Source organism: Panthera tigris, chromosome B2, assembly GCF_018350195.1.
Source record: "Panthera tigris isolate Pti1 chromosome B2, P.tigris_Pti1_mat1.1, whole genome shotgun sequence".
Classification (NCBI taxonomy): domain Eukaryota; kingdom Metazoa; phylum Chordata; class Mammalia; order Carnivora; family Felidae; genus Panthera; species Panthera tigris.
The window spans coordinates 75,089,199-75,233,377 of NC_056664.1; the positions used below are offsets into that span (position 1 = coordinate 75,089,199).

Genomic DNA, 144,179 nt, shown 5'->3' on the forward strand with positions numbered 1-144,179 from the left:
TCTCTGTCTCTTTCTCTCTCTTTCCTTTTGCTCACTTGTTGTGTTTCTTAAATTCCACATATGAGTGAAATCATATTTCTCTGACTGACTTATTTCACTTACACAATATACTCTAGCTCCAACCACATCGTTACAAATGGCAAGATTTCATTCTTTTTTTATGGCTGAATAATAGTCCATTATATTTTTATACCACATCTTCTTTATCCATTTGTCAATTGATGGGCACTTGGTCTGCATCCATATCTTGGCTATTGTAAATAATGCTGCTATAAACATAGGGGTGCATGTGGCCCTTTGAATTAGGGTTTTTGTATTTTGGGGGTAAATAATCCAGTAGTGCAATTGCTGGGTTGTACAGTAGTTCTATTTTTAACTTTTTGAGAAAACTCCATACTGTTTTCCCCAGTAGCTGCACAAATTTGCATTCCCACCAATAATGCATGAGGGTTCCTTTTTCTCCACATCCTCACCAACACTTGTTTCTTGTGTTGTTGATTTTGGCCATTCTGACAAGTGTGAGATGCTATCTCATTGTAGTTTTGACTTGCATTTCCCTGATGGTAAGTGATGATGAACATCTTTTCACGTGTTTGTTGGCCATCTGTATGTCTTCTTTGGAGAAGTGTCTATTCATGTCTTCTGCCCATTTTTTTAATTGGATTATTTAGTTTTTGGGTGTTGAGTTTTTTAGGTTCATTATATATTTTGGATACTAATCCTTTATTGGATATGTCATTTGCAAATATCTTTTTCCATTCCATCGATTGCCTTTTAGTTTTGTTAATTGTTTCCTTTGCTGTGTGGAAGCTTTTTATTTTGACAGAGTCCCAATAGTTTATTTTTGCTTTTGTTTCCCTTGCCTCAGGAGACGTATCTAGAAAAGAAAAAATGCTACAGCAAATGTCAAAGAGGTTACTGCCAGTGTTCTCTACTGGGATTTTTATGGTTTTAGGTCTCACATCTTGGTCTTTAATCCATTTTGAATTTAGTTTTGTGTATAATGTAAGGAAGTGGTCCAGTTTCATTCTTTTGCATGTGGCTGTCCAGTTTTCCCAAAACCATTTGTTGAAGACATTGTCATTTTCCCATTGTTTATTCTTTCCTGCTTTACTGAAGATTGCCCATATAATTGTGAGTTCATTTCTGGGTTTTCTATTCCATTCTATTGATCTATGTGTCTATTTTTGTGTCCGTACCATGTGTTTTGATTACTACAGCTTTGTAATATAATTTGAAGTATAGAACTATGATGCCTCCAGCTTTGTATTTTTTTTCAGGATTGCTTTGGCTATTCGAGGTCTTTTGTGGTTCCATACAATTTTAGGATTTTTATTCTAGTTCTGTCAAAAATTCTGTTGGTAGTTTGATAGGGATTGCATTAAATGTCTAGATTCCTTTGGGTAGTATAGACATTTTAACAATATTTGTTCTTTCAACCCATGAGCATGGAATATCTTTCCATTTCTTTGTGTCATCTTCAATTTCTTTCATCAGTGTTTTATAGTTTTCAGAGTTTGGTTAAGTTTATTCCTGGGTATCTTTTTTTTTTTTTTTTTTTTTTTTTGTGTGTGGCTCCTGGCTTATTTTAAATAGGTTGTTTCTTTCTGCTTTTGTCCTGATTTTCCTCACTAAACTCACACTTTTCTGGTCTTAGAAAGGGAGCACAAATATACATGAAGCTATGATAACATTTTTGTCTTTAGAAACAAAAAATGACATTTAAAAAAAATCATTTAGAACCATGGGCAGATTTTCCTTCCCTTGTTGTGATTTGCATGGTAAAGTCTTTAAAATTGGGCAAAAGGATGAAAGTAGAAGAGTAAAACTATGGCAATTTTCCTTTGTCCATTCAAAGAGCCACAGTGCGGGGCGCCTGGGTGGCTCACTCGGTTGGGCGTCTGACTTCGGCTCAGGTCATGATCTCGCGGTCCGTGAGTTCGAGCCCTGCGTCGGGCTCTGTGCTGACAGCTCAGAGCCTGGAGCCTGTTTCAGATTCTGTGTCTCCCTCTCTCTCTGACCCTCCCCCGTTCATGCTCTGTCTCTCTCTGTCTCAAAAATAAATAAAAAAAAAAAAAAAAAAGAGCCACAGTGCTGGGAACCTGTATTTCAGGGCATCAGGAAATGAGACAGTGGACTTTGAACTTTCCCAGACTCTAGGGTCACTTGCTATTATTTGGGTTTAACACAGCTACTAATTGGCTAGGAGGAAATAATTTGTATTACCTGGGCATTTCAAAGTGTGTGGCCTAGGATAAGCAAGATCATCTTGAACAATGACAGGAGCTGGATTTTACCTGAGGAGAACTTTTTTTTCAAGTTTTTATAATTTTCTATAAAATGTTTTTGCTCTGTTGCTACCCAGATATACCCCTGTGAATATGTTCTTACAGCTCTCTCAAAGCATACACTAGCACTTTGAATCACAGCATCAAAAATCATGATTGAATTTTTTTCCTTTCTTTTTGTTCGAAAGGCCTCAGATTCAGTTATAAAGAGACACGTGGAGCCCTAGGGTGATGGGTCAGGCTCATAAACACAAGTGTGAGCTCATAAATGTACTTTTCTGCTGGATATAAAAGTGCTAGTGTTGTAGCTGCAGGGGAATTTGATGGCACCCTTACATTGGGTGATATTGGGAGAGCCCTTTAGTTGGGGGTCTATAAACTGCATGGTCTTCAGAATCCCAAACCCTATACTAGTCGAAGACTATGTAATTAATTCATGGTTTTAGGTGTTGCCTCCCCAATCCTTATCTGTGTATCCACTGGGGTTAAAAAGGAAATGTTGAACATGTTTTCCTTTCCCATTTTTCTTTTTTACACACTGAGTTAAAGCCTTCATGTCCCCATTAGAATAGATGTTTTTTTCCCTAATATTTCTTCTTTGACTCTCTAGTCTCAAATAAAAATGACATGAAAACAATTTCTGAGCACATACTGACTTTTCTTTCAAGGTTCTGTACTCTCATACTAATCCCATTTACAAACACATTGCCTATATTTATTTTGAATTCCCAGAATTCCCGGGTCATACAACAATAATCTAGCCAGACATTATTAGGGACATTAGGGAAGGTGGGGGAAAGTTGGCCTATAAAGAAAATATATCTGCCAGCTCCATCAGCATGAAGACTGGGGCCTTGTTTCTTTCTTTGTTTTTTTGTATACTCCATTGCCTTTTAGTGCTGGGTTGTCCAGCCTTATTCTACTCACCTGAGGAGGCATCTCAGACCTTTATTTTTGGAACACAGCTCTGGAAATTGTTTTGTGGTTATTATCATTTACTTCACAAACTTATACATATTGCAGTACATATAAGCTGTTAAAGGAATGAAGTCTTTCAAAAGGTATCGGGACTTTGCTTAGTGTAAGCAATACTTAGGCTGTAGCTCTCACCATTTTGCTTGGAGCCAAGGTGCTCTTCCAAGAGGAGATAATGGAGTTTAAAGTAAAGAGAAAGATGTTTGCTTGATGAGATTGTTTCTTCAAAACACTTGCTACTTGAAGCTGGATGAAACTAAGAACAGAGAACACAGCTCTGGTAAAGAAGAGGCTTTGCTTATCTAATTTGCTTTATTCTGGCTAGGAAGAGCCCTCTTTCTCTAGGAATGCTTACAGAAATTTATGAAGATTGTAGAAAGAAACGACAGTCCGTTCTAAAAAGAACATGTAGGCTGATTATACTTGAATAACACAATCTGCCAAGACTATAAAGTGGATTCTAGTTTCAAATGCCACTTCTCATTCTTTTTTTTCTAAAATTTTTAATGTTTATTTATTGAGAGACAGAGTGTGAGTTGGGGGAGGAGCAGAGAGAGAGGGAGACACAGAATCAGAGGCAGGCTCCAGGCTCTGAACTTTCAGTGCAAAGCCTGTCATGGGGCTCAAACTTGTGAACCACGAGATCATGACCTGAGCCCAAGTGAGAGGCTTAACTGGTTGAGCCATCCACTTGCCCCACGACTTCTCATTCTTAAGAGAATGGTGATAATTTAAAGGAAGTTGTCTTAGCTGTAGAACCTTCTGAGTTCTTTTTCTAAGGCTTTATTGAAGAAACTTAGAAATCGAGAGAGAGAGAGAAAGAGAGAAAGGGAGAGAAAGAGAGAGAATCCCAAGCACGGTCTGCACTCTCATTGCAAGCCTCATGCAAGGCTTGATCCCACAAACCTTGAGACCATGACCTTAACCACAACCAAGAGTCAGACGCTTAACTGACTGAGCCTCCCAAGCACCCCTAGATTCTTGTGTGTGTCCCTGTGGCTCTTGTCCTCAATATTTCTATTGAATTAATTTCTGCCTTTTGTTCAGGGCACTTATTACTAAGTCTTTGTCTTATTATTTTTTTAATTGAAGTATAGTTGACAAATAATGTTACATTAGTTTCAGATGTACCACATAGCGATTTGACAAGTCTATACATTATTCTATGCTCACCACAAGTGTGGCTACCCTCTGTCACCATACAGCACTATTATAGTACCATTGACTATATTCCCTTTGCTGTATCTTTTATTCTTGTGACTTATTCATTCCATAACTGGAAGCCTGTATCTCCCACTCCTCTTCACCTATTTTCCCATTCCCTTCTACACCCCCACTCTGGCAACCACCAGTGTGTTCTCTGTATTTCTGAGTCTGTTTTTGCTTTTTATTTGTTTGTATATTCATTTAGTTTTTTTTAAAGATTCTACATATAAGTGAAATCATATGGTATCTCTCTTTCTCTGTATACTTAATTCACTTAACATAATACCCTCTAAGTCCAAAGTCCATCCACATAATCATAAATGGCAAGATCTCATCCCTTTTTATGACATTTCAATTCGTGTGTGTGTGTGTGTGTGTGTGTGTATGTATACCACATCTTCTTTATCCATTCATCTACTGATGGACACTTGGGTTGCTTTCATACTTTAGCTATTGTAAATAATGCTGCAATAAATGGGTGTTTATAAATCTTTTCAAATTAGTGCTTTTGTTTTCTTTGGGTAAGTAGTCAGCAGTGGAATTATTGGGTCATATAGTAGTTCTATTTTTAATTTTTTGAGGAACCTTCATATTGTTTTCTATAGAGGCTGTACAAACTTATATTCCTGGCAACAGTGTATGAGGGTTCCTTTTTTTCCCACATCTTCACCAATACTTGTCATTTCTTATTTTTTCTATTTTAGCCATTCTGACATGTATAAGGTGATATTTCACTGTAGTTTTGATTTGCATTTTCCTAATGATTAGTGATGTTGAGCATCTTGTCATGTGTCTGTTGGCCATCTGTATGCTTTCTTTAGAAAAATGTCTACTTAAGTACTCTGTCCATTTTTAAACTATATTGTTTGGGATTTTTTTTTTGGTTTTAAGTTGTAGAAATTTTTATGTATTTTGGAATTAACCTCTTACCAGATATATTATTTGCAAATATTTTCTGTCATTCAGTAGATTGTCTTTTTGTTTGGTTGATGGTTTCCTTTGGTGTAGTTCCAATAGTTTAATTTTACTTTTGTTTCCCTTGCCCCAGGAGACATATCTAGAAAAATGTTCCTATGGCCAATGTCAAGATATTACTGCCTGTGTTTTCTTCTAGCAGTTTTATGGTTTCGGGTCTCACATTTAAGTTTTTAATCCATGTTGAATTTATTTCTGTGTATGGTATGAGAAAGTTTTCCAGTTTCATCCTTTTGCATTTGGTTGTCCAGTTTTGCCAGTACAATTTATTGAAAGACTGTCTTTTCCTATTGCATATTTTTGCCTCCTTTGTCATAGATTAATTGGCCATATAAGCATGGGTCTATTTCTGGGATCTCTATTCTGTTCTATTGAGCTTTGTGTCTGTTGTTGTGCCGGTACCACGCTGTTTTAATTGCTGTAGTTTTGTGGTAAATCTTGAAATTTGGGATTCTGATTCCTCTAGCTTTGTTCTTCTTTCTCAAGATTGTGTTAGCAAGTTAGGATCCTTGTTGGTTCATAAATTTTAGTATTATTTGTTCTAGTTCTCTGAAGAATATTGTTGGTATTTTGATAAAGATTGCACTGAATCTGTAGTTTCCTTTTGGATAGTGTGGACATTTTAACAATACTAATTCTCCCAAACCATTAACATGGAATATCTTTCTATTTATTTGTGTCATCTTCATTTTTTTCAATCAGTGTTTTATAGTTCTTAGAGTATAAGCCTTTCACCTCTTTGGTTCGGTTTATTCCTAGATATTTTATTCTTTCTGGCATAATTGTAAATGGGATTAATTCCTTAATTTTTCTTTCTGCTACTTTGTTATCGGTGTATAGAAATGAAACCAATTTCTGTGTATTAATTTTGTATCCTGCAACTTTATTGAATTCATGTATCAGTTCTTATAGTTTTTTGGTGGAGTCTTTAAGGTTTTCTATTTGTAGCATCATGTCATCTGCATATAGTGACAGTTTTACTTCTTCCTTACCAATTCAAATGACTTTGATTTCTTTTCTTGTCTGACCACTGTGGCTAGCACTTCCAGTACTATGTTGAATAAAAGTTGTGAGAGCAGACATCCTTTTTTTGTTTCTGATCTTAGGGGAAAAGCTCTCAGTTTTTCACCATTAAGTATGATGTTAGCTGTGAGTTTTTCACATATGGCCTTTATTATGTTGAGGAATGTTTCCTCTAAACCCACTGTGTTGAGAGTTTTTATCAGAATGCATATTGTACCTTGACAGATGCTTTTTCTGCATCTATTGAGACGATCATATGATTTTTATTCTTGTTGATACAATGTATCACATTGATTGATTTGCAAATATTAAATAATTCTTGAATCCCCACAATAAATCCCACTTGATTGTGTGAATGATCCTTCTAATGTATTGTTAAATGTAGTTTGATATTATTTTGTTGAGGATTTTTGCATCTATGTTCATCAGGGATATTGGCCAGTAGTTTTCTTTTTTTGTAGTGTCTATGTCTGCTTTCGATATCAGGGTAATGATGGCCTCCTAGAATGTATTTGGAAGCTTTCCCTCCTCATTTTTTTTTTTCTTGAATAGTTTGAAGAGTTAGGTATTAACTCTTCTTTAACTATTTGGTATAATTTACCCCTGATGTCATTTGGTCCTGAACTTTTGTTTGTTGGGAGTTTTTAAATCACTGATTCAATTTTGTTACTAGTAATTAGTCTATTCAGGTTTTTTATTTCTTCGTGATTCAGTTTTGGAAGATTGTATGTTTCTAGAAATTTATCCATTTCTTCGAGGTCGTCTAATTTGTTGGCATATAATTAATTTCTCATAGAATTTCTTTATAATGTTTTGTATTTCTTTGGTGTCAATTATTAATGCTCCTCTTTCATTTCCGATTTTATTTATTTGTGCCCTCTCTCTTTTTCCAGCTAAAAGTTCATCAATTTTGTTTATCTTTTCAAAGAAACAGCTCCTTATATCATGATCTTTTCTTTTGTTTTTTTAGCCTCTATTTTATTTATTTCTTCTCTGATATTTACTATTTCCTTCTTTCTACTAACCTTGAGCTCTGTTTGTTGTTCTTTTTCTAGGTCCGTTAGGTATAAATTTAAAAGTCTTTTTACAGTTATGAGTTAAAATCTGTTTCAATTACAGTTTATGCACTGAATCTTTGTCAGTTGGCTTATAAGGGAGGGTTTGCTCCCATCCAGTATGCTATGGCTCTTGCTGACCTGTTTCTCAGGACCTGAGGCACAAATAATCTCTCCCCATTGAGAACACCCCCAATGTGCCCCACCATAACACTGCCTGGGTAACCATTCAATCCCTCCCTCTACCCAGCAATACCAACTCTGGAAATTAAATGTAATTACTTAATGTTCAATATCACGTATTTTCCAAAAGCTCTAAAATGAGGAATTGTCAGTTTGGATAAGGAGCCCCTCAGGATATAACTGCCAGATCAAGGAATCTCAGCATTTAACAAAGTCAACCCTAGAAATGTAATTTAAAGTTTTCTATAATTTACACTTGCACTTATAATTACCTTTTTATTGTCAGCCTTCTCCAAAACGTGTATGTTTTGTGAAGCAGGAACTGAGTTTATTTGGTCCACTAATATGTCCCAGGACCTAGTACAGAGCCAGGAATGTAAAGGCAATTAATAATGTTTGCTTTTCTTCATATTGTCATAGTAGCCAGGACTGGTGCTCAGTAAAGTGGGATGAATCACTGATATTTAGTCTGTCTGATACATACTGGATTAACTTGCATTAACTTCTGAGTTTTCCTATTCCCATTTTTTGTATTTCCAGTCACATTTTATATTTCCACTCACCTATAAGATGCTTTCAATTGTTTTTTTATGCCAAGAACAGGTTTGGCATCTGGAAAGAGTTTATGGAATGAATAAACAGTCTTGGGAAGGTTATCTGGCATCTATAGGCAATACTAATTTGGAAGCCTGGACATATAACAGAGAACAGGAAAACAAATTTAAGACCCTCCACTCAGACCCAAATGATGAAGGCAGAACTGAGACAAGAAGGAAATTTCCAGGCTTTGGCAAGATGGTTGAATCAAAGCAGCACTTGCTCACTTTGTCTACTGTTTTGTGAGTGACCTCTGCTCACTTTCTGCTGGAGGTTCCCCAGCCCCCATGCCAAGGTTTCCATGCATGTATTTTCTTAGGTAAAGGAATATTTTAATTTTAAGATAGAGAATAATTTGGGGCGCCTGGGTGGCTCAGTCGGTTAAGCGTCCGACTTCGGCTCAGGTCATGATCTCACGGTCTGTGAGTTCGAGCCCCGCGTCGGGCTCTGTGCTGACAGCTCAGAGCCTGGAGCTTGCTTCGGATTCTGTCTCCCTCTCTCTCTGACCCTCCCCCGTTCGTGCTCTGTCCCTCTCTGTCTCAAAAATAAATAAACATTAAAAAAATTTTTTAAAAAGATAGAGAATAATTAAATGCTTTTAAATTTTGTGTTTAAAATATTCAAAAAGGCAGCAAAGCAGAGTGGATAAGAACATAGATTCTGGAGCAGACTCTAGATTTGAATTAGGCAAGCTATGTGGCCTTGAACAAGTTATTTGATTCCTTTCTTTCTCAGTTTCCTCATCTGGAATTATGGTAACAATACCTATGCTACTTCATATAGCTGTCATGGGGATGAAATGAGTTAATCTTTATAAATCTTATAAAGTACTCATAATAGTAAATGATATATAAATGTTAAATATAAACAATTGTCTTGGCGGGGAGGAAGATAAGGATATTGCCATGTATATTAGCCTCTGAAGTTTCTTATTCTGTTGCAAATATTCTATATTTCATGTCTTCTCTAGAGTATGCATATATCCATGATATTTTCTTGTGATATCTACTTGAGTTATCAATTTAAACCTTGCATCTGGTGTAGAATTAAACGGCACTTGCCCAATGAGATATCTGAAATGGAGCCCACAGTCAATTGTTCTTTGATAACTCAGTTTTCATTCTGCTTCCACAATCTTGGGAAACATCCATTAGAAATTGGCAGAACTTCTGCTCTCTAATCAGCACTACACCCTGAGTTTTCCTCGGAAGCTGGAGGAAAGACCTGGTTTTCAAACAATGTAATTGCCGTTTAAAGACATACCTTGTTTAGTTTGTCTTGAGCCAAATCATTTCACCTGGTTCTGGCAGTGAAATGATAGCTCAGGTTCTCATCCACACTCCAGAGTTTCTAAGGTGACCAAAGCAATCACAGGAACATTAATATTCTGGATTTAATCAGTAGACATACTGCTTTATGATTCACTTAAGTTGTACAGCAGAATCCTTTCAGGAGGACTGAAGGAAAGTAATTCTCCCTCCGTCATGAGAAAGAAGTGCTTGTGAACTGTGTCGTTGTTATTGTTTTTTAAACAAGCAGGTATCTTACCAAGGTTGAGCCCAGAGGGATGAAAATGAAAATAAGAAGATATGGATAGAAAGTCAAAATGATTGGGAAGTCCAAGGACAAAGGTGGACTATATGACCTTATGTGGTAGGGTTGTTGAGAGGCAGAGCTGGAAGCAAGATGGAGGGATATGTGCCCAGGAACTCAATGATCCATACTCCTACCTGGAAAACATTGGTATCCATACTTGACATGGTTGTCCTGCTTGATTGACTACATTGATTCAAATATTCCATCCACCTGGCAAGATTTGACAGTGTTTGGCAAGACCATCCCTGCTTTGATGTTATGAGCTTAGCTAATTCAGTCAAAGAACAGTTTATAATGAAGCCCTTTAATTTGAATTTGAGAGAAATCTGTTGGATGGGAATGGTATCTCCACTTGGGTTTCTAAATTCCATCCTTTTTCCTCTTAATATTCACCTAAACTATCTCTTTCAAGACCAAGTCCCAAGTCCTTACATATGGCCAATCTCAAAGGCGAGTCAAAATGAACATTTGTGTTCCGTTTATGGAGCCTCCCAAGAAGGAATATCATTCACTCCACATCCTGATGCCTGCTACTTGAAATTTGAGCTCACCCCTTTCTCTTTCTTTACTGTATTCCTGGATGATCACAAAAATGGGACTATTGGGGCGCCTGGGTGGCGCAGTCGGTTAAGCGTCCGACTTCAGCCAGGTCGCGATCTTGCGGTCCGTGAGTTCGAGCCCCGCGTCGGGCTCTGGGCTGATGGCTCAGAGCCTGGAGCCTGCTTCTGATTCTGTGCCTCCCTCTCTCTCTGACCCTCCCCCGTTCATGCTCTGTCTCTCTCTGTCCCAAAAAAAAAAAAAAAAAAAAAAAAAAAAAAAGTTGAGAAAAAAAAAATTAAAAAAAAAATGGGACTATCACATCAGACTCACACAAATCATAGATCTTACCTAGGGTCAAATTTTATTAATAATTTCAAGGAGACAAGTAATCAAAAGGCATAGCATAAGCATAGGCCAGTCTAGGACTGTCAGTGAAGGTTCCTAAGCCCTTTTTCAAAGTACTGGATTGATTCTGGCCCAGATGAATATATGAGGTCTCTATAGGATGTGTGCTGGTCAAATCACTTACCCAGAAGTAGCCCATTTAAGTCTTGAAAACTCTCCATTTTATATTCAGCTGGTTATGTAGCTTGCATGACTTTTCAGAGAACTCTGCCCCCCAAATTCACAGATGCCAACTTTGTTTACCAGAAGCAATACAGGTAGCCTTGTACTCATGCTAAAAGTTTTTTTAGGGAGACTCTTCCACTAGCAATTCAATTATTTTACCTGGCATAAAACCTGTCATTAGCATCTTTATAAAATTAGACCATGTCACCTTCTTTATTTCCTGGGGATAACCCTATGGAGAATGGATTACAGACCTGCTGTTAATCCTTCCCAGACATAAAGTGGCTGCTTACTTGGAAAGCCTGGGGGAGCAATGCTCTGGGGAATCCAAGATGAAAGCTAACATCACGGAGTCCACTCTTCTTATCAAAGGAAAGAGCCATGTTATGAGACCTACTAAAAAAGCAGATAGTGGAAACTTTTCCTTTTTATTTAAGTTTTTACTTAAATTCCAGCTAGTTAACATATGGTGCAATATTGGTTTCAGATGCAGAATTTAGTGATTCATCACTTACATACAATACCTGGTGCTCATCACAATTGCCCTCCTTAATATCCATCACCTATTTAACCTATCCTTCCACCTCCCCTCCAGCAACCCTCAATTTGTTCTTTATAATCAAGAGACTGGGGGCAACTGGGTGGCTCTGTCAGTTAAGTGTCCGACTCTTATTCCAGCTCAGGTCATGATCTCATGGTTCCTGAGACTGAGCCCCATGTTGGACCCTGAGCTGACAGTTCAGAGGCTGCTTGGGATCCTCTCTATTCCTCCCTCTCTGACCCTCCCCTGATCACACTCTCTCTCAAAAATAAAATAAACATTAAAAAAAGGAGTCTGTTTTATGGTTTGTCTTTCTCTTTTTCTCCCTATGTCCATCTGTTTTGATTCTTAAATTCCACACATGAATGAAATTGTATTGTTTTTGTCTTTCTGTAAGTGACTTATTTCGCTGAGCATAAGCTATCCACATTGTGGCAAATGGCAAGATTTCGTTCTTTTTTTTTTTTTTTTTAAGAGAGAGCACAAGCTGGTGAGGGGCAGAGAGAGAGGGAGAGAGAGAGAATCCCACACAGGCTCTGTACTGTCCGTGCGGAGCCTGATGCGGGGCTTGAACTCACAAACTGTGAGATCATGACCTGAGCCAGAACCAAGAGTCAGACGTTTAACTGACTGAGCCACCCAGGTACCCCAAGATATCATTCTTTTTGATGGATGAGTAATATTTCATCATATATGTATACCACATCTTCCTTATCCATTCATCATTCAATGGACACTTGGGCTGTTTCCATAATTTGGCTATTGTAGATAATGCTGCTGTAAACATTGGGGCGTATGTCTCCTTCAAATCAGTATTTTTATATCCTTTGGGTAAATACTTAGTGGTGCAATTGCTGGATAATAGGGAAGTTCTATTTTTAACTTTTTGAGGAACCTCCATACTGGAAAACCTTCTGCTTGAACTGAGGACACTATTGCCCAGAGATTTCTTTCCCTCATTGTTTTGCTTGTGTTCCAGAGTTACATCATTTCTTATGAGAAGAAAGCAATCCAGCTCTAGAAAACACTCAGGCACAGAGAGAAACCACAGTATGAACCACAAGGAGCAGCTGCATTGTCTCCCTGGGAGATGTTCTGGTTTCATGGAAAGCCTAGTTGAGGCAAAACACCTTCAGATCTTATGGTGAAGTTGGTTGGAACCAACAAGTGTTGGTTCCACTTTTTATGTGGCTCTGAAATTGAAGCAGAATTAGTTGTTACTTGTGAGGTTTGGATGAGTGATGCTGTGTCATTAAAAGGAACATAAATAGATTCACTGATTTGCCCAGAGTACAAACTTATCTACTTTTGGACTGAACCTCAAAAGTCCAGATTCAAAATCTCATCTTTTCTCTACAAGGTAGAGACTGTGGCCATGTGACTGCTGTATCATGCATAACCGAGAACAATGGCTACTGCCCTCTGATGAGCATTTACTCTGTGACGGACTCCATTGTAAGCTCTTCACATAAGTGACCTCATTCTAGTTGCAACAGTCCTGGAGACAGTGTTTATCCATACCTTGCAGATGAGGAAACAGACACAGAACAAGTTGGCGCAGATCAGAAATTTGAACTGAGGTCTCTTTAACCCTGACCCCTGTTCTCATTGATTGTTACAGTGACTCTCCTCGATAGCTTGGATCCCATCAAACAACCTCATTTCAATAATTGATTTAAATTTTTTCCTCCACAAATGAACAAGAGTGAACAATTCTTTGGCCAGGGCACAGACAGCCATGAGTTTAGAGCTGTCTTCAGGACTGAACATTTGTGGATTTTCCCATCTACATAGATAGATGTGAATTTTAAATTATTTTCACCTGATGCCCTTTCCCTTCCACTGAATATTCCCCCTCTCTCATATTCATTTTATTATGCTTCACTTTATTTCACTTCACAGATGTATGTTGTACAAATGGAAGGTTTGTGGAAACCCTGCGTGGAGCATCTATGAGTACAATGTTTCCAATGGCATTTGCTCACTTTGTGTCTCTACGTCACATTTTAAAATTTCTTACAATATATAAAACTTTTTCATTCTTATTACATTTGTTATGGTGATCTGTGATCAGTGATATTTGATATTGCTCTTGTAATTGTTTTGGGCCACCACAAACCATGCCCACGTAAGATGGCAAGCTTAATCAGTGACTGTTGTATGTGTTCTGACTGCTTACCAGCCATCTCTCTCCCTCTCTTTGGGCCTCCCTATTTCTTGAAATTTCAGCAATATTTAAATTAGGCCAATTAATAATTCTACAGTGGCCTCTAAGAGTTGCAAGTCTTCTTCACTTTCAATTAAAAGCTAGAAGTAATTATGCTTAGTGAGAAAGCACGTCAGAAGTCAAATTAGGCCAAAAGCAAGGCCTCATGTATGAGTTGGCCGAGTTTTAAATGCAAAGGAAAAGTTTTTGAAGGAAATTAAAAGTCCTTTTTCAGTGAACACACCAATGATATTAAAGCAAAACAGCCTTACTGCTGATATGGAGAACATTTTGGTGGTCTGGATAGGAGACGAAACCAGCCACAACATTCTCTTGACCCAAAGCCCAATCCAGAGCAAGGCCCTAACTCTCTTCAGCTCTATGAAAGTTGAGAGAGGTGAGGAAGCTGCAGAAGGAAAGTCTGAAACTAGCAGAGGTTGGTTCATGAGGTATAAGGAAAGAAGCCGTCTCCATAACATCAAAGTTCAAGGTGAAGAAACAGGTGCTGATGTAGAAGCTGCAGCAAGTTATCCAAAGATCTAAGATAATTAATGAAGGTGGCTACACTAAACAACAGATTTTCAGTGTATATTAAATAGTCTTCTATCGGAAGAAAATGCCATCTAGCCCTTTAATAGCTAGAGAAGAGAAGTCAATACCTGGCTTCAAAGTTTCAAAAGACAGGCTGATTCTCTTGTTAGGGGCTAATGCAACTGGTGATTTCAAGTTAAAGTCAATTCTGAGAAATTCTAGGGTCCTTAAGAATTATGCTAAATTTACTCTGCCTGTGCTCTATAAATGGAACAACAAAGCCTGGATGACTGCACATGTCTTTATAACATGGTTTACTGAGTATTTTAAGCTCACTGTTGAGACCTACTGCTCAAAATAAAGATTCCTTTCCAAACATTACTGCTCATTGACAATGTACCTGGCCACCCAAGAGTTCTGATGGAGATGTATGACAAGATTCATGTTTCCAAGCCTGCTAATAGAGTATCCATTCTGCAGCCCACAAATCAAGGAGTAATTTTGACTTTCAAGTCATCTTATTTAAGAAATACATTTCGTAAAGTTATAGTTGCCATGGATAGAGGTTCCTCTGGTGGATCTAGGCAAAGACAAGTGAAAATCTTCTGGAAAATGTCCACCATTCTGGATGCCATTAAAAATATTCATGATTTGTTGTAAGAGGTCAAATTATCAACAGGATTAACAGGAGTTTGGAAGAAATTGATTCCAACCCTCAGGGATGACTTTGAGGGCATCAAGACACCAGTGGAGGAAGTAACTGTGGTGGGAACAGCAAGAGAACTAGAATTAAGCGTGGAGCCTGAACATGTGACTGAATTGCTGTAATCTCATGATCAAATTCAAATGGATGAGGAGCTGCTTCTCATGAACGAGCAAGGAAAGTGGTTTATTGAGATGGAATCTCCTCCTGGTGAAGACGCTGTGGAGATTGTTGAAAAGACCACAAAGGATTTAGAATATAATATAAACGTCATTGATAAAGCAGCAGCAGGGTTTTAAAGGATCAACTCCAATTTGGAAGACGTTGTACTATGGGCAAAATGCTATCAGACACCATCGCATGCTGTAGAGAAATGGTTTGTGAAAGGAAGAGTCAGTCACTGCGGCAAGCTTCATTGTCTTACTTTAAGAAATTGCCACAGCCACCCCCACCTTCAGCAACCACCATGCTGATAAGTCCACAGCCACCAACGCTGAGGCAAACCCCTCCACCAGCGAAATGGTTAGTTTGCTGAAAGCTCAGATGATGGTTAGCCATTTTCAGGAATAAGGCATTTTTTTTAAATCAATGTATGTACATTATTTTTTAGACATAACGCTATAGCACACTTAATAGACTCTTATATAGTGTAAATATAATTTTTATGTGCTTTTGGAAACAAAAAAATTCATCTGACTCACTTTATTGCGATATTTGCTTTATTACAGTGGTCTGGAACAGTACTTGCAATATCTGTGAGGTGTGCCTGTATGTATATTTATAAATGCATATGCTATATTTTTGTTATTTATGTGTATATATGTGTGCTTATCCTTTTCTACTTTAGGTCTAATATGGCTTTGTCTTCAATTAATGAGGACTTGAAAAGGGAGCATGGTGCTACCTTTTCATTAACTTCTCCCTTTAAACAGAGAGCTACTAGAAACCTGCCATGGAAAGATGTGTTTACTTTTCTTAGCTTCCAAGGGTAGAGAATGCCTGTGATGGCACAAGATGATTCTACTTCTGGGTAAATACAACCCAGTGATTATAATGAAGAATTTAGTTAAAGTACTGGAAAACCAAAGGCCAGAATTTAATTAAACAGAACATACTGAAATGCACTAAAAATCATGCTTTAACCAACCAATGCTCAAAATAACCAACCAATGCTTTAAAATGAAGATTAAGGCAGACCCTTGTTTCTCCGAGGCATCAGTCCCACCCACGTCTCAACCAAGCATTTCTATAATCGATACATGGATCCTTATCCTAGCCTTCTAGTTTCTTTAAAGTCATGTGAAATGTAACAACTTTCCATTTCTGAGGTACTATAATTTCACAAGAAGAGAATACTTTATTTTTTTGTAATTTTTTAACGTTTATTTTGAGAGAGAGCAAGAGAGAGCAAGCGGGGGAGGGACAGAGAGGGAGAGTGAGAGAATCCCAAGCAGGTTCCGCTCTGCCAGCATAGGGCCTGGATGCAGGGCTCAATCCCACAAACTGTGAGATCGTGGCCTGAGCCAATATCAAAAGTCTGACGCCTAACTGACTGAGCCACCGAGGAGCCCCAAGAAGAGCATACTTTAAAAACACAACATAAAAACAGCATTTGAGGGGGCACCTGACTAGCTCACTTAAAGGAGCATACAGCTCTTGTTCTTTGGGTTGTGAGTTCTAGCCCCATCTTGGGTGCAGAGATTACTTAAATAAATAAACAAACAAACCTAAAAAAAAAAAGAATAGCATTTGATACTTATGAGTTGTGGTTATCCATTAACAAACACTGATAAAGCACATGCTATGTGTCAGGCATGGAGTTTTAAAAATGAGCAAGATACAACATCAGTCTTTGTGAACCTCATAGCTTAGAAATTAAAGTGCATTAGGCTTGTAATGAGCACTGCTTCCGAGGTTTAATCTCTTTGCTACATTAAAAATGCAGTGATTTTAGGGAATTGGGGATGTGTTGCCCACCCTCGAAGTCTGTGGTGGGAATATAGGAGCACTAGTTCCTCTCCGCTGGCAGTGACAGGGCAGTGCTTGGAGCACTGGGGCAGGAGCTCATAGGGCCAGTTTTCATTTTTCTCCCACATGTGTTTCTGGGCAAGTCACTGACCCTCTCTGAGCCCTAGCTTCCTTGTGCATAGTGGGGAGAATCCTTGCTCAGCTCACTTCACCCAATCATCATGAGGTCAAATAAGAAAATACATGCAGAAGCATTTTGAAGGTATTTTAAGGTACAAAGTTTTATCTATTTTGCTCACTCCTATCTCCAGCATTTAAAACAATGCCCGAGGGGCACCTGGGTGGCTCAGTTGGTTAAGTGGCTGACTCTTGATTTCAGCTCAGGTCATGATCTCATGGTTCTTGAGATCAAGCTCTGCATGGGACTCTGTGCTGAGGTTGGGATTCTCTCTCTGTCCGCCCTCTCTCTGCTCGTACTCTATCTCTCTCTCTCTCTCTCCAAATAAATAAATAAACATTAATAAAATAAAATAAAACAGGGGTGCCTGGTTGGCTCAGTCAGTTAAGCATCCAACTTCTGCTCAGATCATGATTTCACAGTTCATGAGGTCGAGCCCCACATCTGGCACTGCACTAATGGGGCAGAGCCTGCCTGGGTTTCTCTCTCTCTCCCTCTCTCTCTCTGCCCTTCTCTCTCTCTCAATAAATAAATAAATACTTTAAAAATAAGATAAAACAATCCTGAAATATACTGCATGCACAATGCACACCATCATTAAAAAAAGATTCACATTTTCACTTTAAACAATTCAAATTTATGGTAATTGATTATTTTCTGTTTTACAAAAGGAAAAAAGTCATTTTGTGTAACTTCTAACAGTTACCGCCCCTCAGGGCTGGAAAAGATCTCAGGGAGCCCAGCCGTGTGGAGCCGCCTGAGTTCCCTGATTCAGTCCCTGCCAGGCGCTTGCACCAGCCTGTTCCAGATCACAGCCACTAGGGGGCCGCCTCGGGGCCACTTGGCAGAAGTTCACTCAGATGAAACCCGCCTCCACCTGAGGCCACAGATCAAGTCTCCCCAGTTCTTTCACCTTCAAATATTTAAAGACCGTCGTCGCCTCTTCCTGCCCTCAGATCTCTCATGTCCTGGCTAAATTGAGTGGTTTCTCATTTATAAACTCAGGGTGCTTAATAACTACATTTCTTGTTAACAGGATAAGTAGAGATTTACAGTTTATAAATAAAGACCAAACAAAACCCTTTACGAGTGTACATTTGTTACCCACAGCGGCTTTTACAAAGACAGCCGTTGTTGGCACCACGTGTGGGTATGCATCTGAAAAATGTCTGCAAATGTAAAATGAATATTAAGGTTAGAGGGGATAACTGCTGTGACTTTTGTCATATCTGCCATTATAGAAGATAAATACAAATATTGCAGCAAAACTTATAGTAGAAAAAAAACAGAATCTATCTGAGTGTCTATCAATTATGAGATAGTTGAATGAATTATGGCACATACTTAATGAACCATTCCAGTTACAGTAAAGGTGATGCTTACCAAAATTATACAATAACATGGAAAATGCTTATACCATAATGGGATTAAGTGAAATACACATATGTATACACACACACATTTTTACATGCAATATGATTATTATATAAACAGCCATGTTTTACAACAGTCTAAAAGCAAATGCAAAAATGCTAAAATTGGTAGTTTTATGGTGGTGAAGTTATAGATGATTTTCTTTTCCTCTTTCGGCTTTTCATAAAGTGCTGATACTAATTTAAAAATAATAAAAATTTAAATGTTTTTACATTTATTTCAACAGTTCTTTGAGATTTTATACACAAATACACATACCTAGATACATGCATGCATGTGTGTGTGAGTGTGCACACACACACACACATCTTCCTTCTGTTCCTTCTCCTCATTATTACCTACCTTCCTCACATTGAGTCAATTTCTACAAATAGAGACCTGCCTTTTGGTGGAATCAGAAATATTAAGAATAGTATTAGCAATAATTTGAGGAGAGGCAGAAGTATGCTGAATGCTTTTGCACATAGGGGCACATTTCTATCCTTGTTAAGCCTTAGTTTCCTCAACTGTAAAATGGGAATAGTGGTGATAACAGCAGCTATTTCATAAAATTATTCTAAGAATTAAATGCGATGTCTGCAAAGCACTTGGTAAGGCATGGGGTAGTGCTGAGTGTTATTGGCTTCTATTCTAAGATAGTTCTAAAATTGCAATGGATTGAAATTGTGTGTGTGTGTGTGTGTGTGTGTGTGTGTGTGTGTAAACGTGTTAGTTGTTAAAGAAGGCTTGAGGGAAAGGTGGCCAATGGTGACAAGACAGTGCCTGAGAAGTAGAGGCAGCTGTCTCCAGGGAAGTCCCCCAGGGCCTGACTGTCTGATGCTCCTGGGAGATGAGGGAGAAACAGGAGGGTGTGGAATATACCAGACAGGTTCCAGACCGGCAGTGTTAAGGAGCCTGCAGCAATTCAGTGAAGGCAGGTGGCAGTGAGCTGCCGTTGAAGCAGGTAGGACTTTAGGGACTGCATGTGGATCAGTTTATGTTCTGTAATGGCAGGGATATACTGGCTTGGTCGTAAACTAAAACTAGAGAAAGAAATCTTTAATGTAAAGATAATGAGTGCAATAGTCCCCTGAGGCAAAGGGATCAGAGAGAAAAGTGGGAGAAAGGTAGACTTCGTCGGAAGGTGAAGCCATGCAGGGCTGCAAGATCTCATCTTGTCCTCACCTACCTTCCTGCATGGTGGCAGGCATGCAGACAGAGGCATGGATATGTGGGACATGCATGTGGCTATAATCTCTAATAGCAGAGCTAGAGATATGTTTTTCCATTTTGAAATAATTCATGCATGCCTAATATTGGCTGTGATATAATTTAAGGAATAATAGAAAGCAAGGAGCCAGAACAAACCAGTCTCTGCTTTCCATTTGTTGTCAGTGAGTCAGTGAGCCCAGAGCCAATAAACAGAAGCTTCGTCATTATCGTGTGATAGTAAACACTTAAGAAGCCACCAGAAATTCACTCCAAAACGCACAATTTGATTTTGAGAAAAAGAAATACGAGAGCGTTAGAGCCTGGGGCTACTAGTTATCACCACGAGGCTATGGTTTCTCCTTGGTGCACTGTGTCTCTCTCTGGTGGTGTAAAATGTATTCAGCTTGACATTTCAGAGAGGCTCAGAGCTCCATCTTCCTGACTGAGTGCCAAACATGAACAAAAATACATTAGATGTTTTGTCTGCTTGGTCCCACGCTCTGTAGGTGGAAGTCTGTGCAGTTCCAGAGGAACAATAGGCAGCAAGAGGAAAGCTCCAAGCAAATGTGCTGGCACTGGAAGGGAGGAACGGGATGGATACCGTGAGGAGCGGCCCTGTTTGTACACATGCAGGTGTATGGTGTGCCCTGGTGTCCTTGCTCCATGGAATAAAAGGAAATGGTTGGCAAGGGAGAGCAGTTTGCATAGACTCAGAAATAATTGTGCTAATTTAAAAACAACAATAGTATAAAGCCAAGAGATGGCAATGAAATACAGTTTATGCAGAATAAGAAAAAAGGTGACAATGCTCAAAGCATCTAGGAAATTAGGTGGAGAGCTACCACTATTAATGACTTGGGAGAGATTCATGATTAGAACATGACCAACTGTAGCCTGAACTGCTCACATCTTAGAAGCCTCAGCATTTCGAAACACGCACCATTCGGGGCGCCTGGGTGGCGCAGTCGGTTAAGCGTCCGACTTCAGCCAGGTCACGATCTCGCGGTCCGTGAGTTCGAGCCCCGCGTCAGGCTCTGGGCTGATGGCTCGGAGCCTGGAGCCTGTTTCCGATTCTGTGTCTCCCTCTCTCTCTGCCCCTCCCCCGTTCATGCTCTGTCTCTCTCTGTCCCAAAAATAAATAAAAAAACGTTTAAAAAAAAAAAAAAAAAAAAAAAAAAAGAAACACGCACCATTCTATTTTCTGAAGCTTAATTGAACAACTATGTCAATGAAGTGAGTTGTGCTTGCTTCTCCCTTGGAGAACTTTGCATGGTGGAACACCTGCGTCCATGTGTGTGTTGTGTGTGATTTTGCCTTTGATATGGGTTGGTGACGGATTATCCTATTCTTTGAAGAAAACAATCAAGTCAGAGAGGTAACTGTGTTATACACTTCAATATATGAGAACAATGTCCATTTTTCTTTCTCATCATTTCCTTTAGGGCGTCCTTGCCATGTTATTGGACTCTCTGAAACTGCCAAATTTTCCTCACCCAGACACATTAGCCGTTAGGGATGTGTCGTTCTCTCAGACAGGTCTGCATTTTTATTGCTTCCTGGCGGGGCCCTTTGGCATGGGTCCTCGTTAACCGGAAAATAAATGGAGCTGTCCCAGGTCCTGGGGCAACACTGAGCCCCCGCCTTCCAGATGGTGAAAGCTGCCAGCCAACCTATTATCAGCAGGTCATGCCAGAATCCACCTTCCTTTATTTCTTCTCTGCTTCCTTTCCCCCATCTCCTCTCCTTCTCTGCAGTAGATTTTCCTAACGTGTCCAGGTTTTCTCTCCATTCATTCTGTTTCTGAATCTTTGTGGGTTTGTTTTGTTTTGTTTTGTTTTTTATTACTCAAACAGTTGGGACCATCCTTGCTGTGTTGCTGTGTTTCATCATTGTTTATCTTTTTCCATGAGAAATCTCTTCAACTAGAAGGTGCCATCCTGAATAGCTGGAAGGAAATAGCTCTTTCACTTTCTTTTGTATCCAACCTCCCTTCCTAAAAGTTCTCCATTCCCAGTAGAGTCCAGATTATAATTTTTTTTAGTTTATTTATTTGAAAGAGAGAGTGAACTTCAGTGGGGGGTAGGGGAGAGAAAGAATCCCAAGCAGACTCTGCTTTGTCAGTGTGGAGCCCCATGTGGAGCTTGAACTCACAAACTGAGATCGTGACCTGAGCTGAAACCAAGAGCTGAAACCTTAGCTGACTAAGCCACCCAGGTGCCCCCTAGTAGGGTCCAGGATAAAGCAAGGTAGTCACCACTAGATGAATAAATGAATTTCCCAAAGGATGATTCAGATACAAAAAAAATGTTTGCTTCTAGTATTTATGTTGATTTATTTTCTTACTCTATTCCCTAGTATCTTATTTCATCAATTCTTTCCTCTCTCAAATCTTTCTTCAACTTCTCTCTTCCTTCTGGAAGCTCTCAATCTATAAACATGTTTAAGACTTTTTCATCTGAAACAAATAAATGAAGACAAAACAAAACAAACACAACCTGTCACTTGACTCTGCATTCCATTAATTTATTCAGCATATGTTGCTGTGCTTCCTGGGTGCCAGGTGCTGCAGCTAGTCCCTGGTGGAGACAGAACAGTTCCTGCTCTCATGAAACAAGAGAGGGGACCCCAAGAATAAACAGATAAAAAGAAAAGCTCCAGCTACAGCTTTGTTATTCAAGGCTAAGCAGTTTGGTGCCTCTGCTAGAATACCTCCCATTGACCTGAAGGCTGATGGGGTGACAGAATGTGGGGCTGGATTTCAGTCTCCTGGACTCCTCCTGTGCTTGCACAGAGGTCCCCAGCAGTCCCACTTCCAGCCCCTCCCCAGCCTCCTTAGAGGAGTAGCCTATAATTGCCGTCCTTACTCTTTAACCAACAGTAATCTGACCTGTTTCCACCACATGACCTCTGTGCAAAGACCAATGGGCTCAAGTTCTTAATCACCTAACCTTGGGTCTTTGACACTAGTGCCCATTTCTCCATCAGGTTCCACCTTCTCTTGTTCATCTCTTATTTCTCTAATCGTTCTTTCTCTGTCTTCCTTCCAGATTTGTGTTCCATGTTTCTGATATCAACTCTTTCTCTTCTCTTGTTTTTTCACTTCGTGTTTCTGGGAGGCAGTCTCATCCGTTCCCACTGCTTTAGCCACACCTCTCCACTCCCAGATCCCAAATTGTCTGCAGATTGTCACTCCTTTATTTCTAAGACCTGGCTTCAGGGGGATGTGACCAGTGTAGCAGCACGACATTCCATGCTTAGGAAAGCCCTCATTTGAGATTTAATGCTCTGTGGCCACTATACTGAATTTCTTAAAATTTTCATCTTTGAATTTGAATCTATGTTTTGTAAATCTATTAGATGTTTAGGGCTGCCAAACAAAATACCACAGACTTGATGGCTTAAACAACAGAAATTTATTGTTTCATTGTTTTGGAGACTGGCAGTCCAAGATCAAGGTGCCAGCAGGGTTAATTTCCTCTAAGGCCTCCCTCTTTGGCTGGCATGTGGCTTCCCTCTTGGTGCCTCTTGCCATGGTCATCCCTTTGTGTACACAAGTGTCTGTGTGTCCTCACCTCTTCTTCTTATAAGGACACAAGTCAGATAGGATTAAGGCCCATTCACATGACCTCATTTGACCTCAATTATGTCTTTAAAGGCCCTATCTCCAAATATAGTCATATTCTGAGGTATTGGGGGTTAGGACTTCAACATAGGAAGGTAGGGTAGGGGCACAAGTCTGGTGGGGCAATGCACCGAGGGCTTAGAATCTTGGTTCACTGTGGTCCTGCTGTCCGGTAAAAGTTCTGAGCTGTCAGCTCCCTCCTTCTGGTATGTTGGCTGCCCAGCTCTGCCTTCCTTCTGCCCTTGGAGGGGATCTGGGTGCAGGTGCTGAAGGGTAAGGGTTCAGCCATCCTTGCCCAGGGCTGGCAATGCACTCCATGTTTGGAGGTGATTTGGTGGGGTGAGCCTTGTGCCCACCCCCAATCCTGATGTTGCAATCTCCTGGGGGTTACCTGTGTTCTGTGGATTGTGCAGCAGGCCACCTCCTGGCTCTGGGTCAGTCAACCCCTTTGGTAATTTGACTAAAGCTATCAAACCTCTTCCCTGGAAAATGCATGTACGTAGACATCCATGATTTTGTACATTTTAAGAGAGTAGTGGACTCCATGGACCCCTTGTGTTTTGGCTGTGCTTACCTTTCCAGCTTGCCCTCAGTACTGCTCTCACCATGATGCACCCCCCCACCCTGAATCATTGCGGTCATTCCCTGAATGTACAGTATTTTTTCATGCTTCCATATTTTTGCAGATGCCCTTTGTCTACCATATGCTTTTTTTCATTATAAAAAACTATATCCTTCAAAATTAAAATTATATTCTATCTTTTCAGTGAATCCTTATTGTCATTATCAAAGCTAAAACAAAGTGTCCCTTTAGGACCTCTATGCATCTCTTTTATAAGCTATATAACACTGAAGTCTGAGTATTTTCCAATTTGTCTGTCCCTTCTACTAGATTGCAAGCAACTTTGAGTGCAATAACTCTGTTACTGTTCCTTGTCTTTGTTCCTCCAGTTTTATTGAGATATAAGTGACATACATCACTATATAAGTTAATTAATGACAGAATCACTGTATATATAAACCACCATAATGGTTTGACTCACATGTATTGCAAAGTGATTACCTCAGTAAGTTTAGTTACCATCTATCCTCTCATATGGATACAGTAAAAAGAACAAGCAAAAACAGAAAAAAACTTTCCTTGTGATGAGAGCCCTTAGGATCTACTCCTAAATCTCAGTTTTCAAATTCCAGGATGGGGCAAATAGAATTTACCTCAAAGTAAACTGTTGTCAATTTCTATGGACAAGCAACAGCTATAGCTACATGTAACTCAGTCTTGTCACTAAATTACCATGATCTTGAAAGCTATTTTGGAATGAAAAGACAAAAGTAAGAGACACTGAAGTTGCATTCTTATAGATTAATTCACAAAATACTCACTAAAGGTCCACTGACTGCAAGGTACTATGCTAAGACTTGTGGAAAAATTAAATATAAATCAGGCCAGGGGCACCTGGCTGGCTCAGTCAGTTAATCGTCTGACTCTTGGTTTCAGCTCAGATCATGATCTGACAGCTTTGTGAGTTGGAGCCCGGTGCTGGGTTCTACTCAGAACCTGCTTGGGATTCTCTCCCTCTCTTCTCTCTCTCTCTGCCCTTCCCCCCACTCGTGCTCTGTCTCTCAAAATAAATAAACTTTACATATATCTGTATCATCTATATCTATATATATAGAGAGAGGGGGGTGGCTATGGAGGAATAAGAGGAGACTATTTAATAGCCAAACTCCAGGTAGGAAGATGTTGCTGGCACTGGGGGAGAGGAGAAGGGAATGGGTGTAGCTGTGGGAGGGCAGAAATACTTAGCAGAGAAACAGGAGTTCGACCATTCTACTGACGGTGCTGTTCCCACTGGATGCGGCAGTTCTAGCCTCTGAAACTGATGTTCAGTGGCCTCTGCCACATAGTGCAATGTGCCCCTGTTCTCTGCCTCAGGAGCCATTGGCACTCTGCCCCAAAGCGGCCATCAGATTCTGACTCTGAGGCGGAGACTGGTTTGCCCCTTTGCCTCTCAGCGCCCCCAATTTTGTGGCTCTGCTCTCTGATGTCGTGCTGTGCAGGCTCCACTGCATGGGTGACAGATTGTGTCTGCATAAACAGGAGCAGGAGCGATGCACAGAGTTAGGGAAGGACTTGAGAATCTCATCACAGATGGTCAGATTATGTCATTGAGAATTACCCTGTCTGAGGATGAGGGTGAGGATTATACACACACACACACACAGCTGTAAAGATGTTTGCAAGATGTTTCATATGACACGTAATAATGGAACTAGCTTTTTCAAAAAAGTCAGTGACACGGGGAATCTTTTTCTGACACTGAGAGATGGAGTTAATCACACCGCCGCCAGCCTGCCTGCCTGCCTGCCTGCGTGCTGCTAATGTTGCATTTTCCCCACTGCCCTGTGGTTCTGGTTAAACCATGGTTCTGGGGCACCAGGCTTCCTGAGTTTGAAGGGAAGCTCCTCCATTTACCATAATCTGTGACCTCAGGCAATTCATGTAACCTCCCTAAACTACACTTTCCTCATTTGTAAAATGGTAATAATACTGCCTGATAGGGCGCCTATGCGTAGTAAAGGAAATGCCTCCCACAATAAAGAACATCTCAGTGAGAGGAACGCAGCAAGGGCTTTCTCCCAGATGCCAGCAGGATTTGCTCTCTTATCTCAGTTCTTTTTTTTTTTTCAATATTTTAAAAATATAATTTATTGTCAAAATTGGCTAACATACAGTGTGTACAGTGTGCTCTTGGTTTATGGGGTAGATTCCCGTGGTCCATCTCTTACATACTCAAGAGCCACCTTCACTTGGGGCCACCTCCGACCACAGCCATCAACGTTCTTTATCCGCTCCCTGAGTTATTCTTTCTCGGTAGCATTTATTGCCATGGCGCATACTGCATATTTTATTTATGTTTATTGAGTGTCTCTTTACTAGAAGACAAGCTCCAGGAGATAGTATCCACAGCACCCAGATCAGCGTCTGGCATGGAATACGAATCCAGTAAAGATTTACTGGAAGGGAGGAGACAGCCACTTCTGCTAACTTGAAACTACTCTTTCTTGGTCCAGTCCTATCCTTTTGAGGCCCTGTTTGGGGGACATTTAGACTGTCCGTTGGCACCGGTACCTGGAAGCAAGAGAAGAAACTGAAATTGAGGTAATTCTAGCAGCTCTTGCTAGAGGAGCCCGGCCTTACTGAACTTGAATCCAACGCTGAGGATTTCTCATAAATCTCATTCATGCTGCCCTCTCCTTGCTCAGCTCATTAGTCAAAATCGGCCTGAGGGACCCACTGCAGAGCTGGGGAGGGTAAAGAGTTCTCGGATCCCTTTTCCCTTTCTTGGCGGAAAGCTCTTATCCAGACAGCCAGGGGCAGGGTTCGGCAAAGCTCGCCTCCTCTGGGCCTCGGCATCCCCGGGCCAGCTCGCCTGCAGGTCGGGAGCGCGCGTCCCCGCCGCACCGCGGCGCCAGGAGCGACTCGCCAAGCCCGGGGCCGCGGGAGGAGGTGGAGGCGGTGGCGAAGCTCACGCACCTCGGAGGAGCGGCGCCCGCGGGCCGGGGAGCGCCAGCCGGTAACCGCGGGCGGGACGGGGCGCCCGGGACCACGCAGAGCCGAGGCACTGGGTGCGGGAGGCTTGAGAGAAGGCAGGCAGTCGGGCTCCGTTGGGTTTGGGGGTGGACTTTAGTTGGGGGATGTTTGGGAGGATGGGAGTGGGAAGGGGAAAATTGAGGCTTTGGAGGTGCGCAGGAGAAGAGTGAGACCCCGTGGAGAGCACCCAAGTTTATAACCTTCCTCGCAGCCCGCTGATGTGAGCGTCCCGCCGGAGGCCGTCCGAAAAGGCTGGGAGCGGTGGCGCTCGGGGCTCGGGCTTCGGCTTGGGTGGGTTTCCTCCGCTCCACTGGGAAGGCCGTGGAACACCTTCCCCCGCCCGTGAGAAAACTTTCCACACCCTGGTCTGCCTGCCACCTTTGTGCCCTACAGCTGAGAGCCCTTCTGGGCGCGGGGACCCTACGCATCCAGGGGAAGTGCGCTGTCCGCTGGCCCGGGGTGCACGCCCCCTGCGGTGGGCAGGGTTCTCGGAATCAACCCTGGCTTGACAGTTAATTCATTTCGTTTGCGCTAGGGAGCCTGCCTGCAGGTCATTTTACTGATTAGATGGAAATACCGGTGTCGTTTTTCTTCCTTTTCCATCCTTGCCGCATAATTAATTGAGGAAGACAAAAGATCGCCTCGTTAGAAAGTTGTTTTGAGGCTTTGTGGTTTCCTAAGCAGTTTAGAAGACTCGAGGAATCCCAGCTATTACTCTGGATTTAATCTCATGACATAAGGAAACATTTAATGGTGTCCTGAAAGCAAAGGGGGGTTGGGAGAAATTGCCAATGCTATTCCAGGGAAGAGAGGGGAACTTCCATCTATAAATCCTTATGAAAACCCCAAAGGTAAGTGATAGTATTTCCAGTTTGCACGTGAAAAATGCTTAGGTTGAGATACAAGTTTTCCAACCGAATCCTCCAGTTAATAGTGGGAGTAGAGGCCTGGAAACTAGGACTGTGAAGCTAGTGCCCCTTAGGTACATCACAAGGGGTTCCTTACTAAGAACACAGGTAGGAAAGTGGCCTGGGCCTGCCACCGGTAAGGTCCAGGATGGGAGAGGCCACCATGAGTTGGAGTATCCACATCAAGGGGTTATGCCCTGATCATCCAATGTTTATGGAAGATGACAGGATACCAGCAGGTGGAGGAGAAGGCAGAGTTGCTCCCAGTTTGTTTCTTTCTGGGAGCAAAGAAATAAGACCCCTTTAAGAGGTCTTGAAACCCAAGACTGGGCTGGATTGTTCAAGGCCAAAAAACAGGCATCCTAGAGCAGTGAAAGCATTCACCTAAAGCAGGCTTGAGAGAGGAGAACCCCAACCAGACTTTTCAAAAGAGGGAAACATTGAATCCTGGCAGTGTTTCAGAACAAATTTTTAAAGGAGAAAGCTAAAGACCACCCAGGAAAGGATTTGCAAAGACAATTTATGTCAAACGATTTCTCTTTTCTAGAGACTTACCCGTTTGTAGATTGGAGCATGCCATACCTCGTTGTTTTTCAAATGTGGGTTATAACTCATATAGGGTAATGATATGAATGTAGTGAGTTGCGCCAGCATTTTAAAAAAAGTTTATTTTGGGGGCGCCTGGGTGGCTCAGTCGGTTGAGCGTCCGACTTCGGCTCAGGTCACGATCTCGCGGTCTGTGAGTTCGAGCCCCGCGTCGGGCTCTGGGCTGATGGCTCAGAGCCTGGAGCCTGCTTCCGATTCTGTGTCTCCCTCTCTCTCTGCCCCTCCCCCGTTCATGCTCTGTCTCTCTCTGTCTCAAAAATAAATAAAACGTTAAAAAAAAAGTTTATTTTATTTATTTTGAGAGAGAGGGAAAGAGACTGGGAGAGAGAGAGAGAGAGAGAGACAGAGAGAATGAATCCTAAGCAGGCTCTGCACTGTCAGCATGGAGCCTGATGCAGAGTCAGTCCCGTGAAATGTGAGATCATGACTTGAGCCAAAATCAAGAGTTGGATGCTTAACCAGCTGAGCCGCCCAGGTGCTCCATCATCAGCATTTTTTTTTTTAAACGTGAAATTAAATAGCAGGGGAGAGAAAACATCAAGTGCATTGCATGTGCAAGGGAGAGTATTGTTTTATCAAATGTGCGTGTGTATTGTTCTGTGTTGTCCATCCTGCTGCCTCTGTAGGGGTGTCCATACCTATCCCTGGATGTCCCTCTTCATCCTTCTAGGCTACCCCCACTCTGCTCATGGTGCGGTTTCACTTTGCAAATTGTATCATCTGCACATTCTGGAAAATGTAGTCTTCCTCTTCCCCATTTCTCTAGGCCTGATATTTTGCCAATCAGAATTCCTCTATAAATTCCTTATTTTTAACCTTTTATTTATTTTTTTAGAGTTTTTATTTAAATTCCAGATAGTTAACATACAGTGTAATACTAGTTTTAGGTGTAAAGTATAATGATTCCACACTTCATACAACACCCCGTGCTCATCACAAGTGCCCTCCTTAATCCCCATCACCTATTTCACCTATTCCCCCCACCTGCCTCCCCTCTGGTAATCATCAGTTCTCTATAGTTAAGAGTTTGTTTCTTGATTTGCCTCTCTCTCTCTTCCCCCCCCCCTTTGCTCATTTGTTTTGTTTCTCAAATTCTACACATGAGTGAAATTATATGGTATTTGTCTTTCCCTGATTGACTTATTTTGCTTGGCACAATACTCTCTAGCTCTATCCATGTCATTGCAAATGGCAAGATTTCATTCTTCTTTTATGGCTGAGTAATATTCCATTGCTTATATATACCACATCTTCTTTATCCATTCATCCATTCATCAGTCGATGGACACTTGGGCTCTATAATTTGGCTATTGTATATAATGCTGCTATAAACATTAGGGTGCATGTATCCCTTTGAATTAATGTTTTGTGTTCATTGGGCAAACACCTAGTAGTGCAATTACTAGATAGTAGGGTAGTTCTATTTTTAACTTTTTGAGGAAGCTCCATACTGTTTTCCAGAGTGGCTGCACCAGTTTGCATACCCACCAATAGTACAAAAGGGCTCCCCTATCCCCACATCCTTGGCAAAGCCTGTTTTGTTTTTTTGTGTTGTTGATTTTAGTCGTTCTGATAGGTGTGGGGTGATATCTCATTGAAGTTTTGATTTGCATTTCCCTGGTGATCAGTGATGTTGAGCATCTTTTCATGTGTCTGTTGGCCATCTGTGTCTTCTTTGGAAAAATGTCTATTCATGTCGTCTGCCCATTTTTAAATTGGATTACTTGTTTTTTGGGTGTTGAGTTTTATAAGTTCTTCATAAACTTTGGATACTAATTCTTTATTGGATATGTCATTTGCAAACATCTTCTCCCATTCTGTAGGTTGCCTTTTACTTTTGTTGATTGTTACTTTTGCTGTGCAGAAGCTTTTTATTTTGACATAGCTTAATAGTTTATTTTTGCTTTTGTTTACCTTCCCTCAGGAGACTTATCTAGAAAAAGTTGCTACAGCTGATGTCAGAGAAATGACTGCCTGTTATTTCTTCAATGATTTTTATGGTTTCAGGTCTCACATTTAGTCTTTCATCCAGTTTGAGTTTATTTTTGTATATGGTGAAGGAGAATGGTCCAGTTTCATTCTTTTGCATGTGGCTGTCCAGTTTTCCCAACACCATTTGTTGAAGAGACTGTCTTTTTTCCATTGGATATTCTTCTCTGCTTTGTTGAAGATTAATTGATCATGTAATTGTGGGTTCATTTCTGGGTTTTCTATTCTGTTCTATTGATCTGTGTGTCTATTTTTGTGTCAGTATCATCTGTTTTGATTACTATAGCTTTGTAATATAATTTGAAGTATAGAACTATGATGCCTCCAGCTTTGTATTTCTTTTTCAAGATGGCTATTCGAGGTCTTTTGTGGTTCCATACAATTTTAGGATTTTTATTCTAGTTCTGTGAAAAACGCGGTTGGTGTTTTGATAGGGATTGCATTAAATGTATAGATTATTTGGGGTAGTACAGGCATTTTAATAATATTGGTTCTTCCAATCCATGAGCATGGAATGTCTTTTCACTTATTTCGTCATCTTCAATTTATTTCATCAGTGTTTTATAATTTTCAGAGTATGGTCTTTCACCTCTTTGGTTAGGTTTATTCCTAGGTATCTTATTGGTTTTCGTGCAGTTGTAAGTGGGATGGTTTTCTTAATTTCTTTCTCTGCTACTTAATTATTAGTGTATAAAAATGCAACAGATTTCTGTACATTGATTCTGTATCCTGCAACTTTATTAAATTCATTAATCAGGTCTAGCAGTTTTTGGTGGAGTCTTTCAGGTTTTCTTTATATAGTATCATGTCATCTGCAAATAGTGAAAATTTTACTTCTTCCATGCTGATTTAGATGACTTTTATTTATTTTTGTTGTCTGATTGTTGTGGTTAGGACTTCCAGTACTATATTGAACAAAAGTGGAGAAAATGGACATCCTTGTCTTGTTCCTGATCATAGAAGAAAAGTTCTCACTTTTCCTCCATTTAAGATGATATTAGCTATATATGGCCTTTACTATGTTGAAGTATCCTCCCTCTAAATCTACTGTGTTGAGAGTTTTTATCACGAATGGATGTTGTTCTTTGTCAAGTGCTTTTCTGCATCTATTGAAATAACCATAGGGTTCTTATCCTTTCTTATATTAATGTGATGTATCTCATTGATTGATTTGCAAATATGAACCACACTTGCAACCCAGGAATAAATCCAAGTTAATTATGGTGGATTATTTTTTTAATGTACTATTGGATTTGGTTTGCTACTATTTTGTTGAGGATTTTTGCATTTGTGTTCATCAGAAATATTGATTGGCCTATAGTTCTCTTTGTTTGTGCTTTCTTTCTCAGGTTTTGGCATCAGGGTAATGTTCACTTCATAAAATGATTTTGGAGGTTTTCCTTCCTTTTCTATTTTATGGAATAGTTTGAGAAGAATAAGTATTTTATTTATTTATTTATTTATTTATTTAAACTTGTTTTACTTTTTATTTTTTTTAAATTTACATCCAAATTAGTTAGCATATAGTACAAAAATGATTTCAGGAGTAGATTCCTTAGTGCCCTTACCCATTTAGCCCATCCCCCCCCCACAATCCCTCCCATAACCCTCAGTTTGCTCTCCATATTTATGAGTCTCTTCTGTTTTGTCCCCCTCCCTGTTTTTATATTGTTTTTGTTTCCCTTCCCTTATGTTCATCTGTTTTGTCTCTTAAAGTCCTCATGTCAGTGAAGTCATATGTTATTTGTCTTTCTCTGACTAATTTCACTTAGCATAATACCCTCCAGTTCCATCCACGTAGTTGCAAATGGCAAGATTTCATTCTTTTTGACTGCTGAGTAATACTCTATTGTATATGTATACCACATCTTCTTTATCCATTCATCCATCGATGGACATTCGGTCTCTTTCCATACTTTGGCTATTGTTGATAGTGCTGCTATAAACATGGGGGTGCATGTGTCCCTTCGAAACAGCACACCTGTATCCCTTGGATAAATGCCTAGTAGTGCAATTGCCAGGTTGTAGGGTAGTTTTATTTTTAGTTTTTTGAGGAACCTCCATACTGTTTTCCAGAGTGGCTGCACCAGCTTGCATTCCCAGAGAATAATAAGTATTAACTCTTTTTTAAATGTTGGGTAGAATTCACCTGTAAAACCATCTGGTCCTGGACTGCTGTTGTTGGGAGTTTTTTGATTACTGATTTGATTTCTTTGCTAGGTATCAGTCTGTTCAAATTTTCTATTTCTTCCTGTTTCAGTTTTGGTAGTTATATGCTTTTAGGAAATTGTGCATTTCCTCTAGGTTGTCCAATTTGTTGGCATATAGTTTTCATAGTATTCTCCTATAATTGTTTGTATTTCTGTGGTGTTGGATGTTATTTCTTCTCTCTAATTTGTGATTTTATTTATCTGAGTTCTTTTCACTTTTTCTAGGTAAGTCTGGATAGAGGTTTATCAATTTTGTTGATTTTTTTCAAAGAACCAGTTTCTGGTTTAATTGATTTGTTCTAATGTTCTATTGTTTTTGTTTTTGTTTTGTCTCTATATCATTTATTTCTGGTCTAACCTTTATTATTTCCTTCCTTCAGCTGGCTTTAGGCTTCACTTGTTGTTCATTTTCTAGCTCCTGTAGGTGTAAGGTTAGGTTTTTACTTGAGATTTTTCTTGCTCATAAGGTAGGCCTGTATTGCTATATACTTCCCTCTTAGGACCACTTTTGCTGAAGTCCAAATATTTTGGACCATTATGTTCATTTTCATTTGTTTCCATATATCTTTTTATTTCTTCTTTTATTTCCTGGTTGACTCATTCATTGTTTAGTAGAATGTTATATAACCTCCATGTCTTTCTGGTCTTTCTAGATTTTTTTCTGTGGTTGACTTCTAGTTTCATAGTGTTGTGGTCAGAACAGGTACATGATATGACTTGGATCTTCTTGTATTTCTTGAGACTGATTTTGTGGCCCAATATGCTATTTCTTCTAGAGAATGTTTATTTTTGACCTTTTAATGTTTTCGGTATGGCAGTGACTTGGCAAGCTGCTTCCTAGTGCCCTAGTGCCCACTTTTGGGCACAATCTCCTTTACTTCTCACAGCTAGGTGGATGTTGCTATTTACATTTTACAAATGGGGCTTCCCAAAGCTAGAGACATACAAATAATTTAGTCACTGGTCCCTGCTCCTCATTACAGATGGCCCAAAGAGTGTCCTGCCTTTGCAGAAGCATTTTGCAAAGTCTCATACTATCCCTAAGGATAAAGTAAGGGAATAGAGGATGTACAACAAGGCTCTCTCCCTGTCCCTGCAACTCCTTGGTATTATTTATCAGGAGAAAGCATAGAGGAGACATTTATCAGAGATGTGGCAAGTAAAAATCTGGCAGGATACTCCTTGAGACACATTTTATATCTGGGCAAGAGATAATAATACTAGAAGGCTGAAGGCCTAGTCCTGCATTTAGGTTCACAGTCAATTTAAAAAGTAAAAGATGGGGGCGCCTGGGTGGCGCAGTCGGTTAAGCGTCCGACTTCAGCCAGGTCACGATCTCGCGGACCGTGAGTTCGAGCCCCGCGTCAGGCTCTGGGCTGATGGCTCGGAGCCTGGAGCCTGTTTCCGATTCTGTGTCTCCCTCTCTCTGTGCCCCTTCCCCGTTCATGCTCTGTCTCTCTCTGTCCCAAAAATAAATAAAAAACGTTGAAAAAAAAAATTAAAAAAAAAAAAAATAAATAAAAAAATAAAAAGTAAAAGATGGAGTGACCCCAGTGAGTAGCAATTCATAATTCACGTAAAAGAAAAAAAAACCCAAGGATTTCAGTGGCTCACCAAGCCCTGAAAGGACCATAATGTAAAGTAGCTACTCAGTCGCAAACTTGGGTTGCAATGACAATGACAGGTCTTTTTTTTTTTTAAACAGACATTTGTGTGGAGCTTATTATGTGCCAGGCATAATTATGAGTGTTTCACAATTTTATCTCAATCCCTGTAACAACTTCATGAAGTAGGGAATATAATTATCACCATTCTCCGGTAACAGATGAGAAGGCTGAAGCACAGAAAGATTAAATAATTTGTTTAAGATTACATAGCCAGTAAACAGTAGAGCTGGGATTAGAACCTGGGCCCTTAACTACTACCATCTACCTCAAACCTGTGATGACTGGATCATGGGAGCCTAGGCTCCCTCCACACAGCATCCCCTTCTGGTGGCCCCTTAATGGAGGACAGAAACTAACTTTGCAGCATCCAGAGCAAAGTGACCTAGATGATGAGGATCTGAAGACTAGGCCATGTGAGGAACAATAAGTATGTAGCCTGGCAGAGAGGAGCCTTGGCCAGTTATGAGACCAGTCCTCAGATATCTGGAGAAGAGGAAGTAGGTTTGTTCTCAGTATCAGATCAAGCCAATTTTAGGTGATTTTCTGTCAGGACTGAGAGAGTATTCCCCCCCAGTGAGAGAGTATTGACTTCCATGTCTCTGCCCCTTTCAATGCTCAAATTCCTCAACTTTACTAGATACATAAAAGTAAATAAACTTTAAAAATAATTGGAAATTATAGTCTATGCATTTGTGTGTATGGGTATGTAAGTAGGGTACTGAAGTAAAGTTTTGACTGAGCCACACATTCAAATTATGTGAAATTCCAAAAGACAGTGCTAGACCACCAAGTAGAAATTTTAGTGTATATATTTGAGAACTTTTGCATAACATACCCCACTGGCTGCTTCAAGAATATGAGGATTATGAGAGGAGGCTTTATTAAAGAGATTTATTCAGAAAGATCATTTCCTTCATCCCAAATCCAGCAAGGGGGACTTTTGAAGAAACACTAGTTTCTTGTACAACAAGAACTGTACAGGTGTTTCTTGCATTTGGGGCTCATGTGGTGGCCTGGGCAGTAGGATCACCTGCCTTCGCAGAGTTTGTTAGGGCAAAAGATATCATAGACCTTCCTGTGGGACCAAGTGGGACCATGTAGGAAAGAGGGCTGACCTGGAGCCACTCTAAATTCAGCCCAGGAGTGAGGGCACCCCAGCAGCTAGAGTTTCCAGAAATCCAGAGACTAAGGAAGAGTGAGCAGTCAGCTGAAGGAAAGTGAGTATCATTAAAGTACCCATAAACAGAGGGGCCATATAGTCCCGGCCCCTACTTTGATTTTGGCAGGGTGATAAACTGACAAGCAGTTGCACATAAAGGGGAGAATAAGAAAAGAGATCAATATTCCCCCAATCCCTGCAGAGACTAGCGGGCAGCGGGACCTAGCTGGCATAGGGAAGGAGATTTAATGTTATAACCAGGTTGGAGTTTCTTTTATTTCCAGACTGCAAACTTGAATTCTTTTGGGACTTTGAAGTGGTTGCTTGAGCAGAAACGTCTACCCAAGGATCTACTCAAGTGTTCATCTGAAGACAGGGAGGATGAATCCACTGAATGCATTTTAAGGGGCAACAGAAGAGAAAAATAAAATTGACGTTTGATCAGGTCCCACAGCTGCACCAGCTCAAAGTATGGATTATATATGCTTAGGTCGAAACAGTAAAGAGTAACGGTCTATTCGCTTGATGTTACATGTACTCCAGACTTGGAGGTAGGAGCGTTTAGAAAAGGAAAGAAAATATTTACTTGCCCAGAGTGCAGGGGTGTTAGGCTTCAGAAGATTGACTCATCAAATAAAAATACAATGAATACTTGAAAGAAAATACCCCATAAGATTTTCAGAGTTCTCAAGTGTCCATTAATCTTTTGTTCATGGTTGAAAGCAACTTTCGCACATGATTACTGTATTCCCCACAGTTATGACTTATCTTCAGACACCCCATAACAAACAATCAGGAGAAAGAAATGGTTTCCCTTAGGGAGCCCAGGCTTATGGGACATATTCAAGGTTTTGTTATCTGGGGGACCAACTTTCAGACAGGATGGTCATGTTATTTTTAGCTTATGTCAGGGTGCAAAGTGATTTTTCTTCTTGACTAGAGAATAAGAACTGCTTAGTCCTATTAGAAAGAGGGGAAAGTATGCATTTTTGCTTCTCCTTCCTTGCAAACATGATTCTTCAATCCATTATGGTGTTGCTGAGATGTGAAGTAAAAAACCAGAAGTTGAGCATCTTTTTATGAAATACTAAAATTATGGATTTTAGTTAAAGTCTGAGTTGAATTGTTGCTTGTGCCTCTGTTACCAAGATCTATGCGATTTTCACCTGACTGGAGAACATTAGTAAATTTTGTAACCCTTCAAGTGAAAATAATTTATAAGCTTCAAATAATCACTCTCCTCAAAGGTGCCTTTGTTTTCTTCATGTCCTTGGTAACAGCAAAAACAACAATTAAAGGCAGAGGTGGGGCAGGCTGAGGGGGCTGCTTCCTACAGGTAGCTCTATAGTTGCCTAGTTGATCAAGAAAGAAAAATTAGAGATAAGTGAGGATATGTGGGTGTAAACAGCACCTGTATTTCTATGAATATTTGTGTAGATACCCCCCCCAATATAATTCTCTTGTGTGGAAGAAAAAAAAAAAACAAAGCAACAGGTGAATCTGAAGATCGGGATGCTGTATCATGTAAACCGACATATATTCCAACCAGTGCTCCTCTAAAGTCTCCATTAAATTACCTCAGTAGGAGAGGATAGTTAACCCATGTTTCTGGGAGTCTGAAGCATAGGCCAAGGCCACCAGAAGCAAATATGTATTTCTCTTGAACATTCATTTGATATTTGCAGTTTACTCTATAACATATCTGTACTTATTTAATTTGAAAATATAACCTTCTAAGTCTTTTAAATGCATTCTTTTGAATGCATTTTAAGGGGCACTGGAAGAGAAAAATAGGATTGACATTTGATCAGGTCCCACAGCTGCACCAGCTCAGAGTATGGATTATATATGCTTAGGTTGAAACAGTAAAGAGTAACGGTCTGTTTGCTTGATGTTACTTACATGTACTCCAGACTTGGATGTAGGAACATTGAACCGGGAGGATGAGCCAGGTATGTCCTGAGACTTGGGGGGCTGATATCCCCAGTCCTCGGCAGGCAGAGCAAGGAACTGGCATTTCTGACTGTTGCTGTGCAAGGCTCTGTCTGGCTGTCTTCTGGCCAGTCCTTCCTTGCAGTTGAGAAGGCCCGGGGGAGCCTGGAGCCTGGCTGGCCTTGCTCTGCCAGACTCTGTCTGCTTGTAATTAGGGACTGTACTAGGTTGGCAGTGGGTATGGTAGGTGGAAAAACTAGAAAAGACAAAGACATACACCTTAGTTTAAGAATCCCAGACAAAGGAGGATATGATGATCATGAGAAAGTGTAGCCTTCCTATGGTTCGGTCTGGAGCTCTTAAATAAACCACTGCTTTGGTTTAAATTTCCTTTTCCGTGGAACAGAGATTGGAATACCTGGTCCTTCTCCTTTTGGCTTATTTGTCAAAAGAATGATTCAGCTCAGGGCTGTAAAGAACAGTGTGTGCTGTTTGGAGACAGATAGCATGAGCAGTAAATACAAAGTAGGCTCATTTGCCAGATCGTCCTCAAAGTGATTTAAGATATGGCCAGTCTCATTCTCCTTAGCCCTATTATGGTGAATGTTTCACAGACTCCACTAATTAAAATGGAAAGGGTGGTTGTTTCCCTAGTATTGTTAAAATGGTAATTCACCTGGCCATGATGTTTTATAATAACAACTCTATAAATCAGCATGAGAGTTCAGGGAGAGGCAAAGTCTTATCCTGAGGGAATCTGACTTATATACTCATTATTAAAGTGAGAGAGTCAGGTAATCCACATGACAGGATTTGAATGAAGGGAGACAATCCTCATGGGCTTGGGCAGGACTCTGGTGGGGGGGACTGAGCATTATTCTCAAAGGTTGGCAGGAATCCAGAGTAGGGGGTAGATGGCAGTCCAGGCTGGCAGGTGGAATAGAGTAGGCAAAGCTCAGAGGACTGTCTTTGAGCCCTCCCCCACCTGGCCCCTTGCTGTAATGAGCCTCTCTTTCATGATAATCCTATTCATGTATTGTCTGCCTGTGTCATCAGGCTTTTGCATTGCACCTTAACGTCTCTGTGTGTGTATTTGAAGGGGTGATATTTAACAGAGGAGAGTTTGGTTTCAAATAGAAGCCTGAATTCTTTCAGGGCATAGGCCTTGACTTTTGAAACCCCACAAAATCTTTCATAATGGAACTCATAGTGTTTAAAATATCCTCGTTGGGCTGAATGGACCCATATTCATTTTAACATGTTCTTCTTGAAGGACATGTTGATGAGAACGTCACAAATTGTTGAAGATGGCATATAGTGGGGTAGGTTAATGACATTTCAAAAAGGGTTTTCTTTCCAGAAATTTTTTGTTGTTTAGTTACAGTAAAAGTGGTTGGTTTAGTAAGTCAATTTTCATGGGCTTTCTAGGACAGTTTATTATTTATCTATTTTTCATTTTTATTTATGTTTTTTTAATGTTTATTTATTTTTGAGAGGCAGCATGAGAGCAGGGGAGGGGTAGAGAAAGAGGTAAAGAGAGGATCTGAAGCAGACTCCAAGCTGTCAGTGCAGAGCCCAGTGTGGGGTTCAAACCCACGAACCATGAGATCATGACCTGAGTTGAAGTCAGACGCTTAACTGACTCAGCCACCCAGGCGCCCCTATGACAGTTTAAATAATCAAAACTGTATTAGTTTGCTAGGGCTCTCATAACAAAATATCAAAGATTGAGTGGCTAAAACAATAGAAATTTATTTCCTCACAGTTCTGGAGACTTGAAGTCCAAGATCAAGGTGTCATCAGGGGCTGGTTTCCTCTGAGGGCTGAAGGAAGGATGTGTTCCAGGCCTCTCTCTCTCTGGTTTGTAGGTGGCCATCCTCTCGCTGTCCCTATGTGCACAAGTGGCCCTGGCATCCCTCCCTGTGTCCTTATTACTTTTTGTAAGAACACCAGATTGGATTAGGGCTCACCCTAAGGGCCTCATTTTAACTTCGTTCCTTTTGTAAAGGCCCTGTCTTCAAATGTAGCCACATTCTAAGGTTTCGGGGTGGTTAGGGCTACAACATACAAATTTTAGGGGGACACAGTTCAGCCTGTGACAGTACTATATCCATACTGCACTGTACACACACACACACACACACACACACACACACACACGTGTACACACACACAATTTTTACAAATAGACACACATCATTGAGTTCGTGATGTGATATTTTATTAAGTTACAGAATCATAGATTCTGTAGAAGAAAATCTCACCACATCCCTCTGAGTCCTTTCCTTTGCTTTCAGAGAGGATGGATGTCTAAGCCATTTCGGGGAGCTTTCATGCGAATGCAATGGACCGAGACAGTGTAATGCAGACCCACGTAAAAGTATCTGCCTCCTATGAACATGTTGATGTCACTGTCAGCTTTCCTTTCTTGCAGAGGACTGCCTTTACTGTGAGATTATCTCTTTGTCACTTGGAAGGTGCTTAAAATGACTTTTTGCTTATGGAATGATAATTATTAATAATAGTCGTTTTCAAAAAATGTCCTTATTTGGCAAAATAAAAATATTGGCAGTCCTGTCTTGCAGATCCATAAATTCTAGCTGGTCTCCAGAAAACATTCCCCAGAGACTGGAGCCCGTTTTAGAAGATTATGGTGTTTCCTCTCTGTGACTTTAAATGCAATCCACAAGAAGGCTCTGGAAGCTTGGGAATAGTAACTTGTAATGGACTTCTGCTGAAATGAGGTTGGCTAATGACAGGGACAACAGAAGGTGAAGCTGGTCAAAAGGAGAGCTTGTGAAGCAATCAGTGTGTCTCCAGGACTGGTGGAGGTAAGGGGACCCAAGCCAGGGCTGCACCAGTATTCCCCTCCCCCCCCCCCCCCCCCCCCCCCGCCCCCACCGAAGGCTCTCTCTGGTATGCAGGAGGAAGATTCCTCACATCCTGGATAGAATATTCCTTTTGCATGGAAAGGGCTCACCACAAGGGCTCTGGAAAAGAACAAAGCTGAATCCTTGAAAGCTGGCCATTGCAGAAGGACCCACACTGGGAGGGATGCCTGGATGTCCCCCAGGGTGGTCTTTTGCTTCAGGAGCTCTCAATTACACTTTCCCCAAGGACATTGGTTGGGAAGTGCTGATTTTTATTATTTTCTTATTAGAAAAAATTTTTTAGAACTTTTAAAAGTTTTGGCAAAATATGTATAACATAAAATTCACATTGTTGTGTAACCATCACCACTATCTGCCTCCGGAACATTTTCATCATCCCAAACTGAAACTCTGTATCCACTAAATGATAACTTCCCATTCCTGCTTCTCCCAGACCTCAGCAATCACCATTCTACTTTCCGCCTCTGTGAATTGAGTACTCTATGTTCCTCGCGTAAAGGGAATCCTGCAGTATTTGTCCTCATGTGTCTGGCTTATTTCATTAGCATAATGTCTTCAAGGCTCATCCATGTTGTCACATATGTCAGAATTTCTTTTTAAGGCTGAATAATACCCATTGCATGGATATACTGTGTTTTGTTTATTCATTCAACTGCCAGTCTGCATTTGTACTGCCCCCCCCCCCCCCCCCCCACTTATAGTTATTGTGAATAATGCTGTTGAGGACACTGGTGTACAAATAGCTGTTGGAGTCTCTGCTTTTGACTCTTTGGGGTATAATTCCAGAGCTGAAATTGAGGGATTATAAAGTATTCCACGTGTAAATTTTTGAGGAGCTAAGAGCGGCACCATTTTACCTTTCCATCAGCAACGCACAAGTGTTCCAGGTTCTCTCTATCCTTGCTAACACTGGTTATTTTCTGGTTTTGTTTCTGTTTTTGTTTTATAACAGCTATCCTAATGGGTGTGAAGCGAAAACTCATTGTGAAATACTGCTTTGTGATAGTTGGTTTTTTGATTTGACTCTAGTACTTTTAAACATACTTTTTCTGGGAGCACCTGGGTAGCTCAGTCGGTTAAGTGTCAGACTCTTGGTTTTGGCTCACATCATGATCTCATGGTTAGTGAGTTCGAGCCCCGCTTTGGGCTCCATGCTGACAGTACAGAGCCTGCTTGGGACTCTCTCTCCGCCCCTCCCCTGCTCTTGCTCTCTCTTTCTCTCTCAAAAATAAATCAACTTAAAAAAAAAAAAACAAATAACAAATAAAAAACATACTTTTTCCGAAGGGTTAGGAATAGAGCAAAAATAGTATTGGGGACCCAGAAAACCTTAACTATAACAGAGTGGTCAACTTGGGATTCCACTGTTTTGTTCAATATGCCTAGAATTTCTTGAAGTCCAGACCAAGGAAAGTGAAGTCCAGAAAGAGGTAGGAGTTAAACGTATGGCATTTCTGTGGTGGGGACCCCAGCCCACCATGGAAGTGGCCTCATTTGTGGCTACAGTAGGACGTCCGTGTTGGGATATAGAACAAATAGCACGGCACCCTGGCACTTGTGTAGTGGGGTAGAGTAGAGCCCTGTTTTATTATGTTACATAACTCCTTTGCTCTATTCCACAGTATCAATTAATCTTTGGGTCTTAAAGTTTGTTTCCCAGACCACGTAAAGCATGTTCTCTGCTCTGCTTGGCCATTTTATTCCTTATTGTAATTCACCGAATTGATGCCATGGTTATAAATCATTCTCCTCCACTTGGTTAGTGTGTCCCAGTTCATTACCTTTCTCAGCCCTGGAGGATTGTGAAAACCTAGCTTCCTAAATCTTCAGAGCTGGGGCTGAAGCCTGGTTGCTGGGAGCAGTGTGCCTGCCGCCCCCACACCTACCTCAGAGCTATGACTCGTCTCTTCTCTGGAAATCCTTTCCAGATGGAGGCTTCATGGCTTCTCTCTGGAGTGTGTTTTCCCCTGTGTGGGTATGTTTCTCTTCTCGATGTCCAGCCAAAGTTTCTGTTAGGATGGGAGAACTCTGCTCTCAAGTTCAGGGTCGACTAAGAGAATGAAAGATAATTTGGGGGCGTCTCCACCATAGGAGAAACTAATTCAACAAGTATTGCATTTCTGCTATGAGCGAGGCCTTGTGGGGGTTGCTGGAAATACAACAGTGAGCAAAGCAGAGGAGGCCCTGCCCTGTTGGTGCTTATGGAAAAGAGACCAGAGGGAAGAGGAGGGCACTGGAGGACTGGTCCATGCAGTCCTATCATAGTCTGTGCTGTGGTGCAATGCAAAGATCTATCACCATCTCCAAAGATTCTCCAAAGGGCTCAGGGATAGTCATTGTGTCCTAGTACCTAGTAGTCATGCAGTAAGCATTTGCTGGATTGAACTAGGGAGACTGACAGAGTCAGGAAATGCTAACTTTAAAAATTACTTTCTAGTCTATTTACTATTATGTGGCTTCCCAGAGCATTAAGGGGAGGAGGTGGATTTAGGAATCCAAACCACTGTCCTCCCTGAGGCACCAGCTGGTGGAAAAGGGATGCCCACTTGTTAATGAAGCATCTCTCCATTTCAGGTGTTGGCTGAAGTTTATCTGCACAAAATCTTAAGTCCTGTTTCTGGTTTTGGAAGTTGTTCTTCTATTGGCATTGATTCTGATTTTAAGACCGAGGTAGACCCCAGGCTTGAGAAACCTGCTCCATGTTTTGCTCCTGGAAACAAGTTACTGCTGTGCAGCAGAGACATGGGGATAGACAGGAAGAAGATGCACCCAGAATTTCTCTGCCAGCTGTCAGTCACCACATTTTTGAGGTCTGATGGGTAGCTGAGTACTTTCTAGGAAATACCCAAGAACTGCATAAAACTTGATAATGTAGAGAAATTTGGGAATATGTCCATTTCAGAAGGAAAGAGGTGTGTGCGTGTGTGTGTGTGTGTGTGTGTGTGTGTGTGTGTGTGTGATATCTCTAGGCTGAACTGAGTGGCTAGATTCAGACTTCAAAAGTAAGATGCACACTCAAGTCAAAAGATAGCAGGAAGAGAATACTTCAAGGTCCCAGAAGCAAGATCTCTTTAATTGGAAGAAATAAAAATCCACACCATGTGAAAGAAGTTGCTTACTTAAAATGGATTCACAGAAAAGAAATCTGCAAACTTGAGATTTAAAGTGATGAGTACAAGTAGAAGGTAGTGGGTTACACAGAATCTATAAAAAGGAAAAGTAAACTGGAGAACAAGACCATGTCTGCATTTTTTTAAAGCACTGTCCTGGGAGGAGACTACAGAGACTCTGATTTTGGAAGTTAAGGCATAATTTCTTGCTGGGATATGTTGCTTTTAGAAGTGCTTTAGGAATACCCAGGGACTCTGGTCTATCATGAGCCTGACTCATAACTTTGTAGACTCTCATCTGATCTCTGTGTGATCCTACCCACTCAGGTGTGGGCAAGGTGGGTGCACCATTAGTCTTGACTTGGGGGCCTACTCACATCTCTGTGCAATAAGGGAATTAAGCTTCTAAAGCTGTGATTCATAAGTTCTGACCTGAGGCTCGCCAGCCACCAGAATCGGCCTAGCCAGGCTTTACCTTTGGTTTCTCAAATGCCTTTGCTTGGAGAGAGAAAGGGTGATGGGTGAAGAGAGTGACTTCTCTGTGTTTCGCTGGGGACGGTTGTTCCTAGGAATAGAAGAAAGAAAGAGATAAGAACACATAACTAATGAGAAATTTATGGCCCAGACCGGAATGGAGATTGGCATCCTGGGTGACATGCCCACTACTGGAGTTTGGGGGTTGACGGGAAAGAAGATAGTGTGGCTGCAGTTGGAAATTTTGATCTCAGATCTGAATGGGTTGTTAGGTCTTCCTCCACACATGCTGGTTACTGTGGGGCTTTGGATCTATGACATTGGCCAGCAGCTTCTTGGAGTGACTTTCTGGCCATGCTGTCAGGTGTGTGTGTGTGTGTGTGTGTGCACATGCATGCTCATTTTTTAGGGTTTATAAGCATCTTTTGGATCTTTCCTTAATGTTCCAGTCCTGTGGCTGAGTTGGTGGTTACTTGAAAAACACATCTGTTGATGTTTACACCTTAATATGGAAATCAAGGTCCAACTTCAAGGAAACAGCCCCCATGGGCATGTGAACCCATCATGGCCCTGCAAAGGTATCAGTGAAGAGCCTTTATTCACTCCATAGAAAGGTCCATGTCCACATGCATCTTCCCAATTTGAAAGAGGTGGAGAGAATTGCTTGACCTGTCTTTACGAAGGACAGAGTGTGCCCAGGAGTGGTGTGGGAAGCTGGGTTGGAGGAGGAAAGATGAGATAATTGGAAGAAGGGATGAAAGTGTTGGGAATGTGTATGGGAGAAGGGGTGATGTTGACACGGCTGTGAGAGTGTCTGACGCCTGCTAATCATTCTGTCTGTGTTTGGGTTTGAGATCTTTCTCCCTCCTCCAATGCTATGAATTGGCCTCAACTACCACGTGTGCACCTGGAAAAGGTAACTTCCTTTTCAGGTGTGGTTTTGAGGTGCCCTCACAATTCGTCACGGTTGCTGTTATTGGCAGGAGTGCTTTCAGCTGCTCAAAAGAGCAATTGGTCTCCCTGCTGCCCCAGGAAGCTCGCTTAGGATTCATTTCCTCTCAAGAAGTTGTTTCTGGTGATGCTAATATTATGAAGAAATCTGACATTCAGGGAATTTGGGGAGGGGGTTGTCAGGAGCAGCAGAGGCACCGAAGGCAGCTGTGTTTGCTATGTTCCGGAGACAGCAGCTGCCTGCTTGTCAGCTCCCCTGTGAGCTCGCCGCGGTGCTGTCTTCCACACGGGGTGTTAGGGCCCAGACACTGGGTTCCTCACCATGTGAAAATATCAGACTCTGGAGGCTGACATTTGGCATTTCCCAAATGGGGAAACGGTGCCAGCTCGTGTTTCTGCAAAGCTCAGATAAGCAACCCCAGGCTTTGAAAATGGACATTATACAAAACACTGCCAGACTGCAGTCTTCTGTTTCTTTCATGTCCTTGGGGATTTGGTGGCCCAGGCTGATTAATTTGGGATGTGGATGAAAAATGTTGCCTTCTGGGCTTTTTCAAGGGTGCTTGGTGACTGCTTGAGAGGAGAGGCCAGAGACACGGTCCTCCAAATCTAACTGTGAAGTTTAAGAACCAAGATGAAATAGCTCGTGAAAACAGAAGCCTCACCCCTGCCCCCTTTTATCTAAAGCCTAAAATGGTGGCGGCTCTGGGAGAGGTTGTCCGGCTTGTCTTTCTGCTTCCCTGGAGAACCTCTGATAGGCTGGCTCTGCTTTTCACTCCTTCTTGTCTCCAGGTGTCTTTCAGCCCTCTACTCCTCTCTTAAAGGACGGCCTTTCCTCTTTCAGGATCTTTGCACATGTGACTTTCATTATGCTTTGGTCTCTATCCATCCCTAAATAGTTCTTTTAGATGAACAGGAATAGTGTAAGGGGGAGAAAAGAAGGAATGGGAAAACTCTTTCTCTGTGGTGGGTAAGGGCTTGAGATTTCTAGATATCTGCCTTTTTGTACAGATATAGCCTGTTTGCTAGTTCCTGGCCAGCCCTGTGAGGGTGGTGGTAATGCTTCTTTCTGACTTGAGAGAGTAGCAGGGAGACCTGCTGGGCCTGTGGGCCTGGGCAGCCACAGATGGGGGTCACTGCTGTGCAGATGTGGACAGCAGCTGACACAGAGGATGGAAAACACTCACTTTTATTTCCTTCATTGTTTTATGTACTTTTGCTATTTTTCTGTTATCCATTTTGACACTAGATGAAGCCTACTGCCTTTCTTTGCTCTGCTTAATACATTGGCTATAATGCCTGATTTCCCATAAAAATGAGATGATCAAACCAGACTTCATACTATTTTGCTTAAAAAATTGGAGAGGTTATTACCATATTTTTGACTTGATGGAATAGCGTGAATCCCATGATGTCCCTATTTCTCATTAAAACTTTTAAAGCATCTAAATGAATGCCTTTTGAGTTATTTTTATTATAATCGTGTTCATTTGTGTAGGGCACACAGATCAATGAACCACATAGTGAATTGGATAAGAATTGGCTGACAGGGGAGTTGGTGATGCTTGAAGAAGAAGTCTAGCTTTTCTATCTCAGACTTGCACTTCTTAGCTTATAATAATAGTGCTGGCTGCTATGTATTGATCTTAACTGGGTCCTGGCTACCCATACTTCATGCAACATCACATGTAATCTGATGAAGTTTTGGGGGGATGGGGGTTCATGGGGTCTGGAGCTGATGACCAAGAAAGAATTCTTGAAGACGTCTTTGGTGCAAAAATGTGACTTTATTAAAGCATGGGGACAGGACCCATGGACAGGAAGAGCTGTACTGGGGTCCTGTTGGGTAACTCATTATATACCCTCAGATTGGGAGGGGGTCAGGGATAGAGTAAGTCTCTAAGGAATTTTTGGAAGTAAGGTTTCCAGGACATTGAGGGGCTAGCGGTTGCTAGGGAAACACCATTTATTACCATTTAATAAAACCTCAGTCATGAGACCCTTCAGATGTACATGGGGGTTGGTGCATAAGCTTGGGTTATGATTGCCAGCATATATCTTGGGAGCAGTTGAGATAAAGGAAGCTGGCTTATGGGATCCTGGAGTTTGGGATAATGTTAAGCTAAGGTTCTTTTTTGCCCCTGGCAAAGTGTCATCCTTGAGGCACCTGAGCTCCTAGAGGGTGGTCACTCTGCAGTCTCAAGGGCTTATCAATGGACGGTAGGCAGTAAGGGAATTTAATTTTTCATTTGCTTTAGTTTCCCATATCACCATGGTAAGCACTTATACGCCTTTCCTTTGTTCTTGGGTAGCCAGGAGTGTCCGAGGAATATCACACGTATTCTACCTGTGGTGTGTGTGTGGGTGGGTGGGGGTGGGGGGAATGTTACCTTGTGCTTTTCCCCTCTGTCTGCCTCATGCTCCCTCATCATAATCTTTACAGCAACTGCATGAAGTAGGTACTGTTATCATCATCATATTCCTGATGGGAAAATTGAAGCTTAGATCTTTTTTTTCCCCATTGCTATAAAGGAGGGTTAGAAAACTTTTTCTATAAAATAGCAGAAAGTAAATATTTTAGGCTTTTTGGGCCATGCTATGTCTGTTGCCACTACTCAGCTCTGCTGTTGTAATGCTAGAGAAACCATTAAAAAAATATAAAACGCAACAAGGATGGCTGCTGTGTTCCAGTAAAACTTTATTTAGGGACTCTGATATTTGAATTTGAATTTTCTTACATCACAAAATATTATTTGAAAATTATTTTCAACCATTAAAAAATATAAAAACATTCTTCAGTTGGAGGCTGTACAAAAACAGTTGGTGGGCCAGATTTGCTGACTCCAGTGTAGATGAGAGTTTGCAGGGAGGGAAGGAGGAATGAGTTAGGATGGGCTGGTATGAAGCACATTCTTACCAGAGGGAATAGCATGTGTGCAGGGACAGAGAGCATGAAGTCTTTGAGGAACTGCAGGAAATACAAGCACAGTTTGGTAGGGTATGAGGCAAGATAAGAGGACACCAAGACCCGAGTCATGACCTTGTAGGAACTTTCAAGGATTTGGGGCTTTGTCCTTAGGGCAATGGGAAGCCATTAAAAGTATTAAGCAAAGGAGTGACAGGGGCTATTTGTTTTTTTACAAAGATTACTGGCTGATAAGTGAAGAGTAGATCACAAAGGGTAAGAGTAGAAGCAGAAAAACCAGTTAGGCAGCTCAAGAAGGGGACCGGGTGGGTGATGATGGTGTCTTCTAGGGACTGTAGCCAGAACCATTTCCGGGCAATATATAGAATGGTGGTGGAGCAAATATGAAGACCCAGGTCTCCCAGCTTCAAATCTAGTGTCATTTCCTGCATGGTGTGAAATTCTCCACATTCTTTTTTTTTTTTTTAATATATATATTTTTTTAATGTTGATTTATTTTTGAGAGAGACAGAGACAGAATGCAAGTGGGTTAGGGGCAGAGAGAGAGGGAGACACAGAATCCGAAGCAGTCTCCAGGCTCTGAGCTGTCAGCACAGAGCCCAAAACGGGGCTTGAACTCAGGAGCTGTGAGATCATGACCTGAGCTGAAGTTGGACGCTCAACCGACTGAGCCACCCGGGGGCCCCTCTCTACATTCTGAAATGGACATGATGTTTATCCGATCTACCATTTATCTCTGAACCCTAGGACTGAAGAGCTACTCTCTCACACAATTCTTTTCCTCTGGAAGAAGTACTCATAAGTGAGGATAGTGTTTCTTATGTTTGAGATGCTAATTTTCATTTCCTGAGGAAATTTATTGAGAGAAATAATCTCTTGTTCAAACGATACAAAGACCAAAGATAATACTGTGGTAATGGTTTTATGTTATTTTTGTGCTGGTGCTAGAAAGGTTACTGAATACTTACTTAAAGGTCAGCTTTTCTTTTTTTTTTTTTTTTTTTTTTATTTATTTTTGGGACAGAGAGAGACAGAGCATGAACGGGGGAGGGGCAGAGAGAGAGGGAGACACAGAATCGGAAACAGGCTCCAGGCTCCGAGCCATCAGCCCAGAGCCCGACGCGGGGCTCGAACTCACAGACCGCGAGATCGTGACCTGGCTGAAGTCGGACGCTTAACCGACTGCGCCACCCAGGCGCCCCAAAGGTCAGCTTTTCTTAAAATTTGTGTAGCTTTCTTTCCCAAATGAGAAATGGTACATTCTCATCTGCCTTTGAAAGAATGATTTGTTTGACTGGGCACTCAGTTCTGATACTGGCATGTATCTCTGGATCAGAGCACACCATCCTTTGAACAATATGATGCTGAGGGGTGAGAGTCTATTTCTATGGGGTCCAGGACCGGGGAATGAGGAAGAAAGGAAAAGGGAAAGATGAGACTCATGCCTTGGGGCAGAGGGGTGGTGGTGATTTTGCCTCAGCTTCTCTAGGGGTTGTGTCCTAGAGGCAGCAGTGGGTGATATTGACCCAAGGTGGGTAGGAGAAGGGGAACATCAGAAAGATCTTGGAGGTGAGACCCTATGGTTATAACTTCTCAGTGAATCTTAGTTTTGGCTGATCTTTCATTCAAATTTTCCCTTATATTACTGCTATTTGTCACTTTGTATTATTTCTTCAATATAAAGCAAGGTCTGTGGGATCTGGGTCTGTATCTCAAACATCTCCTCCCGTCCCATAATGAGTACTGTCTTGTACACAGTAGGTGCTCAGTATTGAATACTGGCTCTGTTGACCTGTCAATTTTGGCATCCATGCTGCACAGTGCAACTTCTTGTCTCAGTGAAGTCAGAGTTTTTAAATCTAAAATCATCACAAAGACACTCAGGACATCCTGAGGACAGGACAAATTTCAGGAGTAAGCAGTAGGAACGATTCGGGCTTCCACTGAGGATCTTTTCCCATTATGGGACTTTTGGTTGACCACTTCTCTTTTCTCCCCTCCCCCACCCCCAATTTCATTAGACATTAGTTGCTTGTCTTTATTTTTGCATAGCAGGTGCTCAGTATATGTATACTGTGCTAGTTCACTTCTGGTACTGATTTTATTTATTCTCTGTAGGTTCTTTGTGTACTCATGTAGGTGTAGGTAGGTGATGGGGCTGAAGTTGTAAGCTTGGAGACTTTGGTATACTGTCTCCTTCCTTCTCTTCCTTCTTTTATCAGTTATTGAAAGGGGCGCCTGGGTGGCTCAGTCGTTTGAGCGGCTGACTTCGGCTCAGGTCATGATCTCGCGGCCCGTGAGTTCGAGCCCCACGTCGGGCTCTGTGCTGACAGCTCAGAGCCTGGAGCCTGTTTCAGATTCTGTGTCTCCCTCTCACGGACCCTCCCCCGTTCATGCTCTGTCTCTGTCTCAAAAATAAATAAACATTAAAAAAAATTATCAGTTATTGAAAGTTGGTTATGTGCCAGGCATTGAGTTAAGTTCTGGGAGACAACAACAGAAGACATGGTGTCTGATTTCAAATCCATTCCAATCTAGTAGAGATAAAAGGAAACAATGGCTATTTGGTATGAAGTATAGGCAGCCAGTAAGGACCTCTCCCTGACCTCATGGATGGGACCTCCCTGAGGCCTTTCCCTTCTGAACTTTTAATTTTTTTTTTTTTAACGTTTATTTATTTTGGAGACAGAGAGAGACAGAGCATGAATGGGGGAGGGGCAGAGAGAGAGGGAGAAGCAGAATCAGAAGCAGGCTCCAGGCTCTGAGCCATCAGCCCAGAGCCCGATGCGGGGCTTGAACTCACGGACCGTGAGATCGTGACCTGAGCTGAAGTCGGAGGCTCAACCGACTGAGCCACCCAGGCGCCCCCCTTTCTGAACTTTTGAATGTAGGTCAAGAGCAATGAGAGTAACTGTGCAGTTGAGGATGAATTAACAGGTTCTACACTTGCCTTTCTCCATTTTTGCAGGGTAGAGATGTCTGCCCAGAGGTTAATTTCTAACAGAACATCCCAGCAATCTGCATCTAATTCTGATTACACCTGGGAATATGAATATTATGAGATTGGACCAGTTTCCTTTGAAGGACTGAAGGCTCATAAATGTAAGTCTTATATAATTCCCCATTGTAAACATAATGTATTTGTCTTAACTTGTGAAGTTCCCAGTGATGAATTTTCCTGAACATTCTTTTTACACAACTCTGTTCCCCCAAACCCCAGAAAGCACCCCCTTCCAAACAGCCTGGTTGCTCAGAGATGGTATTACATGAGGGACAAAGAACTTGAAAGATTCCCTTAATGGAGGAACATGAATCAGTGTCATTCTCAAACTGAGATTCTATTCTATTTTATTTTATATTTTATTTTATTTTATTTTATTTATTGTTTAATTTACATTCAAGTTAGTTAGCATATGGTGCAACAATAATTTCAGGAGTAGATTCCTCAATGCCCCTTATGCATTTAGACCATCCTGCCCACTCCTGAAACCCCTCCAGCAACCCTGCTTGTTCTCTATATTTAAGAGCCTTTTATGTTTTGTCCCCCTCCCTGTGTTTATATTCTTTTTGCTTCCCTTCCTTTATGTTCCTCTGTTTTGTCTTAAAGTCCTTATATGAGTGAAGTCATGTGATATTTGTCTTTCTCTAACTGACTAATTTCACTTAGCATAATACCCTCTAGTTCCATCCACGTAGTTGCAAACGGCAAGATTTCATTCTTTTTGATTGCCTAATAATACTCCAGTGTGTGTGTGTGTGTGTGTGTGTGTGTGTGTGTGTGTGCGCGCGCGCGCGCGCGCATGTGTGTGTGTGTGTGTGTGTGTGTGTGTGTATCACATCTTTATCCATTCATCCATCGATGGACATTTGGGCTCTCTCCATACTTTGGCTATTGTGCATAGTGCTGCTATAAACATTGGGGTGCACGTGCCCCTTTGAAACAGCATACCTGTATCCCTTGAATAAATATCTAGTAGTGCAATTGCTGGGTCATAGGGTAGTTCTATTTTTAATTTTTTGAGGAGCCTCCATACTGTTTTCCAGAGTGGCTGCACCAGTTTGCATTCCCCACTAACAGTGCAAGAGGGTTCCCATTTCTCCACATCCTCACCAGCATCTATAGTCTCCTGATTTGTTCATTTTAGCCACTCTGACAGGTGTGAGGTAGTATCTCATTGTGGTTTTGATTTGTGTTTCCCTGATGATGAGTGATGTTGAGCATTTTTTCATGTGTTGGCTGGCCATCTGGATGTCTTCTTTGGAGAAGTGTCAATTCATGTATTTTTCCCATTTCTTCATTGGATTATTTGTTTTTTACGTGTTGAGTTTGATAAGTTCTTTATAGCTTTTGGATCCTACCCCTTTATCTGGTATGTCATTTGCAAATATCTTCTCCCATTCCATAGGTTGCCTTTTAGTTTTGCTGATTGTTTCCTTTGCTGAGCATAAGCTTTTTATTTTGATGAGGTCCCAGTAGTTCATTTTTGCTATTGTTTCCCTTGCCACTGGAGATGTGTTGAGTAAGAAATTGCTGTGGCCGAGGTCAAAGAGGTTTTTGCCTGCTTTCACCTACAAATTGAGATTCTTTTCAAAGTATTAATGTTTCCAGCTCTCCCAAACTGTGTGAACATTTGGGCCATCAGAAAGTAGTCTGGAACTATTTTGAAGAACCTTCTTTTCTAACACATGGTCAATAGCATCCTTTCATCTCTGCTGGTTTTCTGAGGCTGCAGAGAGCATTCTGTGTGTGTGTTCATAAGGACAGACTAGAATCGCCTGTGACAATTCCTAACTCTGTGTGATAGGCATGAATTGTGCTTCATGTGATTGGAGCGATTAATGAGCCAGCACAGAGCAAGGAAATACAATTCTGTGGAAGGTTACTGTCCAACTCCAGTCATACTGCATGCTGACTGGCCAACACAAAGCTTCTTTGTTGGCTAAGAACTGCTGCCAACTCCCGGGTCTTGTTGTGGTGACTCCCTAAATATTCCAGAGATGTTAGGTTGTTTCAGAATGAATATCCATAGCACTATAAAAATTTTAGGTTCTTAACCAGTTCAGTTTCATGGGGCACATTAGGAGCTGTAAGAAAGACTAGAAATGGAGATGCAAATGTGGTAAAGGGAATGCTTTTGCTCTGTTAGGATTTCCTGGATGCTGCTATTCTGACCTGTCTTGGTGTTCATGATCCTTCACTTTCACCTGATCCTCCCTTGCAAGGAAGGCTTTTTACTTGTTCTTTCAGCTTTATTGAGGTATACTTGACAAATACAATTATAATATATTTAAAAGGTACCAAATGATGATTTAGTGTACACACACACATTGTGAACGGATTCCATCCATCAAGTTAATTGACACACTCGTCACCTCAGATATTTCCCTTTTTATTTATTTATTTTTTGGTGAGAACATTTAAGTTCTACTCTGTTACAAATTTTAATTATGCACTACATGTTGTCAACTATACTGATCTTGTTATATGTTAGATCCTCAGACCTTATCCCTTTTATAACTGAAAGTTTATAACCTTTTATCAGCTTCTCCCTGTTTCCTCCAGACCAAGCTCCTGGCAACCACTTTTCTACTCTGTTTCTTTCTTTCTTTCTTTTTTAATGTTTATTTATTTTTGAGAGAGACAGACAGAGAGACAGAGCGTGAGTGGGGGAGGAGCAGAGAGAGAAGGAGACACAGAATCCAAAGCAGACTCCAGGCTCTGAGCTGTCAGCACACAGCCTGAGCAGGGCTCAAACTCATGAACCACAAGATCATGACCTGAGAGTGAACTGGGATGCTTAACCGACTGAGCTACCCAGGTGCCCCAAGATTTCCTTCTTCTGAAGGACAACTAATATTTTAGTGTGTGTGTGTGTGTGTGTGTGTGTGTGTGCACCTATGTAAGTGATGGACACTTAGGTTTTTTCTATATTTTGACTATTGTGAATAATGCTGCAGTGAACATGGGAATGTAGATATCTCTTCAAGATAATGGTTTCATTTCCTTTGGATATATATCTGGAAGTGAGAAGTCTGAATCATAGGTAGTTTTATTTTTAATTTTTTGAGGAAACTCCATACTATTTATCATAGTGGCCGTACCAGTTTACATTTCCACCAAGAGTGTGCAAGTGTTTCCTTTTCTCCACACCTTCACCAACACTGGTTATCTCTTGTCTTTTTTGATAATAGACATTCAAACAGGGATAAGGCAGTATCTCATTGAGGTTTTGATTTGCATTTCCCTGATGATTAGTGATGTTGAGCACATTTTCATGTACCTATTGGCCATTTGGATGTCTTCGGAAAATATATATTCAGGTCCTTTGCCCGCTTTTTAATTGGGTTGCTTTTTGGCATTGAATTGTATGGGTTCCTTATATATTTTAGATATTAACCCCTTATCAGATATTTGGTTTGCAAATATTTTCTCCCATTCCATAGATTACCTTTTCCTTTTGTTGGTGATTTCCTTTGCTGTGCAGAAGCTTTTTAGTTTGATGTAGTCCCACTTATTTAATTTTGCCTTTGTTGCCTTCGCTTTTGGTATCAAATCCTAAAAAATCATTGCCCTGACCAATGTCATGGAGCCTGCCCCCAATGTTCATGACCATTGTTTTGAACTCTCTATTGGGTAAATCTCTTATTTCCATTTCATTAAGATCTGTTTTTGGACATTCATCTTGTTCATTAGTTTGGAACATATTCTTTTTCTTCATTTTTCTTGACTCTCTGGGCTTGTTTCTGTGCATTAGATAAAACAGCTACCTACCCCAGTTGTGAATGGTCTTGGGTGGGAGATCAACTAAGCTCCTAGTTGCCTCTCAAACGTTCATGATTGTCAAAGCAAACTTCTTTGTTCTTAGGCTCCTAGTAGTTGAGGGCATGTCAAGACTTGCCTGTGTCCTCAAGGGAAAAATCGTGATCAGCACCTACATGTAGCCTGATTAGGAGCCAGATCCTTAGGCAGCAGCTGGGAAAGTATGCAATTAATCCCCTCCCAGGGAGAAATTGGGAGATAGAAGTTTTGTAACAGGGACGCAGGGATGTAAGAGCACCTGGCTCTGGGGGGGCCTGAGTAGACCAGGTTTGGCCACTTGCAGCTGACAAAATCCAAAGGCAGAGAAATGAGTGATAGTAAAACAAGAAAGCAGTTATATCAGTGAGGCCATCATCAGGAAGACAGCTGACTAGCATCTCAAAGACTGTCTCCAAAGTGCTGAAAATACTTCCAGGTTTATATAAGAAAAATGGAGGACAAATGTGGGCAGTAGAGTCAGGTTATCATTGGTTTGGAGCAGGCTCTTGCTGGCTCAGGGAAGTCCTTATTGCAGAATGGGGTAGTTTCGGTTTCCATCAGGGGACGCTTTGCCCCAGGATCTTTTGCCTGAATTAAGAGAAAAGCTGGAAAGAAATACTTAATTAATTAGAAAGTTGGAGGTCAAAATGGACGTAGTGAAAGTCCTCTTTCAGTTTTTGCCTGTTTCCTCTCTTCTGGACCAAGTGCATAGCTGCGAAAGTGCTCCTGTGCTTGTTAAGAACTGCTTCTTTGTTCACTATAGTCCTGTGGGACTCCTGAATGTGGACACCATTGGTATCAGAGCCAGGTGACTGGGGACCTGTGCCTCGGGCTGTAGCCACAAAAGCTAGGATGTCAGACTTGTATACAAGCTCTTTCCAGGGAGATACTAGTGACTTGGTTTTATTACTGGAGCAGGCTGGAGGGAGAAGGCAGGGGAGGTGTTTGCCAGCTTCCTTGCCCTCTGGAGAAGATGGCCACTAGATGTGTGCTAAATTAGAAGCTTGGCCCTGAGGCAACATCTTTTAAAGTATGCAGATAAACCCCTTTCAGGGAAAGTATAGGAAATGGGTGTTTTTGTCTGCTTCCTCTGCACTGAGCCTAGGGGAGGTGGCTGTGGTGAAGGCTTGCAAACCCAGGAATTACTGCTTCTTTGTTTGGTGTATGTAGTCTGTGGGTTCTCATGGATGTCAGCCCTGTTGGCTGTCAGAGCTAGACATTTTAGGGGTGCATTTCTGTAGCAGGAGCCTTAAAAGTGGGGCTCTAGATATCCTGTCCAAACTCTTCCCTTCTTAGGGAGAAGCTGGAAGTTGGGGGTTTCCTTCCAACTGTGTGTAGCTGTGTGTGTATGTGTGTGTGTGTGTGTGTGTGGGGGTTATGGCAAGATTGTGTTTCAGCCTTTTCTACCCATTTTCATGTATGTATTTTCCTCATTTGCCACAGGTGTAGGAGTGGCTTAGTTTCCAGATGTCTTTCAGAGGGAACACCTCCATATGTAGCTGTATATTCAGTGTGTTCATGGAAGGAGGGGAGCTCAGGAGCCTCCTAAATCTCTATCCTGGTCAGCTGCCCCCTCCAGCTGACCTAGCCCATGTCCACACTCCCCTGCTGCAGGAAGGAGTGCAAGACCCCAGGCTTCATGAGTGAGTCCCTGGGGCCTGGAAGCCACTGGTGGCTGGTGGCTGTGGCAGGGCTTCCAGTAGGGCAATTAGGGGGCAGTGATCCCTGGCTCCCACATTCCTGTCTCCACCAGTGGGGCTGCAAAGAGCTTCAGAGTGACTCATTTACTCAATCAAGGCCTTTCTGTATTTGTTCCTTGAAAAGTCGTTAACTGAACCATATATCCTTCATCCCTAAAGTGAATAGTGATAATTAAATGCTTTCACTCCTTCCTTTTTTGCTGTCTACTCAGTATTTCTTTGTGGAAATTTCAAAAAGTGCATGAAATCCATTAGGATATGCTGTCATTGATTACCTGGTGGAAGGCTGTTGCTGTAAGGGTATGAAATCATCCTCCTGCATTTATTTTAATTCTTTAATCTATTACTTTTCTGGGACAATCTTTAGGTAAGGCTACTTGTTTGTTAAGAATTTTAGTGGAAATCAAAATGACGGGGCAAACTGCCATATATTTCCCTACAATATATGCTTTTACAGCCTGGTGGCACAAATTGTATTTTTCTGTCTGTTTTCTCCTATCTCTTTTCCTTAGTTTAAGGGGCCAAGAAGACAGGCCTGCTGCTATTATTTTGGTTGGTACATTTCTAGAGACAATTGAAAATCTTTTTTGAGGGTATTACATTCTAAAAATGATTATAGCTGGCAGGAATTCTTGCACAATGTAGTCAGAAGTGTGACACATTACATACTTACTTTACCTACTATACTATTAATAAGAAGTGCTTTTGTTAGTTTTAACATTCACATCAGGAAAAAAACCACAATGCCTGGGTGAGTTCTTACTGTTCTGATATGAGAGATCTGATCAAAGTGGGGGTCTTTAGCTTCAGCAACCTGACAATATCTGAGACACCTAGAGAAGAATAAGAGACAAACAAAAAACACAGCCATACAGGAAAATAGACAAGATTAAGCCACCTATCGTCCTGTGTATTTTGGTATACTCTCTTCCATTTTAATATGCCGTGATTCTGACCTTCAAGTGTGTCTCCTTCTTTTGCAGAGCAAAATTCAAAGCCATTTAGGTACAGTTTCAGAAAAATGGAAGCAAAACCTTTCAAGGGAAAGCATTGATTAAGGATATGAATGACTGTGATGATACCTGTAACAGATCATACTCTGCAATAGTAGCTCCATCTTTAGTTAGACTAGGTTCTTCTACCTGCTGAAATAAAGATTCCTACCTTCAAAGGGTCTTTCATCTGAGAGACAATCTCTGATGGTTATTGTGAATTCTCCTTTTGCCCTCAGTTTTGCATCTGGTATTAAACCTTGAAATGTATCAGAAGTGGACCTATGTCTGACATATATTTGGTACCAGCAGAATGGACATTCACTCATTTACTCTTTCTTTCAGCAAATATTTATTGAGCACTGGTTATATGCAGCACTGTTTTAAGCATTAGAGATACAACCGTGAACAGAAAAGACAAAAATACCTCATCTTATAGATCTTGCTGTCTAGTGAGAGAGACAGGTAATAAATAAGTGACATAAACAAACCATGCCAGATGGTGATAGAAAAAAATAATAAATTAGAGAAAGGAGATGTCGGGTATGGAGGTGCAATTATATGTAGACCAGCCATGGAAGGCCTTATTGAGAAGGAGAAATTTGAGAAAAGACCTGAAGGGAGTGAGAGGTTGAATTATAAGGTATCTGGGGAAGAGCATTCCAGAAAATTCTCCATAGCAAGAATGAAATGGAACATGCGAGGAACAACAAGGAGACCAGCATGGTACCAGGGGAGTGATTAAGAGGCAGAGCAGCAAGAGAAGTCAGGCAACAGAGAAGAGGAAAGAGGTAGAAGAGCCTCTGATGTCATGCTAAGGACTTAGGCTTTTTCTGAGGTGCAATTTGGAGAAGAGGAGTAGAATCTGTCTTAGGTTTTAATAAGAACACTCTGAAGCTGGGGAAGGAAGAGGATGAGACTGGAAGCAGAATGCCATTCAGGGGAGCTATTTCAATAGTCCAGCTGTTGATGGTGGCTGGGCCATGGTGGGGACAATGGAGTGGTGAGAGATGCATAAATTGTGGATATTTCTTAAAGATAGATCTGATAGGATTTGTCAATGGACTGGCCATTGAGCAAAATAAAAAGTGAAGAGCCAAGGTTGGTTTGAGGTTTTGTGATCTAATTGGCAGGATGAATTGCTGTTAATTGAGATGGAGAAGATGTGGGAGAAGTAGGGACATGAGGAGCTCAGCTTTGGACTTGTTAAATTGAGACCTGTCAGACATCCAATAGGAGATGGTGGGGGAGGTGCTATGAAGGTATGAATTTGAGAGTCACAGCATATAAATGGTACTCAGAGTTAAGAGGCTGGATGAATGAGTATAGATAGAAAACTGAAGAGGTATAAGGAATGAGCCCTGTGGCATGCTAACATTTGAAAGTTGGAGATGTTGGGAGGAAAATAGCAGAGGAGGCTAAATGGAACATACAGAAAGGTAGGAAGAAAACAGGGCAGGTGTGTTTCCTGAAAGCCAAATTAAGAAAGAGTTTCAAGAGGGGCGCCTGGGTGGCTCAGTCGGTAAGCGTCTGACTTCAGCTCAGGCTCAGGTCATGATCTCCTGATTTGTGAGTTCTGGCCCTGCTTCGGGCTCTGTGCTGACAGCTCAGAGACTAGAGCCTGCTTTGGATTCTGTGTTTCCCTCTCTTTCTGCTCCTCCCCCACTCACACTCTGTCTCTCTCTCACAAATAAATAAACATTTAAAAATTTTTTAAAAAAAGTTTCAAGTGGGGGGCACCTGGGTGTCTCAATTGGTTAAGCATCTAACTCTTGGTTTCAGCTTGGGTCATGATCTCATGGTTCGTGGGATCAAACCCCACATTGGGCTCTGTACTGATGGTGCAGAGCCTGCTTGGGATTCTGTCTTCCTCTCTCTCTGCCCCTCCCCACTTGCTCTCCATCTCTCAAAAGAAAAGAAGAGAAAAGAAAAGAAAGAAAGAGCTTCAAGGATGAGACGGTGGTTTGTGTCAAATGATGCTTCTAGGTCAAGTAAATTGAAGGCTGTGATTTGACTGTTGGATTTATAACGTAGAAGTTATTGGCAATGATTTTAAAGCAGTCTTAGCGGAGTGGGTGGGAGTGAAAGGCTGATGGAATTGGTTCAAGAAAAAAAAAGAGAGGAGAAGAACTGGAAATTGTATGTACAGACAAATCTCTTAAGAATTTTGCTATAAAGGGAAGGAGAGAAATAGGACATTTAGGAAGGCCCTGGATAGGTAAGACAGAAACAAAGCCTATGAATCAGTAGGCTCCTAGGACCCATTTAAGTGGACCATTTGAGCTGTTGTGTTGAGCAACAACTGAAGGAGCATCCTCTTATTCTGAGCCATCAGTGGAGGCCATATTCCATGCTTTTTTTCAATGCCAGCTTGCAGATAATGCCAGCCACATGCATGGATGAGTTAGCAAGAAGCCAGGTCATCAAGATGAGAAGCAGAGCTAGAGCTTGTGAATGCTTAGGCCACAACTTGTCATTGGGAGCACAAAGCAAGTTGTGGAACACCACTGTGGACTCCTTTCCAGGAATTCCCAACAGAAAATTGACCCTAATGCATTAAAGCCAGAAGCAGCGTGAGGACAGTGCTGGCTCTCATATCCTGAACCCTCTCTTTCAAGTTAAGTATGAATCCTTGTTTTTCATACAACCATGAGTTGGAAAGGTCACAGTTTATTCTTAGGTGGTGGGAGGAGGGTATTGGGATGGGGTAGTTGTTCTAGTCCTACCCGGGAGTAGAAAAGATAATCATGGAGAAAATGATCACACCAGTGAAAAACATGTCATCATCAGCCTTCAGCTCTGTTTCATTCCATTCATTAATGGTCAGGTTGAAGGGAAGTTATTATATTATGACACATTCCATTTAGAATTTCCCTTGGCAATTTTCTCTACCCTTTTACTGTAATGATCTTTAAATAGTTCTGGTTCTAGACAGGACAAAAGTGACTGCTAGGCTCTGTTGAAAACACCTTTGGAAGGCTTCTCTTGGCTTCTTTAACCAACTGGCTGCATTGGAGCTTTACTCTATATAAACCTTTATTTTGAATCCTTTTTAGGAAAGGGTGCTTTGGAGAAGGCCAGAGGCCCTGTTTTCCCTGCCATGCCCATGCCCATGAAACTTGGCATATAAATAAAACCGTAAGAGAGTTTGGATATTCCTAGAATGATATGGGGATCTCTGATGTCCTCTGAAAGGGGCTCAGGGTAAGAAAGTACCGTAGGGTCAAGTCATGTGACAGAGAACAAGGTAAAGGAAAATTAATAGGAATAATTAGAGGAAGCAAAATTCCATTTGAAGGGGAATGTGAATAAACAGAACCATTTAAAGCATATTGTGATAGGAAATGTAGATGACATGTTATTAAGGAAGTGTTTGGAAATGCTGTTGGATCACTAGGATTCTCAATTTCCAGCCACAGCCCTGCTCCTCCCTAGTCTGCTCCCTCAGGACTTCAAGGGAGGGCCATGACCTTCTCACGTCCCACATTATTGCTGCTTTTTGATCAACTCACTGGGGCACTAGAAGGGCAGAGAGAAGGAACTAGGCTGGGTTGAAGGCACTCCTCCTCCACCTCTGCCCACCCTGGACTAGAGAAGTGAAGTACTTACTGATGGGGATCCAGCCATTGTTTCCAATGTGAAAGCTGTCCTAATGAGAACACCTTCCAACGTGAATCAGCATGACTAGGTTAAACTCTTAACTGAGAATTTCAACATAACTCTGGTGTGACCTTTTAGAATTTGCCTTTGGTATCCAGGCAATTGATGAGGTACAGCATGCTGAACTGTCATTACCTGTACGGTGGTGCTTCATAGGCTGTGCCCCCACAATTGATACATTATTGTTGCATTTGGTTGTACTTGCATACATGTATTTTTTGGTACTTGTCCTTTTGTCTTTTTTAGACTTCATTTCCACTATATTATAAGGCAAAGTCTACAATTTCTATTTCTTTGGCACTCTTAATTCAAGGAAAGATTATATTAGTTTTGTATCCAGAGTGTTGAATAAACATTGTTGAACAAAAGTTAACCTCTCAGCAATCCTATACATGGAATGAAATATGAATTATTCGGAGTAAATTGCTAATCTGATTTCTTCACTTTAGAAAAAGGGTTATACACACATAATTTAATTAGTTTTTTTTAATGTTTATTTATTTTTGAGAGAGAGAGAGAGAGAGAGAGAGGGAGGGGAAGGGCCAGAGAAAGAGGGACACACAGAATCTGAAGCAGGCTCCAGGCTCTGAGCTGTCAGCACAGAGCCCGATGTGGGGCTCAAACTCACGAACCGTGAGATCATGACCTGAGCCGAAGTCGGACGCTTAACTGACTGAGCCACCCAGGCGCCCCCACATAATTTAATTAGAATGATGGTTTACATTTAAACACATTTAATGTATAAGTGCCAACCATTTATTTAAAAATTTTTTTGTTTATTTTTGAGAGAGAGAGAGACAGACAGAGTGTGAGCAGTGGAGGGGCAGAGAGAGAGCACAGAGCTCTTGTCAGCACAGAGCCCAACGTGGGGCTCAAACTCACAGACTGTGAGATCATGACCTGCGCCAAAATCAGACGCTTAACCCACTGAGCCACTCAGGCACCCCCCTCAATCATTTATTTAAAAAAATATTTCTAAGCATCCTTACCATAATCTCACGTAGGTAAACTTCTTAGAATAGATCAGAAAATGAAAAATAACTTAACTCTGGTGCTTCCCCCAGATTTGAGACTCTATTATGTGTATGTCGGTTTATGTAGACAATCCAGTCTTATCCTTGTTCCAAAGATACTTGTGACTATTACCCAAGATAGGATTAAGCAAGGGCCCACTGTATAGAAGCACAAATGTCACAGGGTTCAAAGGAGGGAGAAAACACATCAGTTAGGGAAGTTAGTCCAGACTTTGTGAAGGGGATGATGTAAGGAATGGCCCTTAAAGGATGGATACACTTTCATTAGCTCTATGTTGGGGAAAGTTGTTCCAGCCAGGTGATGGGAAGAGCTCCTGAAAAGGTGTGTGTCTTCAGAAGTTATGGCTAAGAGTTAAGGTAAATACAGGGACACAATGTTCCCTAGTCTAATTGGAAACATGGGATTTAAAGTAGGGGTAAATGAAAAAATTGATGATAATTTTAACAATAGTAGCTGACAAATATGGGGTACCTTTTTCTCAGATGTCAGATACCATATAAAGTGCTCTATACATGGAATCTCTTAATTTGGAAAAGGTCAGATCCATTTTTGCCAAAGAGTTTTTTATAAAAGGGAAATATTATCAGAGCTGTCGTAAAGTAGATTCTTACAGAGATGAGGCAGAAGGAAAGGTAGAAGACAGGGAGAGCAATTGGGAGGCAATTCGTATGTTCTCCTCAAGAAGTAATAAGGACTTGAATTATTCCAACATGAATGTAAGTGAAAATACAAAATGGGTTGGTTTGAATCAGAATTCATTTTAAATTTCATATTGCAGTCTCTGCTAAAAACAATATTTTCTAACTCAGGACACTTTAGTGGAATCATAAGGACCTAGATGGTTTACCTTCTGGCCTGGATTCCTTCACTAAGATATGGAAACCAAGAGTCAGTAAGGCCAAAGTCTCTTAGTGTTATCTGAGACAGAAACCCAGGGGCATGTGGACTCTTCCCTCTCCCTCATTCTCTGTATCTTATTTGTCCCCAGTTGACTAATGGGTCAAGATTGTCTTATCAGATTGTTGACTTCCTCTCTTATTTCATGTACCAGAAAGCTCAGTTTCCTCAAATGGTCAAGTTTTAAGCTGCTGTGAAATACTAATCCCAGTATTAACTGTTTACAGATTCCATTGTGATTGGATTTTGGGTTGGTCTTGCTGTCTTCGTGATTTTCATGTTTTTTGTGCTGACTTTGCTGACCAAGACGGGAGCTCCACACCAAGAGTAAGTTTGGGCCATTCCTAAATGTCACTAAGCCCCATGGGGAACTAAATAGATGGATGTGATATCTGGGGCTGGGGTTGCTTCCAGTGGTGGAAAAAAAAGAGGCTAGTTGTGGATTTGCTGCCTGAACTCAGTTGCCTTTGGGTGAGACCCATCTTCCTCCTGGCACTTTGCCTCCTGCCTCTGCGGTTTTCAAGTGGACCCTTGTGAACCTAGGTTTCATGGTCCTTTCTTAAAGCCTTAAAGCTGCTTCCAGGCCTGATTTTTATTTTGAAATATTTACTAATTAAGATGTATTTTCTCCTTACTCCCAAAAGAATTTAGATGTCTCACGAGACCAAAAACAGTGAAAAAGAAAGAAAGAAAGAAAGAAAGAAAGAAAGAAAGAAAGAAAGAAAGAAAGAAAAAAAAAGAAAGAAAGAAAACAGCAAAATCAGATGAAAACCCGTTTTAAAAGCGTATCATGGAGCACAGAAATAGTTATTACGGGGTACTTAAATGAATTAATTACTGACAATAAACAGAGTTCAACACTGAGCTTCCTTGAAACTAGGATAAAAAGAGAAACCCTAAGGATTATGTAATTCTCATGGCAGGATAAAGAACATTTGAGTTGGGCTTTGGATTTATGGAGGAAATTATGACACGGTGGTTAAAGAACACTGAGTAATATCAGAAGGTATTTTCTCAGTTATAGATTGCAAAAAACTCAGAAATGTTTTAGAGGATTTTTGTTGTCCCAACTCTTCAAACAAAAGGAAAAATAACATGTTGAATCCCTTTTTAGTTAGTCCCAGCCAGCAGAAATAGCACACTCAAATTAGGTAATTAGATGTGCTTTTGATGAAGGGACTATCCACAGGTTGTGGCCAGATGGGAGGATAACCCTACAGGATATTACAGGACCTCCCTCCAGGCTAGCAACACTGAGGAGTAGTTTCCACCCTAGATCTGAAGGGGACCCAGGAGTCCTGTGGCCAAAAGGAGCCGTGACTTTGAGTTGAGGGACACAACTAGCCCATGTGACCTCTCAGGGAGGGAGCCTCAAATTAAATACCAAGACCCTATTTTCCTCTCTCCTTCCCACGTCGCACCAGATCTCCATTGGATGATCACAGTAGCACAACCAGCAGCCAGTCTCCATCAGAGGTCAGCTTTCTAGGGCACAGAGCACAGAGCAGCATGGGGAATGATGGAGAGCCACCTGGGAGAATAAATCGAAGAAATTTAGCACAAGTCTGAACATTTCACATTTGGTAGCTCACTTCATCCTCATAGCCTGGTAACAGGATTCTCATTGTTCTATTTCGTTACACACTCTCCAGCGTCTGTTCACTCTTACGCCTACACTTGCACTGTAACAAATGCCTGGCTAGAGAGAGCAGTTCTGCCCTTCACTTAGCTATTTTCAGACATTAAGGTGTAGAAAAAAATTAAACAGTTTTTAAATGAAAGGAAAATACCATTGTATTGAAGCATATGGAGACATATGGTTGAAAATCTCTTTAACAGCCATTAAAAAGCCACTAAAAAGACATGGACCTTTGGGGTGCTAGGGTGGCTCAGTTGGTTAAGAGTCTGATTCTTGATCTTAGCTTGGATCTTGATCTCAGGGTCGTGAGTTCAGGCTCCATGTTGGGCTCTGTGTTGGGCATGAAGCCTACTTAAAAAAATTAAATAAAAAGACCTGGATCTTTGCTTTCTTCCATGTCCTTATAAAAATCTGTACATGCCTTTGCTTCTATTATATTGGTCCAAGGAATTTGAAGATATAGTGCAGGTTGCAACAGTAGTAAGAAAAGCTGAGGATTAATTCAGATTAGGGAACATCTCATAGAGTGGTCAGGGAATAACAACGCTATTATCTTCCTTTTCTTCAGAGGGACAGATAGATTTTTGAAGGACTATTGGGATGTGTTTGTTTAATATAGGATGCAGGTGATCTTTATGGTTGAGAACACCCTAACCCTGAATAAAACATGACTTCATGTAATGATTAATTTTATGTGTCAAGGCCATGATACCTAGATATTTGGTCAAATGTTATTCTAAGTGGTGTGTGTTTGTGTGTGTGTGTTTAATGAGATAACATTTTATCCCATTTTTTTTTAAATGAGTTAACATTTAAGTCCATAAACTCTGAGCAAAGCAGATCATCCTCCATAAAATTAGTGGCTTCATCGAATCATTGGAAGGCCTTCCTTGAAAGAGAATGACCTCCTTCAAGCAGAAAGAAATTCTGGCAGAAGGCTGCCTTCTGACTCGAACTGTAACTTCCCTGGGGCTCCAGCCTGTCAGCCTACCCTTCACATTTTAGACTTGCTAAAGTCACAGTCACATGAACCACAGTCACATGAACAATTCCTTAAAATAAATCGGTCTCTCTCTCAGTAGTTGGATCGGCAGACAGACAGAATACATCTCTCTCTCTCTCAGTAGTTAGCCACACACACACACACACACACACACACACACACACACACACACACACGTGCACGCGCCTGTTGTTTTTCTTTCTTTGGAGTCCTGGCTGATACATTTCCTTAATATGTCGTGGTGACCCTGGGTAGCTGAGACTTGGATTTCCAATCTTTCAGTTGGCAGTTCAGTCCTATTGCTACATGGTTTTTCTTTTGATGGTGGTTCTGAATAATCTCAATCAAAGAACAAGGGTCATTGTAACTCTATGCTTTTAATGAGGTTAAGGAGAAAGTCTAACCTACTTTTCCTTTAATAAAATAATGGATCAGCCCTCAGGGCCACATTGGAAATGCTTTTTTGAGTCTGAGGTAGTATAATATCTGGCATTTGGTTGCAGTATATCATAATAGAAAACTGAAAGAAGCAGACATGGGGCAAAAATCCCTAAATTGATCAGTTAAAAAGGCTTTTAGATCTTAGTAATTTTGACGTTTATCTGGCAGAAATCTTCTCTAAAGGAGACATTATTTTTTCCACCCAGTCAACTTTAATATAAAACAACCAATTTAAGCTTGCCTGTGTGATAATTAGGCATGGAGGAAAGAATGATAAATCATTGAAAATAATAAGAGCTTTTTTTTTTTAAATGTTTACCATATGCTGGGGTCTACTAATCACTTTATATGTATAATTTCACTAAGTCCTCACAGGAAGATGAAGTAAATCCTGTAAGTGTTCCAACTGTACAGATGAGAGAAATGGATCCTTTGTCTGAGGTCTCACAGGTAAAAACAACTCTTGGCCCTGGCCTCAAACTAAAGCCTCTTTGACTCTGAAGCTCCTGTTACTAACCACTACATTAAATGATCTCATATCTGTAATTTTTAATCTCTTCCTTCTATTGAACCAAAGATACTAGCAATCAGATTTGCTTTCTTCTAGCACATACTGGGCTATGCATGGGCCTTAGAGTCAAACAGTTCCAGATTTACCTACTGAGACTTTGCGCTGAATTCTTAACCTCTTTTTGCTTGAGGTTCCTCATTTGTACAAATAAAATAGTATCTGTCTCCTAGCATTATTGTAAAGATTAAATGAGCTAATGCCTATGGAACTTCTGGATTCACAGTGGTACTCAGTGACTCTTACTCCATCCCTGGGGTGCTGGTAGAGGTCCTGCTGAGAGCTGGGAGTCTAAGTGAACAGTAGGAGGCGGAAGAAAAAGAAACCCATCCTCCCATGGGACATCCAGGCCCTAAGCATTCACGTTTTATTTGCACTTGCCAATATTCCACTCCAGCCTCACTTTGAGTATGTCTCTCAAACAGTGAGATGATTTTAGAAAGGAGACTAAGTAGAGAATCTTGGTGTTGGGTTGGAAGGACTGGCATGTCTGAATTCTGACTGCTTTATATAGCAGGCTCTCTGGATAATTGGTCACAGAGAACAGTTATTTCCTCAAGTAGGTATCAGGCAGCATCCTTTTGGAATATGACTCTGTCACTCTGGGTAAGATACCTGATCTTATCCAAAGGATACAAAAATGCTGATTTGAAAGGGCACATTCACTCCAATGTTTATAGCAGCCTGTCAACAATAGCCAACTTAGGGTAAGAACCCACATGTCCATCAACTGATGAATGAATAAAGAAGATGTGGTGTATATATGTATTGGAATACTACGTGGCGATCAAAAAGAATGACATCTTGCCATTTGCAACAACATGGATGGAACTAGAGTATATTATGCTAAGTGAAATAAGTCAGTCAGAGGAAGACAAATATCATGTGATTTCACTCATATGTGGGATTTAAGAAACAAAACAGATGAACATAGGGGAAGGAAAGGAAAAATAAAATAAGATAAAAACAGAGAGGGAGGCAAACCATAAGAGACTCTTAAATACAGAGAACAAACTGAGGGCTGCTGGAGGGGATGTGGGTGGGGGCATGGGCTAAATGGATGATGGACATTAAGGAAGGCACAGGATGTTATATGTGAGTGTTGAATCACTAAATTCTACTCCTGAAACCAATACTACACTGTATGTTAACCAACTTGAATCTAAACAAAAAACAACAAGAACAAGAACGACAGCAACAAAGGTACCTGATCAAGTCTGCGAGCTCATAATGTACTAGTGCTGAGTCTACTGCTTAATTCTATCTTTTTCTCCGTGGAGGTGTTTCAGGGAAGGATCTCATTATTGCTGACACATGCAAAGAATATGTGCCTCTGTGAAAGTAGAGAGACACAAAGACTGCAGATACCACAACCCGCGGCTCTACTCCTTGTGCCATGCCCACAACAGACATCACTAATTGGCGGTGCTATCTACCTGCATAGCCAAGACTTAGCCTCAGAATTGTTTTCAAAACACTATTTTAGGCATCCATCAGGAATCGATCACAATTTAGCCGAGAGAGTATATGTAATTGCCATCCCTGGCTGGACCTTCACTTAACAATGTTCGATGGTAGGAGTTGAGATCCATTCACTACACTGAGCCAATGACATCACAATAAAATGGGCAAGTTTCTTCCCCCTGAAGACTTCAAACTGGGATCATATTGGCCTAAGAACTTCAATTCTGGAGTCACTGACCTTTCAGTGGCTTTTGTGAAGAGAGGGATCGTGTAATAACCAGATGAGTTTATGAGACAGTAACGAACAACTCCTCAAATCTTAGTATGACACAACACAAGTTTATTTCTTACTCAAGCTACATGTTTGCCGTGGGTGGACAGAAGCTTCTCCTCTTATGTCTGCACTGTCTCCAACACTCAGCCTTCTGGGTTACTGTAACAGGGAGAGCACCTGTGGAGATCTCACACCTGCCCTTCTGTTCTTCAGCCAGGAAGTGGCACACATCCCTTCCTCTCCCAGCTCATTGGCCAGAACTAGCTACACCCCCTGACTGCCCAGGCTGAGAAGGGTAATCTGTGTGCCCAGAAGAAGAGAACCAGATACTGGTGAACGCTAGTAAAGTATACTGCAGAGGGAAAAAGACTATTATAAAGCTGACATCACCTTTCCTAAAAGCTTTTAGGCCCAAGAAACAGCTTTAATGGGGATTATTTTCCTCCTGGAATATTCGCTATTGTGTGTGTAGGGAAAAAACCCTCTTACCTGGATCCTTTATGGACAATGAAGATAAAAGAACCATTTCGCCCTGCTTTCTCAGCTAAGGAGCCATTTACTCTGGCTGTCTTGTGAAAGCATTATAGCCCCATTATCATAAATCTGCCAGAGAGAGAGCAACAGGCAAGCCTTGGATCACATTTTTATGTTGAATGTTTTGAACTTCCCCCCAAAACTATCAAACTCCAGATATCATATGTCTCAAATACCCTCCTTTTGTAGCCTTGGCTAAGTGCATCTTGTCCGAGTGGGGATGTACTTTTAGGCCTGAGTGCAGAATTGCTCATGACCTTATAAAAATGGAAATTACATTTTACTTTGAGTTGCAATTTACCTGAATATGGCACTCACTAAAGGATAGGTATAGTACATCTAAAAGCTAATAGCAAGAAATGTCAGTGCTTAAGGTTTCTGATAATGACCAAGGCCACAGGAACTAGCTGGCAAAGTGCAGACATAGTGAGTGGTTCCTGAAGAAGTGCTGACATTTTGAGAGGTCTACCACTATCAACAGGTAGAAAATATGACTATTTTATGTATCAGATTCAATTTATACCCCCCTTTTCCAGGAGTCACTTTTAATTTCCCATCAGTGAAGCCATGGCTTGCCCAGGACTGCGCTGAGGGTTGTTCTAATGTAGTAAACTCTTCTTACCCCAGAGAGACTGACACCTTCCTGGTAAGTGAGAACTAGCAACTAAAGCCACCAAAGGCACTGCCACAAACAGACAGAAGGGTTGGGTTGCCACCTCTAGGCCTTGTTACATGACATGAAGCTTTTAGCACAGGCTATGGCTCCATAAATATTAGTGGTTATTATTATTTTCTCAGTAGTTGTGGTCACAGAGGTTTAACTCTTAGTAGGTCTTTGTTTAGCCTAACACATCTCTAAAGGACCACTGGAAATGACTTCTAGAAGTACAGGTGCCCACAGGCTGAACTGCCCACCACTTTTCGTGAGTAGGGTGGACCTGAAGACAATGGTGGACATACTAAGACTCAGCACACCAGCAGGCACTTCGTTTGCAAAACATTGTGATAAATCTGAAAAATCTCTGGAGGAATAACCCAGAGAATTACAGATGTTTTCCTTCTCCAAATGGAGGTGGAAGGGGTCTGTCCTCCTGACCTGATTTGTCTCTTGGGTTACAGAGGAAGGGTTCGAGAGGTCTACCACTATCAACAATGCTATACACTGGGGGTGGCTAAGCTTTTCATGGGAACCAGGGCTTTGGGCCACCAGCAGATACAGCTGTTCAGTGCGCTCATTGAGGGTCTAATGACTGCAAGGCCCTTTGGGAGATGCAAGGATGAACATAATTCAGCACCACAGTGCATAGGAAGAAACGGGCCATACACAAATAGTTCTGACATGAGGCAGGAAGGGATGCATCTTGTAAGAAAAGGTCAGTGAAATACAGCAGGAGCACAGAGAAGGGATAGATTCCTTCTCATTGCAAGATCAGACAGTCTCCCTAGAGGCAGTAACATTTGCATTGGACAGTGAAGAAGGTATTTGACTTTGACAGATAGAGAAGCATGGAAGGGCCCATCAGGAAGAAGGAACAGTACAAGCCTAAGAGAGGGACAGTCCTGAGTGCGTTTGGTGCCATGTGGCTGGGCCATAGGGTTAGCAAGGGGACTGGTGGGAGAGCACACCAGAATGACCAGCTGATGTAAGGGTGGGGGGTCTGAGCTATCAGGCAGAGAGTCTGGGGATTCAGTGAAGGTTTGTGAGCAGGGGAGTGTCATGGGAGTAATGACAATCAGTGCAGGTGCCAGAGGACTGCAAGTTAGAGGCTGTCTGTTCGGGTACAGAATATTCCACAGGTACAGAAAATACATGACACATCCCATGGTAAGAAGAAGAAAAAAAAAAAACAGGAATAAGAACAGTCTGATCAGTCTTTTTATTCTGGCTGGGGGATTTCAGTAATGTTGCAACAAATAGATTAACTCCCAGTTGTATTTCTTTTATTTTTTATTTTTTTAAATTTTTATTTATTTTTGAGACAGAGCACAAGTGGGGGAGGGACAGAGAGAGAGGGAGACACAGAATCTGAAGCAGACTCCAGGCTCCAAGCTGTCAGCACAGAGCCCAGTGTGGGGCTCGAACTCACTAACCGCCAGATTATGACCTGAGCTGAAGTCAGACACTTAACCAACTGAGCTATCCAGGCGACCCCCGAATTGCATTTAAAAAAAATTTTTTTTAATGTTTTATTTATTTTTGAGAGAGACAGAGACAGAATGTGAGTGGGTTAGGGGCAGAGAGAGAGGGGGGCAGAGAGAGGGAAACACAGAATCTGAAGCAGGTTCCAGGCTCCAAGCTGTCAGCACAGAACCCGACATGGGGCTCGAACCCAAGAGCTGTGAGATCATGACCTCAGCTGAAATCAGATACTTAACCAACGGAGCCACCCAGACGCCCCCCCCCCCCACTCCCCCCCAGCCAATTGCATTTCTTAAAACAAGATGAAAATGAGGAATATAAGGTTTTTTAAAGTTTATTTATTTTGTGTGTGTGTGTGTGTGTGTGTGTGAGAGAGAGAGAGAGAGAGAGAGAGAGCGCACACGAACAGGGGAAGGGCAGAGAAGGAGAGAGAATCCCAAGCAGGCTCTGTGTTGACTACGTAGGACTCAAACTCACAAACTGTGAGATCATGGCTTGAGCTGAAACCGGGAGTCAGACACTTACCTGACTGAGCCACTCTGGCATCCTGGAATACAAATTCTTAAAACAAATAAATGAAATAAATGATTACAAGGTTCAATTTCCTCTCAAAATAAACTCTTGTAATTTTCAAAAAGTTAGGATGACACAGGAGGCCTTCTCTTGAGCACAGTAGCTAGATCATCAATTTCATAATGACAAGATCTAGAATGTAACAAAAACAATTTAAAATGCTAAAATTATTGATGATTCTAAATTTTGTGGCAAACTGTCTTCGTTTGTTCAGGCTGCTATAGCAGAGTATCATAGGATAGAAAGCTTGTAAATAATAGAAATCTATTTCCTACAGTTTCTGAAGGCTGAGAAGTTGAAGATCCAGGTGCTAGCAGATTTGGTAAACTTAGTAAATTTGGTAAATCATAGATTTGGTAAATCATAGATGGCATAGATTTGGTAAATCATAGATGGCAAACTTTTCACTGTGTCCTTATATGAAGGAGGGAGCAAGGGATCTTCCTGGGGCCTCTTTTATAAGGGCATATTCCCATTCATTAAGGTTAAGTATCCTTTTCCAAAGGCCCCACCTCCTAATACCGTCTCAAGAGGGAGTAGATTTCAACACAGCAATTTTGGAGGGACACAGACATTCAACCTATAGCACAATATTCTTCAGTGTTCTCTCCTTTCCTCATGATAACTTATAACATGGTATTAATTGCCAGACCAGTCAACATCTCAAAGCTTCTCATTCTTTCAGTGTTTCAGTTTTTGAAGCTTCTGGCTTCTGGCTTTAACTGTAAGTTTAATCAAGGTAGAATTTAAGATGTTTGGCCCTTGTAGTTTTTAATTTTCCCAAGTGTAACCAAAGCTGTAGAAGAACAAGTTGACTTTAAACTCTTTTAACTGATCTAAAAGGTGCCATTAAGCATTGTTTTTCCCTATGCAGCTGAATTTGAATGAGAAAGTTGAAACTTGCTGTCTTCTCTTTTTCATGGAGCATAACAACCCACAGAGCGGTACCCAGGCCATCTACAGGCTGGAAAGGCATCCTTAACAATACGGCATGTGTTTCTTTCCTAAAAACTAAATTAAGACAACATCCAAAGGCACCTGGGTGGCTCAGTCAGTTGAGCATCCAACTCTTGATTTCAGCTCAGATCATGATCCCAGGATCATGAGATTGAGCCCCACCTCAGGCTCCATACTGAACGTGGAGCCTGCTTGAGAGTCTCTCACTCTCCTCCTGCCCCTCTCCCACACTCACTTACTTCTCTCTCTCAAATAAATAAATTTTTAAAAAGACCACATCTGGCCGCAAACTTCCCATGCCTAATTAGTGAGAATTCTTTGATATTCACTGCATTAAATAAATAAAAGTATTTTTGGTTGTTACTCATTAGGGCTATGCTGTTTTAAAAAATGGGTAGCCACTGAGGGGCAGTATTTTCACTGGCTTTCCTTGAAGCCATTCTTACGAATAAGTGGCAGGAAATCTTCCCCATGGAACTTGAGCCCTGCAGCCTCCAAGGCTGGCCAGTTGTAGAAAGTACAAGATACCCTTTTAGTAACTCTTCTGTATATGAGTTCCAAGGACCTATGTGAGAGACACCATGGAAGAGTATGGAACAGAGCTTGAGGATGTGGAGAGCATTGTAGGGGGCAGAGGTAGGGTGTTTCCTTGTACCGAAAGTAGGTGCAGGGCAGACCTGGGGGATACTAGTTTGCTGGACCTCCTGTATCTCTCACTCTAGAGTCCACACTCAGGATCTACTAATGGACCATCCCTTATTATTTTTTTTAAATTTTCTTCTAAATGTTTATTTATTTTTTTGAGAGAGAGAGAGAGACAGAGAGCAAGTGGGGAAAGGGTAGAGAGAGACAGAGAGACAGAGAGAGAAAGAGAGAGAGAGAGAAGGGAGGGAGACACAGAATCTGAAGCAGGCTCCAGGCTCTCAGCAGTCAGCACAGAGCCCGTCACGGACTTGAACCCACAAACCATGGGATCATGACCTGAGCTAAAGTCAGACACTTAACTGACTGAGACACCCAGGTGCCCGCCGGTAGACCATCCCTTATTAAGGCTCTCTTGCTCTTACTTTTTGACCTTATTTGGGTATGATGCCCTTGAATTAATTTCTGACCTTGTAGAAACTATAGAAGAGGCTGCCTGCCAAGCCAAGGGTTGATTTAGTTTCAAGATCTCTTCATCATTAAGTCATTTAAGAGAAATTTATTGAGCAGCTATTATATGCCCAGTACTGTGCTAAGTATTAGGAAATAGGCAAGAAACACATGATACCTTCCTTCAAGAGATGATAATGTTAATGAGGGTGCCAGATAAGAAAAGAGTATAATACAGAGTGAGAAGACAGATGGAGAGAAGCACCAGTCTTCCAGGAGAACATTCTAACTCAGACTGGAGGACTCAGGGAAGACTTCTAGCAGGAGGTGACACAAGACATAATTCATGAAGGGCCAAGAGGTGATAGACAGGTGGGTTCCAGTTCCAGTAATGGCACTCACTTCCTGACTAGGCTTAATCATTTCTAGCTTTTGACTGAAAGTGAGAGATTTGCAACTCTTCCTTTCACTTGAACACTTAGGGCCATTGTAGGGTTATTAACTGGCATAATTTCAATATTGCTATGTCTCAGGAAATAGGGAGACCCAAGGAGAGGAAGAGAGATGAGATGGGGAGTGGCTGGTCAGTGAAGCAGTCAGAACAAACAAAGCATTTATTGTTTGCTGTCCTGTGAGGCCACAGTTCGTGGTGCCCCCAAAACAATTAAGAGATAGACATTAAAGATTAATGGTTGCAGATCACCATAACAAATATAATAATAACGCAAACATTTGAACTATTGTGAGAATTACTGAAATGTGACACAGAGACACAAAGTGGGCAAATGCTGTTGGAAAAATGACACTGATGGACTCACCAGATACGGTGTTCCATAAACCTTCAATTTGCTAAAAAAAAAAAACAACGCAGTGTCTGTGACCTTGCAAATAAAGCAAAGGGCAATAAAATGAAGTATGCCTGTATTCTACTTTTTTGATGCTATTGTGAATGGATTTTTTTCTTATTGTCTATGACTATGTCTAAGGTCGATTGAAAGGAAGGTCTCTTAACAGTGCTGGGTCAAAAGGATAAACAAAGGGGTGCCTGGGTAGCTTAGTCGGTTAAGCGTCCGACTTCAGCTCAGGTCATGATCTCATGGTTTGTGGGTTTAAGCCCCGCATCGGGCTCTGTGCTGACAGCCCAGAGCCTGGAGCCTGTTTCGGATTCTGTGTCTCCCTGTCTCTCTGCCCTTCTCCCACTCACGCTCTGTCTCTGTGTCTCAAAAATAAATAAACATTTTTAAAAAATTTAAAAAAAAAGGATAAACAAAGAAAGGAATCTTGACCCCTATTTCAACATGGTTCATATACCCACAGTAAAAGCTCCTAGAACAACTCTGTCCAAGAGCAGTTTTGTGATGATGCAACTGTTCTCTGTGATGTCCATGCAGGTAACCCCTGGCCATAAGTAGCTCTTAAGCACTTGAAATGGGAGTAATAGAACAGAGATTCTGATTTTCTTTTAAATTCTACATAATTTAAATTTAAATAGCCACCTGTGGCTAATGGCTATTATATTGGACAGCATAGTTCTAGAAGAAAGCATGGGAGAATATTTTCATGAATTTAGGGTAGGCAATTATTTCTTAGAGATGATATAAAAAACATAATATAAATTTTAAAAGTTGATAACTTGAACTTAACTGAAATTTAAAGCTTCCACTCATCAAAAGACACCTTCAAAGATATTTATTTTGGAAGAGAGAGAGAGAGAGAAAAAACACCCATGGGATGCGCAGAGAGAGAGGGAGAGAGAGAATCCCAATCAGGATCTGTGGTGTCAGCACAGAGCCTGATATGGGGCTTGATCTCACGAAATGTGAGATCATGACCTGAACTGAAATCAAGAGTTGGATGCTTAACTGACTGAGCCACCCAGGCACCCCTCAAAAGACATCCTAAGAAAATGAAAATGTAAATCACAGATCAAGAGAAAATGTTTACAATGCATTTGACAAACGGCTTGTATTCAAAATGTATTACAAAACTGTCACAAATCAATAACAAAAATAACCCAATTTTTAAAATGTACAAAAGACTCATACAGAAACTTCACAAAAGAAGATAAACCAATAACCAATAAGCACATGCAAAGGTATTCAACATGACTAGACATCAGAGACATGCCCATTAAAATCACAAGATGCCATTTCCCTCCCACTAGCATGACTAACATTGAAAAGACCAACAACACCAAATATCGACAAGGATGGGGAGTAACTGGAACTCTGATACTTTGTGGTGAGGTTGTAAAATGGCACAACTACGTTGGAAAAGTGCAGTTTCTTATCATGTTAAGCACGTGTCTACTCTGTGACCCAGGAATTCTACTCTTAGGTATTTACTCAAGAGCAATAAAAACATGTATCTACAAAGAGACTAATTAAGAGTGTTCATAGCGGGGTGCCTGGGTGGCTCCATCGGCTGACCTTCCGACTTCATCTCAGGTCATGATCTCATAGCTGTGAGTTCAAGCCCCGTGTTGGGCTCTGTGCTGACCGCTCGGAGCCTGGAGCCTGCTTTGGGTTCTGTGTCTCCCTCTCTCTCTGCCCCTAACCCACTTGTGCTCTGTCTCTGTCTCTCTCAAAAATAAGTAAACATTAAAAAAAAAAATTAAAAAAAAAAAGTGTTCATAGCTCTACTCACAACAGTGCCAAGCTGTCAACAAGCCAGATGTCTTTTTTTTTTCATTTTTAGAGAGACAGGGTGAGTGGGGGGAGGGGCAAGGAGAGAGGGAGAGAAAGTATCCGAAGCAGGTCCCCCGTCATCAGCAGAGCCCAATGCGGGGCTCAAACTCGTGAACCATGAGATCATGACCTGAGCCGAAACCAGACATCAGAGGCTTACCCGACTGAGCCACCCAGGTGCCCCAAGCCAGATATCTTTTAACAGGAGAATGAATAAACAAATTGTAACAAACTTATATGATGAAATATCACTAAGCAAGAAGGACAAACTGTTGTTATATGTAACAACATGGATGATTCTCAAAAAACATTATGCTAAGCAAAAGAATCCGGCACAGAAGGTTATATATTATATGAATTTGTATGAATTTTAAAAACAGGCTAAACTAATCTGTGGTGATAAAAATCCACACACTTTACCTACAGGAGGTGGAAATTGACTAGAAATTCAAGAATAAGCAAAGCTTATCCATAGAGAGATCAAGGCAGTGCTACCTAAAGTGGGTAGAAATTGAATGGAAGGAAACTTTCTAGGAGAAAGGAAACATTGTCTATCTTGGTCACTATCAGAGTGATAGTTATATGGATGTTTACGTCGGATTTTGCTTTTATGATCTGAGTTCCAGTATGTAAATTTTACCCTATAGTGGAAGAAATGGAATTGAAGCAATCTGTGTCTGTGAGTACATTTTTTCACATATAGGTTCTTTAGTTTACCAGTCAAAGAAAGAAAAGAAGAATAAAGAATAAAATAAATCTATTATTTAACATTTACCAAATTCTAAGAGTACAAAGGTGAACTTTTGCCTTGTTCTCAGGGAGGGAGAATCAGACAAATTGCACTGTTATCACACCAAGAGATCATCAGGAGAAAGGTCAGAAGAGCCGGGTGGGGCAGAGAAGGCACCTCCAGGGCCTGACTGTCCACCTCCTGGCTCTGCCCTGCAGGAAGACAAAACTCTTTTGGTCTCCTCTTGGTTCAGCAAGGATGATTTTTTTTTAATTATTAATTTATTTTTTTTTTAATTTTTTAATTTTTTTTTTAAGTTTATTTTTGAGACAGAGAGACAGAGCATGAACGGGGAAGGGTCAGAGAGAGTTGGAGACACAGAATCGGAAGCAGGCTCCAGGCTCTGAGCCATCAGCCCAGAGCCCGATGTGGGGCTCAAACTCACGGACAGCGAGATCGTGACCTGAACTGAAGTCGGACGCTTAACCGACTGAGCCACCCAGGCGCCCCTTAATTTATTTTTTTAATTTACATCCAAGTTAGTATATAGGGCCACAATGATTTCAGGAGTAGATTCCTTAATGCCCCTTACCCATTTAGCTCACCCCCCTCCCACAATCCCTCCAGCAACCCTCTGTTTGTTCTGCATATTTAAGAGTCTCTTCTGTTTTGTCCCCCTCCCTGTTTTTATTTCTTTTTGCTTCCCTTCCCTTGTGTTCATCTGTTTTGTCTCTTAAAGTCCTCATATGAGTGAAGTCATATGAGTTTTCTGACTGACTAATTTCTCAGCAAGGATGATTAATGGAGCCACTTCTTAATCCTGAGAAAATGTAGCCTAGGTTATGGAAGAGCTGCTGTCCACAGCTGGGTTTCTGGGTCTGCTTTCATAGTCGGTAGATGCTCCAGGCAGGCAGAGAAGCCTCAGCTGCTTCTTAGCCCTGGATTTGCAAAGTGACATAAGCCCCAGCATTTTAGTCATGCGTTTCCAAATGTGTTAAGCCCTTCTTTCATAGGTGACATTTTACCTTATTTGGTCACAGGTTGCCGGCACACTCATTCCTACTCTCAAACATCTTTTAAACCTGGGTGAAGTGACAATTAGGGGAAGAAAACCACTTACTGAAAGATAAGAAGACCTCTTAAATGTGCATTAAAGCAGAAGTTGTCAGTCCCCCTAAAGTGATTTTTCTCTGAATTCTGAATACGTGACTTGGTGAACATTGTACTCTTGTATAAATCACTGAGCTTCACATCACATTCGCTCAGTAGGCTATGATATTTATTCACCTGATTTTTTTTTTTTTTTTTTTTTTTTTTTTTTTTTAATTAAAAAGGATCGGGGCACCTGGGTGGCTCATTCGGTTAAGCTTCTGACTTCAGCTCAGGTCATGATCTCACGGTCTGTGAGTTTGTCCCGCATCAGGCTTTGTGCTGACAGCTCAGAACCTGGAGCCTGTTTCAGATTCTGTGTCTCCCTCTCTCTCTGAGCCTCCCCTATTCATGCTCTGTCTCAAAAATAGATAAATGTTAACAAAAATTAAAAAAAAAAAAAAAAAAAGGAAAACTCAGGCTTCTGAGAAGAATGCCTTGTCTGATGTCACCCAGGTAATCAGGTTGGAGAGCTGGTATAAAGTCCTTCAGCTGCTGGATTGCAAAGCTTATAGGATAACTGACCTCCAAAATCCAGAGGTCTATATGGAAGTAATATATGGAGTCCATACAGTCAGATTTTCCAGACTGTAAATTGCATCCAGGGACCCCTGCGTGGCTCAGTTGGTTAAACATCTGACTCTTGATTTCAGCTCAGGTCATGATCTTACAGTTTGTGAGTTTGAGCCCTGCATTGGGCTCTGTGCTGACAGTGTGGAGTCTGCTTGGGATTCTCTCTTTCTCTTCCTCTCTTGCTGCCCCTCCCCCACTTGCTCATGTTCTCTCTCTCAAAATAAATAAAAATAAACTTAAAAAAATTGCATCCATGCCCTCTGCCCCATGAGAGCTTGGTCATAAGAACTTTATCCTGAGTGATAGGGTGGGAAGGAAGAGATTTAGAACTAAAATCATGGAGATCACATGCTTGTTAAACAGACTCTAGAATCTAATTTTTGTCAGCTTCTATTCTGGAGTTGAAAATGTGCTCAGTCATGATTCTTACCCTTAAAGAATCACTACCTGTGTGTGAGCAACCTTTGTAGAAACCTGGAAAGGATGGTGATTAAAATAGATGGGTGTCAGGTTATTCAAAGCTCTAATGGGGTTAATCGACACTTATTTTATTCATTCATTCACTAACTTATTACCATTGAGTTGCTAATTGGTTCCACATTAATAAAACAAGGAATTAGGAAAGTGGGTTTTATTCTCACTGCCATTACTAACTGGTTTTGTGACTAAAGGGGGCAATCTGATGGCTCTTTACCTTAGCTCATGTATTTGTGAAATGGGTATCATGATTCCTGCCCTAAGTGACTGCACTGGTCAGTTTTGAGAATCAAGTGAAATACATGGACATGAAAGCACTTTGACAAATATGAAACTTACCCTGTAAGATAGCACTGCTGTTCAGGCTGATCTGATGTAGGTCAAGGGTCCTAAACTTGACCATCAGTGGTGATCCCTGGGGATTCTATGAAAACACAGCCCCTACCTCTGGAGATTCTGAAGGTCTTGACCCAGGATTCTGCATTTTTTTAAATTACGTTTCTTTATTTTTGAGAGGCAGAGAGAGACAGAGCATGAGTGGGAGAGGGGCAGAGAGAGAGGGAGACACAGAAGCAGGCTCCAGGCTCCGAGCTGTCAGCACAGAGCCCGATGCAGGGCTCCAACTCACGAACTGTGAGATCATGACCTGAGTCAAAGTTGGACGCTCAACTGACTGAGCCACCCAGGTGCCTGCCCTGCAGGATTCTGCATTTTGAGAAGCACTTCAACTAATTCTGATGCAGGTGATCCAAGAGTCCCAGAGAAGCATGGCTGTTTGATCCAGAATATTGGGGGATTCCTCAGCAAGGTGTCTTTTCGGGATGGTCCAGTTGTCTTGGGTTTATTTACATGTTCAGAAGTGGTATCTCTCCATTGTGGTATTTGTCTGTCCTGTACAGAGGCACGTGCTCGAGGCTCAGTGGAAGCATGCTGGTCTGCCCAACATGCCAAAACCCACAATTTCTGTAGGTGAACAAGCTGGTATGTAAGCACTCTTTTATTTTCCTTCTCTCTACAGCAATGCAGAGTCTTCAGAGAAGAGATTCAGAATGAATAGCTTTGTGTCAGACTTCGGAAGACCGCTGGAGCCAGATAAGGTGTTTTCTCGACAGGGCAATGAGGAATCCAGGTCTCTCTTTCACTGCTACATCAATGAAGTGGAACACTTGGATAGGGCTAAAGCTTGTCACCAGACCACAGCCCTTGACAGCTGTGTTCAACTGCAGGAAGCCATTAGAAGCAATGGGCGGCCAGAGGAGGAGTTGAACAGGCTCATGAAGTTCGACATCCCCAACTTCGTGAACACAGACCAGAACTCCTCCTTTGGGGAGGATGATCTTCTGATTTCAGAACCACCTATTGTTCTAGAAAATAAGCCAGTTTCCCAGACCTCACACAAAGACCTGGATTGAGAAACGTACTCTGTAAAGTGTCTTCCTGGAGATGTTGGATCCGTCTCTGTAAAGCAAGAAATCTCCACTGACCAAAGTTGTTTGTGTGTGTTGGGGGGAGACATGGGAGACAGAGATAGAAAGAAAGACACAGAGAAGAGAGCCCCTCAGAAAAGAGCTGAAGAAGCTGAGCTTCTGTGCCTTTAAACACAGTTCAGGCTTTTTTGAGAATAAAGTATTTGCATGGTCTCACCTTCCTTGTTGTTGAAAAGTTTGGCTGCACAGAGTGTCAGTGTTCTTGAATGGGGGTTAGCATGCTGCATTCCAGTCTGGCCCTGCCACCACCACGCTCTATTTTTAGCAAGTTGCTTTACCTCTCTGGGCTGCCACATTGTTCATTGTAACATGAGGAGTTTGAAGTAGATGACTCATCCCAGCTCTAATATTTTGTGAATTTGTGACTTTGCATCCAGAAAAAGCTGGAATGTACATAACGCAGTATAAACCAGGGCACTGCCTCCTATCTCTTGTAGGATGCCCTATGTCGGTACCTTCCCCTCAGCCCTTAACTGAGCCCAGCTTTTGTCAGAGGTCCAAGCATCTATGAGGAGGTCAGAAGACACATCTCTCAGTCACCATGGCCAACATTTCTTTGATTGTACTGAAACAGCTCTTCTGAGAACCTCCAGCCACCCATGCTAAGAGCTAGGGCCAGCCCTGCTCCTCTTCTCCCAGAATCAGTACCAATTCATGGTACATCGCATGGCACTCTTGTTCCCAGAAATGTAGAGAAGGTTGTCAGCTCAGTGAGAGGAGGTGCCTTTCGTATCTCTGTGTTGGTGTGCGTCCGTCATAAGAAGAGTACTTGCCATGCTATTTACTTGGCAGATGTGTAGGTGATAGTCATGTGACTAGTGTATGGACTTTGAGCTGAGATGGTGAATGGGTTGTAAATCCCCACCAACAGATATGCAGGGTGGCCTGGTGCAACACAGAGTTAATTTCATGAAAGAGTCCAGTCTGCACGCTGGTATTGGAAACAACTTGGTTTTGCACACACAGTTGCATGCATGGCCAACTGCTAATCTCTGGGTGGCATTTTCATTATGAATTTGTTTACCACCTGTCTTGCTAAAGCTAAAAAATAAATGCATTTGCACAGGAATTTTCTCTGGTTCTTTGTTCTCACACATCCAAATTTTTCATTTCCTTTAAGAATTATTCCATGTTTATAATGCTTCCTAATTTCTGTCATCTCTAGGAGCCCAGTTGGTCTGAGTCATGCACCAGATTTCATTTGGGAGTTATCCCACCAGAAGAAATCCCTTTTCTATAATATCTTTTGAGGAAAATATTATTCTTTAAGACTCTAACATTAAACAGTAGAGCAAAGCATGGAACATTTCTTGTAATTAGCACATTTTTGCAAATAGATACTTGCTATTTTCATTAAAGAATGCTGATTTTATTAACTTTTACTAATATGAATATTACTATTCATCATTTAAACAACCAAATATAAACCATAGGCTATTTCTTAAGATTCGAAGCTATTTAAGTGGTATCTTATTTAGAAATAGATTCATTAGAAGAGTGTTACTAGAAGTTGGAAAAATACCTATGACCATGCCATCATTCTTATTAACTAAATGTCAAAAACTGTGAAGTGTATAAGATTTTACACCTCCTATAAGCTATCAGAGTAAGCCAGGTCCAGTTTTGTGGATGCTGGCAGAAGACATGAGATTCCTGGCTCAGAGACAAAGAACTTCTTACAGCACAGCAGGCAACATGTTCTTCATGGTCATGTTGGATCCTGAATTCATTTCCTATTGCTACTGTAGCAAAGTACCACAAATTTAGCTTAAAGCAACACACGTTTATTCTCTTACAGTTCTAGAGCACAGAAGTCCAAAATCAGTGTCAGTGGGCTAAAATCAAGGTGTCATCACAGCCGTATTCTATCTGAAAGCTAGAGAAAAATCCACTTCCTTGCCTTTTCTGGCTTTCAGAGGCTACTCACACTCTTTGGCTTAGGACTTTGTATCACTCCATCCTCTGCTCCTACTTTATACCTCTGTCTCTGACCATCCTGCCTCTCTCCTATAAGGACCCATTAGGACCCTTATAATCCAATTGCATTAGATTACCCGTGATAATCTCCCAATTTGAGATTCTTAATTGCATATGCAAAATTCCTTTTGTCATGTATGGTAACATACTCACAAATTCAAGGATTATGACTTGGACATGTTTTGGGAGGGTGTTAGCCTACACAGTCTTCCCTTTGGCCCCAAAGATTCATGAGCACCTCACATGTAAAATACATTCACCTCATCCCAGCATCCTCCAAAGTCTCAATTATAAAGCATCAACTCAAAGTCCAATTTATAGTCTAAATCTTATTAGCTCAAAAGTCCCAATTTCATCATCATAATTATCTAACTCAGGTATGGGTGAGACCCTGGGTACGATCCATCTTGGGAAAAATTCTCCATCTGTGGCTTGTGAAACTAGAGAACAAGTAATTTGTTCCCAAAATACAATGGTGGGACAAGCACATCAGACCAGTTATAGACATCTGTTCCAAAAGGGAGAAACTGGAAGGAAAAAAGGACTCACCAGTCCTAAGCAATTTTGAAATTCATTTGGGCTAACTCCATTCAGTTGTCCTGGAAATAATCCTCTGTGGCTCATGGCTTTGCCCTCTGGGCCTGCAGCTCTGCCCTTTCAATCATCCTTTCTTTTTCTTAAATGTATTTGTAATGGAGAAGTTTATCAACCTGTTTCCTGCATGTAGAACTTTGGGGGGGGGGTGTCTCACAGCCTACTTTCATCTTGTCCTCTTTCTGTCCCTTAAAGCCCAATTTGGCAGTGTTTCTCCAGGTGTCACATTCTCAAGAACATTGTGAGACTTCTCACTGTGTCACATGTATTCATTCCATTAGACAAGAGGCAGAAATTGCACCACAGAATCATTCCCTCTTGAGTTGAGGCTGGGGCATGACCTTTTGTAACTCCAAGCTGGTCAGGGGAAGGTGGCTTTTGCTTTGATCAATGACAATTCTCCAGAGAATGGAGAACTAGTGGACCAACACTGCCCCCGAAGCTGGGAATGACAAAGCGGCTAGTAAAGGAATCTGGGTGGGACATCGCCAGCACCCTTATAAATAGTAACAGATGACATTTATTGGGTACCAAGCAGCCTCTGTGCTAACTTAATTTTTGTAACCTCACTATGAGAACTCTCAATACAGAGGATTAAATGATCCTTTTAAATATAAGTTAAGTCCAATTACCTCTCTGCTCAAAACACTGCAATGGGGGCACGTGGGTGGCTCAGTCGGTTAAGTGTCTTACTCTTGATTTCGGCTCAGGTCATGATCCCGGGGTCGTGGGACTGAGCCCTGTGTTGGGCTCCATGCTGAGCATGGAGCCTGCTTGGGATTCTCTCTCTCTTCCTCTCTCTCTGTGCCTTCCCTGCTTGTGCTTGCTCTCTCTCTCTCTCTCAAAATAAATAAACATTCAAAACTCTGCAATGGCTTCCAGTGTTACTCAGCAAAGAAGCTAGAGTCCTTATACTGACCTTAAGGCTTTCCTCCCTCCGTCGCCCAGCTGATCTCATCTGTTCTCCCCCGGCTCACCCTGCTCACCCTGCTCCAGCCCACTGACCTGCCTGCTATCCCTTGAAAACATCAGACATTTGTCTAAGGGCTGTTGCCCTGGCCAGTCTCTCTGGTACATTTTTCCTCTAGATGTCCACTTGGCCCACTCTCTCACCTCTTTTAGCTTTTTCCTCAAATGCCCCCTGTTATGGGTCAAATTGTGCCCCCTCCCAACCTACCAAAATCACACGTTAAAGTCCTATCCCCTAAAGGCCGAGAATGTGACCTTATCTGGAAACAGGGTTGGAGCAGAGGTCACGAGGGTGGGCCCTCATCCAATATGACTTGTGTCCTTATAAAAAGGGAATATTTGGACACAGAGACACGCATAGGATGAAGTCCACATGAAGAAAAGTCGGGAGAAGATAAGCCAAGGAGAGATGCCTGGAGCAGACTTCCCCTCAACAGCCTTAAGAAGGAAGCAGTCCTGCTGACTGACACGTTGATCTCAGACTTTCAGCTTCAGAATTGAGAGACAGCACATCTCTGGCGTTGACATCACCTCGTTGTAGTGCTTTGTTGGATCCCTAGTAGCAACAGCCCCCTCCTCAATGTTCTTAGTGAGGCTTACGCTGGCCATTCTTTCAAACTGGGCACTGCCTTCCCCTTATTCCTGGCCAGAACACTATCTCCCTGATCATACTCTGTTTTTCTTTCTCTACTGCACTTATCACCTACCATACTGTACAATTTATATGATTATGATGTCTGCGGTTTCCTTCGTGTCCCTCTTACTAGAATGTAAGCTCTGCCAGGGCCAGACAGGTGCCTGAAACACAGGAGGCAGCCGGTAAAAACTGGCTGGAGGGAGGGATGGACTGTTTCTTATATGTATTTATATTTATTTTACAGGCGGGAGAACTAAGGCTCTGGGAGACTCGGTCTGTTTCTCAGGTGCAGAGTTGCCTGGCGGCAGACCAACCTGGGTTCCAAGAAATGGAGAACCTGGTGAAGGCTTGAATGGGTCTCTCGCTGTTGGTTAGTATTTACTTGATTTTTTTTTTCCTGTCTCCAACTTTTGACCTCTTTATGTATTCTTTGTAACTTTCAATCTGTTTTAAATTTGAATTGTGCTTTGTTTCAGGCAAACAATCTGTAAGTCTTTTAACTTGCAGGTTTGTTCCCTATTGTGATTACTGATGATGTTTGCTTCCTAGCCTCTTAGTTTGTGATTTCTATTTACTTGGCTCTGCTTTTCTCCTCTTTTCTTTACACCATGCAGCCGTGCTCAAGAGGAGGTGGTCTGGAAATAGTCTGTTTGAGATGGGTTTCATTACTGGCTAACTGTGCCATCTTCACCAGGGTGCCTAGACACTGTTTCCTCATAAACAAGAAGGGATAACATCCACCTAAAAGTTAGTGAGCAGTAAGTGATAAAACATATAAAGCACTTAAAATAGTGATTGACCTATTCTACATGCTCCATTTTGGCTCATTTGTTTTTATTCTCTCTCTCTTTTTAAAATTTAATTCTAGTGTAGTTTTTATTTTCTTTTTAAACTATCTATCTATCTATCTATTTTTTAAACAACTGTTTGAGAGATTACTCTTGAATTTTAATAAACATACTGGATACTGAAAGTTCAAGTCTGTTGCTTAACTTGTGAAATTCAATGTACCAATTGTTGTATATATTTTGTTTCCATAAGTTCTGTTGGGCTCTTTTAAAACAATCCACCTGTTCTTTTCTCATGAGGTCGTAATATTTTCCATTAAATTTTCTATGATTTATATTTTTAAAGGAGGATTTAGCCATAGTCATGTATGCTCTCTTTTATTGTTTCATAGTTTAAGAAACTTGTTAATGTTTATTTGAGAGAGAGAGAGAGAGAGCGCGAGCGGGGAGGGCGGTGGTAGAGAGCAAGAGACACAGAATCTGAAGCAGGCTCCAGGCTCCAGGCTTTGAGCAGCACAGAGCCTGCAAACCCACCAACTTTGAGATCATGACCTGAGTCGAAGCGGGTCGCTTAACTGAATGAGCCACCCAGGCACCCCGATTGTTTCATAATTTTAGGCTCTGGAATACTAATCATCTTGGGGGTTTTTGGGTTTGCTACTTCTTATAGTCAATTGTTTCCAACTGGTGTGTGTGTGTGTGTGTGTGTGTGTGGTTGCATGAGCTTCTTTACAGTGAGTAGTATTTTTTTCTATGATTGTCTCACGCATCCTGGTTTTATAAAAATTTCTCTAAGTGGGGTGCCTGCGCGGCTTAGTTGGTTAAGTTTCTGACTTCAGCTCAGGTCATGATCTCTCTGTTCATGGGTTCAAGCCCCGTGTTGGGCTCTGTGCTGACAGCTCAGAGACTGAAGCCTGCTTTGGATTCTATGTGCGTCTCTCTCTCTCTCTCTCTAACCCTCTCTGCTCTCTCTCAAAAATAAACATTAAACTTTTTTTAATTATTTAAAAAAAATAAAAAAATAAAAATTTCCCTGAGTGATCAATCTGGAATCATGTTATTTTTAAACTTTTGCTTGGGGCTTCCTGTTTCATAAATAGGAGTATAAATTTGGATCCCACCGGAGGTTTTGTTTTTCTTAGGAACCCTGGTACAACCAATGTCCTCATCCCTTACCTATGTCAGTGTATGGAGTTCCTTGCCTCCCTTTCACTGAAGGGTCTCAGGAAAGCAAGACAGTTTCTATGCCTGGTATGAACCCCTTTTTTCTGAGTGGGTATTTTAACCCACTTCAGGATGCAGATTAAAATCCTGTCCCCAGGGTGCTGTGGCATCAGCTCACAAGCTTACCATTCTGGCTTTAAAAGTTTCCTGTTTATTTTTGTCATCTGAGAATTCTTTTCTTCATGGTTAGCTCTATATTATTTTTGTTGTTTTATTTTACCCAGTATTACTGAACATTTTCCTTTGTAAAGGGATCCAAATTAACTCAGTTTCCCGTATTTCGAGAACTAAAAGCTTCCGTTCTGGAATATCAGTTTGATTTTTATTTATTTATTTATTTATTTATTTTTTTTTTAATGTCAATTTTTGAGAGAGAGACAGCAAGCAGGGGAGGGGCAGAGAGAGAGAGAGAGAGAGAGACACAGAATCCAAAGCAGGCTTCAGGCTTGGAGAATCGTGAGATCATGACCTGAGCCGAAGTTGGTCACTTAACTGAGCCACCCAGGGGCCCCTCAGTTTGATTCTTTTAAAAAATACATTTCAGTATATTTCGTAGGTGCAAATCTTTATCCTTTTATCTATTTTGTCCACCATTTCCTCTAGTTTATCAAACATATTGAAAGTGATTATTTAAAAAAAATTTTTTTTTCAACGTTTTTTATTTATTTTTGGGACAGAGAGAGACAGAGCATGAATGGGGGAGGGGCAGAGAGAGAGGGAGACACAGAATCGGAAACAGGCTCCAGGCTCCGAGCCATCAGTCCAGAGCCTGACGCGGGGCTCGAACTCACGGACCGCGAGATCGTGACCTGGCTGAAGTGGGACGCTTAACCGACTGCGCCACCCAGGCGCCCCGAAAGTGATTATTTTAAAAGTCTTCATTTGCTAACCCAGATACCTGGACCACTTGTGTTTGCACTTGCTAATGTTTCCTATTCTTGTATTATTAAATCATATAGCCTGGACACTTTGCATGTCTGGAAATTGTTTACTTATTTGGCAGACATTATGAATGAAATCGATTGATGCTACAAATGATGTTGTCTTCCATGAGAGAAGCTTCCCTACTTCCTGTTAGGCAGGTACAGTTTGGGGTGATCATCTTGGCTCCAGTCAGCCATTGAGGTAGGTCAGTACTCAATTGCTTTTTCAAAAACGACTTTGAGGTATACTTGACAGAATGATTTTTATGTATTTAAAGTGTACTTTTTAATACACTTTGACACCCAAGAAACCATCACCACAACCAAGATAATAAATATGTTTATCACCCACAGAAGTTTTCTCATACCCACTTGTAATCCCTCCCTCCCCACCTCTTCCCCAGGAAACAATTGATCTGCTGTCTGCCACTATACATTGGTTTGCATTTTCAAGATATTTATATGAATGCAATCATGTGGTATCTACTCTTGTTTTGTCTGGCTTCTTACATAATTATTTTGAGATCACCCATGTATTTTTTTTTATCCATTTACTTGTTGATAGATGTTTGGGTTATTTACAATTTTGGCTATTATAGATAAAACTTCTATGAATATTTGTTTACAAATCTTTATATTGGCATGTGCTTTTATTTTCTTAAGCACCTAGAAGAGGAACATCTGGGTCATATGGCAGATAGATGTTTCTTTTTAAGAAACTGCTGGACATTTTCTAAAATGGTTATATAGTTTTAAATTCCTCACAGTGTATAAATTCTGGTTTGTTTTGCTTTCTTACCAACACTTTGTAAGATCAATCTCTTAAAAATTTAGCCATTCTAATATATGTGTTTAGTCCTATCTCATTATGGTTTTCAATTGCATTTCACTAATAATCAATGCTATTTGGCATCTCTTCATAAGCTTATTTTGCATCTGGATATCTTTGGTAAAGTGTCTTTTCATGTCTTTGGCCCATTGTCTTATTTGGGGTGTTTGTTTTATTACTGACTTTTGAGAGTTCTTTATTTTGGGTATAAATCTTTGATCAGATATATGATCTGCAAATAGTTTCTGTCAGCCTATAGCTTGTCTTTTTGTCTGCTTAATAGTGTCTTCGAAGAGCAGAAGTTGCTTATTATGGTGAAGTTGAATTTATCAATTCTTTTTAAAATAGGTCATATTTTTGGTGTCATGTCAAAGAAATCTTCACCAAACTCAAGGTCATAAATGTTTAATCTTTTTTTCTTTAAGTTTTATAGTTTTAGGTTTTATATTAAAGTCTATGATCCATTTTGAGTTCATCTTTACATATATTGTGATGTATGATCAAAGTTTATTTTTTGCATTAGGAATCTGATTGTTTCAGCACTATTTGTTGAAAAGAACCTTTTGTACTGAGTTGCCTTTGCACCTTTACTGAAAATCAGTTTTCCAGCATGTGTGTACATGTGTTGGCTTATTTCTGGATATTCTATTCTGTTGCATTGTCCTATTTGCCTATATTATGCCAAATCATACTTCTTGGTTGCTGTAGCTTTATAGTTAGTGTTATAATCAGATAGTGTAAGTCCCTGACTTTGTTCTTCTTGTTTGAAATTGTTTTGACTATCTGGGGTCCTTTGTGTTTCTGTCTGAATTTTGGAATCAGTTTTTGGAATTTCCTTATATCCTGTTCTGCCAAAATTCCACCCATTTCTTAAGATCCATCCCCAAAGCCACATTTTCCAAAAGAAGCTTTCCAGGTCCCAGGTGAAAGGGATTTCTTCTTTTTCTCCTGTGCTCCATTCACACTCCATATGACACTTAACTGCATTTATTCATACTTGGCTCTGTGTACTTTTCTGATCTTCTTGCCATCTAGTAAACTTCACCGGATCAGAAATCTTGATTTGTTCCCTCTGCTGAAAAAAGAGCTTTAGCCTTTGCAGGTGTGAGCCCTGCATTAAGAGAGATCTGCAAAGATATCTAGCTCATCTCCTGCATATTGTCAAGGAGTCCAACAGATTTAGGATGGTTTATTGTTTGTTATCTCCATGTTCTGTCAGGCCTGATTACTTGTTGCTATTACTGCACTTTCAAAGAATAATAGGATAATCATTGTCCAAATATCAAAACATATTCTAATTGACTTGTGTTGATAATTATGCAGCTGTGTCAATCTATTGTTCACAGAGTCCCTCTTCATTAAACTTTTGGGAGAATGTCATATCTTTAAAGATGGCAATGATACCTTTGTCTACTAGGGCAGGGATACCTCGACTCAGACCTACTAAATTTCCACTGGTCCCCTTCAGCTCTATTCTAGTCCTCAACTGGGGGGAACTTGTAGTAATGCCCCTACCTTCTAAAAGCCTATTATTCTCAGGAAGATTTTTTCTAGGAGTATAGTCATGTCCTTCTTATGGGAGAGATTTAGCTCAGTGATCTGGCAGTATGGGGATATATTTAGTCTGATTTTATAGAGTCTAAACTGTTCCATACTTATTAGGAACAAATACAACAAGGAAATTGTTTTAGTTTCTAACACATTAGCAGCATAATTATATGAGTAGGGAAATCACCTATCTCATATTCAGGCATCATGTCGATGTGATACTCACCTTGAATAATGGTTTCTCCTGTGAGGAATTTGAGGTTCAAATTCACACTTATGAATGGCTTTTTGGTTTTCTCCCTTAGTCTTTCCATATTCATTACATCTGGTGAGATTATATAAATCCTGTTCATTTGCAAGAGAGCACTAATGTTGCTTAAAGCATCATGTTTCAAAGGCAATTTGTTAGAAGATAGAAATCTCCTTGTTTTTTTTCTAAAATAAAATCTGTTAGTGGTTAAAGAAAATTTGCCTTAAAACCTTATATATATAGTGACATAAAATTTTTAAAAAATGATTAACTATTAGGTTCCATAAACACTATAGCAGTTATTTACTTCTAAGCCTATTTCTGTGGCAGCTCTGCAGTGATTCCTTTTTTATTAGAGTCCTTAAGAGGCCTGTGCCATTGCTGCCATTATCATCGTGGAACTGATTCCTCTAGAAGATCCTAGGAAAATAAAGAGATGAACAGGGATGAGTGTATGTGTATGTATACAAGGAGAGCTATAACCAGGCAGTAGATGTAGAATATATGTTCCGTTTAGAGTAGAATATGATCGTGAAAATCTGGTGTGGTGAACAAAGGACATGGTGGGGGGAGATAGTCAAATGGAAAGGAGGAGGACATAAACAAAGGTGTTAGTATAGACGGCGTGGTTAGAAGATTAGAAGATTGGTTTGAATGAGAGGAGTGTGGTAGGCAGAGTAATGCTCTCTGCTGACCTTCCCCAAGGTAGCCACCTGTGAAAAGGTACTCACATGGCAAAAGGGACTTTGCAGGTGTTGTTAAGGATCCTGAAGTGGGGAGAAGGGAAGAACATCTGGATTGTCCAGGTAGAACCAATCTAATCATTTGGGTTCTTAAAAGAGGAGAACCTCTCCCAGCTGGGCCTTCGGTCAGAGGTATGGAAGAATGCTCAGATGCAAGGTTGCTATGAGGATGGAGAGAGGGGCAATGCCAACATATGTAGGTGAAAAAGAAGGAAAGGCAGGACGAAACAGAGAGACATTTTCTCCCAGGGTCTCCGGAAAGAATGCAGCTCTGCTGATACTTTGATTTTATCCCAATGAGAACTGTGTTGGAACTCTGATCTACAGAATGGTAAGATGATAAATCTGTACTGTTTTAAGCCGTTAGGTTTGTGGTAATTTGTTAAAGCAGTAATAGAAAACTGGTATAGGGAGTATTTGTGTAATAGATTAGAGGTCTGGAATGGAGTGTGGAGAGGAAGGCTGGGTCACACCGAGTGGTGCCTTGAAGGATTAGGGTAAGGATTCTAACATTTACACCTAAAAAGCAACTGGGTCAAGTGGGAAGCCTGTATGCATCAAGCAGAGCTTTAGAAAGAACTGCCTGGCCATGTTGTTTTGCAGGCTATTTGGGGTGTGGAAAGCATAGGGGCAATTTCATCTCTACACTAAAAGGAGTAAAATGGTGACAGGGTTTCAGTGCGGGTGGATGTGGGGGTGGAAAGGGACAGGGAGATACAGGCATTATTTTGAAGAAATTGGCTACAGGTTTGATGACCACATGTCGAGGAGAGTTAGTTGATGTGGACTAAATATGTCCCCGCAAAATTTATATGTTGAAACCCAATCCCCCAGTGTGATGGTGGGGCCTTTTCGAGGTAATTAGGATTAGATGAAGTTGTAAGGGCAGAGCCATCATGAATGAGAGTAGTGCTCTTATAAAAGACCTGGAGGACTTGCTTCTCTATTTTCCACCCTGTGAGGATACAACAAGCAGACAGACCTCTTCAATCCAGGAAGCAAACTCTCATCGCACACCTTGATCTTGGATTTCCCAGCCTCCAGAACTATGAGAAATGAATGTTTGTTGTTGAAGCCACCTAATCTATGGTAATTTGTTCTAGCATCCCGAATTGACTGACAGTTGAGAATGCCTCAAGGTTTAGAACTGTCTGGAGAACGTTGAAACCCAGGGGAGTGGGCAGCTGGTTTCAGGAAGAAATGTGAGGAGCTGGTTTCAAACAAGTTGACTTTTTGAGAACAGTGGGTAATTCTGGCAGGAACTGGGAATAGGGGCCAGCACTCAGAGAGGAAAGGTAGAGCTGCAGACCCAACGTTATCCTGTTGTAGAGTGCAGATATAGTCCCTGGGGACTGGAGGGAGGCGAGGGTTGTACTTGTAGATGAAGGCCAGGGAACAAAAAGCAATTTGTTTACTAAGCCCCTACAATGTATAAGGGACTGAGTTGCTGTGAAGGCTCTGATCCCAAGCCAGGGGATGAGCACCTGCTGGTTCTTATTAGGGATTCTTACATGTGGCCATGATAATGAGCTTAACAGGTAAGACATGGGCATGCAAATCTGTGATTATTTACACTTACTGCCCAGAGCTGGTGAGGAAACCCTGTCCCTGGGCTTCATTCCACTCAGTCTTTTCTAATAAGCAGGCTCAGTTTAACCCTTTTATGAATATTCTTTCCCTTATGACTTTACTTTTGCCTACCTTACAAATTCTTCTCCAAAATCCCTTCCAGACCTTTCTCCAAGAACTTAAACACAGATCATGTGCAGTCTGCTACCATCTGTCCCCTGCATCAGGATTTTCTCATTGTAATATCAGTACCCTGAGGTGGGGACTACTGGCAGGGGACCATTGGCAAGTGACCATTAAGAGTTCAAGTGCAAGGAAGGCTTAATGAGAATAGCTTGCTGGATCAGAGTCCTGCTGTTCTTGCCTCTTCACTTTTGTGCTCTAGAGATGCTTAACTAGTACAATTACTTTTTTTTAGTTTTGTTTTGTCTGCTTCTCCACAAAGTTGTCCATTTTGCTTGTTCCTGAATTTACTAATTCATTTTGTTCTGATGAAACTCCATGTTTCCTTTCCTCCTATAGATTTCCCCTATCTATAGAGTAGATACTGCCCTTCAAACTTATTTCTTAACAACAATCCTACAAAGTGAGTGTGGGTGGGAAGGAATGTTCCCTCCTATCTGTATGTTTATTATTATTATTTTTAATATGAAATTTATTGTCAAATTGGTTTCCATACAACACCCAGTGCTCATCCCAAAAGGTGCCCTCCTCAATACCGATCACCCACCCCCCATCAACCCTCAGTTTGTTCTCAGTTTTTAAGAGTCTCTTATGCTTTGGCTCTCTCCCTCTCTAACCTCTTTTTTTCCCTTCCCTCCCCCATAGACTTCTGTTAAGTTTCTCAGGATCCACATAAGAGTGAAAACATATGGTATCTGTCTTTCTCTGTATGACTTATTTCACTTAACATAACACTGTCCAGTTCCATCCACGTTGCTACAAAGGGCCATATTTCATTCTTTCTCATTGCCATGTAGTATTCCATTGTGTATATAAACCACAATTTCTTTATCCATTCGTCAGTTGATGGACATTTAGGCTCTTTCCATAATTTAGCTATTGTTGAGAGTGCTGCCATAAACATTGGGGTACAAGTGCCCCTATGTATCAGCACTCCTGTATCCCTTGGGTAAATTCCTAGCAGTGCTATTGCTGGGTCATAGGGTAGGTATATTTTTAACTTTTTGAGGAAACTCCACACTGTTTTCCAGAGCGGGTGCACCAGTTTGCATTCCCACCAACAGTGCAAGAAGGTTCCCGTTTCTCCACATCCTTTCCAGCATCTAAATCTCCTGATTTGTTCATTTTAGCCACTCTGACTGGCGTGAGGGGATATCTGAGTGTGGTTTTGATTTGTATTTCCCTGATGAGGAGTGACATTGAGCATCTTTACAAGTGCCTGTTGGCCATCTGGATGTCTTCTTTACAAAAGTGTCTATTCATGTTTTCTGCCCATTTCTTCACTGGATTATTTGTTTTTCGGGTGTGGAGTTTGGTGAACTCTTTATAGATTTTGGATACTCGCCCTTTGTCCGATGTGTCATTTGCAAATATCTTTTCCCATTCCATCGGTTGACTTTTAGTTTTGTGGATTGTTTCCTTTGCTGTGCAGAAGCTTTTTATCTTGATGAGGTCCCAATAGTTCATTTTTGCTTTTAATTCCCTTGCCCTTGGGGATGTGTCAAGTAAGAAATTGCTGTGGCTGAGGTCAGAGAGGTTTTTTCCTGCTTTCTCCTCTAGGGTTTTGATGGTTTCCTGTCTCACATTCAGGTCCTTTATCCATTTTGAGTTTGTTTTTGTGAATGGTGTAAGAAAGTGGTCTAGTTTCATTCTTCTGCATGTTGCTGTCCAGTTATCCCAGCACCATTTGTTAAAGAGACTGTCTTTTTTCCATTGGATATTCTGTCCTGCTTTGTCAAAGATTAGTTGGCCATACATTTGTGGGTCTAGTTCTGGGGTTTCTATTCTATTCCATTGGTCTATATGTCTGTTTTTGTGCCAATATCATGCTGTCTTGATGATGACAGCTTTGTAGTAGAGGCTAAAGTCTGGTATCGTGATGCCTCCCGCTTTGGTCTTCTTCTTCAATATTACTTTGGCTATTCGGGGTGTTTTATGGCTCCATACAAATTTTAGGATTGCTTGTTCAAGCTTTGGGAAGAATGTTGGTGCAATTTTGATTGGGATTGCATTGAATGTGTATATAGCTTTGGGTAGTAGTGACATTTTGACAATATTTATTCTTCCAATCCATGAGCATGGAATGTTTTTCCATTTCTTTTTATCTTCTTAAATTTCCTTCATAAGCTTTCTATAGTTTTCAGCATACAGATCTTTTACATCTTTGGTTAGGTTTATTCCTAGGTATTTTATGATTGTTGGTGCAATTGTGAATGGGATCAGTTTCTTTATTTGTCTTTCTGTTGCTTCATTATTAGTGTATAAGAATGCAACTGATTTCTGTACATTGATTTTTGTAGCCTGCAACTTTGCTGAATTCATGTATCAGTTCTAACAGTCTTTTGGTGGAGTCTATTGGATTTTCCATGTATAATATCATGTCATCTGCAAAAAGTGAAAGCTTGACTTCATCTTTGCCAATTTTGATGCCTTTGATTTCCTTTTGTTGTCTGATTACTGATGCTGGAACTTCCACCACTATGTTAAACAACAGGGGCGCCTGGGTGGCGCAGTCGGTTAAGCGTCCGACTTCAGCCAGGTCGCGATCTCGCGGTCCGTGAGTTCGAGCCCCGCGTCAGGCTCTGGGCCAGGCTCTGGGCTGATGGCTCGGAGCCTGGAGCCTGTTTCCGATTCTGTGTCTCCCTCTCTCTCTGACCCTCCCCCGTTCATGCTCTGTCTCTCTCTGTCCCAAAAATAAATAAAAAACGTTGGAAAAAAAAATAAAATAAACAACAGCGGTGAGAGTGGACATCCCTGTCGTGTTCCTGATCTCAGGGAGAAAGCACTCAGTTTTTCCCCATTGAGGATGATATTTGCTGTGGGCTTTTCATAAATGGCTTTTATGATGTTTAAGTATGTTCCTTCTATCCTAACTTTCTCGAGGGTTTTTATTAAGAAAGAATGCTGAATTTTGTCAAATGCTTTTTCTGCATTGATTGACAGGATCATATGGTTCTTTTCTTTTATTAATGTGATGTATCACATTGATTGATTTGTTAATGTTGAACCAGCCCTGCAGCCCAGGAATGAATCCCACTTGATCATGGCGAATAATTCTTTTTATACGCTGTTGAATTCAATTTGCTAGTATCTTATTGAGAATGTTTGCATCCATATTCATCAGGGATATTGGTTCTCTTTTTTTACTGGGTCTCTGTCTGGTTTAGGAATCAAAGTAATGTAGGCTTCATAGAATGAGTCTGGAAGTTTTCCTTCCCTTTCTATTTTTTGGAATAGCTTGAGAAGGATAGGTATTATATCTACTTTAAATGTCTGGTAGAATTCCCCTGGGAAGCCATCTGGTCCTGGACTCTTATTTTTGGGGGAGATTTTTGATATCTGATTCAATTTCTTCACTGGTTATAGGTCTATTCAAGGTTTCTATTTCTTCCTGTTTGAGTTTTGGGAGTGTGTGGGTGTTTAGGAATTTGTCCATTTCTTCCAGGTTGTCCAGTTTGTTGGCATATAATTTTTCATAGTATTCCCTGATAATTGCTTGTATTTCTGAGGGATTGGTTGTAATAATTCCATTTTCATTCATGACTTTATCTATTTGGGTCATCTCCCTTTTCTTTTTGAGAAGCCTGGCTAGAGATTTATCAGTTTTGTTTATTTTTTCAAAAAACCAACTCTTGGTTTCATTGATCTGCTCTACAGTTTTTCTAGATTCTATATTGTTTATTTCTGCTCTGATCTTTATTATTTCTATTCTTTTGCTGGGTTTGGGGTGTCTCTGCTGTTCTGCTTCTATTTCCTTTAGGTGTGCTGTTAGATTTTGTATTTGGGATTTTTCTTGTTTCTTGAGATAGGCCTGGATTGCAATGTATTTTCCTCTCAGGACTGCCTTTGTTGCATCCCAAAGCATTTGGATTGTTGCATTTTCATTTTCGTTTGTTTCCATTTTTTCTTAATTTCTTCTCTAATTGCCTGGTTGACCCATTCATTCTTTAGTAGGGTGTTCTTTAACCTCCATGCTTTTGGAGGTTTTCCAGACTTTTTCCTGTGGTTGATTTCAAGCTTCATAGCATTGTGGTCTGAAAGTATGCATGGTGTGATCTCAATTCTTGTATACTTATGAAGGGTTGTTTTGTGACCCAGTATGTGATCTATCTTGGAGAATGTTCCATGTGCACTCGAGAATAAAGTATATTCTGTTGCTTTGGGATGCAGAGTTCTAAATATATCTGTCAAGTCCATCTGATCCAATGTATCATTCAGGGCCCTTGTTTCTTTATTGACTATGTTTCTAGATGATCTATCCATTTCTGTAAGTGAGGTGTTAAAGTCCCCTGCAATTACCACATTCTTATCAATAAGGTTGCTTATGTTTGTGATTGTTTTATATATTTGGGGGCTCCTGTATTCGGCACATAGACATTTATAATTGTTAGCTCTTTCTGATGGATAGACCCTCTATTATATAATGCCTTTCTTCATCTATTGTTACAACCTTTGAAGTCTAGTTTGTCTGATACAAGTATGGCTACTCCAGCTTTCTTTTGATTTCCAGTAGCATGATAGATGGTTCTCCATCCCCTCACTTTCAATCTGAAGGTGTCCTCAGGTCTAAAATGAGTCTTCTGTAGACAGCAAATAGATGGGTCTTGTTTTTTTATCCATTCTGATACCCTATGTCTTTTGGTTGGAGCATTTAGTCCATTTACATTCAGTGTTATTATAGAAAGATATGGGTTTAGAGTCATTGTGATGTCTGTAGGTTTCATGCTTGTAGTGATGTCTCTGGTACCTTGTCTCACAGGATCCCCCTTAGGATCTCTTGTAGGGCTGGTTTAGTGGTGACAGATTCCTTCAGTTTTTTTGTTTGGGAAGACATTTATCTCTCCTAAATGACAGACTTGCTGGATAAAGGATTCTCGGCTGCATACTTCTTCTGTTCATCACATTGAAGATTTCCTGCCATTCCTTTCTGGCTTGCCAAGTTTCAGTAGATAAATCCGTCACTAGTCTTATCTGTCTCCCTTTATATGTTAGAGCATGTTTATCCCTAGCTGCTTTCAGAATTTTCTCTTTATCGTTGTATTTTGCCAGTTTGACTATGATATGTCGTGCAGAAGATCTATTCAAGTTATGTCTGAAGGGAGTTCTTTCTCTGTGCCTCTTGGATTTCAATGCATTTTTCCTTCCCCAGATCAGGGAAGTTCTCAGCTATGATTTCTTCAAGTACACCTTCAGCACCTTTCCCTCTCCCTCCTCTGGAATCCCAGTTATGCGTATGTTATTACATTTAATTGTGTCGGTTCTCTAATTCTCCCCTCATACTCCTGGATTTTTTTATCTCTTTTTCTCAGCTTCCACTTTTTCCATAATTTTATCTTCTAATTCACCTATTTTCTCCTCTGCCTCTTCAATCCAAGCTGTGGTCGCCTCCATTTTATTTTGCACATTTATAGCATTTTTAGCTCCTCCTGTTTCTTAGTCCCTTGATCTCTGTAGTAATAGATTCTCTGCTGTCCTCTGTACTTTTTTCAAGCCCAGCGATTAATTTTATGACTATTATTTTAAATTCATTTTTCTGTTACATTGCTTAAGTCGTTTTTGATCAGTTCGTTAGCTGTCGCTACTTCCTGGAGTTTCTTTTGAGGGGAATTCTTCCGTTTTGTCATTTTTGATAGTCCCTGGGGTGGCGCAGAACTGCAGGGCTCTTCCTCTGTGCTGTCTGGAGTAACTTGCGTTGGTGGGCCGGGCCGCAGTCAGACCTGATGTCTGCCCCCAGCCCAGCACTGGGGCCACAGACTGGTGTGTACCTTATCTTCCCCTCTCCCAGGGGCAGGTCTCACTGTGGAGTGGTGTGGCCCCTGTCTGGGCTATTTGCACACTGCCAGTCTTGGGGTACTGCTTCGATGGGATCTGGCATATTAGCCGGAGTGGATCCGCAAGGTGCACAGGGGCGGGAGGGGCAGGCTCAGCTCGCTTTACCTTCGGTGGTCTGCTTCAGGAGGGGCCCTGCGGCACTGGGAGGGAGGCCGACCCCTCGGAGGGATGGATCCACAGAAGCACAACGTTGGGTGTTTGCATGGTGCAAGCAAGTTCCGTGAGGGGAACTGATTTCCTTTGAAATTTTGGTTGGGGGATGGGCAAGGGAGACAGCGCTTCCCAGAGCCTTTGTTCCCCACCAAACTGAGCTCTGTCCTCCAGGGCTCAACAACTCTCCCACTCTCTGAACAGAGCTGTTGAGTTATAACATTCCAGATGTTAAGTCCCGCTGGCTGTCAGAACACACTCCGTCCAGCCCCTCCGCTTTTTCAAGCCAGACTCGGGGGCTCTGCCTTGCCAGGTGGGCTGGCTGCCCCTCCACCACCCCAGCTCCCTCCCGCCAGTCCGGGTAGCATGCACTGCCTCTCTGCCGTTCCTACCCTCTTCCATGGGCCTCTCATCTACACTTGGCTCCAGAGAGTCCATTCTAGTCTTCTGGCAGTTTTCTGGGTTATTTAGGCAGATGTGGGTGGAATCTAAGTGGTCAGAAGGACGCAGTGAGCCCAGTGTCCTCCTATGCCGCCATCTTCCTCTCCCACAACTCCTTTTTGTATGTTTAGGTGGTTGTGACTGAAGCTTTCAGCAAACCTGGAGACAAATGGATCTGCTATGGTTTAGACTAGAAGGGAGTAGTAAATAGGCTAATTAGGGCTGGACAGGTGCTAAAAGAGAATATATGTGCTTTCCATTTTTGACTTTTCTACAGAAACTGCAAGGGAAGGCTCTAATTCATGGGTTCAAATACCAAAATAGAATTATAGTAACTTGGGAGGTTTGGAAAACTTTCAAATCCACTCCTCTCACTACCTATTGCTAAAGAGCTCTTCAAAGCAGGATAGCGTGAAGAGCTAGGTAACTATAAAGCGTCTTACTCTGAATAGGATTACCTCCATACATAATGTGCCTGTGGATCTGACTTAATCAGAGCTTTTAGCAGTATGGGTGGGAAAGAGAAATACTTGTTTTCACCTTCTTGGCATTTAGTCACAAATTTAGGATTTTTTTTTTTTTAATTTTTTTTTCAACGTTTTTTATTTATTTTTGGGACAGAGAGAGACAGAGCATGAACGGGGACGGGGGAGGGGCAGAGAGAGAGGGAGACAACAGAATCGGAAACAGGCTCCAGGCTCCGAGCCATCAGCCCAGAGCCTGACGCGGGGCTCGAACTCACGGACCGCGAGATCGTGACCTGGCTGAAGTCGGACGCTTAACCGACTGCGCCACCCAGGCGCCCCGCAAATTTAGGATTTTTGTAACAGGGAATGGGACCCTAATACTAAAGCCTAGATTTCCCAAGGGTGATGCATTGATACTAGTTCTAGAATGCTATGGGCTAAAAGTAATCGAATCAGAAATCCCTCTGCACAAAAGCAGTGGTGTCAGCAGCAAGCCATATATCCTGGTGAGGTTCCTGCCCTGTGGATGCAGGTAACTTGTGACCTTGTGAGAGGGATGTAATTGGTAGCAGGGGACTGATAATTTCTGGAGATGAATTCTTCATAAAAGTCTTCCTATTCAGGATAGCCTAAGTGTTCTCTATCTTCTGTGTTCTCATCCTAGACCCTTAGGGCAATGACTAAGGAATGGAGTATGGTTCCTGAGGATTTTAGGTATAACTAATAGTTCTGATAGTACTTAGGGATCTTTAATCTATAAACAGAATTGAACACCTGCCATATGCACAGCTTATTCCAAAAGAATAAAGAATCCTCATCAACACAGGATGTACTTTTCTCTGTAAGTAATAATCTATTTGATGTTTGCCCTTCCTTGTGTTTCAGAATTAACCATGTTTGTGCTTGGAATGAATGGCTGATGGTTAGTCAAAAGGACAGAGGGAGGGATGAGTGTAGCTATAAATTAATAGGTTTACAGATAAAAAAACACACAAAAATACACTCAATAACCAAAATAGTTTATAACTTAATATTCTTTCACATAAAAAATAGCTACCTTTAAATAATGCTTTTTCTACCATCTTAAGGACATAAGAAATGTTGAACATTAAGACTTTACTTGCATTCCTTATATTTAATTTCCACATTTCATATTTGCTACTCATAATTTCACCAAGATCTGTTTTACCCGTCTTTTACATAGTATTTCACACTTTAATTATTATTTCAGAATTGCACTTACTGGCATATGGTAATTGAGCACTTGGGATGTGGCTAGTAGTCCAAACTGAGTTGTGCTGAGATGTAAAATATACCAGATTTTGGAGACGAAGTATGGGGAAAAATGTAAAAACTCAATTTTTATACTGATATTTAGATTGATTATATAAATTACCCAAATTAATTTCATTTCTTTTTATCTTTTTAAATGTTGCTATAAGAACACTGAAAATTACATGTGGCTCATATTATACTTCTATAGGACAGCACAGGGCCCAAACACTTGAAAATAAGGTGGCTACAGCTTTAACACACCAGTATTCCATATATTATCTGCTTTTGGAAAAGGGCATTGTAAAAAATAACAATCCAACTACTTATGTGCATGTTTTTACTTTTTTCTAATGAACATATATTACTTTTTAAATAGAGAAAGTAAAGATGTTATATTCTGTTTATAATCTTAGACTTACAAAAAAAGACTAGCATTTAAGACATGGAGCATAAAAGATTAAAACAATAAATCAAATTCCCCTCTTAAAATGTGAAATACGTTTTGCACCTTTTATATCAGATGCGAAAACGAGGCACCCGGAGGTAGAAGTGGAAATCTGGGAGAATACAAGTGAGTTTTTCTGCCTGTACAAAGTTATAATTCTTGTCAAATACTGTGGAAGCTCTGCCACTCAGGTGGCTGTGGATGTGACTGTTCAAACCACTGTGTTCACATTCTTCTCCATGTTTCCATGAGAAACAGGAGCTGTTTTTCTGGTACCAAGGATTAATACACACTTAGTCAAAAATGGCGGAGTATGAGCAGTTTTTTTCTTTTCATATCTAGAATTTAAGTTAGACCTTTTACAATTCATCTCCCTAGCTCTAATCCTCTGACATAAAGGGACTTGTCCAGAAGTTACTTAAAATGTGACTGGTTAATGATTTTCAGTAAAATACAGCATAATGGTTTTTTTTTTTTCTCTTTCTCTTTCTCTCTCTTTTTTTTTTTTTTCCACTGGTTTAGGGCAGTTTATTTTGAAATGTTGCTCTTGTACTATTTGCTTTCTGGCAACATACTGGAACATTAGTTTTCAAAAGCCTTTTTCTGACAGTGGCACAATCCCATTCATCATCCATCATCAGGCCTTTCCATGAGGTCACAGAAAATCCCAGTTGCTAGTAATACTCCGATGCATTCACTTCCTCTGCAAAAGCAACCGGCACAACCACCCCCTGCCGGTGCAGTTCTCGAAGAACATCTAATATTGAGTCTAATTCTGTGCGGAACTTGTCCAACTCACGATTCTTCAACTGTGCAAGTCTTTTCCATTTCTCAATTTCTTTGCTTTGCTCAGTTTCTACTACTTGGTGTGTTTGCTGTATTATCTGCAAACAAAATAAACAAAAATAAAAATCTATTATTACTGTTACAGTTCATCGTGGGGGTGAAGATTTAACATTCCAAGAAAGCTCAAGTGCGACAATGCTGACTATAGTAGAGGGGAGGGAGAAGGAGAGGGAGCCTGTGTCCATCAATAAGCTTGTGGAAGAAGAGGGTAAGAACCAGGAATTCTCATTCTGATAGGGAGGAGTTAGGGAGCTTGAGTTTTGTTTTTTTGTTTTTTTAACTCAAAGCTTTAAAAAAAAATGTGGCATTCAAAGCATCAGAAATTTCTAATACCTTGGTATGAATCCAAACACCCCCCCCCACCAATGTAGTTCCTCAAGATTAGCACTTGAGACACAATCAAAACGGTTCTAATATACAACACACGTCGTTAATATACATTACAGCAGTAAAAATGATAAAAGTACATGCATGTAGCATCTATCATGTGCCAGGCTTGGTTTTACATAGAACATTTTACATATGTTAACTCATTTAACCCTGCAAAACATAGTAGGGCGTGAATTTTATATATTTACCCCCATTTACCAGGTAGGGAAATAGAGGCACAGATAAGCAAAAAATAATTTGCTCAAGATTCACACACAACCGATTGGAGGCAGAGTCAGGGTTTATACCCAAGCAGTTTGGCCTCAGTGTCCCTGCTCTTGCCATTTGCAACAATGTGGATGGAACTAGAGTGTATTATGCTAAGCAAAATAAGTCAGTCATGGAAACACAAATATCATATGATTTCACTCATATGGAATTTAAGAAACAACAAGGGGCACCTGGGTGGCTCAGTCAGTTAAGTGTCTGACTTCGGCTCAGGTCATGGTCTCGCAGTTTGTGAGTTCGAGCCCCACGTTGGGCTCTGTGCTGTCAGCTAGGAGCCTGGAACCTGTTTCACATTCTGTGTCTCCCTTTCTCTCTCCCCTACCCCTGCTCATGCTCTCTCTCTCTCTCTCAATAGTAAATAAATGTTAAAAAAAAAAATTAAAAAAAAGAAAAAGAAGCAACAGATGAACACGGGGGAAAGAAAGGAAAAATAAGATAAAAATAGAGATACACAGAATAAACTGAGGGTTGCTGGAGGGGAGGAAGGTGGGGGAATGGGCTAAATGGGTGATGGGCATTAATGAGGGCACTTGTTGAGATGAGTGCTGGGTGTTATATGGAAGTGATGAATCACTGGGTTCTACTCCTGAAACCAATACTACACTGTGTTAACTGACTTGAATTTAAATTAAAAAAAAAAAAAAAAAAGTATGGTAGAATACAACTGTGAAGTCACCTGGCCCTCGGTTTCTCTTTGTTGGGAGATTTTTGATTGCCGATTCTGGATTCTGTCGTCTTATTAGTAACTGGTCTGTTCAGATTTTCTGTTTCTTAATGATTCAGACTTGGTAGGGTGTATGTTTCTAGCAATTTACTCATTTCTTCTAAGTTGTACTGTTTGTTGGCATATAGTTGTATATGGTAATCTCCTATGATCCTCTGCATTTCTATGGTATCAGTTGTAATGTTTCCTCTTCTATTTATAATTTTAAGTCCTCTCTTATTTCTTGGTTGGCCTAGCTGAAGGTTTGTCAATTTTATCTCTTCAAAGAACCAACTCCTAGAGTTTTGTTAATATTTTCTATTGTCTTCCTATACTCCATTTCATTTATTTTTGCTCTAATCTTTATTTCTAACCTTCTGCTAACTTTGGGATTATTTTGTTCTTTTTCTAGTTCTTTGAGCTGGTAAGTTAAGTTGTTTGAGATCTTGATGTATGCATTTATCACTATTACATTCTCTCTTAGAACTGTTTTTGCTGCTACCCATATGTTTCGGTATGTTGTGTTTCCATTTTCATTTGCCTCAAGATACTTTTTATTTTACTTTTAATTTCTTCTTTGATCCATCGTTAATTAGGAGGTGATGTTGAATTTTTATGTGTTTATGAATTTTCCAGTTTTCTTCCTCCTGTTGACTTCTAGTTTCCTATCATTGTGTTCAGAAAGCATGCTTGCTATGATTTCAATCTTAAAATTGCTAAGGCTTTTGTGGCCTACCATATTATCTATACTAGAAGATTTTCCTTGTGTGCTTGAGAAGAATGGTTATTTTGCTGCTGTTGGAAGGAATGTACTGTGTATGTCTGTTAGGTCCATTTTGTCTATAGCACTGTTTAAATCCCATTGTTTAAATCCTTACTGATTGTTTGGATAGATCTATCCATTGATAAGATCCATTCTATCATTGTATTGCTGTTTATTTCTCTATACATAGGTGCTGTGATGTTGGATGCATAAATATTTACAATTGATATATTTAATTGATGGATTGACCCTTTTAACATTATGAAATTACCTTTGTCTCTTTTGTAGATTTTTAGCATAAAATCTATTTTGTCTGACATAATTATAGCTACTCCTGATTTCTACTGGTTACCATTTGATTGAAATACATTTTTCTATCCCTTCCCTCAGCCTATGATGTTTGTCTTAAAGCTAAAGTCTCATGTAGGGGCATATTGTTGGATCTGTATTTCATCCACTTGGGAATTATGTGGTTTGAATGGAGAATTTAATCAATTTACATTTAAAGGAATTACTGATAAAGATTTACAATTGCCATTTTATTTTTTGACTGTTTTGTAGATCCTATGTTCCTTGCTTATCTCTTGCAGTTGTCTTTTGTGATGTGATAACTTTTTGTAGTAGTATTCTTTGACTCCTTTATCATAATCTTTTCTGTAATTGGTACGGGTTTTTCTTTTGTGGTTACCATGAAGCTTACATAAAATATGATATAACAACCTAATTTAAGTAGATAACTTTACACTTTTACTCCACGCCTCCCCTCAACTTCAGGTTATTGATGTTAAAATGAACATTTTTTATATTTTGTATCCAATAACAAATTAGTATAGTTACGGTTATTTTTAATTTTTTCAGCTTTTTTTAAAAACACATTTATTATCGAGAGACAGAGAGAGAAAGAGAATGAGCATGGGAGGGGCAGAAACAGGGGGAGACACAGTATCTGAAGCAGGCTCCAGGCTCTGAGCTGTCAGCACAGAGCCCGATGCAGGCCTCGAACTCATGAGCAGTGAGATCATGACCTGAGCCAAAGTCGGATGCTTAACCAACTGAGCCACCCAGGCACACCTGTTTTTTAACTTTTAAACTAGAGTTGTAAATGAATTATGAATTGCCACTACAATCTTAGTGAATCTGACTTTGGACTATTTATCATTTCCAGTGAGTTTTATACCTAATAATCATACATTTTAAATATGTTAATTAGCTTATTTTATTTCCACCTGACAAATTCCATTTAGCATTTATTTTAAGGTGGGTCTAGAGGTGATGAACTTAGTTTTTTATGTTTATTGTATTGGTATAATAAACATGTAACATTAGGTTCACATGTGTGACATATGATTGATATTTGCGAATATTGCAGAAAGATCACCACATAATACTAGTTAATATCCATTGTCATACATAGTTACAAAATTTGTTTTTCTAGTAAGGAGAACTGTTGAGATTTGCTCTTTAATAGCTTTAACATATACAGTTTATTATATTAACTATAGTCACCACACTGCATATTACATCCATATAACTTATTTTAGCTGGAAGTTTGTAACTTTTTCTCCTGGCACCCATTTTTCCTACCTCCCATGCCCTACCCCTGGAAACCACCTATCTATTCTCTATATCTATAAGCATGGCATTTAAATTTTTTAAAATTAACTTAAAAATTTTTTTGATGGTTTTTATTAGTGTATAGGAATGCAACAGATTTCTGTATATTATTTTGTATTCTGCAACTTTACTGAATTTTTTATTTCTAATAGTTTTTGGTAAAGTCTTCAGGGTTTCTTATATATTTATATTATGTCATGTCATCTGCAAAGAGTGGTAGTTGTACTTCCTTTCTAATTTGGTGGCATTTTATTTCTTTTTTTTTAAATTTCTTTTTAATATTTATTTTTGATAGAGAGAGAGACAGAGCATGAGCAGGGGAGGGGCAGAGAGAGAGGGGAAGACACAGAATCCGAAGCAGGCTCTAGGCTCTGAGCTGTCAGCACAGAGTCCGACGTGGGGCTCGAACTCAGACCGCGAGATCATGACCTGAGCTGAAGTCAGACGGATATTCACCCAACTGAGCCACCCAGGTGCCCCAGAGGCATTTTATTTCTTGACTAATTGCTCTTGTTAAGATTTCCAATACTATTTTGAATAAATGTGGTGTGAGTGGGCATCCTTATCTTGTTCATGATCTTAAAGGAAAAGCTTTCAGCTTTTCACCATGGATTATGAGGATAGCTATGGGTTTTTAATATATGGATTTCATTATGTCGAAGTACCTTCCCTCTATACCATTTGTTGAGTTTCTATCAGGAAAAGATATTGAACTTTGTCAAATGCTTTTTCTACATCTACTGAGATCATCTTAAGCTTTTTACTCTTCATTTTGTTAATGAGGTGTATCACACTGATTTGTGGATGAGGAACAATTTCTGCATTTCTGGAATAAATCCAACTTAATGGTGTATGACCCTCTTAGGATGTATTGCTGATATTGACTTGATAATATTTTGTTGATGATTTTTACATCTATGTTCATGAGGGATATTGGCCAGTGTTGCCTTGTGTCATCCTTGCAAGGTTTTGGCACTGGAGTGATGCTGGCCCTGCAAAATAAATTTGGAAGAGTTCCCTCCTTTTTGTTTGCAAATGTTTCAAAAGAATTGGTACCAATTATTTAAATGTTTTTAGAATTCACCAGGGAAGCCCTCTGGTCCTGGATGTTGTTTGTTGAGAGGTTTTTGATTATCAATTCAATCTCCTTAATAATAATCAGTCTTTTCAAGTTTTCTATTTCTTCATGATGTCTTCTTGTTAAGTTTTGTTCCTAGGAATTTATCCATGTCTTTTGGTCGTCTAATTTGTTGCTGTACAATTATTCATGCCAGTCTCTTATGATCCTTTGTATTTCTGTGGTATCAGTTGTAATGTCTCCTCTTTCATTTTGAGATCATTTATTTTAGTTTTCTCTCGCTTTTCTTGGTTAGTCTACCTAAAGGTCTGTTAATTTTATCTTTAAAAGAACCAACTCTTATTTTTAGTCTTTATTTCATTTATTTCTGCTCTGATCTTTGTTACTTCCTTCTGTCAACTTTGGGCTTCATTTATTCTTCTCTCTCTAGTTCTGTGAGGTTTAAAGTTGTCTATATGAAATCTTTTTTGGTTCTTCATATATGCATTTATTGCTATGAACTTATATCAGTTATTTTTCCTGCCTCCCCTAAGTTTTGGTATATTGTGTTTCCATTCTGAAAATATTTCCTTGACAATTAGTGATATTGAACATCTTTTCATGTGTTTGTTGGTCATCTGTATGTCTTTATAAGAATATTCAGGTCCACTGCCCATTTTTATTTATTTTTTAAATTAATTAATTTTTTAATTTACATCCAAGTTAGTTAGCATATAGTGCAACAATGATTTCAGGAGTAGATTCCTTAATCCCCTTACCCATTTAGATCATCCCCCCTTCGACAACCCTCCAGCAATGCTGTTTGTTCTCTACATTTAAGAGTCTCTTATGTTTTGTCCCTCTACCTGATTTTTATTATTTTTGCTTCCTTTTGTACTTATACTCATCTGTTTTGTATCTTAAAGTCCTCATATGAGTGAAGTCATATGATATTTGTCTTTCTCTATTGACTAATTTCGCTTAGCTTAATACCCTCCAGTTCCATCCACGTAGTTGCAAATGTCAAGAATTCATTCTTTTTGATTGCTGAGTAATACTCCATTGTGTATATACATATACCACATCTTCTTTATCCATTCATCTGTTGATGGACATTTGGGCTCTTTCCATACTTTGGCTATTGTCAACAGTGCTGCTATAAACATTGGGGTGCCTGTGCCCCTCTGAAACAGCACACCTGAAAGACTATACTTTCAGGGATCATTTCTATAGTTTGTGAAACAGCACACCTGTATCCCTTGGACAAATACCTAGTAGTGCAATTGCTGGGTCTTAGGGTAGTTCTATTTTTAATTTTTTGAGGAACCTCCATACTGTTTTCCAGAATGGCTGCATCAGTTTGCATTTCTACCAGCAGTGCAAAAGAGATCCTCTTTCTCCACATCCTCGCCAACATCTGTTGTTGCCTGAGTTGTTAATGTTAGCCATTCTGAGAGGTGTGAGGTGGTATCTCATTGTGGTTTTGATTTTTATTTCCCTGATGATGAGTGATGTTGAGCATTTTTTCATATGTCGGTTGGCCATCTGGAAGTCTTCTCTGGAGAAGTGTCAATTCATGTCTTTTGCCCATTTCTTCACTGGATTGTTTTTTGGGTGTTGAGTTTGATTAAGTTCTCTATAGATTTTGGACACTACCTCTTTATCTGATAGGTCGTTTGCAAATATCTTCTCCTATTCTGTCAGTTGCCTTTTACTTTTGCTGATTGTTTCCTTTACTGTGCAGAAGCTTTTTATCTTGATGAGGTCCCAATGGTTCATATTTGCTTTTGTTTCCCTTGCCTCTGGAGACATGTCAAATAAGTTAATGTGCTGAGGTCAAAGAGGTTGCTCCCTGTTTTCTCCTCTAGGATTTTGATGGCTTCCTGTCTTATATTGAGGTCTTTCATCCATTTTGAGTTTATTTTTGTGTATGGTATAAGAAAGTGGTCCAGGTTCATTTTTCTGCATGTCACTGTCCAGTTTTCCCAGCACCATTTGCTGAAGAGACTGTCTTTATTCCATTGGATATTCTTTCCTGCTTTGCCAAAGATTAGTTGGCCATATATTTGTGGATCCATTTCTGGGTTCTCTGTTCCATTGATCTGAGTGTCTGTTTTTGTGCCAGTAGCATACTGTCTTGATAATTACAGCTTTGTAATACATACTGAAGTCCAGGAATGTGATGCCTCCAGCTTTGGTTTTCTTTTTCAAGATTGCTTTGGTTCCATACAAATTTTAGGACTGTTCTAGCTCTGTGAAGAATGCTGTTGTTATTTAGATTGGGATTGCACTGAATATGTAGATTGCTTTGGGTGGTATTGACATTTTAACAATATTTGTTCTTTCAATCAATGAGCATGGAATATTTTTCCCATTTTTGTGTGTGTGTGTGTGTCTTCTTCAATTTCTTTCATAAGCTTTCTGTAGTTTTCAGTGTGTAGATTTTTTCATCTCTTTAGTTAGATTTATTCCTAGGTATTTTATGGTTTTTGGTACAACTGCAAATGGGATTGATTCCTTGATTTCTCTTTCTGTTGTTTCATTATTGGTGTATGGGAATGTGACTGATTTCTGTGCATTGATTTTATATCCTGCGACTTTGCTGAATTCATGGATCAGTTCTAGCAGTTTTTTGGTGAAATCTTTTGGGTTTTCCATATAGAGTATCATGTCATCTGCAAAGAGTGAAAGTTTGACTTCCTCCCGGCCAATTTTGATGCCTTTTATTTCTTTGTGTTGTCTGACTGCTGGGGCTAAGACTTCCAATTCTATGTTGAATACCAGTGGTGAGAGTGGACATCCCTGTCATGTTCCTGACCTTAGGGAGAAAGCTCTCAGTTTTTCCCCATTCAGGATGATATTAGTGGTGGGTCTTTCATATATGGCTTTTATGATGCTAAGGTATGATCCTTTTTATTTTTTTTTTAATCTTTATTTATTTTTGAGAGAAAGAGAGAGCATGGGCAGGTGAGGGGCAGAGAGAGAGGGAGACACAGAATTTGAACCAGGCTCCAGGCTCTAACCTGACAGCACAGAGCCCAACACGGAGCTTGAACCCACAGACAGTGAGATCATGACCTGAGCCAAAGTTGGGGGCCCAACTGACTGAGCCACCCAGGTGCCCCAAGATATGATCCTTCTATCCCTTCTTTCTTGAGGGTTTTCATCAAGAAAGGATCTGTATTTTGTCAAATGCTTTCTCTGCATCTATTGAGAGGATCATGTGGTTCTTGTCCTTTCTTTTATTGACGTAATGTGTCACATTGATTGTTTTACAGATATCGAACCAGCCCTGCATCCCAGGTATAAATGTCACTTGATCATATGGAATAATTCTTTTAATGTATTGTTGGATCCAGTTGGCTAGTATCTTGTTGAGGATTTTTGCATCTATGTTCATCAGGGAAACTGGTCTGTAATTCTCCTTTTCAGTGGGGTCTTTGTCTGGTTTTGGAATCAAGGTAATGCTGGCTTCACAGAATGAGTTTGGATGTTTTCCTTCCATTTCTATTTTTTGGAACAGCTTCAAAAGAATAGGTGTCAACTCTTCTTTAAATGTTTGGTAGAATTCCTTTGGAAAGCCATCCGGCCCTGGACTCTTTGGGAGATTTTTGATAACTAGGTGTTTCTAGGAATTTGTCCATTTCTTCCAGATTGCCCATTTTATTGGCGCGTAATTGCTCAGATTATTCTATTGTTTGTATTTCTGCTGTGTTGGTTGTGATCTATTCTGTTTCATTCTTGATTTTATGTATTTGGATCCTTTCCTTTTTCTTTTTGATCAAACTGGCTAGGAATTTATCAATTTTGATAATTCTTTCAAAGAACCTGCTTCTGGTTTCATTAATCTGTTCTGTGTTTTTGGATTAGATAGCATTGATTTCTGCTCTAATCTTTATTATTTCCTGTCTTCTGCTGGTTTTGGGTTTTATTTGCTGTTCTTTTTCCAGCTTTTTACGATGTAAGGTTAGGTTGTGTATCTGAGACCTTTCTTCCTTAGGAAGGCCTGGATTGCTATATACTTCCCTTTTATGATGGCCTTTGCTGCATCCCAGAGGTTTTGGGCTGTGGTGTTATCATTTTTATTGGCTTCCAGGTACTTTTCAATTTCCTCTTTAATTTTTGGTTAGCCCATTCATTCTTTAGTAGGATGGTCTTTAGTCTCCAAGTATTTGTTATCTTTCCAAATTTTTTCTTGTGGCTGATTTCAAGTTTCATAGCATTGTGGTCAGAAAATATGCATGGTATGATCTCGATCTTTTTATACTTGTTGAGGGCTGATTTGTGTCCCAGTATGTGATCTATTGTGGAGAATGTTCCATGTGCACTCAGGAAGAATGTGTACTCTGCTTTAGGATGAAATGTTCTGAATATATCTGTTAAGTCCATCTGGTCCAGTGTGTCATTCAAAGCCATTGTTTCCTTGTTGATCTCTTGATTAGATGACCTGTCCATTGCAGTAAGTGGGGTGTTGAAGTGCCCTACTATTATGGTACTATTATCTATGAGTTTCTTTATGTCTGTGAATAACTGATTTATATATTTGGGTACTTCCATGCTGGGGGCTTAAATGTTTACAACTGTTAGATGTTTTTGGTGGATAGACTCAATTATGATATAATGCCCTTCTTCGCCTCTTGTTACAGTCTTTATTTTAAAATATAGATTGTCTGATGCAAGTATGGCTATCCTGGCTTTCTTTTGGTGACCATTAGCATGATAGGTGGTTCTCCATCCCCTTACTTTCAATCTGAAGGTGTCTTTAGGTCTAAAATGGGTCTCTTGTAAACAGCATATAGATGGATATATTTTTTTTATACATTCTATTACCCCATGTCTTTTGATTAGGAGCATTTAGACCATTAACGTTTAGAGTGAGTACAGCAAGATATGAATTTATTGCCATTATGTTGCCTGTAGAGTTGGAGTTTTTGGTGGTGATGTCTGGTCCTTCCCAACCTTTGTTGCTTTTGGTCTTTTTGTTTTGTTTTTTATCTTTTCTCCCCTCAGAGTCCTCCTTAAAATTTCTTGCAGGGCTGGTTTAGTGGTCACAAATTCCTTTAATTTTTGTCTGGGAAAGTTTTTATCTCTCCTATTTTGAATGACAGCCTTGCTGGATAAAGAATTCTTGGCTGCATATTTTTCTGATTCAGCACATTGAGTATCTCTTGCCATCCTTTCTGGCCAGCCAAGTTTCTATGGATAGGTATGCTGCAAATCTGATGTCTTCCTTTGTAGGTTAAAGACTTACTGTCCCTTGCTGCTTTCATGATTCCTTCCTTGCCTGAGTATTTTGTGAATTTGACCATGATATGCCTTGTTGATGGTCATTTTTTGTTGAAGCTAATGGGAGTTCTTTGTGCTTCCTGGATTTTGATGTCTGTGTCTTTCCCCAGGTTAGGAAAGTTTTCTACTATGATTTGCTCACATAAACTTTCTACCCCTTTTCCTCTCTCTTCATCTTCTGGGATCCCTGATTGATGTTATCCCATTTTAATGAGTCATTGAGTTCTCTAATGCTTATATTGTGCTATTTTGCCTTAGTCTCTTTTTTTCTGCTTCATTATTCTCCATAAGTTTTGTCCTCTATATTGCTGCTCTACCTCATCCATCCTTGCTGCCATGCCATCCATTCGAGATTGCAGCTCAGTTATAGCAGTTCTGATTTCATCCTCACTAGCTTTTACTTCTTTTGTCTCCACAGAAAAGGATTCTATTTTCAACCCCAGCTAGTATTCTTATTATCATGATTCTAAGTTCTGGTTCAGAATCTTACTTGTATCTGTGTTAAGTCCCTGGCTGTCATTTCTTCCTGTTCTTTCTTTTGGGGTTAATTCCTTCATTTTGTCATTTTGAAGGAACAAAAGGAATTAACGAAATAAAAAAAATAAAAAATTAAAAACAACACAAAAGAAATCAAACAAAGGATGCTAGATACTAGGTGTGTTTTGGTCTGGTTGTTGAAAAAAGCTTGATAGATTAGAGAAAAAAGGGAAAGATAAGAAAAAAAAATAAAAGAAAAAAGGAAAACATTTGAAAATTTGAAAAAGAATACAAAATAGAATGAAATGATAAAAGTAAAATAGAATTTAAAAAATTTTCAAAAAAATAAAAAATTTACAAAAAAGTAAAAAAATAGAAAAAAATTGAAGAAAAATCTTTTTAAGAAAAGTGGAAAATAAAAATTTTTTTCTCATTCTTGAATACAGAAAAAGGAAAAAAAATTGAATAGACGGAACAGTGAACAAAATGAAATAGGATTGAAATTACATCTGGTTTGCCCCAGAAGTCAAACTATGAAGCACTTTATAGTCTATAAGCTGGCAGAGAGACTTGTGGTGTTCCTCAAGAGCATGGTTGGCCCGGTTGGGCAGGGCTTAATGTAACAGCTCCATTCTCCACTAGATGGCACTGCTTGGCTTACTGGGGTTGATTGTTGTGATGCATGTAGGTGTGTATGCCCTTGTGTGGGAGGGGTGAAAATGGCATCCCCCCAGCTACCTACTCTCTAGTATCAGAACTCTGTGTTCTCCCCATGCAGCAATCAAGCACCCCTCCTTTGTCTCTGGCTTCTATCCATTTCCCTCTTCTACACTGTCTTTGGCCAAGCCGTGAGGCTGCCAGATGGCACCTCCCTCCTGAGTTTTATCTCAGATGTGGCTTTTTTCCCAACCCCTCACTTCTGAGGGACTGTGGCTGGACCCATTCAGCCTCTCTGTGGGAGGGTCTCCCTGAGCAATGACTGGGTGCCGGTCTGCCCCTAGAAAACGTTCATGAGATCGTGGTGCTGCCTAGAGACTGTGGCTGGGTGCCAGCCTGCTGCCAAAAAAGTTCACACGATCGTGTAGCAGCAGTGTTTCAGGTATTATGGAAAATCACAACACACATCTGGTACCAGGCTTCACCTTTAATGTCCTTGTTCCAACACCAGCAAATGTGGTTGTTTTCCAGGGTCCCCTGGGACCTTTGTCTGTGTGGAGGCTGCACAGTCTCTACCAAATATCCTCCCAGTAGGGGAACCGCCACTTCCTGTGTGGACCTTGAACCCCTTGGACCTTGCTCACTGTTCCTCAGGATTTGCTCTTCCCACCAGAGCACTGCGTGGTATCGAGCTGTGGAGTTTCAGACTCTCTTGTGCTCCCCCTGTTTATAGAGTCTTAATGGAATTTAAACTGTTTCCTTTCTCCTTTTTCCCTTTTTTGTTCAGTCCCTTGTGGCTGTTTCCACTCTTCCACTTTCTCTCCAGCTGCTTTCAGCAGGGGGGGGGGCAGGGGAGTGTGGGGTTGCTTTTCCCATTCCCCTTACCCACTTCCTCTCTCCACAAGCAAAAACAGCCCCCCGCGCAGCTTCTCTCTCCCCCAGTTCACCTCTCCATGCCATGTACCTGCCAAGTTCTGTGGTTCAGGTTATGCAGATTGTTGTGTTAATCCTCAAATTAGTTTTCTAGGTGTACAAGATGGTTTAGTGTTGATCTGGCTCCATTTCAGGAACAAGAGACACACAAAAAAAACTTCCATGCTGTTCTGCCATCTTGGCCCTTCCCCTCCACTGCCCATTTTTAAATTAGATTTTTTTTTTTCTGGTGTTGAGTTAGGAGTTCTTCATTTGTTGTGGATATTAACCCCTTACTAGATATATCATTTGCAAATACCTCCTAATAGTCTGACTTCTTCACATACCTCCTTCAGTATGTTTTCATTTTGTTGGTTTCCTTGCTGTGCAAAAGCTTTTAATTTTTTAAAAATTATTTTTAAATGTCTATTTTTGACTAGTGGGGGAGGGTTAAAGAGAGAGGGAGACAGAGGATCCAAAGTGGGCTCTGTGCTGACAGCAGAGAGACTGATGTGGGGCTCGAACTCAGGAGCCATGAGATCGTGACCTGAATGGAAATCGGATGCTTAGCCAACTGAGCCACTCAGGCGACCCCATGTGCAATTGGATGTAGTCCAATTGTTTATTTTTGCTTTTGTTCTCTAAGGAGGCCTATTCAAAAACAAAAAACAAAAAAAACCCCCAAACATTGCCAAGACTAATGTCCAAGAGTTTACTGTTTTTTAAAGTAGATCTATGGTTTCAGGTCTTACATTTAGGTCTTTAATCCATTTTGAGGTATTGTTTGTTTGTTTCCTTTTGTTTTGTATATAGTGTAAGATAGTGGTCATCTTTTTTTTTGCATGCAGCTGTCCAGTTTTACCAGCACCATTATCATTATTAAAGAGATGATCTTATCTTCATTGTATATTCTTGCCTCCTTTGTCATAGATTAATTGACCATATAAGCATGGGTTTATTTCTGAGTTTTCTATTCCATTCTATTGATCTGTGCGTCTGTTTTCATGTCAGGACTATACTGTTTTCATTACTATAGTTTTGTAATACATTTGAAAAACTGGGAGTGTGATACCTCCAGCTTTGTTCTTTCTCAAGACTGCTTTGTGTATTTGGGTTCTTTCGTGATTCCATATCAACTTTAGGAATATATGTTCTAGTTCCATGAAAAATCTACTGGTGTTTGATAGGGACTGCACCAAATCTGCAGATTGCTTTAGGTATTATGAACATTTCAACAATACGCCTCCAATCCATGTGTGTCTTTCCATTTATTGTATTATCTTCAAGTTCTTTCATCTATGTATTACAGTTTTAAGAGTACAGGTCTTTCAACTCTTAGGTTAAATTCATTTTTATGTATGTTCTTTTTGATGTAGTTATAAAGTGATGGTCTTAATTTCTTCTTGCTAGTTGTTAATGTACAGACATCTGTTGCATTTCTGTACACTAATTTCGCATCCTGCAACTTTACTGAATTCATTTATTCTAATAGATTTTTGGTGGAATCTTTAGGGTTTTCTATATACATTATCAATGTTATCTGTAAATAGTGACAGTTGTACTTCATCCTTTTCAATTTGCATGCTTTTTATTTCTTATCTGGTTGTTGTGGCTATGACTTCTGGTACTAGCTTGGAGTATAACAAAGAGTGGACATCCTTGTTCCTGATGTTAGTGAAAAAGCTAACTTTTCAGTTTTTCACTGTGGAGTATCATGTCAGCTGTGGGTTTGTCATATATGGCCTTTCTGAGGTTTCATCTATACTCAGCGTATTGAGAATTTTTTATCATGAATGTATGCTGAACTTCGGCAAATGCTTTTTTGCATCTATTGAAATCATATGATTTTTAACTTTCATTTTGCTAATATGGTATGTCATATTGATTTGAAGAACTCAACCGTCCTTGTATCCTATAAATCCCACCATACTGTGGTGAATTATCCTTTTAATGTATTTTTGAATTTAGATTGCTAATACTTTGTTAAGGATTTTTTGCATCTATGTTCATCAGGGAATTTTCTTCTTTCTGTAATTTTCTTCTTTCTGTAATTTTCTTCTTTTTTTTTTTGTAGTGTCTTTGTTGTTGGTAGGGTAATATTGGGCTTGTAGAATGAATTTGAAAACATTCCTTCCTCTTCATTTTTTTTGGGGTGGGGGGGCAGGGATAGTTTGAGAAGGATTGGTATTAATTCTTCTTTACAGGTGAATTCTTCCAAACATTTAAAGCCATCTGGTCCCAGACTTTTCTTTGTTGGGAATTTTTGGATTATCAATTCAATTTTTTTTTTAATTTCATTTTTAGAGAGAACACAATTCAGGGAGAGAGACAGACACAATCTTAAGCAGGCTCCATGCTCAGCAGGGAGCCCCACATGGGGCTTGCTCCCACGATCCTGGGATCATGACCTGAGCAGAAACCAAGAGTCAGATCTAAAACCAATTGAGCCATCCAGGTGTCCCACCAATTCAATTTTGTTACTAGTAATTAATTTATTCAGATTTTCTATTTCTTCCTGATTCAGTCTTGGGAGATTTTGTATTTATAAAAATCCATTTCTTCTAGGTTGTCCAATTTGTTGGCATATAACCTTTCATAGTAGTCTTTTACAATCCTTTGTATTTCTGTGGTGCTGATTTTAACTCTCCCTTTTTCATTTCTTTATTGTTATTTATTGAAGTCTTTTCATTTCCTTGAGGAGTCTAGCTAAAGGCTTATCAGTTTTATCTTTTAAAGAACCAGCTCTTAGTTCACTAATCTTCCTTATTTTTTTGTCTCTATTTCATTTACTTTTGTCATGAACTTTATTATTTCCTTCTTTCCTTCTACCTTTGAGCTTTGTTCTTTTTAGTTCCTTTATGTGTAATGTTAGATTATTTGAGATTTTTGTTTCTTGAGGTAGGCCCGTGTAGCTATAAAAAAAAAAAAATTCCCTCATAGAACTGGTTTTGCTATGTCCAAAAGATTTTGGAATATTGTTTCCATTTTCATTTGTCTCAAGGTATTTTTAAATTTCTGCTATGATTTCTTTATTGACCTATTGGTTATTTAGGGGCATCTTGATTAGCCTCCATGTATTTGTATTCTGTTTCTTTTATTTTTGTAATTGATTTGTACTTTCATACCATTGTGGTTGGAGAAGATGCTTGATTTCAATCTTCTTAATAGTCTAAAACTTATTCTGTGGTCTAATGTGATCTATCCTAAAGATCAGTCCATGCACACTTGAAAAGAATGTATATGCTGCTGCTATTCACAGCCCATTACATCCAATATCTGTTAAGTACGTCTGGTCTGACGTGTTATTCAAAGCTACTGTTTTTTTTTTTTAAATTGATTTTCTGTCCAGATGATCTATCCATTAATGTAAGTGGGGGTGTTTTAAGTCCCCTACTAATACGGTATTACTATTTCCCCTTTGATGGATATTAATATTTGATTTGTATGTTTAGGTGCTTCTATGTTAGTTACATAAATATTTACAATTGTTATATCCTCTTATTGGATTGATCCCTTAATCATTACATAATGTCCTTCTTTGTCTCACGACTGATATGTGTTGCTACCTTTTTAAAAAATTTCCATTTGCATGGAATATCTTTTTCTATCTCTACATTCACTCTATAATGTATCTTTAGGTCTGAAGTGAGGCAGCATTCTTGTAGGCAGCATTCAGAAGTCTTTTTTTTTTTTTTTTTTAATCCATTCAGTCACCTTACGTAAAAATGAGAAATGAATTACACTAATCTTTTTGTCCTCTATTTTACGTTTCGTAGTTCCTATAATGATGAAGACCTAAAACTTTGATATGATTAAATAGAGCTAGGGTTTCTCTGGAACTTAGGTCAATCATAAACCATTGCATATCTTTTTGTTTTTTTTCAAAGAATATATATATTTATACTGTTTTAGACTGAATTTTCTTGTGTCCCCCTACTCCCTTTTCATATGTTGAAGCCCTAACCCACAGTATGGCTATTTTTGGAGTAAGGAACTAATTAAGGTTAAATGAAATCATAAGGGTGGGGTCCTGTTCAGAGTAGATTAGTGTCCTTATCAGAAAAGATACCAGATAGCTCTCTTTCTCTCTCTAGTCTCCTTCCCTCACCCCAAAGCACACACTGAGGAAAGGCCCTCTGCAAGCCAGGAAGAGCATATTCAACCAGAATGAATCAGCTGGAAATTTAATCTTAGACTTCTGGCCTCCAGAACTGTGAGAAAATTAATTTGTTTTTTAAGTAACCCAGTTTATGGTATTTTGTTGTAACAGCTCAAGCCGACCAACAGACTCTTCAAGCAAAGGTAAATACTGGCAGAAAGGCTAATGCCTAAAAACATCATGCCCTTACTTCTGCCGTTTTTAATTTCTATTTATCTGTCATTAAGTGTACTAATTGTGATATCACTAGTGCTAGACACATAATATTTTAAACAATTACCTTTTAATATAGCTATTTCTTACAAACATTTCTTACAAACATGAAATGGCTGGAATATGGAATATGGCTTCCAAAGACCAATTCCCAGGGTAAAATGCCTAACATTTTAAGAACATAAGTTGGCAAACCAATCTTCAGGTATTTGAAATTTAAAGTCTTATGTGCTCTTAAACACTGTATTTATTCTTAATAAGATCAATGTACAATGAAACACTTCAGGAAATGCTGCTAGGGATGGCAAAACTATAGCAAACTGGAGGTACTTAAAAGCGAAGAGCTATACAAATATGTAAATATGATTTACTACTTTACCTGTTGAAGTTCCTGCTCTCTTTGCTCATGTCTCATTTCCATCTGCTTAATTTTCTTTTCTAAGACCATGAAATGTTTCATCTCTGGTGTATGGTTTTCTCTGGCTTCTCTTAATTCTTCTAGGAGTTTTGTAATCTAAAATTGAGGTATGAAGTAAATGAAAAACTGGTAACAAGAAAAATCATTTATTTTTACCAGGTAGTCTTAAGAATGTTCACCACATTTTCTTTGTATAAAATTTCTCTAGGGAAGAGGCTTCTTGCTAATAAGAAAGATATCTTGAGTTGTTAGGGAATGCAAGCTATTAGTTATTCTATCTACAGAAGAAAAGGCTCCTCTTAGCTCTGAAGTGACCTCACAATCCAGATGATTCCAGATGACTGGATCACTTCCTCTCACGTATGCCAGGCTGATTATAGCATTAAAAATGAAGGTGGGTACTGTCTGTGGTATATTCAGCTTTGCTACAAAATATTTAAAAAGGATGATTACTTCTAGGATTAATCAAACATTTAAAGCACCCTACCCAGTATAGCTTCCAACACACACAGAGTTCAGTAAATATGAATCCTCCTTTTGTCAACTTTCTATAATTCTATCTGTAATCCTCTTCTGGCTCTTATCACTTTATAATAATTCATTCCACAAATACATTTATGTTTATAAAAGAGAGAATATACTGAACTCTTTCTGTTCTAGCTGTTGTCTTAGGTCTTGAGAATACAGAGATGACCTAGTCATGGAGGTTACAGTCTTGTGTGGTACCTCCTTTTTTATACCATTGTCTGCAGAGAAAATGGTGATATTTTCATGGTGCCAGTCAGTAATATAGAGGGGATCTGAGATATCTTTATATTGGGCTTGGTGAAACAACTGCATTTTCTTTATACCATATACTCATAATTATTTCCTGTTAGTATCAAAAGGCAAAATAATTAACAAGTAAAAATGGCTAAAATTAACAAATTCAACCAAATTTTCCATGGAAACACCCAGTACCTAATAACACTACAAAAAAACCCAACCCCTCCCAAAACTGCCACTCTTTCTAGTTTCAAATGTGAAACTATAAGCCTACATAAGTCTAAATATTAATATGTGGGATATCCATGGGATATCATCAGTGACCACAGAAATTTGCAGACTTTAATTGGGATGATTTGCAGAAAGGTTAGGGAGAGAGACCCTAGAGAACATGCTGCAGTGATGAGTGCTGGGCATAAAATCTTCTATGTCAAAACAATGATTACTAAAAATTATAACACAAAACCAGTGATTGCTGAACTAAGAAATTTGTAAGAGGCATTGTCATACATGTAATGGTCAAATATCACTTCAGCTTCTGTAAACTTAATGACTGAAAAGTGACTTTGGGTTTATAATGAGACAACATTTCCAGTAATTGCTATTTTATGACCCATAGGGAATCCATTCCTGGTACACCAGCTGGGATGTTCTGCTCTAGTGAAAGCAGCAGTCAAGTGAATGAGAATTCTAATATAGTATGTTGTTATGGAGAGATGACCAAGTAGCAATGAGGTGATGAGTGGGGAATACCTAACTGGAACCAGAGCTAGGTTGCAGGACTCTTAACCTGAGGCAGCTGTCTTTGAATAAAGTCTTAAAGGGTAAGTAGTAGAGTCATGACATTATCATGTGCGAGGTGCTATGCTAAGTACTTCACAGATATTGTCTCAGTTAATTTTATCAAGTTTTACATTTATTTTCTGATTCCCCAAATAAAATGTAAGCTCTGTAAGACCAAAGATTTGTCTATCTTGTTCTCAGTATTCCTAGCACATAAAGCATGCCAGAGCACAGGTGTTTAATAATTATTCATGAATTAATGAATTCACCAATGATTAAACATTAGTTTATAAATTACATAAATTTAGAAATTTATATTTAGACAAAAAGTAGGAAAAATTTCCCTTCATCAGTGCCTACTTAAAAGCATCTTTAAAAGTATAATTAAAGTGAATGTATGTATTTTAAAATCCTTGTATTTTAGTGAATTTATCCTATGGAAGTAACTGGATACATGAGATGAATGATCAAAAATTATTCCTGCTTCTTGAATACTATGGAAAAAAAAATTGGCAAATACCTGATGTCCAGAAATACAGCATTAGTAAAATAGTAATTAAGAGCCTGGGACCTGGAGTAAGAAGTCTTGGGTTCTGATGCTGATACTTTTTACACATTGCTTGGTAACCTGAAGCAAATTATTTCATTTTTCTTAGCATCAATCTTCATCTATAAAATGGGAATAATAGTACCTATCCTTTTGGGATATGGTGAAAACTACACAGAGCACTTACCACAGTGCTTAGCACATACTAAATAATAAATGATAACTATCATTATGATTTTGACTATTATAAAGTAATATAAAAAAAGTGTTAATAAAGGAAGAGTGACGTCATCAAGGTGGTGACATAGGTAGTTCCTGATGCTGTCCCCCCTCATAAGAACTAACAATTATTCATGGACTAGATGCAACTGAGAGAATGATATAATATGAGGGTGAGGCTGAAGCATCCCCCTGCATCACAGAGACCAAGACAGACTACATCATAAGGGTAAGCAGAGTGGCTACATGCTGGCTGCATTGCCCCTCCCTCAGGCCCAGGCAGCACAATATGGAGAGGTCTCCCCTGAGACTACCATTTCTCCATGGGAAAAGACAGCCTGGGTTGGACATCCAACTCCCCCAGTGTTGTGGGTCACTTCTTGAGAGCCCCCGCATGTCTTTATCCCATGGGGACTAATCACTAGGAATCTGATTGTGATGGAGACGTGGGGAAGGGCTTGTAACAACTGGCAGTTAGATCTTGGCAGACTGAATTCATACTTGCAGTGCCCAAAGTAGTAAGCCCAACCAGCAGCTTTGCTCACCTATAGATCCAAGTCGGTGGTATAGTCTGACTGTGGAATTTGGTGGGGTGCAGGTCTGCCTGACTCAGGTCCTCAAACAGAAAGATTTGCCAGCCCTCAAGCTGGGACTGCATCCACTCAGGCAGGGAAGCTAAGCCACACTTTGGCACACTGCTGAGTGAAGATCACAGTGCTGCTTGACCAGAAAGCCTGAGTAGAACACCTGAAAAGCTGGGTAGCCCAGCAATACTAGAATAGAGTCCAGCAGTCAGAGTTGATAGTCTCCAAAGCCAATGGCCTGTTTGGCCAGGGAACTTGGGGCACTGGTTGGCTTGAGTCAAGACTACAGTCAAAAAGCTTTACTGGCATTAGAGCAGTTTCTTACATTGCTCCTGGGCCAGGAAACTCATTTGAAGTTTGCCCATTGCTGAATACAGCTTTCTGGCTGCTCAACCAAAGAACTTAACCAGAGCATATGGGAAGCTGCAGAGCATCCCCTGAGAGCCCTGCATACAGTGCCACTTGGGGAGAGCCACAGGCTATGCTTTCTGTCCATCAACAGAGCATGTGGCCCTGTCAGCCAGAGAATTCAGTACACAATCTTGCCTGATTTGTGTGCCCAGACAATGAACTACACAGGCACTGGGGCCTATCCTGTCATCCCACCAGGGCAGAGAAGCTAATTCATAGCCCCATCTATTGCTGAGTATATATCCAGTCCCCAAGAGTCTAATAAAAACCTTATGAGAGAATCTGGGCAACCATGAAGTCCTTCCTAAAGACTTATTAGGCAGGGAACCAAGCCAAAATTTCTATCCAACTATATTCAACTAGTGACACCTCCCCACTCTTGACCTCAGAGAGTGAGGTCTTGGGCAGTAGCTACCTGGGCAGTAGCCTTGGCCAAAAAACAAACCCTGACAGCAAGCCACCCCTGTCCAAGGACATCACCACCAGACACATCCAGAAACCCAAAGTGCACTGACTGTTGAACACTGTTTATGCCAAAGTGAATCTGTAAAGTCTGGAAGAGGAGACTACTTACTCAAATACAGACACCAACCAAAGGAAACAAGAATCTGAAAATCTGACACCACCAAAGAAAAGAAAGCTCCAATAAACTAACCCTAAAGAAATAGAGATCTGTGAACTCTATGATCAAAGAATTCAGAATAATCCTCTTTAAAAAGTTTACACAACTACAAGAACATACAGACAACTAAACAAAATTAGGAAAACAATGCATGAACAAAACAAGAAGTTCAACAAAGAAATAAAAACCATGAAAAAAATACCCCAAAACAGAAATACCAGAGCTGAAGAATACAATGACTGTATAGAAGAATTCAATAGGGACTTGACCATACAGAAGAAAGCCAGTGATCTAAAAGACAAGTCATTTAAAATTATACAGTCAAAAGAGCAAAAAGAATGAAAAAGCCTATGAGACATATGGGACACAATCAAAACAAGTAGTATCTGCATTATGGTAATTCCACAACAAGAGAAAGAGAAAAGGACAGAGTATATTTAAAGCAATAATGGCTAAAACTGACTTTTTTGAACAAATAAAAGCTGAGCGAGTTCTTCACCACTAGACCTGCCTTACAAAAAGTGCTAACAGGAGCTCTTTAAGTATAAATAAAAGAAAATTAACATTGTAAAAACATAAGAAGTTAGTGTAAAACTCACTGGTAATGGTAAATATATAATCAAAGTTAGATTGTATAACATGATAACAGTGGTGCGTAATCCACATACAACTGTAGTTTAAAAGTTAAAAGACAAAAGGGATAAAAATAACCATAACTATAATAATCTGCTATAAATTACAGGATATAAAATACAGGTAAACTGTAACATAAATAACCTAAAATGTGAGGGAAAGGATAAAAGTGTAAAGTTTAGGAATTTAATTGAAGTTATCAATTTAAAATAAGGTATTATAATTTGAAGATATTTTCTATAAGCCTCATGGTAACCATCAGGGAAAAACCTATAGTATTTACACAAAATAAGAGAAGTTAAAGCATACTGATACCAAAAGACATCAAAACACAAAAAAGATACCAGGATATGAAACAATGAAAAACGGACCTACAAAACAGCCAGAAAATAATCAACAAAATGGTGATAAGTCATTACCTATCAATAACTGCTTTAAATGTAAATGGATTAAATTATCCAATCAACAGACAGAATGGCTGAATGGATGAGTAAGATCTAATGATATATTACCTGAAAGAGACTCACCTTAGTCTTAAAGGCACACATAGACTGACAGTAAAAAGATGGAAAAAAGATTCCAAGCAAATTGTATTCAGAAGAAAGCAGGGGTAGCTATACTTATATCAAACAAAATAGATTTTAAAAGGGTAAAAAGAGACCAAAAAAAAGGTCATTACATAAATGATGAAGAGGTCAATATCAATCCGAGAAGATGACATAGTAATTGCGTTTGCACTCAACTTCAGAGAGCCAAGTAACAGAGCCAGAAGAAGAAATAAACAGCAATACAATAACAGTTGGGGACTTCATACCCAACTCTCAACAACACATTAATCATCCAGGCAGTGAATAATAGCAAATTTGAACAACACTATAGACCAAATGGATATAATGGACACATACACAACACTGAATCTGGCAACAGCAGAATAAACATTCTTCTCAAGTGCACATGGAATATTTTCAAGGATAGACTGTATGATAGGCCACAAAATAAATCTAACAAATGCAAGAAGACTGAAATCATACCAACTATATTCTCTGACCACAATGGCGTGAAAATCAGTAGTGATAAGGAAAACTGGAAAACTCACGAATACATGGAAATTAAACATGATTCTCCTTAACAACCAATGGGTCAAAGAAGAAATTAAAGGGGAAATAATGTGTCTTGAGACAAGCAAAAATGGAAACACACAAGAAACCAAAATTAATGGGATGTAGCAAAAGCAACCCAAAGATGGAAATTCACAGCAATTCACACACTAAAAAACAAGAAGGCCTCAAATAAACAATTTAAGTTTACACTTAAGGAACCAGAAAAAGAATGATAAGCTGAGCCCACAGGTAGAAGAGAGAAGGATCAGAGCAGAAATGAACAAAACCAAGAACAGGAAAATAATAGAAAAGATGAACAAAACTAAGAATTCGTTCTTTGAAAGGACAGACATTGACATTGACATTTGTCCATTGACAAATCTTTGGCTAGATTAACCAAGGAAAAATGAGGACTCAAATCAATGAAATTATAAATGATAAAGGAGACATTACAACAGATACCACGGAAATACAAAAGATCACAAAAGGCTACTATGAACTATATGCCAACAAACTGGACAACCTAGAAGAAATGGAAAAATTCTTAGACACATACAACATAACAAGACTGAATCAGGAAAAAAAACCCCAAATCTGAACAGTCAATTACTACTAAGGGGACTGAATCCATAATAAAAAATCTCCCAAAAAAGAACAGTCCAGGACCAGATGGCTTCATAAGTGAATTTTACCAAACATTTAAAGAATTAATGCTAATCCTCTTCAAACTTTTCCAAAACACAGAAGAGAGGGAACACTTCCAAATTCATTTTACAAACCAGCCAAAGACACTATCAGACAACTACAGACCACTATTTCTGATGAACATAAATGAAAAACTTCTAAATACAATACTAGCAATTTGAATTCAACAGTGCATTAAAAATATTCACCATGATCAAGTGAAATTTATCTCTGGGACGCAAGATGGTTCAACATACAAAAATCAAGGTAATACATTACAAGGTAATAATAGAATGAAGAAACAAATAATATTACCATCTCAATAAATGCAGAAAAAAACATTTGATAAAATTTAACATCTGTTCATGATAAAAGCTATTAAATTAGGTATAGAAGGAATTTACCTCAATACAATAATACAGTATATGATAAATCCACAGCTAATATCATATTCAATGGCTAAAGCTTGAAAGCTTTTTTTCTAAGTTCACAAACAATACAAGGGTGCTCACTCTCACTACTCCTATTCATTATAGTACAAAAGGCCCTAGCCAGAGCAATCAGGCAAGAAAAATAAAGGGCATCAGGATAGGAAAGAATTAAAATAGTCTCTATTTGCAGGTGACATGATTTTATATATAAAAAATTCTAAAGACTCCACCAAAAAACTGTTAGATCTAATCAGTGAATTCAGTAAAGTTGCAGGATACAAAATTAACAAAGATCAGTACTGTTTCTGTACATTAATAATGAACTACCTAAAAAAGAAAATGCTACCATTCAAAAAGCATCAAAAAACAGGATAATACTTAGTGAATTTAAACAAGAAGGTGAAAGATTTCTACACTTAAATCTACAAGACATTGATAATGGAAGTAGATACAAATAAATGGAAAGGTAGATAGAGGTAGAAAGGCAGAGATGCATTACAAACAAGCAGTAACCAAATAAAACAGAATTTGCTAGTGTTAAAAGATGTATATTGTAGTTTCTCTGTGGTCACAAAGAGACAGGGGTTTACCCTCCTTTCTTAAACAACCAGAACAACCGAGGACATACGAAACTGTTTTCAAACATCAGCTTAACAGCACTGCAGGATGGTGATTCATGTGAGAAGGGAAACACAATAGATGAACTCAATGACTGCCTACTTTGTTGCCCAGAGGGTTTCGAAGCCAGTGGAAATGGCAGCCTGAACAATCTGGGAGCTAATGTAGGGCTGGGAAAATGAGCTGTTCCCATCAGCCTAAGAGAAAATCCCTTTGAGGACCCTCAGGAGGTTATCAGTAGTGGGAATAAATAAGCCCTGTTAACATAACTATTATAGATATACTGTTTATTGAAAGGCAGATTGTCATTTCATTCAAAAGATGGAGTGTTTTAGTTTTCTAGTAAATAGGCTTGAAAATCATGTATTGCAGCTTTTATATTTCCAAACTATTTTAGCTATTCTTAAACTAAGAACACACTGTAACTTAACTAAAAGTGATCTTAATCTTTATCTTGCAAACATTAGAACAGACTTCCTTTTATTGCTTTTCCCCAAAATTTTACCTTAGGTCTGTGAAGTTCTGTTAACTTATTGCTTATACAACAAAGTTTATGTACATCTTAAACACTGAAAAGAATGCACATGTTGAACCACAGCCTTTCAATTACTGAAACAAGATTTTTTAAATTGACAGTTATGTAACTGTGGAGTATTTTTATATTAATCTTTTCATAATGCAATTATGTTTTTCCTGTATGGTTTAATAAATTCTTGAATAATAAAATGTGGTGGATACACTTCAAAGAATGGAATGCACAGTTGTCTGGTGTTTTACACTTTCTAGAATCAAAGGGATCTTAGAGTAATAAAAACGGTGAGTTTCCAGAAAGATCTATCTCCTATAATATTGTTACTGGGGATCCAGCATCACTGTAATGACTACTTCAGTTATTTCTTAACAGTATCAAGTACTTAATACAAAAATGACCTTAACCATCCAATTTTTCCTCCTAAAACAATCAAAAGAACCAAATGCCCCTCTCCCTATTTCCCCACTGCCCAGAAAAATCTCAAAATCAAATACAAATATATAAGAAACTTATTTACCCATTGAAGAGTTTCACCTGGGCAAAGCAGACTAACTATAAACAAGTTATTACTTTTTTGATGTGATACTTTCAGGTTATTTCCATTTATACATTTAAGTTAACAAAAATTAATACAAAAATAAGAATATGATTGAAATGGCTAAGAAACAGCTTTTTAGTACAATATTTTTGTTACTTCTTACCTCTTTCTGTAAGATTTCTTCTCGAACTTGAGAAACTACCAGAGACTCCTGTTTACCCTGCAGTTCGTTAACTTGATTTTGGAAATGTTTTAGAAGTACCTATGAAATTATGTTAGAAGTACTGAGTTAATAGAACTCTTCTCAAACATTATTTGAAAAATATCAGAAAACCAACTAATGACGTGTTTTTGTAGCAAAAAAAAAAAATCCTAATATTTTTAAATTACCAAATTCTAACAAAAATAAAATGTCACAGGAATCAAGTTCATTGAATAAATTAAGCTGATTGAATACATTCATTATTTTCTTTCAATATTTAATGGAAAGTATCACATGTATGACAAATAATGGCTGTGTAACTACTTGGCTTCTTTATCTCTAATACTTTTCTTCTGAAGGCCTGAAAAATACCTTTTAAAATAAACCTCTGTAAAGTCTAAGCATTTTGAAGATAGCCAATACTGTCTTTATCACTTTGTGATTAAGTAGAATAATAGCACAAGCCTATTAATAAGCATGAAATAAATACCATGCTTATATTTTTTTGGCAACCTGAAATAGATACTTTCATCAAGGATCTTAAAACTTAGGAAAATATGCATCTATTACCTCTAATACTTTTACTGTTTTCACCATCAGGCTATGCTGACTTCCATTTAACTTATAATTTACAATATTATATTTAGAACTTATAATTTACAATATTACATTTAGAACTCTGGGAAAGTAACACTTAGGGCAGGCACTATGGCATAATGACACTACTTTTCCCACCTCTCCCAACTACATAATATATAATAACTTGATATAATGTTTATACTGCCCACTGACACCCTACTCCTATGGGGAAAAAAGCCAGATAAGTTATCTGCAACTGCTGTACAAAGATTGGGTGGCTCAGTCGGCTAAGCGTCCGACTTGGGCTCAGGTCATGATGTCGCTGTTCATGGGTTCTGTGCTGACAGCTCAGAGCCTGGAGCCTGCTTCGGATTCTGTGTCTCTCCCTCTTTCTGCCCCTCCCCCACTCATGCTCGCTCCCTCTCTCTCTCTCTCAAAAATAAATAAATGTTAAAAAAAAAATAAAAAGCACTTTCTCATTGAAATATTAAAAGAGTCAAAATTCTTTGTTTGAATTTAAATTACAGACCTCATTTCACACTAAAATACCCCAAATGCTTCAACATGCATCTTCTTACAAGGACATCTCACAAAACCACAACAGCATTTTCTTTAATGTTTATTTATTTTGAGAGAGAAAGAGTGTGTGTGTGTGTGTATGTGTGTGTGTGTGTGTGTGTGTGTGTGCGCACACATCCATGAGTAGGAGAGGCAGAGAGAAAAGGAGAGAATGAATCCCACACTCAGTGCAGAACTCAATCTGGGGCTCGACCCCATGAGATCATGACCTGAGCCCAAATCAAGAGTTGGATGCTTAACTGGCTAAGCCACCCAACAACATTTGTATGCCTAAAAAATTTACAATAATCTCATAATATCTAATACCCAGTCCATACTTAAACTTCTTAGTTGAGCAATTTGTTTTTAATCAAGATACTATTAAATGATTATTAAAGGGAGAAATAATGGTAAGATAACTGTTTCTTGAAGTCTTTCTCCCTCAGCTTGTTTTTAAAAATTAAAACCTAGAGAAAAGAACACAGTGGACCCATATTCTTTAATTTGATTTACCAACTGCTAACATTTTTGCCATATTTGCCTTATTTTTCTTTCTTTTCCTGGGATACACCATTTGAAAGTAAGTTGCAGATACAAATTCTATTTTAATGCTGTTTTTTTTCAACTTGCTACCATCACAGTAGATAATCATAGATATTCCTTGAAGATATACACACTAACCAAAAAGGAAGATACACTTTTTTAAAGAAATGTGGATAAGCTTTCAGCATATTCTGTCATAATTCTAAGAAGACTGTTTCATAATGGCTACAAGCTGTGTGCATATCTCTGTTCATTATTTTATCCCTAGTGCTTCATTGTCTATAGACCCCGAATCATTATTTGTTTAATGAATGAAAGATAAATGGGCAAGAGAATGACTAGGATAATTACTTGTCAGCTGGGACTTGGGTAGAGGGAAATGATTCAACATTCAAGTTCAAGTACTCAGTTCTCAACCACAAAATGTGATTGACCATACTTCTACCATTTGTTACAAATGACTTAGGAGAAGAACTATTTGAGAAATACAGGGACAAAACTGTGAAACCACTTATTTAGAGAGAATAGTTTTAAAGTAGAATAGTTAAATGGTAACGGCATCCTCTCCTACTAAAAAAAATCAAGTCAATATTTTCTCATTTCTACTAAAAAGTGAAGTTAAATGTTCTGTTAACAGTCCTGAAAAAAATAATTTTAAAGCCAAGGAAAGATTGTTAAAGTTGTCTACCTCTTGAGTTGCTATTTTACGATTTAGTTCAGCTACTTTGGAAGAAGAATTTTCTACTGCATTTTGGCAAAGGAGTTTCTCTACTTCCCTCTGATGAGATGCTTTGAGAGATGCAATGTGTGCTGCAGTATCTTCCTTGACCCTGTAGAGCAAATCAAACAAAATCACACATAAAAACAGCTCTTCAATTCAGAGTTAGCATAAAAATAGTGCAGGAAGCTTGGAAATTAAAGAGGCATAGGGAAAGAACACCATGACTTACTGCACTTTGTCAGATGCTTTATACATTATTGCTTGTGAGTTCTTACAACCACACCATGAGCTCACTATTATTTACTGAATTTTATAAGGGCAGAGTTCAGTTTTGGAAAGAGTGATGTCTCTGGAGTTCAGATTAGGAAGTTGCAGAGCTGGGGTTCAAGCCCAGCACAGTGTTAGACCTCAAAATCTGGGCCTTCCACTGGCTCCCTAGCCTGGGGCTGTACTTTCTGAGAGAATGGAAGGTTCTAAATGTTCTGTCTGGATTTAAAGCAAGGGCCTAATATTTTATCTTCTTTTGTTTACTTTTTTATTAAAAAAATTTTTTTTTTACATTTATTTATTTTTGAGAGACAGAGAGCACAAGTGGGGGAGGGGCAGAGAGAGAAGGAGACAGAATCTGAAGCAGGCTCCAGGCTCTGAGCTGTCAGCACAGAGCCTGATGTGGGACTTGAATTCACGGACTGCGAGATCATGACCTGAGCCAAAGTCAGAAGCTCAACCGACAGAGCCACCCAGGCGCCACTATTATTATTTTTAAATGTTTGTTTGTTTATTTATTTTTAATGTTTACTTATTTTTGAGACAATGTGAGAGACAGAGTGCAAGCAGCGGAGGGGCAGACAGAGGAAGGCACAGAATCTGAAGTGGGCTCCAGGCTCTGAGCTGTCAGCCCAGAGCCGGACGCGGGGCTTGAACTCACGAACCGTGAGATCACGACCTGAGCTGAAACTGGACACTTAACTGACTGAGCTACCCAGGCGCCCCAATGTTTATTTATTTTTGAGAGGGAGGGAGGGGGGGGGGAGAGAGAGAGAGAGAGAGAGAGAGAGAGAGAGAGAGAGAGAGAGAATGAATCTGAAGCAGGCTCCAGGCTCTGAGCTATCCTGAGGCTTGAACTCACAAACTGTGCAAGCATGACCTGACCTGAAGTCAGCCACTTAACTGACTGAGCCACCCAGGCACCACAAACATTTTATCTTTAAGATAAACTCAGATTTTTTGCCCAGATTCTTAATCTGGGTAGTCACATTTCCTTTTAGAATTTCTAATTTCTTTTTCTCTAGGCAATGTTCACCAGTCTGTGCTCCACACATATGACTCCAGGGCTAGCTGCCATGTCAGGTAACCAAAATAATATTTACAGTAATTCTTTAGGACCCAGTGTAATTTGCACCTGATTAGTCTGGATTATTAAATGTGAGAGACTACTGATTTGTGTGATAAAATTTATGCATTAAAAGGCAGTTTAATTAATAAATGGTATGTTTAATAAATGGTAAAGTTCTGATAAAGACAATACATTTCTTACAGATAAACATTTTCTTTCTTATTGGAAAAGTTATTAAAAAAATGATAGGATTTAAAAAAATTTTTTTTAATTTTACATTTATTGATTTTTGAGAGACAGAGTGAGACAGAGCGTGAGTGGGGGAGGGGGAGAGGGATAGAACAAGGCACAGAATCTGAAGCAGGCTCCAGGCTCTGAGCAAGTGTTCAGCACAGAGCCCAATGTGGGGCTCGAACCCACAAACTGTGAGATCATGACCTGAGCTGAAGTCAAATGCTCAACTGACTGAGCTACCCACGCACCCCAAAAAATGATAGGATTTTATTCAAAGCAGATATTTAGTGACTCACTGTTGCTATAAACAAATTTATCAGTTGCTCATTTGACTATATGAACATTTATTCATGGAAACAGTATGGAAAAGCATAAAAATCTAAAGCACTTATGACACAACTGAACTAAAGTAAAAAAAAAAAAAACAAATAAACAAACAAAATACCCCACTGGCCTAAATCTGGGATTAGGAAAGGTTATATTCTTTACTTATCAGGCCCAGAGCTGCCTGAAAAACAGATTAAGCAATACTAAAAAATTATAAATTATATATAGGAAAATTTATAGGATAAATTTCAATTTTTTCTAGGAAAGAATGCAATTCTTTCCTAATAGCTTTATTTTTATTATCACATTGAGAACTAAAAACACAAGGTTTCAATATGGAAGCATTCAGACACAGCTGCCCATCATTCAATAAGCATTTGTCCGGTGCTTGCTATGCTCACTCTGCTCCTTTACCATGTTGCAAAGAAGTATAATCTTACATCAGTTCTCAAGGAGTTACCAGGCACTGTCTGATTAGTGCTTTCTTGATATTCAATACTGGCACATGGTATATAAGTTATGGAGGAGTTGGAAGTGAGAGCAGGAAATTTCCTGAGAGGCTCTAGGAGATATTTTGTGGAAGAGGTAGCACTTGAAACATGAATGAGCAAAATGTAGTAAAGACCTTCAGCAACTAAGGCCCACACAGAAGTCTTGTAATGGTGATGGCACTTGAGAAGCCACATGGAGTAAGTTAGTCGTGATACTTCAGGAAGCTGGGATTCAGTGGAGGGCAGAGTAACTCAAATACAGGGATATTTAAGAATATTAATGGTTTTTAAGCAAAATGATTAGGGGAGACAGAAACAAAAATCAGGGAGATTAGGGTGGGATGCTGTAGTAAAGCAAGTAAGGCTGCACTACAGTAAGGTAGAAAGTGAAAGGAGACCTATTTATAAGGAAGCACCCCCATAAACTGTGAGCCCAAGAAATAAAGGAGGTAAAAGCTGGACTTGACAACTGAAAAAATATGGTGCTAGATGGAGATGGGGAAGCTGTGAGGGGAGCTAGTTTATAGGTAAAAAAAGGAATAAAATTTGAGATACTACTGAGTCTAAGAGGAATAATCCAAAAAACCCCAGTAGATTTAACATCTGAGCTCAGGGAAGAAAACAGCCTTGAAAAGTAAATCGGGTTTGTGGTTCATAGAAGCCATAAGAATACATGAATTTAGCAATGGATAAAGAACAGAGAATAAACAGAAAGTTGAAAATAAACCCTGGTAGAAGTCTGTTTTTTGTGGAAGGAGAAAGAAGAGTCAGGAGTCGGTTAAAGGTACAGGAGAGGCGCACTAGTCACACTCCCTAGTGTGAGTCATGGAGGTTATGGGAGGAAGCCATTTCAAGAAAGAACAATGTCAAGGAGAATGAAAATGGAGAAAACACCACTGGACCAGAAAAGAGCACTACTGAGAGATCACATTTAAAAGAGTGCTGAGGATAAGAGTCCCGGTTAAGAGGAAGTGAGTTGCAAATAAGACGCTACTTGTGGAAAAGTGTTCCTGACAGAAAGATGAGTAGAGACTTGGTTTGATGATGGACAAAAAGATCTGAGCATGTTAGAAGGCTCAGAGGAAAGACAGTAGACAGTACCTGGTGATTCTGAGAAGGAATGAGCACAAAAGTTCTTTAAGGCATGAATGGATGTGATCACTAGATTAACTTTAAGAGTTATTTTGGAAAAGAGGATCTTTCCTCTTAGAATGTCAGCTAGTTTTATAATAGCAGTTTTCTGCAGTCTGCCCATGGCAGTCATAAATGATGACATTCATTTATAAGAAGGCCCAGTGGGTCAGCTTATTAACACCATCTGGAAAACTGCAGAAAGACAAGATCGGTCAGCCCAAGCACATGGTTTGGGCTGACAGAGATTCAGGTTTATCAGGATTTGGCCTTCAACAGGTAGAGGATCCTACTCTGAAAGAGATCTATGCTTAGCAATGCAGTACAACTTCATAAAATTTGGTGATGAATTCAGTTGAGGGTAAAATTGATAATCTAGAGGAAATCTATCTTATAATTTTGGCATTTTTATCTTTTTATATCCCCATATATTTACAAATTCACATTTTACCTTTTCATGGAATTTTCAAATTGGGTCACTGCTGCTTCAGATTTCATCTTCAGCTCATTCCTCTCCACAATTAATCTCTCCAGTTCATTTTTCAATTTGCAGTTTTCTTGTAAAACCTCTGAAACATGGGAATCAGTAAAAGTGTGTGGTTGGTAACGCTTGCCATCCAGGGTTCCAGGGAATGCGTTAGCACTTCCTTTACCTGAATGCAAACCATCTTTCTTCCCCCTTTTTGTAGTCACTTCCTCTCTACCCTTAGAGTTCTGATTAGACAGCATCATCCTTCTCTCCTTCTGGAGCCTCTCCACAGTTTTTGAAAGGTCTTGTATTTCTCTCCCCTTCGCAGCCAGCTCCTCGTTGAGTCGCACCAGTTTAGCTTTAGCATGAGCCTGTTCTACCTGGAATTCTATAGACTGGAAATCGTTACCATCTTTATTGTTTTTCTTGAGTTCCAATTCAGCATTCTGATGTTTAAGAATGTCTATTTCAGCTTCAAGGTTTCTTACAGTGATTTGATGGGCTTCCTTGATGTCGTCGAGCTCCTTCTCTAGTGCTTCAACCCTGGAGGAGCTGTCAGGCTGGTTCTGGGGTGCTTCCTTCAATTTGCAGGCAAGTAGCTGCTCCTGCTCCTCTAGTCTCTGTTCATACTGGATCTGCAGAAAGGAATCCATGTAACATCAAACCACTGCTAAGCATGTCACTTGTTCCCAAAGCCCAGCATTCTACTAGGTCCTACCTATTCCTTCATTCAGGCATTCATTACATGTTCTGATGCTTCTAGCTCTGTTCCCTGAGTCAGTCCAATGGGCTGAAGTCCTAATCTTTAAAGAGCATAACGTTGTATGTTCTCAATATGTTGTATAATTTCATAATTAGCGTGTTGCTTTATAAACATTATATAACACATTCCTCTACACCCCAAAATTTATTTTAAGTATCACAATCAAACCTATTATTGTGTACCTTTCACTATGCAAACTGACAAACTATACTCTGAGGATAAACAGGGAAAGATATTGGGGGTGCTGAAATCTTTAAGAGATAGCCCGTTTTCAACTTGCTAGTATCAATTTAGGAATCTCATAGGGAGTAAGTCAGCTTGGATTTGTCACACTGCAGCTTTATTATTATAAACAAAATAGCCTAAGTAGGTTACTCTGCAGAGGGGGCACAACAGTGTTCATTCATTCAATGAATATTTATTGAGCTACCGCTGTGTGCCAGGCACTGTACCAGATTCTAGAGATAAAGAAGTCCAGCTCATGCCTTCAAACAGTTTATAGCCTGGTCAGGAGAGCGATGGAAAATTTCAGTGTCCTATGATAACTGTGATAATGGGCCTATGAATATGGTGCAAAGAGGACGAGGCTCCCCCTGTGTGCCTGAGAGAAGGGGGAAGAGTGAATAGAGGGAGCACATTTAGGTTTGGGCTTGAGAGAGGAATGTAAATTTGGGGATAAGTGGAAGCAGGGACATTACGGAAGGAGGAAGAACACCTGCAAAGGCAATCTAATGCTTGGTGTGTATTGGGAGCCAGAATGAAAGGAAGAAGTGATAAAGAGTGAGCAGAGACAGGAATGGGATGGGCTAAGGAAGCACAAAAAGAGAAAAATCAGGGTGAAGAGATTTAGATATATAAAAATCAGGTAGAGGGTTGGAATTCTAGCCTCTATGTGGTCACTGGAATGTTAATAGTAGCTGTAATTACTATAATCATTTATTGAATGTTTGCTATACTCCACATAAGGCAGTAGGGCTGTTTACATATATTTTGCCACTCAATCCTCCCAATATCCTATGAATTAAGGACTAACTAATTAAAATATTTTAACATCTACTCTGTGTCTTGAATGATGGAACACAATGGTGAGTAAAAGCAGAACAGTTCCAGCCATCACGAAGTCCAGAAGCTAGATGGGGAGAGAGATCACTCATGATCCAATCGAAACAGCTGTGAACATGGTAGACAAAATGGAGAAGTGCATGGAAAGTGCCTATAAGATAATTTGTCTACCAGGGAGTCCACAAAGGTTTCACTGGGGTAGCAATGCTTGGATTAAGAGCTAAAGGGCAGGAACATCTATCTCAACTGAAAGAAGTGGGCAGAGCATACCAGTCAGAGGTAAGTGTACAAACTTCTGTGGCTGCAGGAAACATGGCAAGTAGGAGAAACACATATGACTGGATGAGAAAGCAGAGTGTGAGAACACACTGGACAGCAAGAGGGGTGTGGCTATACATGGATTTATAAGCCATTTATTTAACCTAAGAGGAACAGGAAGTTATTGAGGGATATAAATAAAGGTAGGGGTGTGTGTGTGTGTGTGTGTGTGTGTGTGTATGTGTATAAGACACAGATATGAAAATATAATTTTGGCTTTAGCAGCAAGAGCTGATTAGAGGATGGAGTGATGTGGGTATATGTAAACTAGTCAGGAGATTACAATAGTTATCCAGGTCATTGTTTCTTAATGATGGCAGCCGAGTAACACGGTGATGAAAAGGAACAGAGGAATTGAAAAAAATTCAGGAGAAAAAGTGGCATACTTGGCAATAAGTCAGTTGTAGATAACAACTCCTCTTACATATGAGGAGACAGAGGCTCAGAGGGTAAAGTAACTAGTGCAAAGTCCGGTCTGGGGACTGGAGGTTGGTCTGACCCTAGAAAGCCTGTGTGTTTTCCATCATGCCACAGTCTCCTATGGATAGGAGGCAGTCTGATAAAGGTAGTGTGGGGGTCACATGAACCTGATGGAAGGAGGTCTGTGGTGAGTGTTTAGGGGAATGGAAGAAACTGATCAGTCACAGCAAGAGGATTGCCAAGTAGCACCGAGCAAATTCCCAGGATCAGACACCTAGACACCCGTGACAGCTCTCCTCTCTCAACTATGCCACCTCCTCACAAACACAGATCTGTGTGAGAGGAGGAGCAGAGGAAGAGATGGGTGAGCTGGAGCAGAAGGTAAGGGAGGTAAGTATGGTTGAAAAGAGGGTAGTTAAAAGAGAAGTACGCCTTGGAATTTAGGACAGGAGAACAAAGAAAACCAGGTAGGGGGCTGAGAGATTTGAAAGAGTATGAAATAAAGTAAAGCCAACTTCCTTGACACGACCTTAAGTTACCTAGCAGGCCAATGTACTTCCAGGTTTTCAACCTTTTACTGTTTCTGGAATCTAATATTCTATCATCTGTTGCTTCTCTCAAGATAGAAATCTGTGGCCTGTGGATTTGAGGCCTCTGTCACTCACCAGCAATAGCACCTCAGGCAAGAAGTTAAATTGTGAACATCCGTTCCCTCATCTGTGAAGCAGAGTAGCAATATCTGTTTCTCACTGGTGATTGGAAGGATGATGCAGGATGAACTAAAATGTTCGTGAAAGCATCTAGCAAGAATTACTGCAGAAACTGTGTGCTAAACAAATTTTTTAAAGTAAATTAAATATCACATCTTCTTTCATACTTGGTCATCCTACTACTTGTATTTTCTGATTCATTCCTCACAAAGGATTAAAAAACTCAGAAAGTAAGACATTTTCAACCAACATTGCCCTGCTCCCTGCTCTACTCCAAAGATATTCTTCTGTCTCATTTCCTCCCCCTTGTCTAGGGAAATTTCAAGAAAGTATTTTCTTTTTTTTTTTTTTTTAATGTTTATTTGAGAGAGAGAGCACATGCACAAACAGGGATAGGAGAGGCGGGGGGGGGGGGGAGGGGAGGGAGAGAGAGAGGGAGAGAATCCCAAGCAGGCTCCACACCACAGTGCAAGATCCCAACATGGGGCTTGATCTCATGAACCTTGAGATCATGACTTGAGCCAAAATCAAGAGAGGGCTGCTTAACCTACTGAACCACCCAGGCATCCCTCAAAAAAGTATTTTCACCCATGGTAACTAAAAAAACATTTTATGCTGAATATACACCAGACATGTTTTACTTTGCCTTTTCATAACTTAATTACCACTAATTCTAGCATCACTGAGAGGAACACTGTGCTTGATTTTCTATGCTTGAAATAAAAAGAAAAGTAGATAAAGAAGAGCAAAAAAGATAGGATGGGTCTAGATTTCTTTTGCATCTACTGACATGCATGGTAAAGGTTTTACAGGGAAGGATGTTTAAAATTATTTGTTAAAATGAGACCTAAGAAGTGCCCAGCTCCCACAATACTGAAACCTTGAGATCTGAGCCCCATGTCCATGGCTAGATGGCACCCACCTTCATCTTCTGGAACTGTTGTTCCATGGTACGAAGGCTTTTCTTTGCTTCTTCATCTTTGCCCTCCAAATCAGCCTCTAGTTTTTTTATCCTTTTCTCCATAAAGTCCACTGTATTTCTATCCACTGTATCACCAGCTGCTGATGCAGCCAGTATTAAAGCAGGTAAAGAATTGGGATATCTTCTCTTTAGAATTCCTTCCATTTCCTTAACCTATTAAAATATTTTTGCATATATGTAAGATCACAAATATATTAAAATTAAGCAGTTTCATGTATAAATTTAGATTATGCTCTATCAGTCATGTCTAGATTTCAAAGAGATGTTTATATCATATCACAAGACTGAATCATATGCACAGAAACACAGATTAATTTCAAATTTTACATCCCTAGATTATCTGATTTTAAAACCCTGTAGTTTAATGTCTAATTTAGTACTGGTTACTGGTTAATTTACAGAAATCCTCTTACATTTATCCAAAACAGATCTTGGGACTTTCTACTGTACTAGTAATACCCAATATTTCTGAAGAGAAAGCTTTTTCCCTTCCCTTTTTCCCACAGACTCCCTTTGATGATTGTATTTATACTATCTATTGATTGAAAAATGACATCTGCATATGAATGTACAGAATTTGTACAATAAACACACAGCTTCCTAAGCACCTGCCCCTATGTGCAACAATCTCTACCCTACCCCAACCTTCCTACAAATGTCCCCCTCCAACTGAAGTTTTTTTTTTGTTTTTAAATGTTTATTTTTTTTTTATTTTTTAAACTTTACATCCGAATTAGTTAGCATATAGTGCAACAATGATTTCAGGAGTAGATTCCTTAGTGCCCCTTACCCATTTAGCCCATCCCCCCTCCCACAACCCCTCCAGTAACCCTCAGTTTGTTCTCCATATTTATGAGTCTCTTTTATTTTGTCCCCCTCCCTGTTTTTATATTATTTTTGTTTCCCTTCCCTTATGTTCATCTGCTTTGTCTCTTAAAGTCCTCATATGAGTGAAGTCATACGATTTTTGTCTTTCCCTAATTTCACTTAGCATAATACCCTCCAGTTCCATCCACATCGTTGCAAATGGCAAGATTTCATTCTTTTTGATTGCCAAGTAATACTTCACTGTATCTATATATACCACATCTTCTTTATCCATTCATCCATTGATGGACATTTGGGCTCTTTCCATACTTTGGTTATTGTTGATAGTGCTGCTATAAACATGGGGGTGCATGTGTCCCTTCGAAACAGCACACCTGTATCCCGTGGATAAATGCCTAGTAGTGTAATTGCTGGGTTGTAGGGTAGTTCTATTTTTAGTTTTTTGAGGAACCTCCATACTGTTTTCCAGAGTGGATGCACCAGCTTGCATTCCCACCAGCAGAGTAAAAGGGTTCTCCTTTCTCTGCATCCTCGCCAACATCTGTTGTTGCCTGAGTTGTTAATGTTGGCCATTCTGACAGGTGTGAGGTGTTATCTCACTGTGATTTTGATTTGTATTTCCCTGATGATGAGTGATGTTGAGCATTTTTTCATGTGTCAGTTGGCCATCTGGAAGTCTTCTTTGGAGAAGTGTCAATTCATGTCTTTTGCCCATTTCTTCACTGGATTATTTGTTTTTTGGGTGTTGAGTTTGGTAAGTTCTTTACAGATTGTGGATACTACCCCTTTATCTGCTATGTCATTTGCAAATATCTTCTCCCATTCTGTTGGTTGCCTTTTAGTTTTGCTGATTGTTAACTTCGCTGTGCAGAAGCTTTTTATTTTGATGAGGTCCCAATAGTTCATTTTTGCTTTTGTTTCCCTTGCCTCTGGAGATATGTTGAGTAAGGAGTTGCTGTGGCCAAGATCAAAGAGGTTTTTGTCTGCTTTCTCCTTGAGGATTTTGATGGCTTCCTGTCTTACATTGAGGTCTTTCATCCATTTTGAATTTATTTTTGTGTATGGTGTAAGAAAGTGGTCCAGGTTCATTCTTCTGCATGTCGCTGTCCAGTTTTCCCAGCACCACTTGCTGAAGAGACTGTCTTTATTCCATTGGATAGTCTCTCCTGCTTTGTCAAAGATTAGTTGGCCATACGTTTGTGGGTCTGTTTCTGGGTTCTCTATTCTGTTCCATTGTTCTGAGTGTCTGTTCTTGTGCCAGTACCATACTGTCTTGATGATTACAGCTTTGTAGTATAGCTTGAAGTCTGGGATTATGATGCCTCCTGCTTTGGTTTTCTTTTTCAAGATCGCTTTGGCTATTCAGGGTCTTTTCTGGTTCCATACAAATTTTAGAATTGTTTGTTCTAGCTCTGTGAAGAATGCTGGTGTTACTTTGATAGGGATTGCACTGAATATGTAGATTGCTTTGGGTAGTATTGACATTTTAGCAATATTTGTTCTTCCTATCCAAGAGCCTGGAATCTTTTTCCAATTTTTGTGTCTTCTTCAATTTCTCTCATAAGCTTTCTATAGTTTTCAGTGTGTAGATTTTTCACCTCTTTGGTTAGATTTATTCCTAGGAATTTTACAGTTTTTTGTGCAACTGTAAATGGGATGGATTCCTTGATTTCTCTTTCTGTCGTTTCATTGTTGGTGTATAGGAATGCAACCAATTTCTGTGCATTGATTTTATATCCTGCAACTTTGCTGAATTCATGAATCAATTCTAGCAGTCTTTTGATGGAATCTTTTGGGTTTTCCATATAGAGTATCATGTCATCTGCAAAGAGTGAAAGTTTGACCTCCTCCTGGCCGATCTGGATGCCTTTTATTTATTTGTGTTGTCTGATTGCAGAGGCTAAGACTTCCAATACTATGTTGAATAACAGTGGTGAGAGCGGACATCCCTGTCTTGCTCCTGACCTTAGGGGGAAAGCTCTCAATTTTTCCCCACTGAGGATGATATTAGCATTGGGTCATTCATATATGGCTTTTATGATCTCGAAGTATGCTCCTTTTATCCCTACTTTCTTGGGGGTTTTTATCAAGAAAGGATGCTGTATTTTGTCAAATGCTTTGTCTGCATCAACTGAGAGGATCATATGGTTCTTGTCCTTTCTTTTATTGATGTGATGAATCACATTAATTGTTTTGCAGATATTGAACCAGCCCTGCATCCCAGGTATAAATCCCACTTGGTCGTGATGAATAATTTTTTAAATGTATTTTTGGATCCGGTTGGCTAATATCTTGTTGAGGATTTTTGCATCCATGTTCATCAGGGAAACTGGTCTATAGTTCTCCTTTCTAGTGTGGTCTCTGTCTGGTTTTGGAATCAAGGTAATGCTGGCTTCATAAAAAGAATTTGGAAGTTTTCCTTCCATTTCTATTTTTTGGAACAGTTTCAAGAGAATAGGTGTTAACTCTTCCTTACATGTTTGGTAGAATTCGCCCGGAAAGCCCTCTGGCCATGGACTCTTGTTTTTTGGCAGATTTTTGATTACTAATTCAATTTCCTTCCTGGTTATGGGTCTGTTCAAATTTTCTATTTCTTCCTGTTTCAGTTTTGGTAGTGTATATGTTTCTAGGAATTTGTCCATTTCTTCCAGATTACCCATTTTGTTGGCATATAATTGCTCATAATATTCTCTTATTATTGCTTTTATTTCTGTTGTGTTGGTATTGTTTATTTTTTGAGAGAGAGACGGAGAGATAGAGAGACAGAGCATGAGCAGGGGAGGGCAGAGAGAGAGAGAGAGAGAGACATAGAATCTGAAGCAGGCTCCAGGCTCTGAGCTGTCAGCACAGAGCCCGACAAGGGGCTCAAACTCACAAACTCTGAGATCATGACCTGAGCCAAAGTCAGACGTCTAACCGACTGAGGCACCAAGGCGCCCCAAGTTTAATCTATTTTTAAAATTACAGTTACTTCTTTCAATTAGAAAGCAAGGAGGGTTAGATGATATTTAATGAAGTCTTCACAAAACACTACTTTTCATTTAGTCTAATAAGCAATAACATATTTTATGGTCTTTTTGTGAGAAAGAACTGTACCAGGGTCTACAGAAATTAGAGCTTGATATTATATATGTACATATGTTTATATCTGTTTTTGTTAAATTACAGTTTAGATGTGTTTGAAAAACATATATTAAAATAGTAAATTCTTTATTGAATAGTTTTCTACCTCTGAGCATACAATAAAATAAAATAAAACCTGAGAGGCAGTCTAGTGCACTGGTTAGAGCTTGTTTGGAGTTCAGATTGTGCCACCAGCTTTATGACCTGTGTCTACTCCTCAATCTACATTTCTTTTGCCTCACTGGTAAAATGGGAATGACAATACCAATTTCATGGCATTGGCACACTTAAGTGAGGATCAAATGACATTTATCTTGGTAAAGTGCTTAGCAGAACACCCAGTATACAGCGAGGGCTTGATAATGTTGGCTTTTATTATGATCTGGTCTCAAAAACTACACCCCCTAAGGCAAGATGCATTGCTGGTACTTAAAATCCTATATATAACTTGAATATTGTTCATGTTAGGCATTGAATATTGTTCATTTACAACATTTATAGTAAATATTTCCAGTCATGAAGACTGCTTGCACTTTCCTATATGCACCATAAATTGAAATATATCCAGATACAAATATCGATAACTTCAATTGTGACATTTTCAAAGTTTTGCTTTCTCTGGTATTAAAAATCTAGTTATTTGAAGTAGATCTAAGCATACAAAGATACATACATACACATATACAAAATGTATATTGAAAAGAGAAGAGCTAGATTTTTAAAAAATGAATGTTTTTAAGAGACTTTTAAATATAGAGAAAAAAATGAGGGTTGTTGGAGAGGTTATGGGTGGGTGGATGGGCTAAATGGGCAACAGTTAAGGAAGACAGTTGGGATGAGCACTTGGTGTTATATGTAGGTGATGAATCACTGTATTCTACTCCTGAAATCATTATTGCACTATATGCTAACTTGAATGTAAAAAAAAAAGAATGTTTTAACATATTTATAATTAATGCATTCACTTAAAATTTTAAGAAATATTTCAACATAATTTTGATATCTTGAAGTGCTTATTACATTTTTGGGGAAAATTAGATTTTACTTTAATTTTCTTTAATTTTGCTTTTTAATATTTTTCTTCGGTCATTGATATTCTCATTGGAAATTAAACTATGGAATATTCCATTAAATAAAAGTATGAATTAAAAATTGCACATAATCTGAAATTTTCATTATAACAGGCATCTAATTAATTGGCCCCATTTTTAATTATGAACTATTTAGAAAATGAGATTTTATTTTATATATTTTATTCTATTTAGAAAATGAACTATTTAGAAAATGAGAATTAACCTATTTCAGAATATGGCTCCAAAATGATTCTGAATACACTGTGATATACCTTTACTTTAAAATATATATTAAGGTTTAGGGGCGCCTGGGTGGCTCAGTCGGTTAAGCCTCTGACTTTGCCTCAGGTCATGATCTCACAGTTTGTGAGTTTGAGCCCCTTGTTAGGCTCTGTGCTGACGGCATAGAGTCTGCTTGGGATTCTCTCTTCCTCCCTTTCTGCCCCTCCCCACTCTCTCTTCTTCTCTCTCTCAAAAATAAATAAACATTAAAACAATAAATATATAGTAAGGTTTAAAATCATTAGGATGGAAATGTTCATGGGAACAGAGTAAGATCTGAAAT

The 144,179-nt window shown here is 39.9% G+C and overlaps 2 protein-coding genes and 1 pseudogene across 6 annotated transcripts in view; 2 read left to right on the forward strand and 1 right to left on the reverse strand.

Moving 5' to 3' along the window:
* The first annotated feature begins 9,908 nt into the window (after positions 1–9,908).
* LOC107180369 lies at positions 9,909–18,111 on the forward strand (annotated as a pseudogene).
* Positions 18,112–26,897: 8,786 nt separating this feature from the next.
* MRAP2 (melanocortin 2 receptor accessory protein 2) lies at positions 26,898–81,660 on the forward strand. Its single transcript, XM_042985312.1, has 4 exons — positions 26,898–26,960; positions 50,769–50,902; positions 63,111–63,210; positions 80,203–81,660. Exons 2-4 carry the CDS (start codon positions 50,776–50,778, stop codon positions 80,594–80,596), a joined length of 621 nt encoding a protein of 206 aa, XP_042841246.1. The 5' UTR covers positions 26,898–26,960; positions 50,769–50,775; the 3' UTR covers positions 80,597–81,660.
* Positions 81,661–100,793: 19,133 nt separating this feature from the next.
* The window catches only part of CEP162 (centrosomal protein 162), a 113,855-nt gene continuing 70,469 nt past the window's right edge, over positions 100,794–144,179 (reverse strand). For 4 of the 5 annotated variants that reach the window (XM_042986755.1, XM_042986754.1, XM_042986758.1 and 1 more), the window contains 6 exons: positions 138,531–138,743; positions 134,318–134,970; positions 130,315–130,456; positions 127,908–128,006; positions 119,239–119,373; positions 100,794–102,399 (listed from right to left, as the gene is read on the reverse strand). In XM_042986755.1, the coding sequence (XP_042842689.1) occupies positions 102,190–102,399; positions 119,239–119,373; positions 127,908–128,006; positions 130,315–130,456; positions 134,318–134,970; positions 138,531–138,743 (1,452 nt within the window). In that variant the 3' untranslated portion in view covers positions 100,794–102,189. The remainder of the gene's footprint in view (positions 102,400–119,238; positions 119,374–127,907; positions 128,007–130,314; positions 130,457–134,317; positions 134,971–138,530; positions 138,744–144,179) is intronic. The other variant, XM_042986757.1, reaches the window with a different exon arrangement.

What these genes read in the sequence shown, in the direction of transcription:
- MRAP2 (XM_042985312.1), top strand. Translation starts at nt 50,776, where the DNA reads ATGTCTGCCCAGAGGTTAATTTCTAACAGAACATCCCAGCAATCTGCA. An exon ending in AGGACTGAAGGCTCATAAAT is followed by an intron (nt 50,903 to 63,110) that starts GTAAGTCTTATA and finishes AACTGTTTACAG; the next exon opens with ATTCCATTGTGATTGGATTT. An exon ending in ACGGGAGCTCCACACCAAGA is followed by an intron (nt 63,211 to 80,202) that starts GTAAGTTTGGGC and finishes TTCTCTCTACAG; the next exon opens with CAATGCAGAGTCTTCAGAGA.